This window comes from Pinus tabuliformis, chromosome 6 (genome assembly GCF_031772625.1).
Source record: "Pinus tabuliformis cultivar Carrire ecotype Pingquan chromosome 6, CPIR1, whole genome shotgun sequence".
Lineage (NCBI taxonomy): Eukaryota > Viridiplantae > Streptophyta > Pinopsida > Pinales > Pinaceae > Pinus > Pinus tabuliformis.
Window position 1 is genome coordinate 1756006894 of NC_142292.1, and position 144179 is coordinate 1756151072.

The following is a 144179-nucleotide window of genomic DNA, read 5'->3' on the forward strand; positions in this document are numbered from 1 at the left end:
TGCCCCATTTTAATCTGCATGATCTTGGTATCACAGCACAAATCCATATTAGTATGTATATATGTACACCGGATATGACTTTCATTTTCATTTTATCTTAGGAGTCTTAACAAAGATCTTTCTCCCCTTAGCTGAAAGAACATCTGGCCTCTCCCTTGGTGCAAAATAGCAGCCAACTTATGTTTAAAAAAATACACTTATTAAAAAAATAATTAATGTAAGCATAGATTCTCATGCAAGAAACAATTTTCGCATTCCATAAAAATGCGATGCAACATAAAACAATGATTGAGAACTAATTTAATCACTATCGAGCGATCCCATAAGCCTTCTGTTAATATGCAGCAACCACAAAGCATTTGCCCACATTCAACATAATTTAACTTCTTTTGGTCATTTTGCAAACCCCAAAATCCAATGCTCCCAAAAGAGGCCTACATAATCCAAAGCAAAGTTTCTTTCATATATACCGGGATGGGATGAAATATTTCTGGATTGCTTTCATGAATAACTAAATTTATAATTATGTCTCTGATTGTATTTGTTAAATGATTGAAATGTGTCGAAAATTTTAAGAGTCCATTCGTAAAATTCTAGATGTTAATGTGTTTTCAGTTGAGGTCTAAGGTGAACCCCTGGAAACGCTACACCAATGCCATCAAGGAACGCCGTCAACCAACAGAATGTAGAAACATGATCAGCAAACAATTTAGAAAACGAGAAGGCAAGAACCTTCGAAGATTAACAATTTGCTCAACGAGAATGTTGCTGTCTCAGATCAAAATCCAATTTTCGTGGATCACTTTTCTTATCTTAAAAAGAAAAGTTCAACATAGTCATTGCAACTATAACGCTGCCTGCTATGCACTGCATCAATTCAAAAACAAAAAGATATTTTGGGCCTTTCACGTGTACAAACACTGAAATTCTATCTGAGATCTGAAGTCATGAGCAACCATTATCATCATTACCCATAACAAAATATTTTGCGCCTTTCAACTTTCAAGTGTCCAAATACTTGAATTCTACCTGGGGCCTGAAGTCGTGAGCGACCATTATCATCATTACCCATTATAAACAAATTCATACGGAAAATTTGACAATACCTTCCAAGCCCACGTGCTTGGAACTTTTCTATCCAGTATAGAGAAGAATTAAGGTATATTCTGCTGTTCATTATAACATTCCAACCAAGATCAAAGGAAAAACTCATGTACAATAACAGATCAGAAATCCATCATGTTATTATTTTTCTTAAATGTTTACCTGAATATGTTTAGAAGGGATACTTGCAGCCAGCGAAAATGATCTAACATACATTATACGATGCTAATGCATGTGTTGGGTATGTTCAAAACAAAACCTCTACGAACAAGACAGCAGAATCTAGATACCGAAGTCAACCTTCTGGTTCCGTTTCCCAATTTTCCGTGGTCACATGACAACAGGATACAAAAGAAATACATGACTACAGAAGTTTGCTTACCCTCCATAAATAGCTTTTCAAGGAGTACATCAGACTCGAAAACAGTAAACCATACCTATTTAACGGCAAAGAAGTTTTCCTTGATCTTTGCAATTAAACTGCAACATAGTTTTCTTCTTGCCTTTTCTTTAAATACTTGTCCAGCAGTTCAACTCTCTCCCGCTCCAATTCCTTCTCCAAGGCTACTTGCTCCTGTAACTGTCTTAGTTTGATTTCCCTTCTCTTTTTGTCATGCACTTTAATAAGCTCTTGCCTCTCTCGTTCATATTCTTCATGATCTTTGAAGCTGACTTCAACTATCATTTTTCTTCTTGTAATCTCTTCATCAATTCTGTTACAAAACACCAAGACCACAAACAATGTTTTACACCATTAAAAACAGGACGATCACCCAATGTCATACTAGTTTTAAGTTGCAGAGCTTTGAATGACTAGATTGAACTGAAAGGCATGCAACTATAGTGTCAAGAATTTCCCTGACAATCATTACTAAGATTTCCTCAAAATTGGACAAAAAGACATAAAATCTAAACCTAATATATGAAGTTCAAATAGGAGTTAGTTGAATTTTTTTAAGCTTTAACACATAACACGGTACGGAGGGATTTCTCACAAAACCAGCATTACTAGACCAAATTCTTTGTCTGTTAGAAAAGAACTAAGAAGAAAGAACACTATGCTATACTTGAAATGTAGTGTCTAATGAGTCAGTTCATTTTAGTGGTATCACAAAGAGTAATACACTAATCTCACTATCCCAACAGCGTGTGCATTGCACCAAATCTAAGACTGCAGCGTCTTCCTTCTCCAACTTTTTCTTCCAGAGGCAAAATGCAGAATTCCAACGTATCCAGGGTGAGAAATATCTTATCTACTCCTCAATCCCTGTATATTATAACTAGAAGCGTGTTAGGGAGGATAAGGTCAACTACGAAACAACACAGTTATTCGCTTTTTATTAGAAGGGTTTACTATAACTGCTAAACGCATGTATATCAATGACCTGTCGACCACGGCTCCAGCGTCATTCCATAATTTATAATTCAATGCTTTGATTCATACTACAGTAAGCTTCCCTTAATGTGCTTATGAATGGAAGACAAAAAGTCCAAACAATTCATTCCCTTCAAAAAGATCAAAATTAATCAGAAATCAATCTTGACTGGAAAAAGTTGTATTGTTTCTTGCCTAGAAAATTAACAGAAAGTTCGATACCTAGATTAAAACGAAAGGGAAAATGATATTAGGAGATGCGACATTTATTGTAACTTAATGAGGGTATGGAAATCAGCCAATGGTAATGTTTAGGATATGGACATTTATAGTAAATTAATGAGGGGAAGGAAATCAGACAATAGTAAAGCTTAAGCCATTGGTGCAGTATAGCCATGATCAGGAAACAAAGAAGCGAAAGTTTGAAATAAACATGGTCTACACAGTCATGACTACAATAAGAAATCTTACATGTGAAATGTCATGTCCTCAATTAAAATTTTGACAAGGAAATTCCCAATTTTGCAATTTTGGCGATTAATATATATATTTAGATGAATAAAATTAGGAGAAATAAGTTGTGGAGATATTAAATACATTTTGGACAAAGGGAATTGTTCGGACTTGGGAAAAGAAGAAAAATTAAGTGAAGAAGTTGTGGAGATTACCCAAATGGAAATCGAACCATGGTATCATCAAAGCATAGCGTGAGAGAAACTGAACCATGGTATGAGGAACAGAAAGCAACCATAAAAGGAAGACTAGAGCCTCATTTTGAGCATTCTATTTTTGGCATTTCATTTCTAATTTTGGAGAGTTTTCTTGAGCTACCTAGCGAAGTCAACCAGTGTTGCTTAGCACAGGGATTTTCAAGCGGAAAACCTCAACTCTCTTTCCACGAACCTAGAGTGTCACCAAATTCAGCAGAATCAGGACACCCAACCTCCTCAAGAGGAGTGGACAGGACGAGAGTAGTTAGATGATGGGACCAGGAGGAGATCTTACTTCTTATTGTGGGGCCTAGGGCGTAGGTACACTGACAACGAGCCTGAGGTGGAGGTCGAGTAGGACACTGAGGGCACACAAGATTGTGAGGAGCACGTGGATACACCCAGTGTGACACAGCAGCCACCCTTGATGGAGTTTCCTTTGGTAGCCCCAGTCGACACAAAGGTGGAGAGAGTTGAGCATACATCCATTGATGTGTTGCCAAGGGACATATAGTTACCTACCAATGATGAGGTGCCAAGAGACATATCCCCAGTTGATGAGGTTCTAGGAGACACAGAAGTACCCAGAGTTCATTCTTTATTACCAAACACATAATGGGTTACAAAACACCTTCAATTTTCAGAATCAAAACAAGACCTCCCTCTCCTCAAAAACTCCTCCTTTTATGGAACTTCTTGGGGAATCCCATCTCTCTCCATGACAAGATGTTTTCATGACTCAAAAGTAAAATATCTCATAAAATATTATGCAGATTCGGATGTGAATGGACAATTCACATTATCTCGTCCCTTCTCCTTTCGGAGAGCCATCTGGCATATGGGGACCAAATCAAGGACGACTCCATCTTATCAAATTACAAAGTAGATGCTTTTTTCTCAAAAGCCTACGAGAAAAGAGAAATATACTGACGAATTTGGCATATGAGGACCGAATCAAGGACAACTCAATCTTATCAAATTACAAAGTAGATGCTTTTTCCTCAAAAACCTACGAGAAAAGAGAAATATACAAACGAATATTTATTTTTACGAAGAAATATACAAACAAACGTCCTTGCACCACTGTCAGCAAGAAAAGACATGACATTCTAGAGTACGAAATGAGTGATCTGGGGATGTGTATAGTGCTGATGTTGAAATCTCTACAAAAGATAATTTGTGAAATATTGTACATGCACTTCTTTTTCAGATTCCCAAATCTCATTCTCGTGATCTTCTGGAGGTTGAAAAAAGTTAATGGATTCGAAAGGATTTTGTTCTGGATCAGATTGCCGATGGAATTCATTGTATTCCATTTGAGTCCCATCACCATTGGTTGCCAGCTTTCTTGCAGTGAACTCATGAGTGACAAACCAATGCGTATGTCCACATCTTCTTAGTGCGCTGAGAAAATCAACATCTTCTATCATGATGATATCTTGGACGTGTTTGTACAAGATTCCTATCAGGTGTGCATTTGGTTCTGTGAATCCATCAATCTTTAGCCGACCTAAAGCATATGGCTTTATTAGAAGTGCACTGAGCCCATACATTTTCCACCATCTTAGAAACCATTCTGGGAAAGGATCTTCATGGTTTATTCTTTCCGTTGGCCAATCTTCATACCTCAAATCAAACTGTAGATGATAAAAGAAATTAGAGGAAATATTTTCTAAGTTCATACGTTGGAAAAAGGCAGTCTCTTGTCTTTCTGGACAAAAATCAGTTCTCCTAAGAGGATTATTAAATTGTCTAATAGTGAGCCTGCAGTTTCCAATTCTATTGTCCTCTTCGTAAAAGAGCTCATAGGAAATGTTGCCGATATGGACCAAGTAATCTAGCTCACTGATAGCTAGATCATTTTCAATCTCTTGATCTTCCCAAGTCCAAAGATTGGGAACCCCTTCTCTCCAGCAGATTTCTGATAATGGATACCATGTTTCATCATGATCCAGAAGATTTTTTCTCTTATCATACCTGACCCATCCTTGCCTGCTTTCTATTTCAACATAGTCTTCGTTGCTTCTTATAAAATTGCAGGATAAGGAGTGAATAGAATTTTTCTCTAGAAATTCTCTTGACAACATGTCAGCAAAAGAATTTTTATGTCCAGGAATGAATTCTATTTCAAAATCATATTGGCTGAGAGTCATTACCCATCTTACCATAGCAGCATCCTCAAATTCACATTTGTGAATGGCAAACTTTAAAGCCTAACAATCAGTTTTTACCAAAATTTTTGTATAAATGACAAAATCTTTAAATTTTTCTATTCCCAAACAAACGACTCTGAGTTCTTTCTTGAGACTAGCCCAATTTGTTTGAGATGTAGACCATAATCCAGAAGCATACTGGCATATTTCAAGTGAGTTTTTCTTTTTCGGATCCTCTTGATAAAGAATAGCTCCCCACCCAATATTGTTGGCATCTGTCATTATTATCTTCTTCCATTGTTTTTGAATTGGACATAATGGTTGAATTCTGAGAATCCTTTCTTTAATTTTTCTGACAGAATTTGTACAATTTACATCCCAAGGAATGGGATTTTTCTGCAATCTTTTATTCAAGAGTTTTCTCTCTTGTGCACAGTGCTGAAGAAACTTGGATACATAATTCAGGCTCCCTAAAAACCTCTGCAATTGTGTCTTGTCTAAAATTTCATCAGGAAAATTATCTAAGAAATCTAAACTTCTTTGGATCACTTGATATGAACCATACTAAATATTGTATCCAAGAAAGTCTAACATGGTTTTGAACAATTTCATTTTAGTTTTAGAGAGAACTATCCCTTTTTCTTTAACTGTTTGAAGAAATAGCTTCAGATGTTTGATGTGAGATGGTATATCATCTGAATGAACTAAAATTCCTCCATACCTTCAAATGTCTCATCCATAATGCGCTGGAAGGCTGATGGAGCATTGATGAGTCCGAAAGGCATTACATTCCATTCAAAACGGCCTTCAGGAACAGAAAAAGTTGTTTACCATTTGTCGGACTCCTTGATACCTACCTGCCAAAATCCTGATTTTAAATCAAACTTTGAGAATACTTTTGATTTGGAAATCTGTGTCAGGATTGTTGACGGTTTTGGATGAGGATAAGCATCATAGTCTAACCGGGTACTGGTATTGAAGGATAAGTTGAAGTCCACCAAGATGATAAAGGGTGAAAGTGCGACCTCGTATCTGACAAGATTGTCTCGAGTCAAAGATGAGCTCGCTGCCATCGATGTGTCTACCTTAGATGGAGATATGGTAAAGATTGCCTTGAAAGGGTTCAACAAGGATTGGAAGCCCTAAGGGATCGTTGCCAAGGAGAAGCTGCCAAACTAGGATAGGTTGTTGGATGACTTCATTCAGGAAGAGTTAGGAGACGAGGATCTTCATCCGAAGAAGAAGGCTTCAAATGATGACATGGCACTTGCAGTGCGAATGAAGGGTAAGCTAAAGAAGGACTTGAGTAAAGTCAAGTGTTTCAACTGTGGCGAGATGGGTCATTATTAGTTGAGATGTCTGATGAAGAAGAAAGGAGATAATGAGAAGAGGAAAGGAAAGCAAGCCGCCAGTGTTGCCACTTTAGCTGATATAGATGATCTCTCCAGAAGATTGGAAGAGGACGACTTTGCTATGATTTCTCATTTCTCGCAGGGTACTATTAATGAGGATGGATGGTACGTGCACAGTGATGCAATGAAGCATATGACAGGGTCACAAGAGGTCTTTGAGACTCTAACTAAATGGGACTCGAAGTTGCACATGGTGTTGGGCGACAAGAGTCAGTGGGAGATCCGAGGATCGAGAGTTGTGCCATTCAATATGGAGACAAGACGTGTGATGCACTTCCAAGATGTGTTGTTTGTACCAAGACCCATCTATAGCGTGATTTCCGTCTCGATGATCGAGAGGAAAGGGTTTGAGGTCTTGTTCCGGGATGGGAAGGCGAGACTCAAGCCCAAAGGCTCTAAGTCCGATGAGATTGTACTCAGAGTTAGAGAGCATGGCCTCTACAGGTTAACGGGCAAGCCTTTGGATCATGGAAAAAAGCAGGTGGAGCAGGTACATGTTCTAGAGAAGCAAAAGCAAGTGTAGGTGCAGGCTTCATAGGAGCAGATACAGGTTCTCGAGAAGAAGTTACACCTTCTCGAGAAGGTCTAGGTTCCAGAGACTCAAAGGAAGTCAAGTTCGAGAGGGAGCTTGCAGATTCAGAAGGAGACTCTGTAGTCCAAGAAGAAAGCGTGGTCAGTTGGGAGAAAGGGTGCTCCTACAACTACTAAGAAGGAATCATGGAGAGAGTGGAAGACGTTACAAGATAAGAAGAAGACGCAGGCTACTTCCAGCAGTGACAATGACACTTCCGAGAAGGGCATAGTTCACCGTACAGGGATTGTTGAGATTGTGAGCGCCAGGAGTTGGGCAAGTGTTGTAAGTAGTGATGATGATGATGAGATACTTCCTAGTCTTGGAAGTACCTCCCTCGCTAGGAGGGAGTGTTGATTTGTGTAACTTGGGAAGTACTCCAAACCCTAGGGTTCAGGGTTTGGAAGGCAAAGCACCACAAGGGTCACTTGTGGGCTTGGAACCCAAAGATGGGGTTTTGCACCCAATCATGTTTGGGGCAATTCTGGAGGCACATTTCTACATGTGATGGCATGAGACAATAGAAGGGGGAAAGGAGAATCCAACGCTTTGAGAATCATTGAATTCCAAGTTGGAGAAGTGGAGAAATGAATTTTCGAAGTTGACAAATTAATTATTGGTTTTCAAGTCATGTAGGCTTGATGTAAATTACTCCAATAAATGTCTCTTCACTAATTTTCTGGAACAACTCTTTCGGCTATAAATAAAGGGTGACTTGGATTCATTTGAATCATCCAAGAGAGCAACATATCCTCCAAGACAAGAACACGATGGAGAGAACGAAGGCTCTAATCTAGCCGCAACAAAGGGTCTTGAACAGCGTGGGAGAGGTCTGCTACAGGAGGTCATGGAGCTAAGGAGTGCGGATCTAATTTGGGTGACTATCTTAGGGCTAAGACAGAATCCGAGAGGCTATTTCCAGGGCCGAGAGGGCAGGCAACTAGGCCGAGTTCCTAAGAAGGCAATACGCAGTTGTTGGAGGATTATTTGGGCACATTTTGGAGGAGGCTGCAACTCCAGCAAGTTGTTGTGTTAGGTTGCAGGCCATAGCAAGCAGCTGTAGGCAGTTTAAGGGTTGCGTTAAGGTGGGTAGGACCTTAAGAGGGCAGCGTAGCATAGGAGGAGCCTCTCCAAGGTGGACCGCAACCCTTGAGGGCTTAGATTGCTCACTGTGTGGTGGGTTAAGGGTTGTTGTACATGCCCTAACCAGAATTGCAGGAGCAACAGTGCAAACAATGGTGACAACAATGTTTTTGTGGAGGATTGTTGGGTCAAAGTGTTGACCAGAATTGGATCGTGACATTGCAGCCTATTGGTGCCATGTGGATGATCTTCCGAGGAGGTGAAGAGTCTTCCTAGGAGCAGAATCGACAGTGATTGGATTGGGTGCCATTGATCTGATTGGAGGGCAGTGTGTTGGCTACCCAAAGTAGCCCTAGAGCAGTAGACAAGAAGGATGTTGTTTGTGCGTGATTGGATGAAGTTTCCAGCCTAGAGAGTAGCTCTTTGATGGACGAAAGAGGCTACTAGAAGGCAGATTGGAGCTCGAGAATTAGGCCTACCTAGAGAGCAGATTTATGAGCTCGTGTACTTGCAGCAGAAGTGACACGTAGCATTGTTAGGTGGCAACCCTCCTGGAGTCGCGATGTGTAGTGGTCTTGATGGACTAAGGCACTACTAGTGAGCAGTACGGAAGCGAGGGACCGCCAGGACAAGATATGGCATAGAAGTTGCAGCGAAGTTTGTCACTATATCTTGTATACCATAGACTGTTGTATTATTCAAATTTGGTTTATTATAACAAAGATTGGGATTGTACAATATTGTACAATTTTGTTAAAAAGTGAGTATATTTGTGCATATGTGATTTCCTACTTTATATTTCCGTTGTGCAAAGTAGTTTATGGTTGAGATTCTTGGTTTAGTAGCATCAATGATTTTAAGACTCTAACCTAGACGGCTAGACCCAAGGTCGTGGAAATTCAATAGTGTGCTCCATTGCAAATGGAGAATCCAAAGTGAAATGCCCACGTGGGGAAGTCAACAACGAGACAAGTGCAGGGATATTTCAGTGGAAATATTTCTTCAGGCAACATTGAATCGATTGAATAATAATGAATGAACAGAGGGAACGTTACGAGGCAGCTAGAGGAATCATACACTTACTGCATGCCAGACAAGGATGAGAAATGCACATTTTGACCAACAGAAAAAAAAGGAGGTGTTTTCACAAATAATCTACAAAATCTCCAGTGTGTAGAATGTTACATGGTTTGATAGTCTGTAGACGTGACAGATCTAAGCTTCATGACTCCAGGGCGTGACAGATCTGAGCTTTATGATTCCAAGGCGTTTCTGGTATTGGAATTGAAATTAGGCGAAATAGAGCGAACCTTCTCTAGGTAACGCATTGGCAGGGTGACAAAGAGATATTCGTTGGCATAATAATCATACGTTACGTCAGAACAGTAAGGCCATTGCAGCAAGCATGAATATAATATCATTGCATTATATTATTAACTCTGCCAACCATTGTTGTAATTAATACATCGAAGTTGCGATAATTGGATTGAAGTTGCATTAATAGCCCTGCGTTAATTGCGATAATTGGATTGGAGCAATCTTATTCATATATTGGATCAATGCCTTTTATCAATTGGTTTTACTGTTTTGGTGTTATGACTTGGCTTGGGCATACATTATATTGGTATTATATTATTTGTGCCAGCATTAAAATTGAGCGTTGGAGTAGTGTTAACCATTGTATAATGGAGCAGCAACCATAGTATAATAATAATACATTTAGAGCTTCTACATTTGAATTAGCATATGGTTTGCAATGCATTATTGGCGGAGATGCATTAATGATTCAATGCGTTATTGGTGGAGATGCAATATGTGGTGTGTTACAACGATTCACATTCAAATTATTCAATTCATTACCCTGGTTTCAATAGAACGCGGGTTAATCTACTGATTTTAGTATTTTACACTGAGAAAAGAAACTGGAGAGCGTTATATATTTGTTATGGAGCAACGTCTTTGTATGGTTATATATTTATTATAGTGCTGGTGCGTTTTAATTCAATAAAGTGATAATGCTCTATGGTCGTTATGAATTTATAGCATCTTATGCTAAAGGTGTATTTTCAAGTGTTGTTCGGGCGAAGGATCTTAACACTGGGAAGGGAGAACCCGAAGAGGTTGCGATTAAAAGTATATGCATCAAATGAAACTATGTACAAAGCAAGTCAAGAAGAACTCATAATATTGAAGAAACTTATTGGTGTTGATCTTGAAGATTGACACCATTGTGTCAGATTTCTCTCCAGCTTTAAATACAGGAAACATATTTGTTTGGTGTTTGAATCCTTGCACATGAATCTTCGGGAGGTTCTTAAGAAGTTTGATTTGCAATATTGGTCTTAAATTAACTACAGCGTGAGCATATGCGAAGCAATTATCTATTGCATTAAAGCATCTGAAGAATTGTGGGGTTTTGCATTGTAACATAAACCCTGATAATACGCTGGTGAATGAAGCAAAAAATGTTTTTAAAACTCTCTGATTTTGGCAATGCAATGTTTGCTGGTAAAAATGAGATTGCGCCTTACTTTGTTAGTCTCTTTTATCGAGCCCCAGAAAGAATTCTTGGTCTACCTTATGACCATGCTATGGACCTCTGTTTCTACTGGTTGTTGTCAGGGCTCATGAGATAACCCATTCAGTGCTTTAAGTACTAGTATCTGATACCTGGACTACACGACAAATTGAACAAAATGTATAAAGTTGGAGAGCTTCATGTCTTGTTAAATCATCGACGATCCAAGCCCGGATCCAACAGTCCCTCGAGAGACCTCACCCACCGGAGTTTAACGTAAGCTGTGGTCGCGGATGACGGTTTTCGAAAACCTAGTCAACTCTAAACTTGTGGCTGCGATTAATTACAAGGGTACACATGATATTTACAAAACCACTGGACAATGGTTCCATACGCGGTTTTGTGGTTGAATTAAACTGTTGGGACCCACGCACAATCATTCAGTCAATTGGCACATGGATACGAAGCAAAAATTTTCTATATAATGTGACATACGGACTATATGGCATAATATGACACACAAATGGTATGGATATTTTTTTGGTCATCCTTTCGTTGCATGGGACATATACACATTGTTGTGAGTTATACATATATAGAATGACATATATTTGTGTATCGTGCTGCATTATATGTTGTTTGTAATGCTATGGTGAATGTATTAACATGGTGCATTAATCAATGGAGGCAATACAAAATATTTTGTTGAATGTAATTTGATTGGTACCAAGTTCTTCATGTTTCGACACTGTCATTTACAAAGTCTAATCACATCCTGCGCCTTTGTGGTGTCACTTAAGAGATAAAAACCCATGACCACATAAGGGATTCTAAGATCTGTTGTTGCACGCGATGGCAAGTCAGTGTTGTTTATGAGCACAAGATTACAGTGCGTAATGTAATGGACAACACGTTTGGAGCTTTTGTTATATACATAATTGGAGAAAGCCACAGACAGCTTTTCGACGATGGGACGATGAGAAGAAAGCGCAAGGCTTTGGCTCATATGAAGGCTTTGGAGCACTGTGCGGCATCAGAAGGTTGAATTTTTTCCAGACATGACTATACTAGTCACCGTATACCAAGGGACAGACATTCCAATTGTTGCGAGTGCCATGGAGTACAAGTGACACTACTGTTAGAGCGATTGGCATGCTTATGTCTGGATCATCCTCCAACCTCGAATCGATGAATGTCAATCCATGACTACGATGAATGCCAATCCATGTCAATCGATGTATACTTATTGTTGACATACATATATGATTGTGAGTCACACCAGATCTGTTGTCGCTGACTAGCATCATACTGCAGCTTCCTCACCAAGCGGTGGCTCATGGTTTATTATATCAACATGACAATGCCAGCAACATTCACTATTATATCAATATGCCACAACAATTATTGTATCAATATGAAACTCCTAACTAAATTTCAAGGAGAATGGTGCCTTGTAAAATCTTCTCTAAAGAGGTTGTTTTGAGGGAAAAGGCTTGCATCTGACAAAGGTCATTGACATGTTGCATTATTTCTTTAAATGTTCAGGGGATATTCAATAATGTCTAAGATGAAATAAGCACTTTGGTGAATTTCTTTAGACATAACACTAGGTTCTAAAGAGAGAATGTATTGATTACTCTGTGTAGTTGGTCCTCTCCTCTCAGGAGTTTATTTTTTGTCTATATGCCCCATAGTGTTGCATGTAGATGGATTGAATGTCTTTTATTTTGTTCTTACAGTATGTTATTTGTTTACTCCAACTATCCAGAGATTTTATTGGAGATCACATCATAATTATGTTATGATTATTGAACCTCTAATTGCTAGAAGCTTAGAACTTGACCAAGCTATGTTTGTCAAAGTATTTGTTCAGAGAATTGGGCACCTTTATGAACACCATTATGGGCAAATTTTCTTTTAGACCTCCTTGCCATTGATGTCAAAAGGGGAGATAAGCATAAGGATGGAGGCTAATTTATCAATACTCAGGACAAAAGGGGGAGGATCAGTGTTTTGCCATCAATGCCAAAGGGGGAGATTGATGTGATTATTGCCATTGATGGCAAAGGAGCAACAGGAGCAGCAAGGTATGCAGGAGCAACAAGGTGTGCAAGAGCAAGGGACAAAGGAGCAGCAAGGAAAGAGCAGTAACAAGTTCAGTGAAGGGCAAAAGAGCAGATCAGGATCAGCAAAGGTATGCAAAGGAGCAAATGTAATACTTGTTGGTGAGACAGATGCTAGATGTTGATGGCACATATGTTGATGCTAGATATTGCATATGTTATTCTTGGCATGCTTGATGACAACGGGACAAAGGAGCAGCAAATACCTTGATGGTTTGGCAAAACATTGATGTTGTCGTGATGATGACTTGATGCTTGTATAATGTTGCAGAGATTGTTTAATGAAGAATTTGTGGTGACACTAATTTGTTGTTGAGTTGAATTGTTGTGATGAAAAGGCTAGAATCCATGACAGTGAAACAAGACAAGACTCAAGGAGGTTGAGGCAATGGCATGACGAAAAGATGGATTTGATTATATAGATGGTTTTGGAGAGTGAATGTTGCATACATATGCTTACATTATTTTCAAATGCCGGGTGGATATTGTTTACATTGGAGAATGCTTACATGTGTTGTGGTATAATGTTGTTTTTGGCACTATGTTGATATTGATGCACCTAATCATTATAGATGGCTGAAATAATATGTGGTGGAGCACTTATTTATTTTATAATATTCAAAATATGAAGAGTTTGGAAACGAATGAGTGGAAGGCAAAGAGTCAAGCTTGTTCACTTCATATTCTTATGTGGAATACAAACAGCCAGCAAATTATCTTTATAAAAGATGTTGTTTTTGGAAGCAATAGTGAGGTTAGAGAGTGGGAGAATGTGTGAGAGTTGATTGAGGTATTATGCATTAGTTACCTGGCACATATGAAGCTTATGTGAAGCAGATTTGAAGGGAAGAAGAGGCTAAAATGAAGATGGAGATATGCAGAATTTATGACCAGGTAAACCAGCACATTGTTGTTTCTTGTTTGCATTAGGGGATTGTAGTCTCTTTTCAAGTAGTGGGTTGATAAACATCAGGTTGGAGCCAGTTGAGGTAGGAGCCTCTTGTGGGTTGTAGCCTACAGAAAACATATGGGAGTTGGAGCTTCCTTGCATGTTGCAGCTTGCAGAAAATTGAGGTAGCAGCCTCTTGTAGGTTGGAGCCTACAAAAAATCAGATGTAATAAGGAGTAGGAGCTTGCCTTTGCATCACAACAATAATAAAATCGTGGTTTTCTCCCTTTATGGGTTTCCACATATATATGGTGTCAATATGTGTTGTTATTATGTGTTGATATGATGTTTTGGTTTGCTCATTATTTGGTGTTCACGTATTCAATATGTTGGTCATTATTGTTAAGTTGCTCGTGTAATGTTTCAGTTAATGAGATTAATGAAAAGAATTTTAATGTCCATGAATATACTAAACTGATATACCCCCCCCCCCCCCCCCGCTCCAAGTTTAGTCAAGTTTGCATGATTAGTGACTGGTTGGGTTGACCAGGGAGCATGTAGACTCTACAAGTTGTTTGAGCATGTTGGTTGTGCATGGAGTCACAAGATGATCAACATACCCTAGCAAGAGTTTGTCGAAAGAGGTGGCATGAGCAGGTCACCAAATATTACCATGTATGGGGTCGAGGGTTCTCCCCAGTTATGTGGGGCATAGTGGTCATGGAGGAGTAGCACAGTGGTGGCATCACCACTAGTACATAGGGGGATTCACCTCTCGTGTCTCTCAAGGAGATTTTGGAGGCGAGGCCCATACATCAAAGGGTATGGTGATGCAACAATGGAGGTGGTAATACTGGTAAGGTGTAGATCAACGCGTACTATCTCGACTTTAGAACATGGCATCCAATGGCATGTAGGAGCATGTCACGTTGTGTAGTGGTTTGCAGGTGAGCACATAGATGCATGGCGGTGTGTTGTGGTGCGTGGATTTGCACCATGGAGTGGGAGGAGCGACTTACACCACATCAAGTTTGCTAGTGGAGTGACAGATGCATTGACACATATGGGATACCATATGGTACATGGTGGTACGACAATAAGCGTTGGTATCCAGTGGTGCATGGAGTTGTGCCTCGGAGTTTAGTGCTATGTAGAGGAGTGCAGGGGTGTGTATTTATGTACAGCAAAGTATGATGATGCACAACAGGTTGTTGGAGTGTTACCACTGGAGAAAAATCTCCTGACGGGGACATCAGGTTTGGCACACCCAAATTTGGAGAGCGAGTTGATCACAGGGCAAACCGTGAGCTTCCATTTATCACTCTCCAGCATTGCACACTGACATGGGGGACTTGGCTATTGTCTCTCAATGCTCTCATCACGAACAATAGGACCCAAGAAGTTCATCTGAGATAGCCAGACAAGACATGGTGCATCAAGAGAGGTTTTCCAACCATGGCATATGGTCAGGGTGTGAATTGGAAAGTGTAGGCTTGGGGATGGTCGGATTTGCTACAAGGGTAGCACATGCTCCACCCTCGAGCCCACATTTAGGGAGATGCATGACACCTGTTGGGCGAGACATTCTGAGATGTCTCAGGAGCATATACAGTAGTTGGTGGACCCATCTTGCAAGCAGATGTTTAGACTCCAAGCAGTTTTGGGCAGCACCTACAGGAGGTAGGATAGCAGATCTCACAGTGTGGCATGGCAAGCACATGGTTGTCTTGCACGCAACGGAATGATTCAGGACATATGGAGTACATATACTAATGGCATGCAGGGACCCAAGACATGGCACGAGTTGGTGCCAACAGTTGTCAAGAATATGCCATAGTTGATATGGCTATGGGATCCAAGGATTCAGTTGGATGATCGGTTACTCTATTTCGTGACAAGTAGGATCATGGTAGATACTGACCCAGTTCACTTTTTCTTTGACATATGGGGAGTGCCAAGGCCTTAGTCACATGGCAAGGTCGGCTTTCTTTGTTACTGCTCTGGACCAAGATGGGCAGTAGATGGGTAGACATTGATATCATGGAGATGCCACAACAAGATGATCTTAGCCATCACAATTTTTGCGTCATCAGATTCCAGGAGAGGAGGATACAATCTATACGCACGATGGGAAGTTTGTCATAGTCAGAGTGGCACAGCGTCAGCTTGGTGGCACCCTTCCGAGACTGGCATGGGATTCGGGCATCACAAGATTTCGTAGTTCAGCTATCCTCAAGGGTGCTCTACTTCCTACAGGGGGAGATCATTCAAATCATCCATTGAGTTTTAGTGTTTTGTTGTTGGCATGGAGGACTTCACCAGCATGGCCGAATGATCAACAGGAGGAGATCGGGAGGAGCTCATGCAGGTGAGAATTCATCTCCACAAGGGTTGGATTGTATCTTCAAGAGCTTGCTCTTGATGTACATGAGATTGACTACTCAGTAGGGAAGCTTTACGATGAGTTGCTCAAGATTTTTTATTATTGTGATGCTCTACTTATTGATAGTATGCAGAGGGCTTCTAGTACCTGTATCTGGTTGGACAATGAGTGGAGCAAGGTGTGCTTCATATTGATTAAAATGTCTTAGGGTCCTGGTATTGAGGGATCCCTTTATATCGGGATAGTGCTAAGATTGGGGATGACTCAATGGTACATTTGGGACCCTGATATTATTGGTGGATTACAGTGGTGATCAGTAGTCAGAGAGAATACTTGTTTAGGCATTGCTTGAGGACAAGCAATTTTTGGCGGGGAGGACTGCCATGTCCCCAATTAAAATTTTGACAAGGAAATTCCCAATTTTGCAATTTTGGCAATTAATATATATATTTAGATAAATAAAATTAGGAGATATAAGTTGTGGATTGTGGAGATATTAAATAAATTTTGTAAAAAAGGCAATGGTTTGGACTTAGGAAAAGAAGAAAAAACTAAGTGAAGATAGGTTGTGGAGATTACCAAAATGGAAATCGAACCATGGGAAAAATCAAACCATGGTATCAAAGCATAGCATGAGAGAAATCGACCCATGGTATGAGCAAGGGAAAGCAACTATAAAAGGAATACTAGAGCCTCATTTTGATCATTCTATTTTGGCATTTCATTTCTAATTTGGAGTGTTTGCTTGAGTTGTTTAGCCAAGTCAACCAGTGTTGTTTAGCATAGGGATTTCCAAGCAGAAAATCCCAACTCTCTTTCGGTGAACCTAGAGTGTCACCCTAGGAGAGAAATTTGGAGTTGATTGGATATTTCTTTTCCTAAATTTTGTGAGTCATTTCATCTCTGCAACAGGTGGGACGAATTTTTCAGGGGGCATAGTAGTAGAAATAGAGTTGCTTGGAGGAAATTGTCAGGGAAATTTGCCTAAAGAATTTGCAAGAATTTCGCTTGGAGGAGGACAAATTTCCTTGTGGAGTTTTAGAGCCTGAGACTGTTGCATTTGTGTGGGCTGAATTCTTCTTAGGGCCTGTGCTGGGTTTTTTCTGGTCCATTTTATTGAGTAGTTGTCAAGCAGCTTTCTATCCGAAATAGCTAGAACCTCACTCTACTATTTCACAAGCTATTTTCTCAGTGATTTCTCAGTTATTTGGTGGAGGATTTTGGGTGGAGCAGCTGTAGTTTTTCTGGTGGGACACAGAGCTGGACAATGGGTAAATTCACATAATTTTGGGTAATTCTGGGAGGTTGGAATTTGCCCAAAAGCTTTATGGGTTTTGTTGGTCCAAGGTTGGGGAGCATTGCTATAATTTTTTAGAATTTTCCAGGCAATATTCGGGCTTGAAATCCTCATTCTTATAGCAGGGCGAATTGTTGGTTTAGCTGGGATTTTCACACTATTTTGGGCATTCCGGGTCAGCTGGAATTAGCTCAAAATATTTATGGGTTTTATTGGTTGGGGTGTGAAGAGCCTCTCTCTAATTTTTCAGAATTTTTGGACCATATTTGAGGCCTCAAATATCAGTTTTCCTTTAGCAGCAGTAGTAGTAAATTTCTAGGCAAAGCGTATAGCCAGTGAGCCATTTCAGCGTGGAGTTCTTTTTATTCTCACCTGGGTTTTGCATGCTTGCTTTAGCAATCCCAGGTGCACACATTCCACTATATTTTGTAAGAACCATAAGATAAGTGCAAAAGAACAATGTAACAACATATAACAGCCATATTAAACTACCAGTACAAATGACCTGATCATGGTGAATCCTGAAACCATAATAGCATGTTGGTGGGTTATGTAGGCTCTATTTGTCTATCCCACAGTGGCATGATGTGACTTTCTGGGTTGGCCAGTTGGTATATTGTGTTATTTCTTTTGCCATTTGGTATACTCTGGACTGTATGGCCTTAATGGAGCTTTTATTTTGGCCTTGGGTAGCTTTAATTTTGATCAGATAGGACAACTTTTAATTTTGACTCAGTGCTTGTGACAATCGTCTGAATGGCCCCATTGTTTTTTAATAAAATGGATGGTACCATTATTGTACATAGAAACGGAAAGTTGAAGCATTTTCTTTGATTTAATTTAAAGAAAAAACATAAACAGTCAAATCTGGATCAATAAAAAATCCTCTGAAAACTCTCATACAACAATTGAGTCAGTCAAAGTCATCATCATGTTTATGAGGCAAAGCTTAAATAGTTAGTCACATGAAACTTGTCCAACCGTAAGGTAACTGCCCCATGAACTTTTGGTTTGATAACAATCGCAAAACTATGCATAAATACATTTGGTTTGTCCTTTCCCATGACCCCTCCCCCAGAACATCTACAAAACACGATTATCGTTTCCTATTTCGGTGTCAGAAACACAGTTTTCTTGTTTTTTTTTTATGTTACATGACCTCCTCTCACCTCTTTGCAATTTACACCTCTCCCATATATATTTGGCATACCATCCTGCCCAAGAAGGCTCCCCTTTCATGTAGCATTGACAACCATTCTTGAATCTTACATGCTACTTCCCTCTGACTTATCAGCTTAATCCCCTATCTTTGTCCCTTCTTCCCAATATCTAGCCACCTATTTAGTATTTTCCTCAGGAGACATTGAGAGAAGTATTGGGGTTTTGACCATCGTTGGCAAGGGTTTCCAAGCCAAATTCCTCAAGCTTGTTTTGGATTCCCTTAGATCCCACATTGTAGATCTCTTCAACCAGGTAGTTTGCTCAAGTTTCCTTCCATTATGGTCACAGCACATCGTCCACTCAATTTTTAAATCGAGCAATAGTTCAGATTCAAACAACTACAAGACCATGGTTAGGAATATTTTTTCCAAACTCTATGCCATGATTCCAAAAATGTGGATATTAGAATATTTGAAGAGGAATAAACTCAAGGTTGTAGGGAACACTGTCTCAAAATTGAGGAGGCTAGGTAGAGGCTTTCCACAAGTCTCATCTTTTGTATACTTTTGAAAGGTTTTTGACTCTATGCCAAGCACATCCCCCATTCTAGAGATTGTGAGACATTGGTCTCCCAAAATCCTTCATTGTGATCATTTTGAGTGGTTTGGAGTCTATTGATATTTCAATGGGCCAACTTTCTCTGTTCAGATACTCCCTGTACCCACCTAATGGGCCAACTTTCTCTGTTCAGATACTCCCTGTACGCACCTAATGGGCCAAATTTCTCTGTTCAAATACTCCCTGTACGCACCTAATGGGCCATCTTTCTATGTTCAAATACTCCCTTGACACCCCTAACCACCTCTTACCTACTAGGTAGGAATTGAATAAGAACATCCAAAATGACATTTACAGGCAGTTTGTACAGGTCACTTAGACTAACACACAGGGTGGGTTACATCCAAATATGGCTTTCTACACCAAGCACTTCATGGAGTTGAGGGGCAAACTCGTTGTTTGACCTTCATACACACTTTGTTATTGGGGCACGCTCTTTGTATTCCCCCGAGTTAATTCAGAGTGGGTTCACAGAGACTTCAGTTGGGGACAGATCACCAAATTGACCAGTCAGACAGGATTTGCCAGCAGTGCCATCTTCAGGAAGTTGAGACAAAGGGTCACTTCATCTTCTACTGCCCCTTTATACTTTGATCTGAGGGAGGTTCCATTGTCTACTCAAGGAGCAACAAGCCCTCGACAACCTCTTCAATTACCTCAAGCAGAGATGCTTGGCCTTATACATGCACGAGGCCCTCAAGCTCTGTTCCCATACTCTTCAGCCTCCTCCAACTTCCACCCAGAGGATCACATCCTTTTGTACAATCTTCTTGTCTACTAGGGGCAACGAGAGACATGTTAGAAATTAATTAACAGAGCAATGAAATACATAAAATATTGCAGAAATACAAATACAAAAACGCATAAAACAAGAGACACAGATATATGTGGTTCACACAATTTGGGCTACGTCCACAGAGAAACAGTCAGTCGTTCCTTTTATATTATCTAGCAAAATGAAGAGATACAACCTACAACAGATCCGATGTAATTTTCTCTTCGCTCTCACACAACCTACTCTCTCTCTCGCTCAGAATAATAATACACAATCACAATACAATTCCCTCATATAAATCGAGGGTTGCCTTCTAGGGGAAAAAACCCTATAATACGGGCGTCATTGCCGCCTCATATAGGAACTAGGGTCCAACAAGGTTGAGACCTCTGAATCAAGAAGACAATTAGGCTCCACACCCAATAAGACTGTCATGTCCTTTCTCAAACACATTTGTAACAGGGTGCTGCTACACAATTTTGCACAATTTTGGCTAAGGAAAAGAGCCCATCATTTTCGACTTAGGGACTTAGGAGGCAATTCGACTTAGTTTGGTTGCTAGTGGAATGTGGGGGTCACCCACATGGGAATTCGAATTGGCTTGGAGGGAAAGTCGAATAGGTGGATGGAGGGGCCCACTTGAGGCAAGGGAGGTCCAAAGAGTTATAAGGAGGGAGTAGCTCTCATTTTGGGATTCATTCATACATCTTGCAAACAAAATCACTTGACTGTTCACTCTACTGTTTAGCTGAGTCAACTCGCTGTTTAGCCACGAATCTCTCAAGTGGGAGATTCAACCTCTACTTCAGGGGAGCATTCGTGCCCGCCCTAGAGAGGCAGTTCTACAAGGATTTCAGGAGTTATGGGGCAGTGACATAGCACCACCAACCAGCGCAAAGCAAGGAGTGTGTATTTCTCGGCAACCAGGAAACACGCAGAGGGAGATTGAGGCAAGCAGAAATCTGATTGCTTGTCCGGGAGTTGGGGAGATGGGGTAGCAGCATTAGACCAACGTTCTTGTTGGGTTTTACAGCCAGTTGAGCCAGCATTCCAGCAATTCAAACTGTTAGGCTAGGGGACAACGCAGAGGCCACACAACAGATTTTCGTGGTACTCGGGAGCAGTTGAGTTGGGCCAAGAGATCATCCAGGGAGTTAAGGATTGGATAGCACATGTTAACTCAACATTTTGGAGACGTTTTCAGGTGGATTTACAAGCAGTTTCCAGCAATTCGAAATTGGCAGCTAGAGGTGAGGTGAGGCCCCAAGGGGGTCAAAAATCAAAAGTCTAAACCAAAATCCTTTCTGGGTTTTTCCTGGGTTTTTGACAAGGGTCCCAAATATAAAGTTTCATAATTTTCTGAGAATCGGAGGTGGGGTTTTAAGTCGTATCTTTGCAGCAGACACTGTAGAACTGCTGGGGATTGAATAGTGCCTTTGGGGGTCGATTTTGGGAAGTCCAAATTGGGCCAAACCATTTCTGAGTTTTTGTGGGTTTTGGCCAAGGTATCCAGGGTTAAAAGCATATAAATTTCTGGGCAGTTTCAGTGCACCTTCTAACCATTCGAACTTCAGCAAAGCAGTGGTTTCTGGGCAGTTTCAGTGCACCTTCTAGCCATTCGAACTTCAGCAAAGCAATAGTTTCTGGGCAGCGCAGTGCAAATTGGTGCAGCAACTGGGCAACCTTCAGCGCAGCCATTTTCCTACCTAGCTTTGGTCCTGCTTGTCCTTTTAGACAAGCCCAGGTGCACCATTCCATCATCTATTATATTTGACTTGCGTAAATATAATAAAATGGCTCAGAAGTTCTCCATTTCCAGCTTTTATATGGGTGTTTGTTGAATATTTCGTTTTTGTAATTTGCTACATGTATTATTTGCTTGTTATCACTTGTATACCTATTAAGGATCATTACAAAGACAAACTAATTGTAGCCTTGCTTCCAACTCCAAATCAGTGCAAATCTAAGGGACCATCTCTACCTCTCAAATACCTCAACAACATTGTAAGTCCAGATCCATTACCAGCAGTCAAATAAGATTATCCAAGCCTCAACGACGAGTGACTTCTTCCATGTAGCAACATAGAGCACCATCCAAATCGTCCTCTAGTTCTTCTCCCAAATAGCCTTCCATCTTAAGCTTTCTCCATTTAGCCTCAAATGTTAGGAGATACAAATCTCATGCCTAAGTAACCAGGCACATCCAAATAGGAGTTGTGGCATGTATTTCACATGTTGGACACCAATACGTGCGGACATGTGTCCTGTTCACATGACATGTGCCAAACATTTGTCAAACACTTTTCCTCGACGTGTCTCCACAATTGGACATGTGTGCCCCATGTGAGCAGCATTAAATCATGTATTTCCCCTTCTTTTTTTGCCATTTCACTTAGCAAATTGGAGTTGTGAGGCAATTGGGAGTGCAGCGAAAGATTATTGTGCAGTGTTAGAAGGGATTCCAGGTGTTGGTCAAGTGTTTTTGTCCACTAATATTTAAGTTTTTTTTCCTACAGCAATCCATTTTCCTCTTCATTTCACAGAGATTATGGCTCAATCATCAAGGGTAGCTGGTAAAGGTCAAAGGAAAGGGAGGAGTAGTGGTCTTTTTGGAAAAAGGCATATCAAGCTTTTTCAAAAAAGGTCAAGGATACAGTGTTAGATGATGGTTGGTGGGAGAGGGTAGATCTTACCATTAAGATCATGGTTGCTATCATCTATGGTTCTAGTATCTAACCTATTTTGTATTTGGCATCAACATTCCCACCTATAGTAGTAATGACTCAGTATCTATGTAATACTTTTGATTTTTAAGACTTAATGAGAAAATTGTAGTTTAGATTTCTCATGTGTTTGTCATTTTATCATCATTGATGTAATACTAGTTGCATGATTGAATTGGTATCATCATCATGTAACATTGTAAATGATTTAGTTTGTTAATTCTAAACAGATTTGAATCTTTGCCTATATTTCATTTTTGTACATGCAATAATTCACACACACACATAATGCATCCTCCGTGTCTTGTTTCCAAGGACATCATGTCCCATGTCGAACACTCGTATGTCCATGTCCTTTTGGTCTCATGTCATCGTGTCAAGTGACTTGGGATCTCACGAATCATGACATGCTTGTCTCATCATTTGTATTCCAGATCCTAGATCCATTCCCATGATACATCTCATCACAAAGTGGTTCTTTGCTTTCAAAATTTCATTTTACGTGTTTTTGTTGTGATCTATACTTTACTTTCTATCTCTTTGTTTTTATAGGAGTCCTTTTGGTGCTCCCACTTTGTACTGAATTTATTGTATCTAACAGTCCCATTAACCTACTTTAGTGGTCATTTGTTGGAATTTAGTAGAGTTATCTTATCTTTTGTTATCTTATCCTATTTATCTATGAGATAATTGTATGATAGCTCCAAACATGACAAGCCTTCTTTGACTTCACTCGGGGTGCATTTGGGTTCAAAATTCAAATACAATTGCCCATTAACTTCCACATTGTTTGCAATCTATATTGAATAGTTAGAAGAAAAAAAAAAAATAGGGGAGAACAACACACACAAATGATGGTTGCATCTTATACCATGTGTTGATTGTCATACTTTTTTGTGAATGACATGGTCTTTTTTTCTTCCTCCCCAAAGAACCTTCAAAGGTAGTTGGATTGTCTCACTAGTTTTGGTGATCTTAAGCAAATGGTTGGTAAAACTAAGGTCATGATTTTCAAGACCTCAAAGAATTTTTTGGAGAACTTTCATTTCCTTTTCCACAAGGATTCAATAGAGGTTATCACAACCTACACATATTTGGGGATTCAATTCATACGCCCTAGATTCACCATGAAGCTTACTTTCCAACTCCGACTCTACAAGGGGTTGCTTCCTTGGCCTTGCTCAAGCACAAATGTTTTCATTTGCATTTGTGGGGTATCCCTGCGAATATGTGTCTTTTTGGTAATATCATCAAACCAAAGTTCTTTATGGGGTCGAGGTTCGAGGCCCATATCTATACCCTATTAAGTGGGCACACGTTGAGAGGGTGCAATGTATCATGCTCCAACGTATGATTAATGGCAAATAGATGGTCCCTAAGGCCATTGCCCAAGCAATGTTTGAGCCTCAACTGATCAAAAAATAATCCAGACTTTAACCACAATCAAGAACCAAAGGTAAAGAATAAAGGTAAAAAGGTTAAGAGGTTAAAAGATTAGTATTTGCCTTATGCGCTAAAAAAACCTTTGTTAAAGTGTAAAACCTTTGTTAAAGCGCTAAACCTTTATAAAGCGTCTTTTTCATTAAATCCGAATAAAGCATGTGGGCATTATCGACCAAGCAGTGAACGGTATATCACGTGGGTGAAAGGCTGGAAGCGGTAATGAACCCAAAGCATGTGATTCCATTCAGTAGGCGACACGTAGCATAGCAAAACTGCTTTTCTCACGCGCCCTCGATCAGATATCATTCATGCAGGAAATCTACCCGAGATTGAGCGATGTGCATTGGATTGAGCAAGGTTACATCAATGGCGGAGATCATTCGAGCAAGTTGGCCAGCGGACAACTCGACAGCTGTTGGATGGACAAGGATAGATCGACGGTTAAGAGTTAACCCAATCGAAAGCTCTATGGAGGATTGTCCCCAATTGTCGGGATTATATCGCACATATGTGTGCCCAACAATTATGGTAATGACTAACGACTACCTCTGACGATCAGCCTGGCGGAGTGGCTAAAGTTTAGCAGAAGTGCTAAGTTTAGTTGAAGTCAAGTGCGCTTGCTAATTTTGGTGGAGATACCATATAAAAGCACACACAGAGTAGTTTTACAGAAGGGGGATTCCAGAGAGAGTTTTTCAGAGAAACAGAGGCAGAGCCCGAGAGTTCGAGAAACTCAAAGAGAGTGAAACAAACCTTCTGAAGCTGATGGAATAGTCCATAACAGTGGAAGAGGTAATCTTCATGGAGAATTCCATCCAAGAAGATTGATTCTGGAGTTCAGAGGTTGGAGGAAATTGCAGGAGCTATCAAAGCTCATTCTCAGTGATCCAATAGTCAATTCTAACTGTAAAGGACCTTCTAAATCCATTGCAGGGATTTTCAGAAGCATCTAAAGACTTCTAAGGGCCAAGAAGCTACAGGGAAGTTTCAGGCAGCAAATGATCAAATGATCAAGTCTATTGTAGGTGTCTGATGTGTACTAAAGACAGAAGACGGAATTCCAGAGACAATTGAAGAATTCTGAGGGAGTTAGTGCCATCAAGAAGCTCAAGTCAACTCAGTGCACTGATTGAAGGAATGCCAGGGATATAGATGGTATTCTAAGCCCATTGCTTCAGTGATTAACCTTTGGAGTTGACTGTGGAACTTGTAAAAGAAGCTTCACCATAATCCCAAAGAGCCAAGTCAAGTTGACAAGAGCTCAAGGAGATGTAACCCATGATATCAGGGTGAACTCCTAGATTATATTGTTGTTATGTGTGATTGTCTATTTGTTGCATTCACTGTTATATATTTTATATCAAAATGAACAAATAAGCACTTAAACAGTATAAACAAAGACATACACCTAATTCAGGTACTTAATTCCGCAATTGTCAACATAAGCTAGATCATATTGTTGTTAAGCTTTGGAGTGGGAGGTTCTTGTAAGTATGACAAGATGGTAAACCCTCTTTTCAGATCATCATCCTTTACAACTAGCAAACATTTTCAAAATCGTTTACTACCTCCACAAGATCTATACTTCTTGATGGCAAATAAGTGAGACAAGGGACTTCCTAACACAACCAATAATAAGAACAATTGTTAGTTAGATCAATGTTGCAGTTATCGTTATCAAGATATTATCGGCGAGGGGAAAAATCGTAAAAATCGAGAAAAAAATCAATAAAAATCGGGGAAAAATCGTAACATACAAAAATATTCATTTTTTTTCAATTTTTTTAATATCTAAAGCATCTACAACATAAAATAAATACATTGACACATAAATATGATAAAAGAACTAATATATAAGATGTGTAATATCATTTCTAGTGCTACATCACACATAACAGTGAATCATGTCCTGAATAGTAAGTCCTGACTCCCGAGTCCCAACTCAGCCTCAAATTACCAACAAAAAATATAATAATGTATCTCATATCATGAGTCATAATGTCATATACAATGAAATGAACCAAATAACTAAAGTCTAATACTATTGATTTCCTCTGCCCCTCTTGCGATAAAATGCAATAGCTTTGATCCGGATCTTGGGGGAGGCCCCCAAGATCTAAAAGATTGAAATGGATCTTGTGGGGGAGGCCCCCAAGATCTGAAGAAATGCAATGCTAGAAAGAAAATGACAGAACACACAGTAAATAAAACCACATAGAAACTTTTTATTAAAACTGATAATAACTATAAAGGCTACATTGTGACGAACCATCTGTCCTTTTACAAAATGCCACTTGTTACTTATAGTATTTTTCAGTTACAATACCACGGGTCAATTCCATGGGTGAATGAATACCATGGGTGAATGTCACAATACCACGGGTCAATTCCATGGGTGAATGAATACCATGGGTGGATGTCACAATACCACGAGTTAATTCCGTAGGTGAATAAATACCAAGGTCGGATGTCACAATACCATGGGCAAATACCATGGGTGGATGTCACTTACAATACCATGGGTGGATAAATACCATGAGTGGATGCCACTTACAATACCATGGATAAATTCCATGGGTGGATGAATAACACGGGTGGATGAATACCATGGGTTAATACCATTTTCCATTCGGATCATTCCTCCCTCCCTAAAAAGCAATGGTCCCCATTGTGTGAAGTTCCCTCTTGCGAAGCCTTTATTGAATATGAAGAGCCACTGAAGAGAAAGGTTTTATGTGGTTAACCCATAACCATGGGGAATAAAGATCCGAGGATAGAGATACCCTGTAATGCTTGTGACCAACTGTGATACTGACAGTGTGCGACCTAGCAAATGGACTTCGATGAAGTGTGGGTTTGTGGATGACCCATAACGATGATGAACGAAGATCCGAGGATAGAGATACCCTGTAATGCTTGTGACCAACTGTGATATTGACAGTGTGTGACCTAGCAAATGGACTTCAATGAAGTGTGGGTTTGTGGATGACCCATAACCATTCCAAATGAAGATCCGAGGATAGAGATACCTTGTAATGCTTGTGACCAACTATGATACTAACAGTGTGCGACCTAGCAAATGGACTTCGATGACAAGGATTTTGTGCAGTTGACCCATAACCATGATGTTAGTTGTTGATGAAGTAGCATGTGCCTACATGGCTTGGGCTGGGAGGGAACGTCTCCAAGTAACCCAAGCCAAATGTTGCTACGCTGAAACTGATGAATGTGAAGCAACTGCCTACTAAAGTGGGGTGGGAGGGCACGTCTCCAACGGGAACCTGCTTCGAATGTCGCTCCAAAATTAAAATGGACATAACTCGGTCAATATAACTCAAAATATTTATTATAACCTGTTTTTGGAATTAGAATGACCATTTTGCATCTTCCCGTGTTGGAAATCCTTATCTGGACACCCTAGAATCTTCGATTCGCATTGCAATTTTTCCGCCGTCACAAAAGTTCTGAAAAAATAGTTGATTTTAAATGAACGATATCTCCCACATCCAAACACCAATTCGACCCTTTTTTTTTTTGAAATTGGGTGCTTTTTCAGGAGGAGCTCAAATCTACAATCCTTTTTTCTGAAATTATGCACAAAAACTTCAAAAAATGATAGGAGAGTCTCCCTCCACCATGTTAGCACCTAAATCTGCCTTAGGCTGAAGGAAGGCCAAATTAGGGTAACCACAAACCACGCTCAGTCTGGTAGCTAGCCCTACCAGAGCAGGAGAGGGCTCTCTCCGAGTCACGCTCAGTGAATATATGATCGAAAACGGTCTGAGATGACTTCCAATACACTGTTTACCTTAGGCTAGTAAGTGGATAGGGATTTTGGAAAAGATTTTATGAAGTGACCGAGCTTCTGGGATGTATATGGGACTGGCGCTCAGCAAAGAACAGAGAATTGAAAATGAAGGCACAGATTATTCCGTGAGGCAAGGTAGGCGGAAAGAGCAGCAATTTTGGTTTAAGGTAACGCGGAATGGAAAGATTGCTGAAGAAAGTGAAAAGGGCATAGTCGCATGAATCCTTTTCAACAGAAGAATGACACTGCACATGAAATTTTCCCACAGGCAGAGCAATATAAATTGAATTCTACCTAATCTCACTTAGAAAATTTCACTGAAATGAAACGTGAATGAAATTATGAAACATAACAAGATACATATGGAACATAAGAACACATTTGCTACACTCACAACCACAAGAATCTCATGAAACAGAGCCGCTGCCTTTCATTAATTCTCTGTCAAAAATACACAGTGAAGAAACAGAGTTTTTTTCCCACAGTCTCTCAGAAGTTACAAGCCAACCAACCCTTTGCAAATAAAATGTATACAATATATAGAATGTGTGGAGAAGAGATGGAACGCCTAGGGGTTAGGAAGTTACTCAAATCATTTCGAAATGGAGATGGAGAACCAACCATCAACTACAGGTGGAGCCCTCTCAAGCATGACATTTGGCTGTGGTGACCCTTTGCATTCTTTGCCACTTGGATAGATGCCCACCTGGAGAGAAAACTCTTTAAAAGCCGCCTTTGGTGCCAAAAAACTGAAGAGTGGATGACCGGGCCCACTTGGAGAAGTCGCGACCCGAAATTTCGCGAAACGGGAGCAAACTGGGCAAAATTTCCTCTGTGCGCCGCGCGCTTTTCTCTGTGCGTCACGCTACTTTGGGGCCTGTTTTGGGGCACTTGCAGGTGTCCAAAATGTGCCCAAGTGGGCTTGTTGGAAAGCTTGGCATGTCTACTTTCTAACCCCACTGGAATTTCTGAATTTGGTGCTCATTTGCCCCTCCAAATCTTCATTCTCCCAAGACTGCTTTCTGTGTGTCCAAAAAGTGGCAGAGAGGCCATTTTTGGGTGTTTTTTGACCTTTAGGAGACCCAAAACTTATCAAAATTTCTTGCCCGAACAACAGTAGACGTAATTTTTTATGCTGAATCCAAATATGCAAACCTTTTCTTGATTGGAGTGCTAGAAATTTAGCGTCGCGCGGGGTGCGCAACGCACAGGGAGAAAAACCCTGTTTTTTGACCAAAAAATTTCCAAAAACACAAAATTGCCCCAAATTTTTTGAAATTTGGGCTAGGGGCTCTCTATGGAGTGCCATGCTGAGCCAAGGAAGCCTCAGCCAAGATTCTAAGCCTGTCTTGCTCTTTTGCCCGTCTTGCCCTTCTGGTGGCTTTCCTCAATTTTGCTTTCAAACTCCTTATTCGGGCTCTCAAACTCAAGTTCTGTGCCCTGTAATGACGAGCCATGTGTCTTAGCAGTGTGTTGTCTTCATCGGCCTTGTTCAGCATGTTGTCCAGGTGCATGTTGACTCTCTCGAGAACAGACTCACGATCATCCTTAACCTGTTGCTCCAATGAAGTGAATTCAATCCTCCTCTGTTGGGCAGTTAGGCGATCCTCACGGATGTTCTGCAGCTCCATGATCACATGCTGGTCTTCCAGCTGTTTGTTCCTCTACTCCAAATACCTGATGTTCCATTTGGCCATCTCCAACTTGACTGACAAGGAGTGAATCTCTGTCTCTTGCTCCTGGAAGATCTCTTTCAGCTGTGCACTTTGCGGACGTGTATTTGTATCATCATCATCATGAAGGAGAATGAATCCGGTCTCTCGTTCACCTGGTGGCACACCTGAAGGCCCCTCCTCATGCTTGGGCTTCTTGCCCTTGTCCTGTACCTGTATTGCCGATGTAGGAAGCGAGGCCCCTTCCACCTTGGGTGGAGATAACACTCGCTTTGCTGCTGCAAACAAAGGCCTGGTGCCTTTCGGATAGCCTCTCTGATATGTGATGGAAAATGGCACCACAGTGGTCTCATGGCGCTCATGCTGATGAGAAGGACCACCTATCTCATGCTTTGCCTCTGATACTACCTGTGGAGCGCTGAAGAAGTCACGGGAGATGAAGTCCTCCCAAGCAATGCCCTGCAATCCCAACTGATGATCCACCAAAATCTGGATAAGAGCGAAGTGATATACACTGTTGAGCTGCTGCCGAGGGGTCTTGTGCTGCATGAACTTTTTCATTTTCTCTATGTTCCCGCAGATGAAAAATGGGAGGTTCATCATACGCACCCTGGTAAAGTGCATGAGCAACCTGATGTGATATGCATAAAGGCGAGAAAACCTCCCCTCACAACTGAAGTATTTCATGATCAATTTCATGAGCGGAGCATACTCATCTCTCAGAAACCTGAATGGGAAAACTCTAGTGAGATGACTCAAACAACTGGCCTTAATATAAGGCTCATAAAGTTCCCTCTCCACCTTCATCTTCTTGTGCCACTGTTCTCCAACATTTGGTATGCCTATTGCCATTGATATTGTTTCGGGTGTCAATGTGAAAGTGACCCTTGCCAAGATAGACTGACCTCCATGTAGGTGAAGTGCAAAAAGACGGACCAACTCATGATGAATTCTAACATTTGCCACCCTCTGACAATCGAAACATGCTAAGTGCTGGAAACAAGACATAGCGAGAGGGCATGCCTGCAACTCAGTGAGGGTGTTTGGTTCATCCCTGACATGTCTGCCACTCCTAGGTCTCCGGGGAGCCTGTTCTCCTGAAGCTGTGTCACTGTGGGTCTCCTCCTCATATTCTGATGAATTTTCTGATGCCATTTCTGCTGCTTGTACCCTGAATTTCTTTGCTGCCCTCTGAATCCAATGACACTGATGAATGCTCTGAAAATTTGTTACCAAGGGGACAATAAAACAGAGGAGTGTTAGGAGGGGAATGATGAAAAGGGGAATAGGGGTTTAAAGGGGAAATTTATCAGGGATTTGGGAGTTTTTGGGCTGTGGTTTTGATGGGGTAGGTTTAAGGAACTTTTGAGCTATATGAGTAAAGGGGTCAAAGGGATATGATTGCAATGTAGCTAGGGTAACTATTAGGGAAAAATGCTCCAGGGGAATTAGCTGATAGAGGTAGGGTAGGAGCATATTTAATAATCAAGTTACTGTAGCAAAACCCTAGCTATTTTGCCATTCTTTGTGCCATTTTGTGTTTGCTTAAAAAAAAATTGCCTTTCGATTTCATGGTCACCAAAACATGTTTTTCTTTGAGTTTAGGATCAGTGGTGAAAAGATTTATGGGCATTTTTGCAATGTTGAGAGCCAATTTACAAAAATTTGGGAGATTTGGTGCTTTTTTAGGCTCACAGGCCTATGCGCCGCGCGCTTTGCCCAGTGCGTCGCGCCAGTGTAATGTTAACACTGTGGCCGGGCTCCCAGTGCGCCGCGCGCCCTGAGTGCGCCACGCCACATTGTGTGTGCGCCGCGCGCGGTCAAACGACACAATTTTTGCTTGAAAAACAGGGGAGGGGGTTTTAAGGAGTTTTCTAGGGGGTTTGCTTGGGAATATGATGGAATGGAGGTGGAAATGATGAGGAATGAGGGGACAAGGGGAGGGGAGCAAAACCTCGGTGCTCATCATCACTTTTTGCGACCCCATCAACCATTTTTCTTGTTGCTTTTTCCATGGAAAGCCATTGTGCTTTTGGATACCTTTCAAACATCTTACAAACAACTAAACATTGACCAAATTGATGGAGGAGAGGTGTCATAAAGCCTACCTCGTGATTTGATAGCTTTCACAAAGATTTGAAACGGTTTGGCATTGTTTTTGAGCTGCTGGACTGTGTGCGCCGCGCGCAATTCCCAGTGCACCGCGCGCCTTATATGCGTCGCGCCCTTGCAAATTTTCCACTGCGGGCTGGCTGCCAGTGCGTCACACGCTGTGTGTGCGCCGCGCTCCCTGGTGTATGCGTCGCGCTCCTTGAAACCGGCTCCCACTCACTCAAATTCTCACAATATCAACGTCACACCTTTGCAAATGTATTCTCCAAGTCATGCAAGAGCTCAATACCATTTGATTTGGGCAAAAACAAGTAGATATAGGCTTGGAGGAGATGGATTTGATTTTTGTCTCTTTGAAAACCCACTTTCTAATGTTTTAGTTTTGCACTTTTCATTGACTTTTAAAACACTCTGTTTTTCCTTTTTCTTCGAAATTTGGGCTCAAATAATGAAATTTTCGGCATTTGCTTGCAGGGACTGTATGACAGGGCACCTGGCTTTGAAATCCATGACTGCATTTGAAAATGTCAACCGGCGATTTTTGGAAAATTTTGTCATAGTTGACCTTGTTTGACTTTTCTTCAAAACAGAGTTTTGAAGAAGAGTCGATGTCTCTTCAGGCGATGATGAAGCTTTCTGAACCATAGTTGTATAAGGTCTCCCTCTGGCCTGCATGGCTTGTTTCTGGACATGTTTTTCAGAGACCAAACTGATGAATTTCTAGACCCAAACCATAAAAAATGACTCTGTCCTGAAATAGGACCAGACCTTGACTATCATGAATTCCATTGATTTTGGACCAAGACCTGAATCAGCAGAGGCCAGACATGAGGGAAAATGAGTAGCATGACTTTCTCCGTCAGATCATGACATGTCCCTAGCGAAATGCAGCTGAGTGGATGAAGCGGGACACCTAAAATTGAAATGCACAAAGAGCTTTGATCTCTGACGGAGGGCTGACCAGACCGACTCTAACACACCAGTTGTCGTCAGAATAATAATAATAATAAATAAATAAATAAATTCTACAACATAGTTGATTTTAAATCAACAATATTTCCTTCATCCAGACTCCGATTTGGCCGATTTTTTTTTTTTATTTTGGTATTTTTTCGCAAGGAATCCAGATATGTTATTTGTTTTTGTAAATATTGTACCAAATGTTTGAAATCTGATCTGCAAACTCGTTGCCCAAAAAAAAAAAAAATCTGCAAAAAAATGGAAAAAAAAATAAAATTCTTCCTACTTGGCCCAAGAAAGTGCTCTGTGGAGTCGCAGCACGTACCTGAAGTTTGTTGAATATTGCTGCAAAAATTTGAAACTGAAATATGCATGAAACCCTCATTCCCATCGAATCATAACCTGCTCTGAAACCACTGATCCAGATCTTGGGGAGAGGCCCCCAAGATCTAAAAGATTGAAATGGATCTTATGGGGGAGGCCCACAAGATCTGAAGAAATGCAATGCTAGAAAGAAAATAACAGAACACACAGTAAATAAAATCACAAAGAAACTTTTTATTAAAACCGATAATAACTATAAAGGCTACATTGTGGCAGACCATCTGTCCTTTTACAAAATGTCGCTTGTTACTTATAGTATTTTTCAGTTACAATACCACGGGTCAATTCCATGGGTGAATGAATACTATGGGTGAATCTCATAACACCACAAGTCAATTCCATGGGTGAATGAATACCATTGGTGGATGTCACAATACCATGGGTTCATTCCATGGGTGAATGAATACCATGGATGGATGTCACAATATCATGGGTCAATTCCATGGGCGAATGAATACCATGGGTGGATGTCACTTACAATACTATAGGTGGATAAATACCATGAGTGGATGCCACTTACAATACCATGGGTAAATTCCATGGGTGGATGAATAACATGGGTGGGGATGAATACCATGGGTTGATACCATTTTCCATTAGGATCAAGCTTTCCCTTTCCCTCTAGATGTAGATGCCAATGGAGTTGGCAGTGGACTTTGTTGTGCTCTAGACGCTGAAGAACTAGGAGCTACAGGAGGTAGACCACATCCTCTACTGGTGATAGGGGTAGCCTAGGTAAGTTGTGTCACCTCCTCCTCATAAAAAAATTGGAGAGAATTAAACAAATAAATACAATCAACAAAAAAAAAAAAAAAAAACGCGATTTTTTGAGAAAAAAATAGCGTAAAAATCGGGCGATAATATCGCCAAACTCAAAAAATCGCGATTTGCCGATAATATCGCGATTTTCGCAACACTGAGTTAGATACATGATTACAAGATAGTTTCAATTGGAGACTTATAAGTTGTAGAAAACATAATCCATTAAGATTATGGTATTTGTATTGTTCACTTGAGAATGAAAATGAAGAGCCACAAGTGAATATGAATTGTCATCGAGAGTCCAAGAGACCTCTAAAAAGATAAATCCAAAGGACATAGCTTATATACTTATATGTTGTATGATGTATCATACTAATGAAATGCATCACACATTTATATCACACTTATCTCCATCTGTGTGTTCTAACAATGATACCAGAGCCACAAATGTGTGGTTGAGGTACCATGAGTTTGCAGCTTTCATTGATCTGGGCGCTCCTCCTTATGCAACTTGGGATTTCTCTCCTCTCAGTAAAACCCTCTTGGAGCTCAGTGCACTCGTCTTGTGTACCCACTTTGCTCACATACTTGTTCATCTCTTTCAATGCCAATTTTCTCTACTTAAGCATCTAATCTCTCAACTCGCAAGCTAGACTTATTCCCAGCGAGTTTCTTGCCTTAACTCTGTTAAAATTGGCAAATAGGGCCAAACTCCATGTGGGTCACCTTATGGCCGCTGATATTTTTCTTGGATCCCTCTCATCGAGAGGTGTAGGATTGATCTAAAAATCATCTGATTCCGATAAGTATTCATGGAATTATGAATTTATTTGTGTTATAAAACAATTCGTCAAGGTTGGCCAACAATTAAATAACACCCACATGTGCTCAACGTTTTAGTATAAATAGAGGTGCCTTGAAACTCATTTGGACACACTCACTTGGGATCTCTTCCTCTCTACTTGTCTTTTGTTTTTGGTGAGAGGGGAGATCCTAAGGGATAACGTTGCCCTAATGGAAAAAGGTTCTACGCTATCTAGAGGGAGTGCCCTAGGCTCTACGCTACCCTAATGAAGAAGCCCTAGATGCAAGAGGAAAGGGAGATCTAGCACGGTGAAGGAGGCCTAACAGCAGACCCTAACGCAGTCCTATCATGCCCTAATCTATACGTTGTTCTGGAAGGGTTTGAGACAGCCCTTAGACACAACAAAAGGGATACACTAACAACAATAAGGAGGCTCCCATTCGCTACCCTAACCTGCCGTCATACGTTGTCCAAAGGAGCCCTTATACGCTGCCCTAATCTGTTGTCATAAGGAGGCCTTAAGTATGCCCTAACCGCAGATCTAAGGTAGGGTTACAACTGAGTTAAATGTGCCCTAGCCGTTGATCTAAATGGAGACTTAGCCGCAGATGAAGGAGAGCTCTAATAGCCGTTAAGGGAGAGGTCTAGCCACAATTAAAGGAGGCCTAATTCCTCAGTAAAGAGAGGCCAGATCCACAGCAAATGAGGAGACCTATACACAGCTAGGAGAGGAGGCCTAATCTACAGTCAAGAGGAGCTCCTATACATTATCAAAGGGTCCTAATCTGCCATCAAGCATAGCCAAGATCTACAGCAGAAATGTAAGTGTGTTGTAGGTGACAGCATGGAAATATGTGTTGTAGGTGTTACAGTGGCACAGCAATATAGCTGTACATGATCAAATAGGACAGCTGCAAGCATGATGACACATGGGAGAGCTATAAGCATGGTGAAGCATGGACAACTGCAAGCATGGTGAAGCATGGACAGCAACGACATGGTAAAGCATGGACAGCAGCAAGCATAATGCTGCAAGTACATTGGGACAGCAAAATATAGTACTTTGTGTAGCAAGTACACAAAGCAGTAATGGTGCAGCAAGTACATGGGTGACAACATGGTGCAACTATGGCACTAGGTACAACAGTGCCAAACACTCGGACAATAGTGCAACATGTTGCCGCACAGTGAAGTGCAGCATGGTGACGAGACGCAGCACAATGATAGGTGAAGGAGTCATCTTGGAGAATCAGTTGAAGCAGCTTGTCTTCAATTCATCTAATGTATCATCTTCTTAGAGATGATCTATGCTTTTATCTATCATGTTGGGGTTTGTCCCTGGCTAGCGCCACATCTAGTGTCCTCTTGTCTTGACTTGTCTTTTGCGATTTATGTTTATGTTCTATCTGCAGTTTACTTTAACGCTGATGTGATTGCTAATCTGGAAAAGATATTGAGCTAGCTATGAAAATTGAAATAAATTGCTCTAGGCATAGAACATAATTAAAATTAACATGGTATCAAAGCTAAGGTGAAGGCAATGCCCAAGCAAGAGTAAAAGAGCAATCACCGAAGACAGTTGGGTAAGGACGAAAGGATCAATGGATTCCTCATCCCTCTTCAAATTCACCAAGGGTGAAATCGAAGCAAATAACATTATCAGAATGGCGTAGCGGAAGTTTATGATGGCCTACCTAAAGATCACTTCATTAGGAAGTCCGGATCTAAGGGTGGAAGGAAAGGCAGATGACTTATTCGGCCATTATGCGAAGGAGTGTCCGAATGGCAGGGACACATCACTTTGATGATGATAACAATCATTCTAGGGACATCTTCAAAGATCAAAGGAATGACAGATAACGGCCGACTCTTCAGAGAAAGCAAGGAACCCCAGGTATGAAGAATCAAATGTCGTTTCTGATAAGATAAAGAAGCATTATCTTGTATTGGCCCTTTCCTTCAGATTCTTTGGGAATCTGGCCTATTGATTGTAGTGCTTCAATGCACTCCATCGGATAGAAGGGTGCTCTCTCTAAACTGATAGAGATGGAAACAATCGTGGGATTATACTTGGAGCCGATGCCACCTATCCTAAAAATGGCGTAGGGAATGTTACCCCTCAACTGAATGAGGGTAACTCGATTCATTTACAGAATCTCTTTTATGTACCTGATCGCAAGAAGAACCTGGTGTCCAATTCGGCATTGAAAGTCAAAGGTTACAGGGTAGCATTCATCAATGGAAAGGTACGTGTTTGGAAATAGAATTTTCAAAAATGCTTTTATCTTTGAGTTCAGGGTTGGCAATTTGTATCAAGTTGCAGGATGGTCCATTGGGGACCATGTCAGTTGACAGATCTCATCTATAGCATCGGAGGTCTACTTATGGGGATCTACCCGATGTGAGTCAGATGGTGACTCGGATGCCTGAATTCAATAAGAGCATGAAGGTACATGTCTAAGATGTACCAAAGGAAAATCTTACAAGGGGACCATTCCCCTCATGTAGCAGGTCCACAAGTTTGGAACAACCCAAGGGGTTTGAGATTCATGATCGGGAATCTCATGTGTGCAGGTGGAAGAAAGCCCTCTATGGCTTGAAGCAAAACACCCCGGGTTTGATATGAGAGGATAGTTGTCAGATGAAGCTAAGATTCACTAAGAGTGAAGCCAATCCAAACCTTTGTTTGAAGGTTGTGGATGATAGACCTCTCATACCGGCACCTTCTGAGGACAACCTATTTCTGAAAGGTGCAGACCCTCTCATTTATAGAAGTAAGAGGGAGTTGGATTCCGAATGTGGAATGATAAACTGCAAGCCTGTGACTACCTCAAGGATCTTAACTTTCAGAAGTTATATGGTAGTGATGCCGGACCTGATTTGGGAAATGCCTCTGAGTTTCATAAACTCATTCGCATTGATGTTCTTGGTGAACTTCTGTCCGGACATATGATTTACAGTTAGTATGATGAGCTCATATATGGTTGAGCCTCACTGAATCGGTGCCAAGAATCTTCTGAGATGTCTTTAGGGAACAATCTCTCATGGATTGAGATACACTCCCGGAAATATGAAGCTGCATGATTGTTCGAATGCTAACTACGCAGATAGTGTGGAGGATCTCAAGAGCACTTCTGAGTGTTGATTCTCTTTGGGTTCTGCTCAATACCCTAGATGAGTAGGAAGCAGAATACGGTTGCTTTGAGCACCGCTGAGATTGAATACATAGCTACGAGTATGACCTCGTGTGAAGCTTCCTGGTTACGGGAGCTCTTCAGTGAGTTGTTTGTACACATGATGGATACCACCGTGATCTTCTGTGTCAACTAGGGGGGATTCGATTGTTGAAGAATCCTGTATTCTATAATTGCTCCAGCAAATAGACATTAGATACTACCTTGTCTAGGATATGGTACGTCAATGAGCAAGGAGGCTCCATCATATTGAGACTGATGTACAGGTCGCAGACATTTTTTCGAATCCCCGGGGAAAGGTCAAATCTGTGACTTTCCCGAACGACTTGGAGTCGTTGAGAGACCTTCTTATAAGGGTCTTGCATATTGCATGCATTGAGGTTTGGGAGCTCTAGGAGCTCTAGGGGGCTTGGGGTACTTACTGGAGCAACACACAACCATAGGGCGACTCACCCTCCCCTAATGGTGCACTATGTACAGGGTGAATGGCTCAGCCTTCCCCTGTGATACCCCGAGGCGACTTTGGGACAGGATGATTAGTTCTCCTATCGAGGCATCCTACCCATGCAGTCTGGGACTCATGGGAAGTACCTCTCATCTGATCAATGAGCAGGGAAATGGGGTTAGGGACCATAGTAGTATTATCGATGGACGCATCGTTGTATCTACCGTACTCCCTATGCTAGGATGACCTCCATTGATCTGGGATCAGTATGAGTGGTTTGAGACACTCTCTTGTGATATTGATTTGGGATTCAGTAAGAGTGGTATGACACACTCTCTTCATATGGAACTGACTTCGGGTCAGTAAGAATGGTATGAGACATTCTCGATCAATTCTTCTTCTTCATGGTTCAGCAGAGCAGTGTAGGGCACTGATGGCAGAGATAGTACAATCAGACATATGGATCAGTGGACGGAGTTCTCCCTAATTGAGAGGGAGTGTTAAAATTGGCAACTACGGCCAAACTCCATGTGCGTCATCTTATTTATGGCCACTGATATTTTTCTTGGATCCCTCTCATCGGGAGGTGTAGGATTGATCTAAAGATCATCTGATTCCGATAGGTATTCATGGAGTTATGAATTTATTTATGTTATAAGAAAATTCGTCATGGTCGGCCAGCAACTAAATAACACCCACATGTGCTCAACGTTTTAGTATAAATAGAGGTGCCTTGAAAGTCATTTGGACACACTCACTTGGGATCTCTCTCTCTACTTGTCTTTGGGTTTCGGTGAGAAGGGAGATCCTAAGGGATAACGTTGCCCTAATGGAGAAAGGTTCTACACTATCTAGAGAGTGCCCTAGGCTCTACGCTGCCTAATGAAGAAGCCCTAGACGCAGGAGGAAAGGGAGATCTAGCACGATGAAAGAGGCCTAATAGCAAACCCTAACGCAATCCTATCATGCCCTAATCTATACACTGTTCTGGAAGGGTTTAAGATAGCCCTTAGACGTAGCAAAAGGGATACCCTAACAGCAATAAGGAGGCTCCCATTCGCTACCCTAACCTGCCCTCATACGCTGTCCAAAGGATCCCTTATACGCTGCCCTAATCCGCTGTCATAAGGAGGCCTTAAGTATGCCCAAGTTGCAGATCTAAGGTAGGGTTACAACTAAGTTAAATGTGTCGTAGCCGCAGATCTAAATGGAGACTTAGTCGCAGATGAAGGAGAGCTCTAGCAGTTGTTAAGGGAAAGGTCTGGCTACAGTTAAAGGAGGCCTAAATCCGCAGTAAAGAGAGGCCAGATCCACAGCAAATGAGAAGACCTATACACAGCTAGGAGAGGAGGCCTAATCTACAATCAAGAGGAGCTCCTATACGTTATCAAAGTTAAGTCTTAATTTGTCATAGCCAAGATCTGCAGCAGAAATCTAAGTGTGTTGTAGGTGACAACATGGAAATATGTGTTGTAGGTGTTACAGTGAGACAACAGTATAGTTGTACATGATCAAATAGGACAGCTGCAAGCATGATGACACATGGGACAGTTGTAAGCATGGTGAAGCATGGACAGCTGCAAGCATGGTGAAGCATGGACAGCAGCAACATGGTAAAGCATGGACAACAACAAGCATAGTGCTGCAAGTACATTGGGACAACAATATAGTACTTGGTGCAGCAAGTACACAAAGCAGCAATGGTGCAGCAAGCACATGGGTGACAGCATGGTGCAACAGTGGCACAAGGTACAACAGTGCCAAACACTGGGACAGTAGTGCAACATGGTGCAGCACGGTGAGGTGCAGCATGATGACGAGATGCAGCACAATGATAGGTGAAGGAGTCACCTTGGAGAATCAGTTGAAGCAGCTTGTCTTCAACTGATCTCATGTATCATCTTCTTAGAGATTATCTATGCTCTTATCTAGATAAGTCAAAGTGTTGACTTTTGTTGTAAATGTACTCTCTCTCTCTCTCTCTCTCTCTCTCTCTCTCTCTGTTGAACTATTGAAGAACATATAAGAATAATTGATCAAGGGTTTCCCCACATTGGGGTTTTGTCCCTGGCTAGCGCCACATCTTGTGTCCTCTTGTCTTGGCTTGTCTTCTGCGATTTATGTTTATGTTCTATTTGCGATTTACTTTAATGTTGATGTGATTGCTAATCTGGAAAAGATATTGAGCTAAATGTGAAAATTGAAATAACTCTAAGCATAGAACATACCTAAAATTAACAGACTCTCATCCTTTGTGTCCTATGTAAGGGTTCCAGCGGGATGACATTGAAATCCGTTTTCAATAAACCATCCAATCAACAAATGGACACACAACAACCAGAGCTTGAAAATGTCAATTTTCAAGGAAAGCAGATCTATAGTTAACGATAATGCCATTCTTTGGCCTCCATTCTAGTGCAAACTCCAAATATGAGGTGACGAGGTTTACACTGTGGACTCCCATTCTTATATAGGCACGAGGCTATAGTTCATGTCGAGAAAGTGTGGCCATGGCACACTTTTGAGGCCATGGTGAATATTCCTAGCCTATCATTGTACTATGCATGGGTTCTTCTCTGGGAGCAAAAATAACATTTTCTTTTGAAAATCCATTGGATATTTCATACAAAATTTGGTCAACAATAGCCCTTAGAGATATTTAATTTCTTCACAATCACATGGGCTTTGGTTGAAGCTATGGCGAAGGTTCACCTCCACACAATTCCAAATCCTAGGGTTTATAAATGAAGGTGTACTATGCTCAAACATGCATCCACATGAAGTTAGACCATGCCTATTGATCTTGGTGAAATTCAATGAAAAAAATGTTATTTGATTTATGTCCACTTACAGTGAGATCAATCATCATTGAATACTAGGACTTAGTGATTAAAATGACATTTTGCCTCATCCTTCTCCTAGTTCTAGCCAATTAATAGGCCATAATAATCTTGCTCTATTTTCTATATTGTTCGCTCTATTTGACTCTTGAGGACGCTCTTGCTCAATCTATTAAGCGCATCTTTCAAAGTCTCCATCAATTTTGTTGATTGACATTGAATCTTAAAGGCAATTATTTAGTTATCTTGATCTAAAGCATCATCAAGCTAGTAATCAAAGGACTCAAAGTATCGACGACACATTCAATCTTAAAGATCAATTCAACTTCAAAATCATAATGGTAATTGTGATAGCCTCTTTGTAAATTTACTTGTTGATTCGCATTGTAAATGGGTGCATTTTCAGTAAAAGCCAATACCTTCCATTTGTTGAATTAATGGCTCAAATTGATGAACTACTACAATTACTAAATACTTTAGTATTCTCTACTATCAACAATATGGTCAAAATCAACAAAACAACTCTCGTTAATGTTCTAATCTATTTACAAAATTCATGTGACAAAATCAAATTTCTCAACTTGAATCACAAGTCCAACAAGATGTAATACAACAAAAGAATCAACATTATGAACTGGTTCTAGTTCAAAACAACTCTCATTTTGAATTTGAGAATGATTCATTTTAGTAATCAAATCAGTTGCGCCACTTTAGAAGCAATGATTTTTTTTATAGAGAAAGTTCCACTTGCACTTTCCAAGCCCATCATCAGACCTTGGGAAGAAATCATCAACAACGAGCATAGAACAGGTCTTAGATAAAAAAAAAGGAAGTGGCCTTTGACCTTCCAGATTATTAAAAACCAATCTAGTTCTAGAGTGTTGGATTCCTTCACGAAAATTCATCTGCACTTGCTCCAATTCAAGATCATATTCCTAAATGCCAACATTGTCATCAAGTTGGCCACATGGAGGATTAGTGTTGTGATGATCATCCTTGTGAGCATTATGGAAAGCATAAACATCCTTTAGATGATGTTCCAAATGTAAGAAAACTGCAAGAGTAAAGATCCACTATGGGTGGATCACTTCTTGGCAATGGTCATCAATAGTCAAGAAGATATATCAGACATAGCAAAGAATTTATTCTCGAGTATTGACACATCTTGCAATGGAAAGATTTTCGTCTTTTTCCCTTGTACTTGACAGGGGGAGATAATACTAGTGGTTAATCGTTAGGCTTCAAGTTTCAAAGTTCTATCAATCAATCAAAAACAAGTGAGCCCCAACTTGAGGAAAAGTCAAAGTTGAAGCCAAAGCTAGATTCATAGCCATATTTCATGAGCGTGATTTGGTTTGTTATCTTCCTTGAACCACCATTTAGTAGGAGACCTATGGCTTCTGCTAGACAATAGTTTGTAGTCATCTTTAAACCACCATTTGAGAGCACGTCCATTTAGTAGAAGACACCAGTTTCTACTAGCCATTTGGTTTCTGGTCATCATAAAACCACCATATAATTTGTGTCTATCCTTAAACTACCATTGAGTAGAAGACGTTAGCTTCTACTTGCCATTTGGTTTGTGGTCCTCCCAAAACCACCAAATTTAAAGATCGCATTCAGCCATTGGCAGTTGTCCACTTCAATATGTCATCTCTCTAGTTGGACTCACATACACCACTTCGAATTAAGAGGGATGTAGAAAATCCACGGAATTTTGCAACTGCTAATATGAACAATCTGAAAACTACTTTCTTTTCATATAGACACAGAATATCTCTACCAAATTTTGTAGTGCAATAGGAACAAAAATAAATACACAATCACACAATAAAAACACATTTTTTCTAGGGACCGCAACTAGGAAAACCCTCTGCTTGTTTGAGAATCTTATTAAAGAAGAATGAGCAATAGATCTCTTACAAAACAACTTTGTTTCAATAGAGAATAAAATCTGATTCCCTATGCTTGTACTAAGCTGAAACACTCCTTGCAAGATCTCTGATCTGCTCCTCGATTTCCTCCTAATTCCTTGCGCATAGGCTGCTCCTAAGTTCTTGCGCAATTCCGAAGGAAATTCCTCTCTCCAATATGTTGATTTGTGGTAGCATCAGATGTGCTCTAGCCATGAAAATTAGTGGAGAGGCTAAAGCACATGATATCTCCAAGCCCCAGAAATGGTTTCGACAAATTCCACCCAGTTAGAGAGAGATTAAAATAATTAATATTTTTAATGGAGTTCCTAAGTCTAAATTTAGGAAAATTAAAATATTAATGGGTATTAATATAAAACTGGGTGAGAATGTTCTAAATGACATGGATCAAGCCAAATCTAGTCTTAGTCGTTGATTAGAGACTTAATCTCAACCGTTGAAGACTCAACAGAAAAAGTATAAGAGGAGGCTTGAGGGTCAGTTGGAGATACACCAAGATTGATCAGTTAGTTCGACTTTGTGGAGCGGGGTTTGCTAAGAAAATTCGAACAAGTGATCTGAGTTGCAGCGAGGGGCAGTGAGTACATAGCAGAGAGGCAGAGATAGTGCCAGCATAGTGATTGAGGAGGCTACGCAGAGGCAGTAGGTGCCACGCAAAGGCAGTGAGACTGCGCAGAGGCTGAGGGACCTGCATGGGTGACGCAGAAGGCCAGAGAGCTAACACAGAGAGGCAGAGGGCTAACGCAAGGGTTTCCAGAGCTACGCAGATGCTAGTTGGGCTGACGCATAGCCTTGGAGAAGCGCTGGAAGGATTTTCGTGGGGCAGACTTGCTGAATATTTGTCTCCAAGAAGGGGTATCACTGCCAGGTAGAAATCTCTGTTGGGTGAGCCAGTTTGGCACCCTAGTTATACTCAAGAAAACTACTTAATAATAAAAACCTCAAAACTGTTGCACCGATTTTCCCAAGTTGGGATTTTCCGGGGACGATTGTCCAAAAATAACGGTGTCCCTTGTGTGTTTGTCTCAGTATTTCAGTTGTTGATCTGTATATGAGTTAAGGTTGCATTTGTGTTTATTTCAGTATTTATATTTATAAATAACTTGTAAATAGAATGAACAAGTAGGAGAAATTAAACCAGATAATGCAGTAGGGATTTCTAACGTGTCAAGACTTAGAAATTTCAACATGGTATCAGAGCATGGCAGATCACAGGGGAATTGAAGGCACTAGCAGAAATCGGAAAATTTGCAGCAGAAACAGTTGTCCCGAGAGACAGAGTTGTTCCTAAGCAGAAGGCAGCAGAGAAGGAGTGACGCAGAGGGACTGCGTCATCATTTCAAGCCAGAGAGATGGCCAGCGCAGAGGCAGAGAGAGGCGGAGGAGGCTCATGAAGGGCCACGTCATCCTACTCAGTGAGGTAGGCTTGACGCAGTTGGCTAGAGGAGTGATTCAGCCATTGTCGGGATTGCGCAACGTTGAAAGGCTCAGTTTCTTCAGTTACCGGGGCCTAGGGAGTTGTGGGCAGATTGTGGATTAGGACATAGGTGGGGTGTTGTTGCTGTCGAAGCAAAACAGTACCTAATGGGACAGAACCAAGGTAGAGGGAGTCGCTGCCTTGGCAAATTTCTATCCGAGAAATCCAGATCCAAGTTGTAGTTGCAAAGAGGATTGGAGAGGAGCGGATCGATAATTGGCAAAGAGAACTTCTAGGAGGGAAGTCGAGACTCAGAAGGAGTTTAGGAGAGAACTTCTAGGAGGGAAGTCGAGACTCAGAGGGAGTCCAGAAAAGGAGCGGAGATGGCAATGAACGGACTAAGGTATCAGGACAGGTTGGACAAGACCTCCAACTTTGTCATCTAAAAGGCCAGGATCCTGTCTGTTCTGGATAGACATCGCATCAAGGGCTTCGCCTTGAGAACCGTGGCTATCCCAGTCAACCCAACTGATAATGAAAGGTATGAGGATGCAATGGCGAAGGCAAAGTGCATAATCCTTGATGGGGTCAAGGATCATGTAGTACTGCATATTGCCAAGAAGAACACGACAAAGGAGATGTGGGATACCTTGACGACATTGTATCAGGGCACTTCCGTGCAGAGGAAGATGTTGTTGGAGAATCAGTTGCGGTCGTATCAGATGCAGAAGGGGGAGCAGATAGATCTATACCTCAACAGGTTGCAAGAGATTCGGGACCACACCAGATCAGGAGTTCATGGTAAGGACCGCCCTGAACGCAGTCTCCGAGGATTGGGAGACATTGTCCAAAGCATTTTGGGCAGAGCTGATCTTCCAAGATGGGAAGAGATGTTGGCAGCTCTTCGCCAAGAAGAGATCAGACGATTGACCAAGGCGGGAAGTAGCAGCAAAGGAGTTTGAATCAAGAAAGAGGAGGAGGATGCAGCTCTAGCATCTGCGAGACAACAGGGGAAGAGGAAGAAGAAGGACATCTCCAAGGTGAAGTGCTTCCATTGTGGGGAGCTAGGTCATTATGCAACCCAGTGTCCCAGGAAGAAGAATAAGGGAGAGGCTTTTGACTCCAAGGCAGCTCCGACTAAGGCGAAGAAAGAAGTCAAGACAAATGACAATTGTGCCATGAGTGCTCATGCACCTCTAGAGAAGAGGTGGGGAGACATCGAGTTGTAGTCAGGAGGACTACAGAAGATGAGGGGCAGGATCCTTGAGGTACCCAAACTCTTGGATCATATCTGGCTACGGGAGCCCCGAATGACAGTAGCAAGATGACGGATGTCAGTAGAAGCAAGATGCGATGGAGCAACAAGGCAGTGCTAGAGTGTTGGGGTCTGTAGCAACGCAGTGGGGGTTGCAGCAGTGTGAGATGCAAAGAGGTGTTTGCAGTAGTGCAAGATGCACAATGGAGGTTGCAGCAGTGCGAGATGCAAAGAGGTGTTTGCAGTAGTGCGAGATGCACAGTGGAGGTTGCAGCAGTGCGAGAGGCACAGAGGTGGTTGCAGCAGCACAGAGGCAGCAGAGATAGCACAGGATAGCAGCAAAGGTAGCTTCAGCATCAGGGGGCTTCCAGACTGACAAGGATGTCAGAGTTGGGTAGATAAGTTACTTACTTCTCAATAACTGAGTTGCAATGCAGCAGTTAGCAGTGGTAGTGCTATGGGCAACATGATGCAATATTTGAGAGAGTTGCAGTGCAAATGCAATTTTGGGAGGAATAAGCAACAGCAGCACGGATGCAGAGGGAGCTGCAGTACAGATGTAGCAGTGGCAGTGGCAGAGCCATGGGCAGCAGTACAGGAGGCAGCAGTGCAGTGGATGTTGGGCAGCAGGCCAAGCATCAGCACAAGTACCAGTGTTGGATGATCAATGTGATGTTTAGTGGTGGAGCATTACTAGAGCACATTCCTCGCTAAGAGGGAGTGTTGATTTGTGGTAGCATCGGATGTGCTCTAGCCATGAAAATTGGTGGAGAGGCTAAAGCACACGAGATCTCCAAGACCTAGAAATGGTTTGGGGAAATTCCACCCAATTGGAGAGATATTAAAATAATTAATATTTTTAATGGAGTTCCTAAGTCTAAACTTTGGAAAATTAAAATATTAATGATTATTAATATAAAACTGGGTGAGAATGTTTTGAATGACATGGATCAAGTGAAATCTAATCTTAGCCATTGATTAGAGACTTAATCTCGGTCGTTGAAGACTCAACAGGAAAAGTATAAGAGGAGGCTTGAGGGTCAGTTGGAGATACACCAAGATTGATCAGTCAGTTCGACTTTCTGGAGCGGTTTGCTGAGAAAATTTGAACAATTGATCTGAGTTGCAACGAGGGGCAGTGAGTACATAGCACAGTGATTGAGGAGGCTACGCAGAGGCAGCAAGAGCCACGGAGAGACTGCACAGAGGCACAGGGGCCTGCGTGGGTGACGCAAAAGGCTAGAGAACTAACGAAGAGAGGCAGAGGGCTGACGCAAGGGGTTCCAGAGCTACGCAGAGGCTAGTTGGACTAACGCAAAGCCTTGGAGAAGCGCTGGAAGGATTTTCGTGGGGCAGACTTGCTGAATATCTATCTCCGAGAAGAGGTAAAACTACCAGGTAGAAATCTATGTTGGGTGAGCCAGTTTGGCACCCTAGTTGTACTCAAGAAAATTGCTTAATATAAAACCCTTAGAACTGCTACACCGGTTTTCCCAAGTTGGGTTTTTCCGGGGACGGTTGTCCAAAAATAACGATGTTCCTTGTGTGTTTGTCTCAGTATTTCAGTCGCTGATCTGTATATGAGTTAAGGCTGAATTTGTGTTTATTTCAGTATTTATATTTATAAATAACTTGTTAATGTAATGAACAAGTAGGAGAAATTAAACCAGATAATGCAGTAGGGATTTCTAACGTGTCAGACTTAGAAATTTCAACACAATAATGTGCACAAGCTACTCTTGGCACACTTTTCTCTCACAAGCTCCACACAAACCTATGCAACCTTTTCACAAACCCATGAGCTCTATTGTCTTGTCTCACCAACTCGTGCTCACAAGACAATGATCAAATCTATGCCTTCGTTCCTCCTTTTAAAGGCAATTCGAATGGCTAAAGTTAGCAAGTTGTTATTTCTAGAAAGTCGAACTGGTGATTGAGTGAGTTAAGTGAGTCTAACTGACTCATGTAACTCGATCTGCCCAAATTTAGACTTGGAACTCATGCATGTTGGCTTCCATAGCTAACTCGCACTAGAAGACACTAAACTAAGCCTTCCACTTCAGCCTATTAGTTAACTGCCTCATAACTCGTCTTAACTTTTAGGAACAAATCCTAAATTATAGGAACTCATCCTGATTTGTAGGGACTCGTCCTAAATCTTAGGAATTTGTCCTAACTGATAGGAATTAGCCTCTAACTTATAGGAATTGATTCCTAACTTATAAGAATTCAAGCATGCCAAGAAAGAACTCATTGAGGTCGCTTTGATTAAGGCACAAATCAAGGAACCCTTTCTTGCTATCATTTTCAACAAGGGAAATGTTGGAAACCTATCCCATTAGAGTTATGGTATTCTATACCATTCACTTGAGAAGGAATATGAAGAATCACAACTGGATATGAACAATCATCGAGTCTCCAAGAGACCTCTAAATGAAATGCATCACACATTTATATCATGCTTATCTCCATTTGTGTGTGCTCTAACATAAGTTTGAGCCTGGTCAGATCATTTTCTATATACCAGATTGCTTCACCAGTTTTGTAAGAGGCCCTTGCTAATATTTGCAGTTAGCCTAGCTACGTTTGGATTGACCCTTTGTGCTACACATGTCATCGATAGATCTGTAACATAAGTTTGATCCTGGTCAGATCATTTTCTATATACCAGATTAATTCACCAGCTTTGTATGAGGCCCTTCCTAATAATTGCAGTTAGACTAGCTACTTTTGGATTGACCCTGCGAGCTACCCATGTCATCAATAGATCAACTATGTCGGGTCAAACTGGAAACAAGGTGGTTACCTTAACAACTATATTTGCCCAAGAGTAACTCTAAGATGTTATACTACGTTTGCAGCCTCTGTTTGACCTTTGTAACTTCTTATTCGTAAAATTTTAAATTGTTTTCTCACCTAGGGTCATTGTTGGTTTTAGTATTAGGAATCAGGATGAGGAAGAGCTGGAAGAAATTAAAGAAACAGATATTTATATAGTCAGCCACATTCTCTCAATCATATGCATTTAAAATTTTCAATTTATGATCACAAATACGTATAGATGTGTGTTTTGAAGAGATGGGTTTTCATCCAAACAGATATTTATATAGTCGGCCACATTCTCTCAGTCATGCATTAAAATTTTCAATTTATGATAACAAATTCCTATAGATGTGCGTAAGCATGAGAAGAGATGATTTCTCATCCCGATTCTTGCTTGACCCATTCTCTCTTTTTGTCATTGTAAATGAGTCCATCGACTCAGAACACCTCCATTCGGGGTTTTGCTTAAAGACTTGATGACCAGCATCCAACAGCCGACTGCTGAATCAAATCAAAACTTTTCTCCTTGGGTTTCTTCGTTATAAATTTTTCCTGTCTCACATCAGCATGCATTTGGCAATTTCCCTTGTTTCAGCCGATCTCTGTTTGTTTATTTATATCCTGGTTTTCTGTAAAGCCTAGCAATTTTCTATGCTTCCACCATAACAGAGGTCAACTCATTCACTCGAATCTGTTGTCCACCCATCTTCTCCTGGGGATGCAGATTATATTAAAGGATTGTTATAATACCGTTTAGTTTGCACTAATTCATTTGTCAGGATCTGAGCAGCAGGGCAAAAAACATTATGCAAAGCTCTCTTTCAGTCCAACCAATCTGCTTTAGTATCATTATTGGACATTAGTAAAATTATCCTATCTTATCTCTGAGCACTAACCAGTAACAAGGGGCACTTCAACACTGCCCAGGCCCAGATCAGTGCAATGGTTGCAGGTGTTATTCCAACAGGATCCAGGTTCGAAGTGCCCATCATTGAAGGAAACAGGTTATCTTATTCCTGGGCATATACAGATAATAAATAAGTTGAATTAATTATTTTCTCAAAAGAGAAAATGAATGATGCCAAAACCAAAGAATGATTTGTTTCATTCTGCTACGTTTTGGGTTTTAATGCTCAACTAGTTCACCTTTCAAAGTCTAAGCAGATTGCAACATTATGCAAACCTCTTACAGCACTGATCACTAGGGATGGGCATGTTCTACCCTGCTAATGCAGGCAATGCAAGGTGTCACATCATACTCCAATAGGATGTGGGTTACCTGCTCTAAACTTTAGGAACTGAAGGAAAAACAGCATTCTGTGCATATACTGATAACACATAATAAGTTCTTTCGTTGAAAGAGAATAAATAAAAGTAAAACAAGAGTCCAGAATGGGAGGAAAATTTACTTGATCTGCTGTTCTTGTTGTTCATCATTCATAACTTGTGTAGCCTTTGGGAGCTTGGCAGAGTCAACTTCAAGTTGGCGGCAACGATCTAAGTGTCCTTTTTTGAATTCATCTTGCATATTTTCCAACTCTAATTCTCTATTTGCAATATCTTCATTCAGCTGGTCGATTTGTTGTCTATAACTTTGCTCCAAATAATCCATCTGGTCCGAAATTTTCAATTAGCTCATGAGAACCTCAAAAACCAAAAGATAACTCTGGAATAAAATATACATAGTTGAAATATCTTGGATTTTTTCATTAAATTTACATGTCCAAAGGACAACAACAGAATTATACAGATACTCAATGTGCAAGTACAAGACACTGACTACTATTTTTTTTCTTTTTTCAAACTAGGCTGAGACTAGGCTGGGGCCAGCCCTAATGTTAAATAGAAGAATGATCTGCCCACCTGTGGGATGCTGTCACTGGGATTGTGTGAGGCTCGGTTGAGCCTGGACGCCCGTGAAACAGTTTTTTATCCCCACAGGTATCTCCCACCCTCAACCCCTCCCCTGAGATTTGAACCAGTGACTTGATGGGGATTAAACCCCACACAAACCGACATTGATCTCATGGCTTACTGACTGAACTAATTTAGCATGCTATGTTTCAACTTCCATATGCTCGAGTCTCAAATATCAATTAACCGTACCTCTTTCTTGGATTCCTCGTGTTGCTCTGTAGCCCTCTGTCTAATAATCTTAATTTCTGCATCTTTCATACGCAATTTTGATGCCACTATACTAACTGTCTCTTCTAAAGTTCTACTGTGTTCCTGCTGTTTGGCAACTTTAGTCTTAAACCAAGTCAGCTTTTGATTATCCTCATCCATCTGCTTCATTGGTTCTACAACCATCTTATGATACGATTTCATATCATACTTCAACCTTGCTTTTCCTGCAAGATAATTTTGCACTGTTATAGTAACTCTTCCCATACAAGATAAAAGCTTTACTCGCATCAGACTTTGTGAATCAGAAAGAAGCACCCTCATAATTGCTAGGGATAACACAATTAACTAAAGAATCCTGCTGCACGCATAAGACTTTCCTAGATAATACAGTTATGCTCAATGAGCTGTAATTACGTTAGGATACATCCAGAAATTCGCTGCGCGTTTTACATCAGAAGTAAAAATTAGGCAACCCATCCGCTTGTGATACATGTCATGTAAAACTTCAAACAAAAAAAATAATACAAACCTTTCGAGTGTCTATTAAATATTTCCATCTCTTCTTTTGTTGCCAAGTAACCATATAGTACACGTTTTCCACCCGGCTGAAATAAGATCCGACGTCGCTCCCAATCATCTTTTCCTCTCCCTTCCTTAAAAAACTGCTTCTGTAAGCGCTCTGCTTCCAAGTATCCCATTGCCGATTCCTCAAATATAAGTACACTCATTCCACGGTGTCCTTTCGGGCCATATGCATGTCTTGCTCTCATGGCTTTATATCCTTTAAAATACTCCAGCAATTCTTTATTTCCCATTCCAATCCACTGAAAAAAGGCAATAAACCATAATCAGGAAAGTAAAGCATTCGAGAATAAACAATGCAAGCAGGTTCCACCGTAGCCCAATTGCTGCTACGTTATATGAACAAAGAACTTAACTAATAACATAACAAGAACAATAAAAGAGGGAAAAACCGGGCACACATACAAAAGAAAAGAATGAACGTTATAAGACAACAAGTTCCAGGAAAACGTGTTAGTTGAGTACCCATGAACCCTTCACCATCCTTATTCTGCATACAATGTTGAACCTGTTTACTGTCTTTTTCATCTAAGTAGAGCTACCTCTTGACAAGGTTCGAACTGAATTAGAACAACTAGGAATAAAAATTAGACAAGCAGAGCAAAACTTCAGTGTCCACATTGTGTAGAACTGATGTAAGTAGTAGTTTTTGTATATATTTTCAGGAGTCCATATTTCATATAACGTGGTGAATAAATAATTCAAATGGATATTAAATGTTTTTGGGTGACGTACAACAAGCTAGAGATATACTTGACATTTCCCACAACCGACAGATTGCCTGCTATTTGAAATTTGAATGGTCACGCATTGACTTCAGATTGCCTGCTATTTGAAATTTGAATGGTCACGCATTGACTTTAGATTGCCTGCTATTTGAAATTTGAATGGTCACGCATTGACTTCAGATTGCCTGTGAAGGCCCTGTCAGAAACTTGGTCCTTAAAAAAGACATGATCTATGAAATCAAGGTAGTTAAACTTACAGGACTCAGCTCCCAGAGGGCTTGCTTAAGACATGCGAAAATATTCAGGACATATCAAACCAACCTAAAGAAGAATTCGATTCCACTTCCAGTGCAAACTAATCTCATTATGATTTCCCGTTATCTATTAAAAATATCTTGATTCTAGGGGTATTGATCTCGGCGGAAACTGTCCATGGACCACATCACCGGTGTATAGTTGACCTAAACTTTCAAGCAATGGAGCAAAAATTAGCATTATCCTAAGGCAGTGTTGCTAGAGTTTGAAGTAAGAGCAGAAGCAGAAACCCTGGAGAACCATTTCTAGAAAGAAACCTTGTTGCAAAAAAAATTATATAATATATATTTTATGTTTTTAATGTACATATATTCCAAAACATAAGCAGAATATTAAATGAGTTGAAAAATATCAAAACATACATATCTGTGCTACTTGTAAACGAATATTACATTACATTATTATGAAAATAACACTATCGTCTATAATAAATTAATCAATTAGAACAGCAATCATTCAAGACACATTACACTTGGATCAATCAGCAATTTGCCAATCGAACATTTTACAACAAATAATTATAAGTACATTGCATATGCTCCGACAGCTTTTTGTAAAAGTTGTCACGGAGTGTGAAAGCAAATATTACAGCTATTCGCTGGAACCGCGATGAATAAAACGCATCTTAAATACGGTCATGTCATATATATTTTTGGAATGCCAATCCCGACGATGCCTTTCCGACCCTGGCAAAACCATCTAAGCACCCTTTTTGCAAAATATGTTGTCACCGGGTGTGAAAGCACCCATGTCTACAAATATTATTGCCACTGGGTAGAACCTCGGAGGGTTTAAAAACATCTTTAATTTAAAGCAATGGGGTCATGCCATACATTATTTCATAGTTCCACCAAGTTTCCCGGACGTGCGATGGGGGAGGGGAGACGCACCAAGTTTCTGGGACGTGGGATGGGGAAATGCAGAAGTGGCCTATGTAAAAGCTCCCTAAACGTGCGATGGGGGAGGGGAAACGCACCAAGTTTCTGGGACATGGGATGGGGAAATACAGAAGTGGCCTATGTAAAAGCTCCTTACTAATTTTTAGGAAATGTGGAGAGATTTCGAGGTTTTTAACATAAGGGACCTCTATAAAAATAATAAAATACTAAAAAATTATAAATATATCTTTGAAATTTTATAATTTAACTATCTTTATCATTATAAAACACTTACATCAAGGAATAGTATATGAAAATAAGGGAAAAATGACGAGCGGGTGGAACGATTCGAGTGCTTTCAACAACAGCAACAACGGTTCGAGTCCCATGGGGGTTGAACCGGACGGCGCATTACTGGAAGCCGCGCAGCAGATCGAGCACGCCTCAGGCAGCTTGCAAAACGATGTTTTGTTGCTTGGTGTCACGAGTGGCCACAACAGAGATGCCGAGCACGGCTTCGCTCGGCCAGAGATGTACACGAAGCTGCTTGTGGGATCCATCCAGATCTATTGCGTAAGGCACGTCTTTCTCTGCTACAAGAATCCCGAGATATGGCCGCCTCAAGTGGAGGCTGTTGCGTTTGATCGCTTGCCCAAGCTCCTCGTTGCCGCACACAAAGCTCGCAAAAATGAGACTCCAAGAAAGACGCAAATGGAATACAGAGCTAGGGTTTCTTTGAGTGACAATGGATTTGGGGCACGGCAACCATATACTATTCCTTGGACAGATCGTTGGGTTGCAGCACTACGGATCCATCAGGCCAATGGTGGCTACTGTTCTGTGGAAGGAACTTAATGGAGGAACCGGCTCAGTGGGAACACATAGTGCCATTTTGCCGCATATACTATTGTTATTTCTGTGAGCCCATAGATGGCGAACCCTTCTGGATGAAATGGCTACTACGGATGTACTGGAAGGTTGTATGGTCTGTGACAGTGTTTCCCTCTAGGCACAAAACATTTGATTGCAGCCGGATTGGCAAATCGAACCCCTGTTGTTGCCTACCGCCGACTAAGGGCTATGCTATGAGTTGCGGAGCAACTAAGGGAGCATTTTGGCAGATGGGTCACTGGGCACGAGGCGCCATGGTGGAGGATGGACCATCCGACGATTATTTCCATGAACCCTCTACAACCGTTGGCTACCAACATTGCTCAACATTCCTGCAATTCATGAACAAGTGCATGGACGTGCATCGACGAGTCCCACTGTATGGACTGTTTGCGGAGACACAAATCTACACCCTCCTACATTCTCTATGGACTACTGCGTCGTTCGGGCTATCTCCATTTATGTGGTCTACTGATCATAAAAATGAGCCTGGCTACCAGAAACTGGACAATACATACCTGAAGGAGTTCACAGAGAACCCATTGCAAGGCGCCGCATCTGACCCTGCACAGCCTAGGAACCTCCAATCGGAAGCAGAACCCCTGGTAAACTCTCAGCGATATCAAATTTTTATTAAAACCCCTTTGGGGATATCTATCTTGGTTTGGGTTCTTGCAACAGACTCTGTTTTACATTTGAAGAGTCGCATTTTCCACCACATTGGATATCCTGTCAGATCTCAACATCTAATATATGGGGGCAAAGCTCTCCAGGATACCAGACCTCTCATGGACTACAATATTATATCTGCATCTACAATAACACTCAATATGAGGCTGAGAGGTGGCGCAATAGCAACCTACAGTAAAACAAAACAAACAAGAGGCGGCATAGAGAGCAATTCAACAAAAAATATAGAAACACAACAGAAGCACAAAAATGCAGGGCTTTCTTTCAAGAACATCCTCCAAGGGAAAAATACTCCTACAGCAATACCAAAGCAAGCTAGAACTGAACCCAGCCCATATATTGTGGAGCAACTGAATTATACCCCAGAATTAAGCATAGATATTCCAAAAACAGATGAACAATGGAATATTTTTGAAAAACAAGCTATTATCTAAAGATTCAACTGTTTTTGGCCAAAACCTGTTGAGCTCTTCCAATGGATTTTCACAAACTGGACTACTCACTGTGAAATTCATTTCTGTGCCAAGGGTTTTTTCATTGTAAATTTCCCTTCAACAAAGGGCAGAGACATTATTCTACAGGAGGAAGCATGGTTCTGGGGCTCCACGGGCCTCTTCGTCACACCATGGTTTCCAGAATTTGATGCAAATACTATGGTTGTATCCAGGATGCATGTATGGGTCCGTTTACACAATCTCCCATTACATCTTTGGAACCAACAAGTCCTTGTAGGTATTGGAAACACCATTGGGAGATACATTAAAACGGACTCACAAAGACTGGAGGAAAGAATTTTCACTTTCGCACAAATTTGTGTGGAAGTAGATCTCAACAAAGGCCTGCTAGACCGCATACAATTGAAACACAAACAAAGGTGCTGGACACAGATACTAGATTATGAAAATACAACATTTAGATGCAGAATCTACCGGCAAACAGGACACCTACAAAATACGTGCCCTGAAGCCAAAAAAGATACTCGAAGAAAGAAAAAAACAGGGAAGCAATTCAAGGGATGGCAATTTCCCCCACCACTGTCAAATGAGGAGGAAGTTGATGTGGAACATCCCATATCCAATGAGAACAACCAGATGGACAAAGAACCAGAAGTACAGGAAACAAATCCACAAGATCCGATGGACTCACAGCCAACAAAGATACCAGATACAATGGATACCAGTGGATCTAAGAGACTACATACATCAGAGAATTTTGATTCTGATAAGGACAACCCTCAACCTGAGGCTGACACTTCGCTTGCACTTGTATCTTCGATGCCGACTCAAGGGGCGTGGCGCAAGGTTTAGAAGAAAAAAGAAAGAAAAGCATGACCTTTCTTCCCATTTGTACAGTATTTTTTTTTGCTTTCTATGAAAATCTGATCAGCAATCTTTGACTCGCTGATGAATGTGTCTCGCTTCTATAACATGTAATTTTGTTTTCATTAATAAAATTACGATTTTTCTTCCAGATTAAAAAAAAAAAACAAAACAAAACAAAACAAACAAACAAACAAACAAAAAACAAATAAAACAAAACAAAACAAAACAAACAAACAACACTTACATCAAGAAGGATAAATCAATGAATCATATAATTGAAACAAATTTAAAACGAAAAGCATGATGCAATCATACATGTCATTGTAACATTGTACAATGAAAATAAAAGTTTAGACCATATTGAAGTTCCAATTGTGAAAACTGAATATTGAAATAAAAGTCAAGTCTACATCAAGATTCAAATTTTTATAAAGTAAAGTCTAATATATCATATATCAAGATTCAAAACAAACTAAAGTCTACAAAAGTCCAAAACATAAAAGCACATAACATAAGAACATATCAAATAACAAATGAACATAATTGCTCAAAGTAATGCTCAGCTAATCTCTGCATCCAACTGTTGCATGAATAAATCATAATCAACCATGTCACCATCTGAATTAGAATCACTTGCATTCTCTAATATGCTAAGAGGCACACCAATCAACAACTCATCATTTAGAATCACTTGCATTCTCTAATATGCTAAGAGGCACACCAATCAACAACTCATCATGTTGTTGGTCCCTTCAAATATGAAATAAACAAAAATACACTCTCCATGGATTCATAGTATATTTTATAATATTTATAAAAAAGTTAAGGGAATTGACTTTTTTTAATGATTTGCCTTTAAATTTTTTTTGGAATGCTGGAAACGTTTCCTCTCAAAAGATTAAACGTCCGCTTTGAGTTTCCTCCCGTTTCCTTTTCCCGTTTCCTTTTTTGGGGACTTATGGAAACGTCCCATAAACATCTCCACGTCCCTAGGGGACAAAAAAAAACATGGAGATGTATTTCCAAGGTGGGGGACGCGTCCTTGTGAAATTTCATTGTAACAAAAATGTGGTGATTTGTATAAGAATCGGGAATGACCAATATAAGACTCGATACGGGCAAAAGAATTTTGCTAGCAAGGATCGGTCCTATACGGGTCCGTACAAGTTTGATACTAATCGTATGTGAGTCAACAAGTCAACATGGGTCTTATGCAAGTCGGTGTGAGTAAAAGTCTTATGCCCGAGTTCTATGAGATTGACTCATTTCAGCGTATGACTCGTCAATATCCGCAAACCTTTAAGAGTGTAATAAAGTTCGTGCTTCGCTGTGTATACTCTATATAGCAAGACGACAATACATTTGCATCTTTGTTTTTTCCTTGGAAGGGTGCATTTGATAAATCTCGATAAAAAACAAACTCGTAGCAAGAGCCTCGATCCTCATATTGAAACAAACTCATACTAAGAGCCTTGATCATTTATAATGGGTAGCTATATAGCGTGTCAAATGGACACGTCATATAAATAGTAACCGATCTCAAAAGTTGAGAACTCGTTCCTCTTATTTCCTAAGTTCCGGAAGTTTTGAAAGTTGTAGGAAATGTTTCAGAAGCCTGGAGAGTAGTTTCAGGAACTTGGGAACTATTGGGTGGGGGAATGCACCTTATAAATTTAAGTTTTTTAAGTATTATTTTTTTTGATTGGTTTGAATTTAAATCTGGTTAAAGAATTTAGAAAAATTGTTCGAATTGTACATATTAATTGTTAAGAGATTGCACAATTTAAATGTGGTAACGGTTTTAAAAGCATAATTTAAATAATGAAAATTTGCAATTTTATCAACAATTACATAACTGGATTCCAAAAATGTCCCGCATAAAATGTTTAAATGCGTACTTCCCAATTTCGTTCCCATGGCATTCTGCGTCAAATAACCCAAATTAACTGTGTTTTGACATGCTTTTCTGCCAGGTTACAACACCACATTAGCCCCGCTGGGTCCAATATCACCAAATATGATGGATGTATCCTTATGAAGTTGCATATTTGCGTGGTTTACGATCATTGAGTCCTAGTCAGGGCATTGATTTGAAAGTTCAACAGTGGTTGTTAAGTTTGCCATAGGTGTATGAAGTCCTTCATTTTAAGGTTGTCATGTCTCAAGTCTATTGAATACCGTTATTATTCTTTTTATTTTATTCATTGTCAATGGCTCTATATATAAACAGGCGCAATTTCAAAATTCGTCAAAGTATTGGATTAATTACATTGAAAGAGGTGGTTTATTTTTAAATATGATTTTCACAATTTTTATTCTTCAAAAAAAAATGATGGTCTAGATTTAATAATGTGAGAATATTTTGTCGTATACACAATACACAATCAAATGGATGAAATCAAGAATTTTTAAATTGTTTTTTTTTCCAATTTTCATTTTTTTCTAGTGTTATAAATGGCACATAAATATTTTAAGGGTTATCAATATTTATCAGCCATTTAATTCATATAACTATACTAGTTAAAAAAAAAATTGTAAAAATATGTTTTAATATTAACCTTATACATACCATTTAAATATTTATGCATATCAATATTAATAGATATTAATGGTCACATTTTTAAGAATATAAGAAAGCTATCTAATGCACTCATCTCTTCCATTTTTTCCCTTAATATATTTTTTATACATATCTTAATATATATTATTGTCGCTTTTAACTTGGATGAAACTTCTAGCTAATTCAAGCATTGGTACCGCATCTTGAAAACTTGTGCAACAAGCCTAAATGTCATGACACATCACCATCACAATACCTCTTTTACATTTGGTTATGTTCTATGATCTACCCATCATAGATTCCTGAAATAACAGGCCAGGGTGCAAGTCGAGGGAATTGCAATGAGGCATTTTGGTCTCCCCTACAGCGATTTACAATGCACTCAAACTTTTGGATGTTTTCTTTATGATCAAGGCCCATGTGAGCCTCATCAGGCCTATTCCAAAAACCTCGAGGTAGCTTTGCTCACTTGCCTATAGACAAGAGGCTTCTTGGTTGGGAAGAGTCCAAGATCTTGTGGTTTGGCTTGCCTTTATTGGGATTTCCTACAAGGCAGAGTTTTAGTGATTACCTAAAATTAGTTCGCCAAATTCATTTGGATCTAGGTTAGTGACATTTTCGCTTTCCCCAAGACATTTGTTATGTGGTTTGTTATTTCCCACCTACTTCATCAAATTTTGCCCTACATAGAAGCTCTAGTGGGGATCTATACCAACCAAGATTCATAAGCCAACATCATTTAGTACTTAGTTCAGGGGAGGTCATTCTTTTGAGAGATTTCAATGCCCATACCAAAACGCCATAGATTCTATTACACGGTATGATCTAGGTGGATATTGGTGGTCACCCGCCTATTCCACCTGGACCTCCAGTCGGTTTCATCAGTGTTCTTGATTATAGCACAATTTATTATTTTTAGCAATTTTTCGAGTCCTAAACTTCAGGAGATGTTTTCACCCCTTAAACGACATTTTTTTGAGGTCCACAGCAAGCCACGACTTCGCCGCAAATCTTGTAGTACTCAGAGAGACCTTTCTAACAAGGTATCGTTAAAATCAAACGGAGATCATATGACCAAGTTACAACCCCAGGAAGTTGGTTGCCCAACTAACCCAAAAGGGCCCACAAACTCTTGGCATTCCATCTCCTAGGGTTAGGGTTTTGGTTGTTTAGGGTTTCCCTTTGTTGGTCAATAACAAAAAGGCCCTTGAGCCTCATTGTAACAGTTCAAAGGCATGCAGCGGCCACATCTTTTCTCAAAGATAAGCTACCATCACCCGAGCTAGTTTATTTCCATTTTGTATGTAAGCATCTTTCAGTTTTTTTATATTTTAATGAAATGAAAATTTACTATGTTGCATCTTTGTGTTTATGTTTATATTTGTATTTTGTTTCGTTCCTGCATAAATCTGGATCACGGTAGGGCAAAGGATATACTCTTTATTTCAAAGAAATTATGTTAGACTCGATCAATTTGCATAGAGATTCAAAAGATGCCATATCAACTTATGGCAAACATCTCCTACAACTTGATGAATCCCATGACCTAATCTTGAATAGGATCCATTGTTTCCCTCGCATTGGGGGAGCTAGTGGGTAGATTACATTCTAGTCAAACCAAGATATGCTTCACTTTATCCATCAACTCTTTGTTACTCTCATACCTGCAATTAACCATGCCCTCCTCTCATATTCCCTTTCCATTTCCCTTCGCACCGCCTTCCCCTTTGTTGATTTTTTTCTTGGCACTTCAGAATCAGGTCTATGTCTAAAACGTGATCACAAAAAACTGAAATACCACAACTCCAAGCACTTTACATAGTGGAAATGTAACAACAATGAATCAACAAAGTACGCAATAATTTTGCAAACCCAAAACTTGATTTTATCACAACTTTAATAAATAAAGCATAGGGCTCCCATACCAGGGACCATGGCCCTTACAATTAACCCTGATATAAAGAAAACTAGGGCTTGAGATCAACACCTTATGACTCTTAATTTTCCCAAGAACAAGAAAAAACTTGACTTGTTGAAGAAGTGCTTACACCAGCGCTTTCAGTCCACTTGTCTTGAACACCTGGTAGGTCCTTTGCCACGTATACATGTAGAGAATATTGTTGCTCCAATATCTTTGCCTTCAACTACTCACAAAGAAGTTTCCACCTTCATATTCACTTGCACGCTTCAACTCCAACACATAGCCTTCACACAGTGATTTGCCACATCAAAAGAACTGTACACTAGGCTCCATAAATTTGCCTTCTGACAGTGGATTGCTTCTTCAAATATCACAAGTACATAGGCACAAATAAGCTTGCAACACATAATCCCTTTGATTGCTCCAAGGCAATTGTTCATAGCATTCAACAAGGTCTGCTCATAGTGATTTCTCTTCCACAAAATTCACTGAACATTAGGCCTTCAACACTCTGCCCATACACGACTTAGTGGACAGACCTTAACACTTGTGATCTCTGCAATCATTGACACAAGACACTTCCTCAATACACACCTTGTTGGCCTCTGCTCAAGCCTTAGGAAGCTCGGTCCTGTGACACTTTATCTCTGAGATTCTTGGCCCTGAACTAGTTATCCGCTACCAACACAGGTTCGTATCTCAACCTCTTGTGGCCACCTCAATTCGGACCCTAACTTAGGTCTGCAATCACTGCAACAGCCCCAGCCTAGGGATTTCTCCTGTGTTGGAAGGTAAGGGAACTCGACCCGAGTTTCTGCCTCATCAAACAGACCTTTTGGACTCACTTTTCCACAAAAAATTAGGGCTACGACCCTCTCCAATACTTCAGAAGAAACTCGCACCAGTTAGTTGTTCATTCACCCACAAACAAACCTATCAAACCACTGAACCATACCAGAACAACCACGTCCAACCCTCCATGTCCTAGGTTAAATTAGAACATCACAAAGAGACTTGTCCTACTTCTCCAACTCGGCCTTCTTGAGGGTTTACAACTTTTCTTAGGAAAATGTCTTCATATGATGAATTGCAATGATGCCAAATGAGTTCAACTTCATTTCTACTTATATTGTTCTTAGTGGAGTGACTTTACCACCATGGATCGCGTCCTTTCTCCCAAGATGGCTTGAACCTACATGCCATCAAACACCATTAACAGAAGAAATAAAATTCCTTTCATTGACATAAGCCCTCTCCATTGTAGCCCTAGGTGCCCTTTAGGCCATCAAATGTACCGCTCCTGCATCCAATAGAATAAACAATGAAATTTCTCTTGGGTCTTTAGCCCACAGCTTAGGGTCCAAAGCCCACCACTTGGTGCCCACAAATCCACTTTTTCATTGGTCAACTCCTCACAAACCCAGTACCCCAGGGGTTGTGGAAGCACCTCCCAAGCTACACATCTCAACACTCCCTCTTAGCGAGGGAGGTACTTCCACTACTCGGAAGTAACTCGTCAGCAACACTAGCCCAATCTTTAGCGTCCACCACTGCAGCATACCTTGTAGAATGAACCACACTATCCTCGGTAGTGTCCCTGCTTCCAGAAGCTTCCCGCTTCTTCCTTTCATGATAGGCCTTCAACCCATTCCATGGTTCCTTCTTGCCAGTTGTAGAAGTCTCCTTACTCCCCACTGACCATGTGCTCTTCTTGAGTTGCAAATTCTCCCTTTGAACCTGCAAACTCCCACTTTAACTTGACTCCCTCTGGGTCACATGAACCACTTCTTTCCTTGATATATAGGCTTTCTCGTCAGCCAATATAGACCATGCTCCCTAAGTCTAATGATAGCTCTACTAGAGTTAGAGCCTTTGGGCATGAGTATCGCTTTCCCATCTCGGAATATCACCTCAAACCCCTTTGCCTCAATCACTGAGACAGATAACATGTTGTACTTGAGATCTAGTACCCACAACACATCTTGAACTTGTAGCAGCTCACCTAACTCCATCTTGAATTGCACAACACCTAACCCTTTGACAACTTTACAACTCTTGTCGCCAACCTTCATATGCAACTTCGAGTCCCATTCAATTAGAGTCTCAAAAACTTCCTTCAAACCTATCATATGCTTCAAAGCTCTGTTATCCACGTACCATGCACCCTCGTCAATGATACTCTTGGAGAAATGAGAAACCAGAGCAAAGCCTTCCTCCAACCTTCTTGAGAAGTCATCCAGCTCACCTAAAGATGTAGCAGCCCCAACTATCTCCTTCTTCTTCTCATTATCTCCCTCCTTTCGTGGACACTTGCTCGCATAGTGACCATACTCACCACATGTATAACATTTCAACTTGTTCAAGTACTTCTTCGCTTTGTCGTTCATCTTTCCTGCAAGAGCCATGTTATCTTCAATAGACTTCTTCTTTCAAAAAAAGTCCTTGTCTCGTAGTTCTTCTTGGATGAAGTCATCCCATATAACCTGTTCCAATCTAGCAACTGATCTCACGCAACAATCCCTTTGATAAATGGCTTCCATTCCTCAGAGAAGCTCTTCAAAGCAGTCCTCACTAGCTCAGAATCTAGAATGTTATCTCCAATGGCAATTAGTTGATCTCGAACTTCAGAAATCCTCGTCAGACAGGAGCCACACCTTCGCCATCCAACATCTTGGTGTTCTTCAACTTCTCTCTCAATACAAACAACTGATTCTCATTCTTATTTTGGAACAAGCCTTCAAGAGCCTTCCACATCTCTCATGCAGTGTTCTTCCCAGTTAGATGAGGTATCAAGTGATCTTTGACACCATCTAGGATGATGAGCTTGGCCTTCGCATCCAACTCCCCATACACTTCCAACTCCTTAGGGTCTATTGGCTTTTGAATCTCCTTATCAGCAAACTCCCAAATCTTGTTCGCCAACAAGACAAGCTTGATCCTTTCCTTCCAAGGGCTATAGTTGGATAAGTCATCTAACCTATCTTCATACCTCAGACTAGTGACCAACTTTGCCATACTAATAGTCCTTCAACAACAAGGCAACCAACTGCCTCTTGAGTTGTTTGTTGAGCACACTCTGATTCAATTGTCCCTTTAAAGTTGCTCGAATAGCATGTTGAGTTTTTTCTTGGCACTTCAAAATCATGTCCATGTCTAAAACACGATCACAAACACATTGAAATACCACAACTCCAAGCACTTTGCATAGAAGAAACGTAACAACAGTGAATCAACAAAGTACACAATTATTTTGCAAACCCAAAACTTGATTTTATTACAGCTTTAATAAATCAATCATATCGCTCCCGTACTAGGGATCATGGCCCTTATAATTAGCCTTGACACAAGGAAAACTAGGGCTTGAGACCAATGTTGAATTTTCATGACCTTGGGTCTAAGTTAGAGTCTTAAAATCATTAACACTACCAAACCAAGAATCCCAACCATAAACTACTTTGCACAGCGTAAATGTAAAGCAGTAAATCACATATGCACAATATACACAGTTTTAAACAAAATTGTACAATATGTACAATCCCAATCTTCGTTATATTAAACCAAATTTGAATAATACAACAGTCTATGGTATACAAGATACAATGACAAATGTCTTTATAGCTTCTATGTCGTATCTTGTCTTGTCGGTCCTTCGTTTCCATATTGCTCACTAGTAATGCCTTAATCCGTCAAGAAATCTACATATTGAGACTCCAAGAGGGTTGCCTCTTATCACTGCTGCAAGTCACGTCTGCTACAATGAACACGGGCCCATCAACTGCTCCCTAGGTAGGTCTATTTCCCGAGCTCCAATCTACCAATCTAGCAATCACTTTCATCCAGCAAAGTGTTGCATATAATGTCGCAATACTTCACCCAATATCGCACCAACAACGTCCTTCTTATCTGCTGCTCTAGGGCTACTTTGGGTAGCCAACTCACTGCCCTCCAACCGGCTATATGACACCCAATCCATTCACTGTCAATTCTGCACCTAATATGACACTTCACCACCTTGGAATGTCATACACATGGCATCAACAGGTCACACAAACATCTGATCCAATCTGGTCAACACCTTGACCCAATACACCTCCACAAATATTGTTGTTTCACCACACTGCACTGCATCACTAGTTAGGACATCACCCTACAACCCTTATCCTCCATGCAAATCAGCAAAACAACCTTCTAAAGACTATGGTTCTCCAAGGGAATAAGCCTCCACACCTATGCTACTCCTTTTGGCTTTGTTTAACCCCAAACGCAGCACCAAGAAGTAGCCTAGTTGTTGGCTATGGCCTGCAGCCTAGCACAACAACTGCTGTAGCTTTTGGCCTCCCTCCAATCCTTCACCACACTGCCCTAAAACAGCATCAATCTATCCTTAAGCTATGTGGCCCTACATCCCTTCAATCCAACCCTTAAACAACACTTGTGAAGCCCTAAAACAGATCCGTTGTACCTACAACAACTCGGCTTCTCCTCTAGAAATGCCATGCTACTCCTCGACCTCCACACTTGTTGTTCCTCGGCCTAATTTGCCCTGTTGTTCCACAGCCTAATCTGCGCAGCAATACGCACTTGAAACAACCCTTAACTTACCCTCAAACAACCCTTTCTCACCAGGTTGTCACCTATAGAAAACAGAGAATATCACACTGCCTTCTAGACCTCCTCATGTTGTCCCTTTGACTCTTCTAGCTACGAATTCTTCTCCATGCAAAGTTCAGAGCTATCCTTGGTGATGTATTGCCTCAAATAGCCTCAAATCATCCTTAACTTATAGACTTTACGGCTCAAATAATTTGCTTGTAGTGACACATCTATTGGCTTTCTTTTACACCAAACCTACATGACTTGGTAACCAATAATTACCTTGTCAACTTCAAAAATTCATTTCTCTAACGACAAATCGAATTCGAACGATTCTCGATGCATTGGAATTGTATCATCGAACACTATCATCCTCATCCATCACATGTCGTACCTCCATCATGGTTTTGGCCCAAATCACGAAGGGTGCAAAACCCCACAGTTGGGTTCCATGCCCACAAACTGCCCTTGTGGTGTTTTTCCCTCAAAACCTTGAACCCTAGGGCTTGGAGTACCTCCCACGCTACACAAATCAACAATCAACACCTTATGACTCTCAATCTACCCAAGAACAAAAACTTGACTTGTTGAAGAAGTGCTTACACCAGCCCTTTCAGTCCACTTATCTTGAACACCTGGCAGGTCCTTTACCACCTATACATGCAAAGAATATTGTTGCTTCAATACCTCTACCTTCGGTTGCTCACAAGGAAGTCTGCACCTTTAGATTCACCTGCACACTTCAGCTCCAACATTCAACCTTCACACAGTGATTTGCCACATCAAAAGCATTGTACGCTAGGATCCACAGATTTTCATTTGCCTTCTAATAGTGGATTGCTTCTTCAAATATCATTGTACATAGGCACAAATAAGCTTGCAACCCATTGTTCCTCTGCTTGCTCCAAGGTGATTGTTCATAGCATTCAACAAGGTCTGCTCGCAGTGATTTATCTTCCATCAAATCCACTGCACATTAGGCCTGCAACACTCTATCATACAGAACTTAGTGGATAGGCCTTAACACTTGTGATCTTTGCAATCATCAACACCAGACAAAACCTCAATACATACCTTGTTGGCCTCTACTCAAGCCTCAGGAAGCTCAGCCCTGTGACACTTTATCTTTGGGATTCTCAACCCTAAACCAATGTTTTGCTGCCAACACAGGTTTGTATCTCAACCTCTTGCAGCCACGTCAGTTCGAACCCTAAACTCAAATTTGTGGCCACTGCAATAGCCTCGACCTAGGGCTTTCTCCTGCGCTGAAAGGTAAGGGAGCTCGGCCCTAGTTTCTTCCCATCAAACAGACCTTTCGGCTTCCCTTTTCCGCAAAAAATTAGGGCTACGACCCTCTCCAATACTCCAGAAGAAACTTGCACCAGTCAGTTGTTCATTTACCCACAAACAGAGCTATCAAACCACAGAACCATACCAAAACAAGCACGTCCAACCCTCCACGTCCTAAGTTAGATCAGAACATCACAAAGAGACTCGCCCTACTTCTCCAACTCTGCCCTTTTGAGGGTCTACAACTTTTCTTAGGCAAATGTCTTCATATGATGAATTGCAATGATGCCAAATGAGCTCAACTTCATTTCTACTTATAGCATTCTTAGTGGAGTGACTTTACCACCAAGGTCGCGTCCTTTTTCCCAAGCCAAGCTAAGCCTACATGCTCAAACAACATTAACATTAGAAATAAAATTCCTTTCATTGACATAAGCCCTCTCCATTGTAGCCTTCGGTGCCCTTTAGCCCATGAAAGGTGCCACTCGTGCAACCAATAGAATAAACAATGAATTTTCTCTTGGGTCTTTAGCCCACAGCTTTGGGTCCAAAGCCCATAACTTCGGTACATTGCCCACAAAACCACTTTTTCGTGGGTGGGTCCAAAGCCCATCACTTGGGTACATTGCCCACAAAACCACTTTTTCGTGGGTCAACTCTTCATAAACTAAGCACCACAGGGGTTGTGAGAGTACCTCCCAAGCTACACATCTTAACACCCTTCTTATCCCCCATCCCCTCTCAAGTTCCCCTAAAACGCCATTCTCTTTAAGGAGGGGGACTAAGAGACCTACATTTCCCACCTTACCAAGCTTCTCCCTTGCTTATCAATTTCTTGTCACTACAGTTTTGTTCCTCCAAATACAAAAGTCTCTCTTCAACAATTTGGGAATCAAACTTTAGTTCTTGCCCTTACAATACCAATCCTTCTTGCCACCCCTCAAAACCCAAATTTGGTTCCATGAATAAATGGTATGATAATGATTGTAAAACTTCTCACAAAGTCCATTATGACTTTTCTCACACACCCATTGACACAAAAAAATTTAATCAATACTTCACCACAAAAATGCCTCTTCATCTCACAAAGGAGATGTGATTTGTGTGCCTCACTCCACCACTCCCCTTAAGCTTTTTAGCACATCATATTTCCTTGTCATCCCAGTGTGCTTAACAGTTTTGACCCTCAACCCATGTTTACCCATACTATTGCACTTTGCTATGTCCTAGGACAACTCCTCCTCTCCTAGTTACCTCCCCACCACGTTCTTGTCAAATGTTCTATTATACACCTATTAGGTAGGCAATTTGGGAGATGAACAATTAAGTAGATCCTAGGTTTGAACTAAGGCAAGCTCTACAACCTCAAGTTACTAAGGGGTATGGATGCCTCACCTGTTAAGAGAGATTATGCTTCTGACATCATGTCCAATGCAACTCATCCAAGTTTAACCTCATGGAGTCCATCATTAGACCCACAATTGTATATGACATAAAGGTGTAGGCTCCTAACCTACTTGAGCCAAATTGGGTCCATGCCTAGAGAGGCTAGAACCCTTGCTTCGTTGCATTATCAGATGCAAAGGACGATTCCCTAGCCCATCATTCATGCAAAGTTTGCAACACACCATATAGAGTGTTTTAGACTAGTTAAGTTGTTACATTGCCTCTAGAATTTTGCTAACTCGACTATTGGCAAAGACCAAATTTCCATACCTTGCCTTTTTCTCCTTGGAAACCATTTCCTAGTCCACCCGCAAGGAGACGACACTACTAGTTCTCAAAGGTTTAATGTTTCCTTCAACAAGCTATCATATCAATGGAATACTTCCCCCATTTAGGCACTCTTTTGATGACACTACTCACTGTTGAGAAATCTAGGGCATCAAGGTTAGGTGATTTCTCTTCTAATGATAACTGATTGTGAATGTTGTTTACTTCATTAGATTATGATCCTCTCTTTAGTTAGATTAGTATAGTGTTCTTCTTCATCAAACAGCTACCAAAGCATAAACAATAAAGAGACAAGAGACACAGAATATAGACAATCAACCAGGGCCAAAACCTCTCCCGCTTGAGAGGAAAACCCAAACAAATTCTTCTTCTCATAGAGACTTCAATGGATGAATACCAAGACCAAGACCCTTGAACTATTTGACCTCTTGAAGACCAAGCCACCAAGCTTCTATTTTGACCTCTTCTTCTTACTTGAGTCAACAATGGTCAATTGCCTACTTCTTCCTTCTTCCTTGGTAACCCATCAAAACTCAGCTTCCTTCTCTCAACTTCTTGAATCAGACCTGCAACTTTTTGGCCCTACTTTAAAAGCCTTAAATTCAGTCCTTGAGAAACTTTCACCTTCAACCTTCTTCGCTTGAGAGGGAGACTGATCTTCCTCAACTCGGCTTGAGGATTTACTTCTCTTTCTCCTTGATCCGGCTTCTAGGACAGCAATGAGACCTTTGACCCTTTTTCTGCAACAGCGGATCCTCCTTTCCTTTGCACATGTGGAGATATCAGCCCTAAAACAAACCCAAACAACTTTGCTCTTCCCTTCCTTCTCTTCGCTAGTTATGAGGCTCCTTTCCTAGTGACTTTCGCACTTCTTATTTCAGAATTCTCCTTAACCGAAAATCTATCTTCGAAATGGAGGCTGAGCTGCCTATTTATAGCGGTTTGCCCATGAGAAATAAGCCGACTTGATGGAGGTGCTTGAGCTTGATCTTGGAGGGTCTCTTTGACTCTTTCAATGACTCACATATATTTGTAACATGCCCAAGAAGGGTCTTCCATACATGACATTGACTCAATAGACTTTTATGACTTGATCACAAAACCTAAAGGCTCACAATGGGAACGTTAACTAAAATAAAATTCCTTGATCATGAAACCCATGATTCAAGCATTACAAAAATAATTTTATTTTCTTCTTTACATCAATTACATAAAATCATAATTACACATGTCATTATGAAGACCGAACCTAGTTACACTTTTCAACACTCCCTCTTGACTAGGGATGTATTCATAATCCATACAAGGTACTTGGGCATTCTTAATCTGAAGAATTCTCAAAAGAAGAGTCGGATTGGTAACCCATCTGTATAGCATCATATCAACCAGCATTGTCACATAGCAAGGCCTTAACTAACAGCTCTATCTCTCCACAAGATCATAGCACAATGCTGGCGAGACCAATGATGTATAGGCACCCTCATCATTGTCTCTCTCAGAACATACCCCACCCGGGTTCTCAAGGTGTGTTCCACCAGGACTATTCTTATCTTGGGAATAGGACTATTCTTATCTTGGATTCCCAGTCCTCAAAGAATATCGGTCCTCTACGACTACTCTTATCTTGGATGCCCCAATGCATCCTCAAAGAGTATCAGATGCCAGATGTTTACCCAATCCTCCATTTTGTCTTCCCAAGTGAAGACAAGAATGATGTGTCTATCTCTCTCCTCATGGCCTTCACTAAGACTTACGGCTGTTAGTCCTGGTCTAGTGCATGACACATGAGATAGAGAACCACAACTGTCACTCCCTCTTAACCAGGGATGACCAACCCATTCCATAAAGGAATGTACCCAAGCTCCCTCTTAAATAGGGACTTGACCAAGCTCCCTCTTGACCAGGGACTTGCTTCCAACAGCTCTCTAGGTGGAGATCATGGGACAACCAACTGCTTGTAGAACTCCTTCCTTTGATGTCATGAATTTTTCTTCTTTGTCAAGGAGTCTACATTTTACAGGACTTCTTCGTAGGGCACAAACCATCCATCACTTTCATCATGAGTCAGTCATGTCTTTATTCCTTTCATCGGAAAGTGATCCATCAGTTCATATATGGCCTTCCTTCATGCCATGTTTCCTTAAGGATCTTTCATCCTACTACATGGACATCAGTGGTGGAAGATATCCATCGCTCTTCCCTTGGCAGCCCTGCATCAGCCCATCTAGATATCATTCAAAAATAAGGAATGAATATTAAATTAAAATTACCTTTGTGATGGTCTTTCATCATGACATCTCCTAGTTCGCATTAGCATCCTGCACACATATTGACACATTTCCAAAAGACATATATTGTCAAGGGTCTCTTTCTTTTTTAGACTTCATCAAATTCTTCATATCTTCCATGGAGATATCCTAGTCAAATCTCTCGGTCCTCATATGTTGATTTCATTTTTCATAGTTGCATATTTCATGATCTCTTCCTTTCTTTCTTCACACATTTCCTTCTCGGAAATTCCAGTCATATTTCCTCCAAGTTTGTCAACCACCTCATATTCCATATGGGGACATATTATGTTGATTTCATCTTATCAATGTGTTACCCATGCCTTCCTACATCCTTTCAAAGGAGGAGATCCTTTCTTTTGATCATGCTCTCAAGATAGAGCATTTATCCATGTTACCTGCAACGATATGACATGACTCTACAATATCGAATACGCATACATACCTCATTTTTCCTTTAGGTCATCCAGACTTCCTTCGGTAGCTTCCTTGATTGAAATAACTTCAATCCCTTGATCTGCTTCACCTCTTTTTTCATCATCCCATGAATTCCACAAGTTGGAATTCTTGATGAAACCCTTGCTTCCTTTTGATTGGTGAACCTCCCGATGAAGATTCCAACGAAGATTCCATGGGTAACTGCCATAGACTTCAGCTATCTTTCATGCTTTTCTATGATGATGTCACGAGCTCTTGCTTTCAATGCTTCTATGATGCCATGATGCATCCTATCATGCTTCTAATGATTCCTATCATGATAGTTATATTCCATAACAGAAAAACAGAAACTTGAGAAGAACTAGGTGAGGAAAAATTATCTCAATAATAGTGGAGATCTTTTACTTCCTCCTTGAATTTCTTCTTTTCAGCTTCTTCCTCTTCTTGAGTCATATGGGCTTCTTCCCTTCTTCGTTTGTTGTTGTCCTTCTTGAGCTTAGGATAGTCTCTCTTGAAGTGCCCATATCCTTGACATCCATAGCATTGGACCTGTGACATATTCATCTTCTTCTTTTTATAAGGACCAAACTTGCCAAATATCCCTTTGCTTCTTGACACAACAACAAATTTTTGATCCTATTCATTTGCATCAATTTTTGCCTTTAACTTGTTTTCTTCACTCTTGCATAGTGACCACAAATTATTGAATGGGATAGCTTTCTCCTCATCATAGGCCTTTGATACAAGGTTTCCTCATCAGTTAGAGCATTTAGAACAATGGTAATCATTTCTTTATCGGATATCATCTCTCAAGATATTGAAGTTGTTTCCTTATTAGAGATGCTTTTCTCAGACATGTAGATATCCCTTCATCCTTTGATGCTTTCAATTTGCATAAGATCAGATCTCAGTGATATGATTTTTCTTGTCATGCTTTTGGAGAATAACTTTGCTAGCCTATCATATATCCCTTTTGATGTCTCCAACTTTGCTACATATGGGATGAAGGAATCCTTGATAGATTCTATAAGGATCCTTTGAGCCCTTAGATCCTTTTTCATATATTTTGATAGTGCTTTCCCTTCAGATGGTTTGGAGACTTTGCCATTTACATGATCAATAACTTAATTTTCCTTGAGGACTAAATCTATCCTCCTTTTCCATGCAAGGAAGTTCGATGACCCAACCAACTTGTTGATCTCCTTGCAAAATGAAGTCATTTTACTAAATTTGATTTATAGAAATAAAGATACTTACTTGTCAAGTGAAGATGAACTCTTCAACTTGATCCCTTTGTTGATGATGATTGATGACTTCTTGATGATGACTTGATGCTTCTTGGATGATCTTCTTCAAGGATAAGGATTTCCTTTTGAGATGAAATCCTTTGCTTCAGAGAGAGGGAGATTGCTTTGATATCTTTGATGATGACAACACCTTTGATCTATCTACCCTTGGATGAGCCAAGTTCTTCCTTTCTTGAGTGGAAATAGGGTCTTTTTCTTTGATGATGTCTTGAGCGAGAATCCCAGAACTTCTTTTGGTGAAGACTTCTTCTTCGATCTAGGGTTTTGACACTTCTTTGTAGATCTTGACTTCAAAATGATCTTCTAGATTTGCTTTGATGCCTTCCTCGATATTTTGTCCTTGAATGCTTGAGTGTCCCCTGAAATGCCCTTTCAGTGATTTTGTCACCTTAGCTCTGATACCATGTTGAGAAATCTAGGGCATCAAGATTAGGTGATTTCTCTTCTAATGATAACTACTTGTGAATGCTTTTTACTTCATTAGATTATGATCTTCTCTTTAGTTAGATTATAGTGTTCTTCGTCATCAAACAGCTACCAAAGCATAAACAATAAAGAGACGAGACACAGAATATAAGCAATCAACCAGAGCCAAAGCCTCTCCCACTTGAGAGGAAAACCCAAACGAATTCTTTTTCTTATAGAGACTTCAATTGATGAATACCAAGACCAAGACCCTTGACCTATTTGACCTCTCCAAGACCAAGTCACCAAGCTTCTTATTTTGACCTCTTCTTCTTACTTGAGTCAACAATGGTCAATTACCTGCTTCTTCCTTCTTCCTCGGCAACCCTTCAAATCTCAGTGTCCTTCTTTTCTCGGCTTCTTAAATCAGACCTGCAACTTTTCGGCCCTACTTTAAAAGCCCTAAATTCGGTCCTTGAGAAACTTTCACCTTCAACCTTCTTCGCTTGAGAGGGAGACTAACCTTCCTCAACTCGACTTGAGGATTTACTTCTCTTTCTCCTTGATTCAGCTTCTAGGACAACAATGAGACCTTTGACCCTTTTTCTGCAACAGATGATCCTCCTTTCCTTCGCACATGTGGAGATATAAGCCCTAAAACAAACCCAAACAACTTCGCTCTTCCCTTCCTTCTCTTTGTTGGTTATGAGGCTCCTTTCCTAATGATTTTCACACTTCTTATTTCAAACTTCTCCTTAACCAAAAATATATCTTCCAAATGGAGGCTAAGCTGCCTATTTATAGTGGTTTGCCCATGAGAAATAAGTCGACTTGATAGATTCCTAGGCCAACATGTCATTTGGTGTAGCTGCATTATTTCATTTAAGGCTGACTTGATGGAGGTGCTTGAGCTTGGTCTTGGAGGGTCTCTTTGACTCTTTCAATGACTCACATATATTTGTAACATGCCCAAGAAGAGTCTTCCACACATGACATTGACTCAATAGACTTTTATGACTTGATGACAAAACCTAAAGGCTCACAATGGGAACGTTAACTAAAATAAAATTCCTTGATCATGAAATCCATGATTCAAACATTACAAAAATAATTTTATTTTCTTATTTACATCAATCACATAAAATCATAATTATACATGTCATTATGAAGACCGAACCTAGTTACACTTTTCAACACTCACCTCCTACCTAGTAGGCAATAGATGAATGAGATTATCAAGGACAATATTTACAAATGGCATATCTAGGTCACTTGGACCACACCTCCAAGGGGGTTGAAGCCTAATATGGCCTTTTATGTAGAGCATTCCAAGGAGCTAATGGATGGCCTCGTCCTTAGGCCTCTTTATATACTCTAACATTACATGTATGGACTCAAGATCTATTAGGGTCCAACCCTAACCTCCTTATTTATGTAATAGGGTCGAGTCATATTTATTGTTAAGTAAAGAGTCAATAAAGCCCATATTAATAATTGTAAGTGGTTGACCCGCATTTAAAGAAGGGACCACAGTTAGTTGCAAATGGGCCATGGTATTAGATAGATGTTATTAATAAGAACCATGGTATTGACCCATGGTATTGCATGTATGAATCCTATATAAAGGATAGAGACTCCCCTCGAAGAGCATCGTGTCTTATTTTGTAATTGAGCCCAGCTCTATTGGAGGTTGCCCCCTCGAAGAGGCAAGTGAACATTGCTTTCCTTTTCTGAATAATAAAATACATGTTGTTATTCCTTATTGTTCTGTGTTCTACGTATATTTCTTCGCATATTTGGTATTCTGGTATCTTCTCGCAGGTCAAGAGAATAACAAGTGGTATCAGAGCACTTTCCAAGGCCGGTGGTATCTCCATTTTTAACAGAATTTTTTTTAGCTAGAGACGTGTTTCGACGTCTTTAAACCACGGGATTTGTCGTTGAGCGCATAAGCCTACGGATTTGGGGAGGCATGCACGCAGGAAATACAGGAGGTGGTCACGCTTGTTGGACTCCCTTGTCACCCCTGTGGGTACCCCTTCGAGTAGTAGTGCATTAGACAAAACCGCCCACAGACTGTCTTCCAAGTACCCTACCCCCCCCCAAAGAGCCAAGTGAACATTGCTTTCCTTTTCTGAATAATAAAATACATGTTATTCCTTATTGTTCTGTGTTCTGCGTATATTTATTCGCGTATTTGGTATTCTGGTATCTTCTCGCAGGTCAAGAGCATAACAAGTGGTATCAGAGCACTTTCCAGGGCCGGTGGGATCTCCATTTTTAGCAGAATTTTGTTTTAGTTAGAGACGTGTTTCGGCATCTTTAAACCACGGGATCTGTCGTTGAGCGCATAAACCTACGGATTTGGGGAGGCATGCACGCAGGAAATACAAGAGGTGGTCACGCTTGTTGGACTCCCTTGTAACCCCTGTGGGTACCCCTTCGAGTAGTAGCGCATTAGACAGAACCGCACACAGACTGTCTTCCAACTACCCTCTGGGTATATCAGAAGCCCCCTAGGCTCTCTTGAAACCAGTGTTTTAAAAACCGTTTTCAAAAACCGGTTACCGGTCAAACTGGCCGGTTAGCAAGCTGGCCGGTCCGAACCGACCAAAAAACCCGGTTTGGAAGGCAGTTTCTCCAATTTTTGGCCCTAACCGGTGAAAACCGGCCGGTTTTAGGCATGCCCACCATAACTTGCAAAAAGCGGATTTCTAACTGTGGTTTTGGGGTTTTGGGGGGGAAACTAAGGGTGTTTTCCCTCCAAAAACACCCTCTCCAAGCTATAAGAGGCCCCTCTCACTCTCATTTGTCTCACACAACTGATTTGGAGTGTTTGTGAGTGTTTGTGAGTTTGTTTGTGAGCTTGGAGAGTGTTGAGTTTTTGCTGAAGTAGTCATCTTGGAGTTGGAGTTGGAGCTATTTTCGAGATAGTGTGTAGCTGTCAGTGGAGTTGCCATCTTCAAGAGGAGGCTAAGGAAGCTAGTTTGCATTTCCAGGTAAGGATTTGCGCTTGAAAATTCCTTATTTGACTGTTGTCCATGAATTAATTTTTTTTATGTGTTATAAACTTCTCACTTCTATGATCTACCATCCAGGGAGTCATCATGCCTCCAAAAGCCAGAGATACTGCATGGGCTCATTGTGATATGATTGATGGAAAAATGATCTGCAAATATTGCCAAAAATCCATTCAAGGAGGGGGTATTAACAGGTTCAAGCAACACTTGGCTGGGATAGGAAGCCATGTAAAGCCATGTGGAGCACCAAATGAAATAATAGGGCATCTTAGGGCAGAATACCTTCAGAAGTTTGAGACTCAAGTCACTGAACCAATAGAGAAGTTTGTGACTGCAAAGTTTGGAGTCGAGACTCAACCAACTGAGTTTGATCATGATGACTGAGACTCATGAGAAGTTTCAACTTCAAGTGATAATGTTGATCACTATTATAGTATTTACTATTACCATATATGTAGAGTCTAGACTGAAGTCTTGTAGTTGGCCACTGGCCCCATAGTTTGTAGGCTTTTTTTTGCACTCTAGAGGCCATTTAAAGCCTCATTGCTTATGTATTTTGTCGATGATATGTATTGCACTCGGTGCCATTTTGATATATTCACCTTTACATGGTATATAAATGAGCAATCTTTGCATATTTTGTCTCTATTGGCTTGGAATCATGGTTTTAAATCTTAAAAATAGTTTTTTTCATTAAAAAATAATTATTTAATGTATTTTTCTAAAATCGGTTCGTTTAGACCAAACCAGTCCCGGTTAGACCGGTTCCGGTCGGTAAATCAGTTCATTAGGTGGGTCGGTCTGGTCACCGGTTCCGGTTTTAAAAACATTGCTTGAAACCTCGACATAGATAAACCGTCAGCCGTCTCGCTGCTACAGTACACCGAGAACAGCACTCGAGGAGATTACTCGCACGTACGATAGGGTAGTCGGGTTGTACGACTAAGGATACGGTTGATTCTCCTTGGTTAGTGCCCTGAAAGATTGGGCCGAGTACTACTATCAGACCCTTATGTATATTGCGATCTGTAGCACCTGACACTCCTTGAGACCATAGTTCCCTTGTTTCTCTCTAGATCAAGCATCATCTTTGCCAGATCAGATCTAGCAGGTGGGGTCCTGTCGCAGCCGCAAAAATCAATTCCGCCATTCAAATCTCTCAGATCTGCCATTCAGATCTATCAGATCCGCCAATCAGATCTATCAGATCCGCCAATCAGATCTATCAGATCCGCCATTCAGATCTAGCCGTTGGTTTCTGTAGCAGTTGAGGGTTTGCCAACAGATCTGACTATTTGTGTGGGCCCTTATACCTGGGCGTGTTTCTCGCAGGACATTGGGCAGAATTTACTTTTCTGGGATTCGGGTACTGCAGTATTCCTAAGCGAGGAGTAAAACTCCTTTCAGAGTAACAACAAATTAATTAATATATAAAAAGAAACAACAACAGCAAAAAAAAAAAGGAAGTCTAAGACCCTCCTAGGATGCTTATAGGAGACTTAGCCATAAGAATCAGGTCGACGAGTTGAGAAAGGTGGTACCATTCACTTATTAGCGTCAAAATTTTGGGTGGTCCCAAATTTTATTTATTTTTTTCGTAGTAACGATAAGTGCACCGGATCGGTGCATGGTACAATGAGATTATCAAGGACAATATTTACAAATGGCATATCTAGGTCACTTGGACCACACCTCCAAGGGGGTTGAAGCCTAATATGGCCTTTTATGTAGAGCATTCCAGGGAGCTAATGGATGGCCTAATCCTTAGGCCTCTTTATATACTCTAGCATTAAATGTATGGACTCAAGATCCCCTTAGGCTAGTTCCAAGTGGGCTCTCATCAACATCAAGTGTACATTGAACACCAAATTCCAAGCAAGGATAGAGTATGTTATTATTGCCACAAACAAGGACACTAGACTAAGGAGCACTTTGTATTCAGATGCCCTTGATATTGTGAAATTCACATATCTTTCTATTGTTCTTCATAGAGTCACACAACTCCCTCTTCATGTTCTTTTGGTATCTATATCAGAGATTCCAAGCATTATATATGGGAGAGCCCCCAAGATTTATGTCTCTCATCCTTCAACTACGCGTAAGCCAAACACTACTCATAGAATCACGTCTTTCTTCCTAGTAATCCTAGCAAACACCACACATCTTTTTTTCGTGGACAAGGGCACCAAGAGGCAATGGAATAATAATACCATTCCAACTCCTAAATCCCTCAAAAACTAAGTGGTTTGACTCTTGCTAATGATTTCCCTACAAAGCTACCAACTTAGTCATCAAGACAACTTACAACAAACTAACAAAAAGTACACTTCCTCTAGATCCCAACAATAGGAGACCTCTCCTACACAAAGAGGCAATCCTCAAACCAATATTCTATCTAAAGTAGTGACAAGCATCCCTATTAGGGTGACACCAACTCACCCTTGTCCATGCTCCCAAGCAAGCACCTAGGGAATGCATTCCTCAAACACTCTCAAACGAGAGCAATTTTGGAAACACACTCACTAGCTGCCCTACTCCTAGCTACTCCCAACCCACTCCCTTCACAATCCTATTATGTTCCCTTAATGATGCACAACACACTCCCTATATTGTCCAAGAAGCTTCCTCGTAGAAATGAAAAGGGAGTTTATTCTTCCTTTTATTTTGAATTATGAAGGCCCATGGGTGGGTCCCACAAGTTAGGGTAGAGACATGCATGTAAAATAGGCCTTCTCCATCACTCTCTCCATTCATCTTTGATTAGGGTATTTAGGTTTAGAGTGGGAAACTTGGGCTTCTTGCTAATTTTTGAGAAAGAGAAATTTGTGATAGCTTAGAGGATAGATCAAAGACTATCACAGTCACATTTCACTGTTGCTAATAATTAAAGAGTTGAAGATGTAAGCCAAAATCCTAATCTTTGTAGTCCTTTGAATTTTTGTGTTGTTAGTTTGTGGATTAGTTCTCTTGTTCTAATGTTCACCATCCCTTGTCCCCCATGCCATAGTAGGTTTTTCATAAAGAAAATGTTGTTCTTCATGTGATATATGCTTCTACTTTTGTTCTCATGGTGTTGGTGAGGAATAGGCATGAAGGGGAAGCATAACTCTTTAGTCATATTAATGGATAACCTATTACATTCCATAAATTCATGGTTGATTTCGTATCATATTATTATGATTTAAAATTTTGTAAGTATGTAATTTACTAGAGGTTAATGCTCTAATGATTAGTCATTAATATATTATTGATGACACTACTAACTTCACAATAATGGAGTATCCATCTCCAAGTAGAACAAATATGCATGTTTTCGTATTTTCTACAATTAATTTATCATTCTGCATATCTTTTTAAATATACGCATTATAATATATAAAATATAAATTATATAAAAAGACTAGGGATAATTTATATCCATGGTCCTAAGTTTCTTCTCTCCAACCACGAATGGTGGGAGAGCCATTGGACAACGGATTCTTCAAAGGAGGAGAGCCCCTCGTCTCCTTCCGCAAGTGACATGCATTTTGAGCCCTTGCACTGTTTTATTTCTATCCTCTCCCGGAGCATTGTATTCCTCTCTAACTTTGAGCCATTAGTATTGCCTTAGTATTATTAATATTGCCTTAGTATTCAATTTTATAGGGGTGGCTTTAGCATTTATAGGAGTGGCTTTAGCACTCACACTTTGTTAATACATCTGACCAAGTTTGTTAATACATCTGACCAAGTTTTGGTCCTTTGTTAGACATTTATAAACTTATCTTCTCTGATCTATACCAGAATGCTTCCAAATCACCCTTTTTTGGGCTTAAAAATACTCTATATAGTCAATCCATCTTCTAGCTATTTATTGTCTATTTTAGAACATGTATGGGTTAGAAATACTTTATATAGCCAGTCCATCTTTTAGTTATTTATATCCTATTTTAGAACATGTATGGTGGGAGTGTCAAGGAATGCAATGAAGCATCTGGGGAATGTCCAATAAGCAAGTATTTTTTTCCTTCGGGTGGGAGCATGCTTTGTGGAGCATTCTCGAAAGGAATTTGTTTCAAAAGTGGGTACACAACATTATAATGGGTCTTTTGTATTATTGTGTTTTGATGATGTTAATAATAAGCATTTTTTATAGTCCAATGTGAAGAGATATGTAATTCTTTCTATACTTAAATGAAGTTAGTATGTGACATTCAAATAATGATGAAAATATTTCAAAGTCAATCATAAATAAAATATTTCAATGTCTTAAATAAAACATTTTTATATCAATATAATAAATATAATGATGATGATGGTTCACACCCACTAAGATCAATTTGGTATATCAAACCTTAGGAAAAGTAAGGAAATTACCTGGGTTTCTTTCGAATTCTATTTTATGTGTTCAAAAAGCTTTATGAGAAGTGCTCTGAAATCACCATAGTTTTGATAAATGAAAATGTCAAATATTTTGAAATTGTTATTTAATGTGAGTGCACTGCTCAATATGAGGGAGATGTGTAATTCTTTCCACACTCAACATGGAATTGACACATGGCATGTGTGTGTGGGGGTAATTCCTTCCTTGCTCAAGACAGAGTTGACACATGACATACATACATACATACATACATATAAATCAACCTATATCCATCTTAACTTTGTATCTATTATGACTGAAGAGGGATCAATTCTCTAGAGGTGAAAAAAAAAATTGAAAAAACTTGAGGAAAAGTTTCAACTATGAGGGATTTGATTGCTTTTGGTGCATAATAGATCTGGTATTAAGAAGTATCTTGGTTAAAACAATATAATGGTGTGTTACTCCATAAGAGAGAAGTGGTATTCCTTCCATACAACATGGAATTCATACATCGTGCGCATGCACACGCACACATAAAAACATTAAGAACCAGCGTAGATTAATGTTATTAGAATTGGACTAGTCGTCAAAAAGGTCAATGTCAAAAATGTGAACTGGACTAAAACAAGGAAAAACAGACCAAAAAACTAATCGACCAAAAATACATGAAAAAAATATACACACATACACAAACTATTATACACAAATAGGCAAGGTTTGTCGTGTATATAGCAAGTGGAGCATATAACCAAAATATGCACCAAATGCAACCCATCTCTAAAGCAAAAATATAGCAACAAAGAGGCTCTAAATGGTCTCTAGAGTTCAAAAAAATCATGCTACAACAAATAATTACATCTCATCAAAATCATACCTATATTGGGATCCTCATCATAAATATCACCCTCTAAGAATTAAAATAAGATAGAAAAAGCTTAAAATGCCAAATCAGTGATTTTGCTTGAGTGAAGGGTACATTTTTACTAGGGTCATGTGAGAAGAGTTCAACAACCAATGCCACCGACATCTAGGTACATAAAGAGCTCAGTGCTCTTGATTAAATGCCAATTCCATACCCTCATATATGACAAAATCCAATGGAAACACTGCAATACTGTCAATCTTGAAATCCTTGAAAATTGTTAAGTCTATTGATTTTGAATGAGATCTAAAATTTAATTTGACCATATAAATGAGGTTGGAACCATTATCAAGCATCCTAAAGCAATTAATGGTAATGTTAAAAATTTAAGTAAAATGAAATCTGTCATTTTACTTAAGAATTTAATATTACCATCAATTATTAGGTTGATTTAAACAAAAGGTGAGGATCTCCTTAAATAGTGTTCAGAGGGCCCTAGGGTCAAGTATTACACTTGTAAATAACCTAATGTATTGCTTTAAAAAAATGTTTGGTGGCCCTAGCTGCATTGTACAACATTGTATGGAGCCAACTATTACACTTGCAAATAACATAATGTATTGCTTTAAAAAAATGTTTGGTGGCCCTAGCTGCATTGTACAACATTGTATAGAACCAACCAAGTTGGTGCTTTAAGGCCTATTACATATCAAAATAGACAAGAACAAGCCAAAATCACCCAACTAAATTGGATTTCTCTCCAAATTAAGCAAACCAACTGTTTTCAGTCCAATTTCAATAACACTAGCATAGATCCATCTTATAGCTCTAAATCTATCATGCATCTTATAGGAAAGGTTTGCACTTTTGATGCATGATAGTTTGAAAATTAAAATGGATCTTGGTTAAAACATTTCAATGGTGCATTGCTTAGTATGAAGGAGATTGGTAATTATTTCCTTCCTCGACATGGAGTTGACACACTCACACATATTAAAACCCAACATAGATCCTTCTTAACTCCACCTCTATCATGGGACAAGAGGGATCAAGTGCCTAAAAGTGAAAAAAAAAAAAAAAAATGAAAAATTCTGAAGAAACGTTTACACCTCTAGAAATTTGATCCCTCTATGTACATAATAAATACAAAGTTAAAACTTAATAGATACAAAATTAAAATTTAATATAGATCTGTATTAATTACAAAACAAGATAGAGCTAATGCCTTTGATAAGAATGAAAAAATAAATTAACAACAAATACATACTATCTTAAATTCCAATCACCCTATCATTCATCTGTCTCTATACATGATAAATAGAAAATTAATATAAATCTAAACAACAATATAATTGCAAATAACTGCGGCCTTTAATAAGAATGAAAGAACAAAGAACAAATTAACAACAAACACATACTATCTTAAGCTCCATTTTCTTCGCCCAACCTTCAAATGTTAAGTGTCACAGTCATCATATCATAGTTTAGTACGCAAAGAACAGATTAAACGTTGGTAGCATACTTAGTTTAACGCTAGGCCAGCCCGTCCTTGACTGGCATGATATTCACGAAAGGACTATCACTATAAAATACTTTCCGCGTTCAGAAAGGTAAAGTAACCAAAAAAAAATATCTTATAACATGTCGAGCTTCTCGATCCGTCAAAATTCCTGGGGCAGTAGAAAGAATTACGATCCCCATTCCACTTAGAATTTTTGGAATTTCTCGATAATTAGAATAAATTCTTAAATTAAGTAAAATTGAGAAGCAGAAATTATTAAACAGGGACACTTTCCTAAAGTGATTTTGTGATTAGACATTTTGACACGGAAATTTTAATAAAAGCAAATGATGATGGTGATTCCGAATATCATATACCCATGTAGGTGTAGTTTTATTTTATTTTTATTTTGATCCCCATTCCACTTTAGAATTTTTGGAATTTCTCGATAATTAGAATAAATTCTTAAATTAAGTAAAATTGAGGAGCAGAAATTATTAAACAGGGACACTTTCCTAAAGTGATTTTGTGATTAGACATTTTGACACGGAAATTTTAATAAAAGCAAATGATATGGTGATTCCGAATATCATATACCTATGTAGATATAGTTTTATTTTATTTTTATTTTTTTTAATTTAATGATAAAAAAATTTATGGGATTGTTTTTTCTGTTATTTAAAATATATTTTTAAATATATAAATAGATCTAATATTTTGAGAAATTTGTAAGACATTCAAATTATATAAATTATACCATTTAAATTTTCTATTCTAAAAATATTTCAAACGGGGACAAAATAAAAAATAAAATCTCTTAATTAAAAAAAAAACCTAACATATGCATTAAAATTTAAAAATCATGTACACCGTGGACTTCAAACTATTTGAGTTTGTTTTACTAAATTGTTTAGGATCAAATTTATTTTTTTGAACACCTATCGCAGTGGACCTGTAGCTTGCACAGTTATCCCTGCTCACTTAGGCTTTACTTGAGATTTGTAACCGTGTCAACATAAAACTATTCTGTAGCTTGCAGTGTTGTCTCTGCTCACTTAGGCTTACTTGAGATTTGTAACCGTGTCAACATAAAACTATTTTATATCCCGCATTTTGTTAAAAACTTTAACAAAGTATCGCTTTGGCTCAAAGGCCAACTTTGTTTATCCATTGGCCAAATAGAATCTGACACAACTTCCCCTTAGACATTATATTTAACAGATGCAGACTCCCAAAAACAACATAGCCAATCTTTGTTTGCTGCGTATTTAAAGAAACCTGTTAGTTAAAATCACCCTTTGGTCACTTATATAGTAAAAAGCACACCATGGTCTTGGATTTCCACAGCTTTAACCATGTAATGTGATGAACTCTAAATGGAATACAACTTACCAGGCACGCATCAAAACTATTATTAGCTATCTTTATCAACTAAAAGATTCTTTGAAATATCTAGAACTGACCCAGTTTACTTTTGCAAAACGAAAATCACAGTAAGTTAGCTTACTTTCTTTCTAAATACAGTCCGCGCTACTGGAATCAGGACATGAGTATCCATACTCCAAGACAAAATTCTCAAAACCTAAATTTTACCCTGAAAGGCTAAAAGAAAAAATCAACATGGTACTACTTGGTTACGCCTCTGAACTCGGTTTAAATTCAAGACTACTTCCCGGGCATACTTAATTGAGTTCTCAATTTAAATTCTGAGTTGCAGTCCAGGTCAGGAGCAAACACATCAGGAATTTCATGTAAATGAAGGAGCCAAAAATAATTACAGTATATGGACAGATTGTAGAACCATTATCTACGTCTTCTATTAACAATCAAAAACATGATAGTATGAAGTTTCTATGACATTCCAAATCTGTCAGTGTGTCTGGAACATACAAATCTGAAGCTTATAGTACATACCTGTTCATTTTCATCTTGATCAAGGAGCGTGTTCTGAATTATAACCATAGGAGGCCAAACAATTTCCTGATCGTTTACCGTCTCCCGCAAGCCCTTCCACTTGCCAAACATTTCCTCGGAAATTACACATGCAGCTCCCCGCCTCCTCAACTCTTCTTCCAGTACGTCTGCAAGTTTGCGGTGCACCTTTACCCTCTTTGTTCTGATAGTTTTGGCATGGGCTAAAATAGGTTGCATACCCCTATACCAATCGATTGCCCCAACACCGCCTCTACATGCTGGGCAATGCCACTGCCTCTCCGGATCATTCACTTCCTCAAGACTCAAGTTATTCAAGGATTCAAAAAAATTACTGAACCATTTATTCTTCTTCCGAGTCTCATGGCTCGCATCACTCCCTTCAGAATCGCAGTCATCGCTGTCCATGAATTCCTCATCGCTGTCGAGATTATCAATCTCTGCATCGCCATCACTGGACTGATAGCCAGCTCCAGTTTCATGCAACGGTTCCCCTGATTGCTCAAAAGGAAGAAGTTTAGATAACATCTTACTTCTCAGTTCAGAACTCTCTTCATCAGCATTTACACCCCCATGTCCAGCAACTTTCCCAGGAGCTGGTGATGCCGTCGGAGAATTCAATCTCGTGTTGCCGCCGCCATTGTGGCTTCGCCATTGCCAACCATTGGCCAGTGGAGCAGGGACTACAACATCCTGCCTGCTCATATTTTCAACAGCAGACTCTGACCTTTCGGGCTTCCAACTGTTCTTGACTTCATGACCCCAGCCGCCAGCATTCCTGGCTGTACTGGTCTTATTTTCTTGGTTTCCATTCCTCTGTTGAGGTTTCCCTGACTCCTTCCATCCCCGTTCCTTATAAACCTGATCTTGACCACCACTAGGGTTTGCCCAGCGGCCAGGCTTCTCACCTTCCACATTGTGAGATCCTCTCCCCTTCCAAGCTCCGATTCCCGGCTTGTTGGGGACGTAAGCACCACCCCTTGGCCGGTTTGCTGCTGCAGTTGGAGGGGCCTGGTTCTTGCCCTTGCGAGAGAAGGCCGCTTCCCAGCCTTCATCACTTTTCTGAGAAGATGAATCACCTCTCCACATTCTTATTGCCACTTACCTCACAGAAACCCCAGCCACCAAAAACTTCGAGTCCTCAAAATGAAAGAGCAAATGCTACCTTCTCTCCGGCACACACATACGCAAAGCTTTAAATAAGAGGATTGTCCAAATTATTCACAATTTCTTACACCTTCAGGCGTCAGATCGAATCTGGCCACGGCCCTGACGGGCCTAGAAAGATACGCGTCCACGACAATCGCGGGAGTGCTTTCCGACTGTAAAGAAAGATCTCGGTCCCTTTTTCGTCACAAAGATGCCTCTAAGTTACGCATATAAACTTATTCTCTCGTCCCTATGAATTTCTGTAAAAACAACCGAAGCGAAAATTCGTCGCAAGTTCGCAGATTGTACGAGATTCACTTTATGGAAAGCCTGTAAAAAATTACGACAAATTTACAGTCAACCGCGTCCTATTTTGTGTGGGAAGTGTCAAAGAATAAGTTAACCATGCACGTGCCCCACGACAAAACATCAAATCAGTCTCATTCACTCTCTGTCTTTCTGAACAGAGTCCACTCAAATAATCGGAATTTCGAATAGCTTTAGGTAAAACTAATGCACGGGACGAATATTAAATAATAATCACCATTGGGGCATCTTATTAGTCACATCATTATCGTAAGAGTAGAAACAACCAGATAAAATCCATTCTGCATTAGTACTATTGAAGTTAATGGTTCAGTGATTTCAGAAATAACCTCTGCTAACGTTTCTTGTTTCACTGTTTCAGAAAGAGTCGAAACAACCCAAGAAACTCCATTCATTCTAATTTATTACTATTGAACTTAATGGCTCAGCAATTTGTAAATGAAATTTGTTAAGCATGGAAGAGTAACTAATGAGTCGATGGTGGAATATCACAGTCATTCAATATTTTGCAATTTTTTACTTAAATCTACACAGACGGGCAATAAAGCGGCAATATATTATCACAGTCATTCAATATTTTGCAATTTTTTCCCTAAGCTACAAAGACTGGCAATAAAGCGGCAATATATTTTCCGGCACTGTTCCAGAGTGAGCACTAAGTCAACAGTGAACATGGTGGCAGATTCTTAGAGAATCGGTAAATAGCGAGCAGCAATATATTTTCTGCCACTGTTCCACACTGAACGTTAAATCAGCCGTAGACATAATGACAAATTCTTAGGGGATCAAGAAAGAAGCTTCACAACGAATATAATTGCAAATTCTTTAGTGAAACCCGTAAATTTTGCCTCGTAAGCTTCTAAATCCCATTCAATTTCCAACGAGAATCTCGCGAACATTCTGGCCATGGTTGAATGCAGCTAGCGAAGATTAAGCGGTGTCTTGGTTTTATAAAACCCCTGTACCTTTGATGGCAATTTCTCAATGCTGTCAGGTACTGTGTGTCAGCCCGGTGAAAAATATGAATAATTTCTTGGTTGGTTTTAATTTTTACATCCATGACCAGTGATTCCAAGATCAAATGGAACATGTATCTATATACTAGCACTTGTAAATAGAGGTGTGAAAGAACATAGAGGGAATGTGGAAAGCAGTAATGAATTGAATTTAGGATATTTGTTTTTAGAAAGAAATTGAAGGAACTGAGCTTTTTAAGTTGTGTAGACTATATTTATAATGGAAGACAATAATGCATAAGCAAAAGAAATATATCCTTAAAAATTTTATTGTATATGTATCTCAAACAACCTAAACTACAAAAATATGAATATTGTAAAAGATTGATATATGAATAAAATTTATTTTCTAGTTGTCTTGCTTTCACAATATTTAGAATCAAAATTACCAATCTTGTAGAAATTATGAAATTGAAATCACTGGAGCCCCAATGAGAGCGATGACTAAATGATGAAAGATTAGCCGAGTAAAAAAGTTGTCATACTTGAAAAGTGTCGAAAAAGTCTGGCTAAAATCATTTGGAGAGAAAAAGGCATGACCACTCTCATAACTATGTCCCAAACCTTATTTTATGTATCTATATACTAGCAATTGCACACATAGGTGTAAAAGAATACCAATAGAGGGAATGTGGAAAGTAGTAATGAATTGAATTTAGGATATTTGTTTTTTAGAAAGAAATTGAGGGAACGAAGCTTTTTAAGTTCTGTAGACTATACTTATAATGAAAGACAACAATGCATAAGCAAAAGAAATCTATCCTCAAAAGTTTTGTTGTATATGTATGTCAAACAACCCAAACTAAAAAAATACGAATATTGTAGAAGATTGATGCATGAATAAAATTTATTTTCTAGTTGTCTTGCTTCCACAATATTTAGAATCAAAATTACCAATCTTGTAGAAATTATGATCCATTGAAATCAGGGCAGCCCCAATGAAAGCAATGACTAAATGATGAAAGATTAGCAAAGTAAAAAAGTTGTCATACTTGAAAAGTGTAGAAAAATTCTAGCTAAAATCATTTGGAGAGCAAAAAGGCATGACCACTCTCATAACTATGTCCCAAATCTTCTTTTATAGTCGAAGAAATATCAGGTAGGCAATCCCATCAAGTGAAATGAGACATTGCAAAGTTCAGCCATCCCTTTATACATCTTTGTCAAAAAGTTTTCACATGATATTTTACCATTTTGTAGAAATTTTACACATAATTCATCTTTTAAATTGTCCACATCAGAGACATCAATATCCTTAATAGCTATGTAGAATAACCCCTGGAACAAGTTTTCATCATTCTTCGGCAAATTTACCCCATTCTGTAAACACTGAAGTTTGTTTTCTCTCTCTTTGTCAAGAAGAAAATCCTAATTAAGGAGGTAAGTGTCATAATTGTTAAATAAATCTTTGAGCATCTACATTATTATAAATGTAAAGGTGAAGAAATTGAAATATCATAAATTGAAACCAACAAAACTTAATTAATAAGACAGTCCTCAAATCAAACCTTCTTGTTGGATATTGTTAGATTACTCAAGGCAACGTTTAGGAACGAAAGTTACAAATATTCTAGCTTTATCCTGTCAAAAGTCCGTAGTTCAGCCTATTAAGTACTTTGCCATGGAAAAAAACCAACAAGTCGCCAAATCTCAAAAAATGCAATTATTTTCGGACTTGTTGTCTTGGGATCACAAGATTCACAAATGGTTCCCAGTAAGAGGGTACAATCCAATGCATGAGTTGGAATTTAACTCATCTAAGTCATTTTTATTTGGTGCTAAGTCTACAATCATCCATTAGAAAATTCTGCAATGTTGCAACAAAGCCACCTGTCAACATAATCACATTGTCTATCAGCTAATGCCACTAAAATGTCCTGAAATTAAGAATGCCAAAAATCGCCATTTTTACCTCCTCTTTCCAAATCGCTTGTAGAATATCTGAGATGAGAAAATTTTATCATAGTTTAGTGTCCTACAAATCAATGAGGAGATCCCTGAGTTCTATTGGAGCATCTCCTACTTCTAGAGAGTCAAAATTCATAAGCACAGTTGCTGCTATATAGGCACTAATAAGCTTCACATCCCTCAAAAAGGCATGAACACTTTCATAACTATCTCCCAATTCTTCTTCTATGGTCAAAGAAATATTAGATAGGCATTCCCATCGAGTGAAAGGAAGCATGCAGTGAGATCAACCATTCCTCCATACATCTTCGTCAGAAAGTTTTCACAAGATATTTTACAATTTTGTAGAAGTTTTACACAAAATTCATCTTTTAAATCGGCCTCATTCGAGACATTAGTATCCTTAATAGCTATGTAGAATAACCCCTGGAACAAGTTTTCATCATTCTTCACCAAGTTTATCCCACTCTGTAAACATTGAAATTCAATTTTTTGTCTCTTTGTCAAGATGAAAATCCTGATTAAGGAGGCAAGTGTCACAATTGTTAAAACAATCTTTGAGCATCTACATTATTGTAAATGTAGAGGCAAAGAATGCAAAGGAATTTGCTTTGGTGCACCACCTCATCGGTTTCAATAATTGAAGACACTGAGTAAGCCCCTTTTACAAGGCAAATTGGTCCATGCCCACCACATAATTCACTCTTATTTGAAACCCTATTATTGTTATTCCATTACATTTGGAGCATTGTGAAAGAATTGTTATTCCATTACATTTGGAGCATTGTGAAAGAATTGTTATTCCATTACATTTTTAGCAAATTGAAAGAAAAATGTCAATAAAGTAGCAGTATCTAGTGTCATTAGCTTGGCAATAGCTTATGAAGTTTTCTCTTTGACTAGAACTTCCAAATATATTCATAGAATAAAGGAGATGAGCATGGCATTAATCTTAAAAAATCCAAATCCCTTGAAATTATTATTAGTTGTAGCCCTAAACATTGTGTAGACTGAATAAGACTGTGTAGGCCAACCCCATAAATGCAACCTCCCATCTCATGTACTTATATTTACACAATGCACTTATATTTACACTATTTTTAATGCCAAATATTCATAATATAATTATGAACTGTTGACAATTCTCTTTACCCCTTCCATTTAGGAGAATAAAACAACAACAACTCAACTAATGAACTCAATAGCTGTTTCTTTGAAAAGTAGGCTCGTACAGGTGAGTATTGGTGAATCGTCAGTGTAATGTTGTATGGATGTTAATTTTAACGACACTTTTTTGATAAGCCAGTTACAAACTGATTATAATGTACTGTGAATTAATTATCAATATTGAATGAAAAATTTAAGCATGGAACTAAATTATAACATTAAATGATTGGTGTTGTAGGGACGTCTTGTTCAAGGAAAAGAGCCATCCCAGTTTATTGCTCTGTTTCCAAACTTGTCCATTCTAAATGTTTGTATTGAACACATGCATAAAGAATAATTTCTTCATTCTAGTTTTAACTTAGCACTTTGTGTTGTTTTCTTCCTTTCACCTTAACTTTCGTACTCTAGAATTTTAGATTGACAAAAAGGAAACTGATGAGGTGTACAATCAATTGCAAGTGTATTTGTAGCAACAACTCTTTGATATTCATTTTGTGTTGTAATTGGTTTTCCTTCACTTTTATGGGGTAAAATGAATATCGGCAAGATAAAAGACAATGGAGAGAACAATTAAAAATTGGTGGGGTAGAGTTTGCAAAATTATAAATACTAACCCAAAAGTAAAAAGATGAAATAGTAAAGACAGTGCATGCACAACATATATCTTATCTCAATTACAGTATAAATAAGATTTGGTGACATTAGAAAACAACACTAAACTTAGGTTTAGCAAGACTTCCAAGGCTTATGATGTGATGATAGCTTTTTGGCACACAACAATTTCTTAAAATTGGATGACATGGCTGGTCAAATTCAAAATCCATGCATTTAGTTTTATGGAGTGAAAGATATAAACCTTGTAAAGTCTTTGATTTAGTGATGCCTTGCAAAGAGTACGTTGTGTACCTAACCACAACATCCATATTAGGTATTAGAATTTATGTACATGAGATATTTTGTGTAAACTCATGATTTTGTAATAGTGTTATATTTGTGAAAAGGTTTCTGGTGCTTATTGGAGATGTCTTCCTCCATTACTTTGGCTTTGTATGTGCAATCCACCCCAGGTGTGCAGGGGCTCCCACTTTTTCTTGCTAATTTTCAGTTATTTTATTTCATTTTCCATTTTTTTGCAAGAGTGGTTCTTTTTTATTACAGGACCACTGCAAGTTGGTATCATAGGCTAGTTGTTTTTCACTCTCATGTTTCATTCTCATAAAAAGAGAAAAGGAAAAGAAAAATGTTGACTAGATCCCAATCTTTTGTGACTAGATAAAGCTGGATGAAGCCTTCATGAACCTTGCAGATAAATGAGGCAATTGGTGCAAGAAAAGGGACCCACATACTTTGAAACTTTATTCAGCAACTTGATCTTTCAATAGGAAGAGGAGGAGCTAAACCTTAGGGAATCAAGGGTAACAACCTTTCCACATCACCACCACCATGGTGCTCTCATAGGCCCACTTACAACCTCTATGAAATACATTTGTTGAGTATCTTTGAAGCATTGATTTCTTCAGTTAACTATGTACACAACGAAAACTTGAAATGGTAAAAGTGGAGTTTCTTTGTTGCAATAAAAACTGTCAAATTTATTTCACCTAGTTACCTGGAAGATTCATGCACAAGAAGTTCGCCATTATTTAGTATGGTATTATATTCAGCCAACGTATTAGACGTTAGTTCACTAGAGATTCCTTATGCAATGCAACATGTTGATAGGAGTGGTGAAGTAACATATTCTATTGGCTTGCACAGGTTGCAACATCTTTGGATTCTAGTTGTTGCTTCTTCTTGCAAATTGGGATATCACTTCTCATATGGTATGGTAATTCTGCAACAATCGAGCAGGAAAAATCAACTGTAAGATTCACAGAGTTTCTATGAGTAAGTTTTCCTTCAGACCAAAACTCAGAGTTTCCTCCTTGTTTCCCTTATCAGTTACTTCCCAAATGCATTTTTTCTGTTAGATTTTCTACTTACAACTGACTAGCAATTAGGTTGTTCTGAAGTACTATATGAGCTGATTTGTATTTGTTCACTCATGATTAATAATAACTGGAGCAAATTTTAGCACATATTATATATTGAAGCTTAAAATCATGTTTTTGTTTTGAGCTTTGGTGATAATGTTATACTTTATTTCTATTTCAACCTGGGATTAGTTTAAGTCAAGAACAGGTTTCACTTTATTTTCTTTTCTTTGAATCACATTTGAGTTTGATTACATACACAAATGTACTTCAAGATAATTAATTCACTTTCACCACCACTGACTGGAGTCAGTAGTTGTATTCTCTCAAATGCAGTGTTTTGAAGAGATTTCCACAATTGAAACATACCAGTGGTGCAGATTCCAACTTCACCATTCCTTTCATTGTGGGTTGTTTGAACATTACAGGAACATTGAAGGTGACCGGAATCCTGCAAAATTTAGACTCTCCAATACTCCAGATTGGGAAAAGAAGAAAACTCACTTGTTTCATCTTTTTCTTGTCCACAATTTTCCCTTCTCTTTGATTATGTTATGTTCTTGTGATCTATTTTATTTTATTTGCAACCTACAAAAGTCTTCAACTTCACCGAAGATGACCTGTTCATAGAGGATATCATGGTACTAGAAATCCTATTCTAGCTATTGAGGTTATTATTGTAACTATGTCTCTGATCTTCTCATGCTTTGTCTAATGAAGTTTATTAAGGGTAATACATCCTCTATTTCGGTGCAGAAATTAAAAGGTCGAGTATATAACATTAATGTTGCATCCAGTGAAAATACAAAGCAGATACCTGAGAGTTTGAATGGTCTTCCAAAAGGTGGCTTAACTCAAAAATATGTTGCACTAGCTTCCTTGACTTCTGCTTTTACATCAAGTAATGGAGAAAAAGGTTCATGTAAAGAAGTGAAAGTGTCATCCAAACCTGCTTTGAATCAGTCCACTCAGAGATATCTCTTAGTTCAACATTATCTACTTATATCCTCTTGAAATGGACTTAATGAGTGGTCATTGTATTTGGCCCTAATATGAGCTCAATAAATATCTTTTGAAAATCGATGACTCTAGGTGAATTTCCATCTATTATAGGTTATTTAAAACCCATTTTTACTATTTTGAAAGGATGATCAAGGCTTATAATAAAATTGGAGTGAGTATGCATTATTGAGGTGTTATATGTCAATGTAATGTCATCTTCCTATGTATAAATCTTCCTTCCCCTAGTCAACATTAAGAGGGATGTTAGAACATGTCATAATGTCATCTAGTCAATTGCATAATGTCAGAAATGCTATTGTTTTTCAATTCTACTGCCTTGGGATCACAAGAGTCACAAATGATTCCTAGTAAGAGGGTACAATGCAATGCATGAGTTTGAATTTAACTCATCAAATTCCTTATTTGGTGTCAAGTCTACAAGCATCAATTGTATACTAAGGTTATCTTCATCTTCACTTGAAACTGTGCTTTGTACTTGTCTCTAAACTTCCAAAACCCAAAAATGGGTTTTTGTATACCTCAATTATTCCAAGACCATAAGATGTCTTTTGAATGAAGCAACAATTTTCCATATACAAAAGCCTTCCAAGTGCACTTTAGGTTATTGTTTTCTTTGCATTAGTAAGAATTTTTTCCTGTTCATTTTTGGATTGTTGCTCCTAAAGCTATTTTGTGACTGTTTTTTCATAATGAATTTGTTCCTAAAGTAGAGTGAGCATATCCTTTCTAATTAATGCAAGGGATTTTTCCCTAAATTCTTCATTCCCTTCACTGTAGAATCTAGATAAATGAACAAAGGTCTCCCAGTGTGTTAATGGGAAAGACATAACTGCTAGGAGTCTCATCAAGTTTAAAATCTGAGAACTTTATTTTCTATCGAAGTTAAAACCTTGCAACTATGCTAAGAGGTCTGTTTTTCCTAGTTGGGTTATCTAAGAATGTGGCAGGTACAAGTGAGACCTCAGAGCAGTGTATGGTTGTTGTTTCTGTAGAGCCCTTTGTGGTTGGACATGGTACTTCAGACATGGCAGCAGTTCCAAAAACTAGAAATTCTGGTATTGACCAACTTCCAAAGGAAATGCATGATATGAAAATAAGGGATGATGAAGGCAAGAATCCATATGACAAGGAAATCGAGGCTACAGTTGTCAATGGCAATGGCACAAAGACTGGCCACATAATTTCAACAACAATAGGTGGTCAAAATGGGCAGCCAAAACAGACCATCAGATACAGGGCAGAACGTATTGTGGGCACTGGGTCATTTGGTATTATCTTCCAGGCCACATGCTTAGAAACTGGAGAGGTTGTTGCCATAAAAATGGTGTTGCAGGATAAGAGATATAAGAATAGAGAACTACAAATTATGTGCATGCTTGACCATCCTAATATTGTTCAACTCAAACATTGTTTCTTTTCAACTACTGACAAAGATGAATTATACCTCAACCTTGTATTGGAGTATGTACCTGAAACAATGTATCGAGTTACAAAATACTATAGTAGGATGAACCAACGTATGCCATTGATATATGTCAAACTCTACACCTATCAAATATGTCAATTTCTGGCTTACATCCATGGTGTTGTTGGTGTTTGTCATCGTGATATAAAACCTCAAAATTTATTGGTTGACCCCATACTCACCAGCTTAAGCTTTGTGACTTTGGCAGTGTCAAGAAGTTGGTGAAAGGGGAGCCCAATATATCATATATATGTTCGCGTTATTACAAAGCTCCAGAACTTATTTTTGGAGCTACAGAGTATACTATGACAATAGATATATATATATATATATATATATATATATATATATATATATATATATATATATATATATATTGTCATTGGATTGCGTCTTAGCAGAATTTCTCCTTGGACTGCCCCTGTTTCCTGGAGAAAGTGGCATTGACCAATTGGTGGAGATCATCAAGGTTCCGGGGACTCCAACTCGAGAGGAGATTAAGTGCATGAATCCAAATTATACAGAGTTTAAATTCCCTCAAATTAAAGCACATCCATGACACAAGGTATTTCACAAACGCACACCTCCAGAAGCGGTGGATCTTGTATCAAGACTGCTCCAGTATTCTCCAAACTTGTGCCCTGTATGGTGTGAAAATGAAAGGCAATAGTCCAGATGTAAAATTTTAATTAATTAGAGGGATGAACATATGTCAACTTTTAATTAATTGGATTGACGAAAATGAAGCTTTCCCATTGGCTGGGGTGAACAGTGTTTGCCCACCCCAAGTCGGTAAAGAAAACGCTTATTGGCGTAGTAACATTTGTGTTATATTATGTCACGTGTCTATGTACAACGAGAGTTAATCGTCTTTAGAGATTGCCTGCGTCTTCTGGGTTATTTCTAATTAGATTGTTCATTCAAGTTATTAGAAGGTCTAACCAGCCAAACTAATCATAGCCTAACTCTAGGGCATGGAGGAGAATCATGACTTCCTAATAGCAAGGTCCTTTAGCAACGGTACCTCGACCAATTGAGCTAACCCTCAAAACTATAATTAATGTTAATTTCATAATTGTTTATGATTTATATGATTTAAATTTACAATCAAATTAAATGCAAATAATTTTATATTATTAAATTAAATATTAATTTTATAACATGATTTTAAATTATTTAAATTTATAATCGAATTAAATTTAAATATTTTTATATTATTAGATTAAATATTGTATTTAAGAAATATTCAATAACTAAGATCCCCTCAAGACTTACGCTACCAACTAAGTAGGGTGGGTGATAGTGCTTGTCCATTGCCCTTTATATGATGCATGCTTGGAGTGGGACAACTTTCACATATATGTATCACTCCTCTTTCCTCATTGAGGAAAGAAGCATCAATCATGTGAGTGTAATCTTGAAGTGAGTAGGATGGGTGATACTTCTTGTCCATTGCTTTTTATATGATGTATGTTTGGAGTGGGACACCTTTCACATATGTATGTCTCGCTCCTCTTTTCTTTTTTAAAAGGAGGTATCAACTATGCGAGTGTAATCTTGGAGAGAAGATATCTTTCACATGTCTACATATTACAACTCTTTTTCTTTTTCAAGGAAAGAGACATAAACCATGTGAATGTATCTATAAAGTGGAGATACCTTTCACATGTTTTTATATCACTCTTCTTTCTCCCCTTCAAGGAAAGATGTGTGAACCATTTGGGTGCAATCATGTTAGTATTAATGCATTAGATCCCATCATAACATTGTAACTAAGTGTACTTGCTCTAGACTAGTATTGGAATAGGTTACCTCTAGGGAATTATCTGATGAATTAGTAACTATGGTTGGTCTTCATAATGTACTTTTGGTCACTTGATGTAATTATATTTATCAGTGTAAAAGCATATTTATAAATGCTCGAGTCAAAGGAAAATTTATTTTGAGTCAAAGACCCATTGAAACTTTTAAAAGATGTAAATTTGAGTTTTTGAAATGAAACTTTTTGGCTTCAAAAGTGATAAGTCGGTTGAATCCCTGCAAGTCAAGTCAGCATTAGCCAAGAGACACGTCCATTCACTATAGACAAACCATTATATAAAAGCATCTCTACCTCCTCATTTGGGCAATACTGCATTCCTCTCACAAGACAGTTTCTGGGCAAGTGAGCGAAGGACAAGAAGGACAAAGAAGGATGAAAAAGAAGGTGAATTTTCTCTCCTCTCTCTCTTTAGCATCTCACACGTGTGAATTAATCTCTCTCTCTATGTGGTTCATATTTTATGGGGCAACTGTTTCAGGGAGGCTGAATTTTTCTTTGTTACTGGGGCAACTACTGCAGGGCCGAAATTTTGGGGCAATTGGTTATTACAAGAGAGCTGAAATTCTGGAAGTGTAGGATCAAGAGTAAAGTGTAGGATTAGTTTTGGTGACTTGACTTGCAGAAGAAGACTAGGTTTGACCACAGGTCTAGATGTGTCTGTCATTGAACAAGAATAATTCCTCTCTTGAAAAAGGTTGATGGGATTTTCCCCATAATGGCTTTTCCTAGGGTAAATCTTGTCTCTCTTTTGTGCATTATGATCTCTACTGTTCTACTACTCTTTATTGTTGAATTTCCGAAGTACAATTGTTGAATAATATATTGGAATAAGTTAAAAGAAGATCTACATCAAAAGTAGTTATCGGATTTCAGAAATAATGTGCTAACCCTAATTGCACTAGAAACTCAACATGGAATCAAAGATTTGGTAAAGGAAGGAAGGAACATTGAGATCACCATTGCAGAAACCTTAGAGAGAGCATTTTATTAAATTCCTTCTTGTACATTGGCAGCTATGGTTTCCTCTATGAAACACGAAAACAAGTTAGAGGGAGCATCAAACTTCAAAGCTTGGAAAGTTAGAATATATCTTATTCTTTCCAAGAACAAAGTGTTGGATATTGTGACAGGAAATACAATTGAACTAATTGATGCAGCTGGAAAAGAGAAGTTTAAGGAGGATGACATTACTTCCATGAGTCTAATATTAGACTCCATTAGATATCATCTCATCCCCTACATTGCAAAGCATGATACCTCCAAGAAGATGTACGATGCCCTAAGAAATATATACAATATAAAGAATGTGTTGGGAATCACGATTGTCGTTAGACCAAAACCCGCAGGTGTTAGTTAACGATCGCATCACTAGAGATAAGGATCCATGAGAGGCGGTTAGTCCATGTCGCAAAACACATGAGGAGCGTTGGTTTATCCAATGTCCAACAATCTCCCCCCCAACGCAAGCCGAATGTGTATCGAACTCGTGACCTACGCTTTGATACTATTTGTTGGGAATCACAATTGTCGTTAGACCAAAACCAGCATGTGTTAGTTAACGATCGCATTGCCAGAGATAAGGATCCACGAGAAGCAGTTAGTCCATGTCGTGAAACACATGGGATCGTTGGTTTATCCAATGTCCAACATAATTTTGGTTAATCCATGAGTTTGAAGTACAAGGATGATTAATGACGACACTGTGGCTTCATACTTCGTGAGGATTTTTCAAATAAGAGATCAAATTCAAGCTATTGGAGAATCAATTCTTGATCAAGAACTTGTGACTATTGCACTTAATGGTCTCCCTAGATCATGGGATGCATTTGCAACAGGCACAAGCAGTTGGAAATAAGCCCCTTCATTTGAACAATTATTGACATCATGTGCACAAGAAGAAGCAATATTGATGACTAGAGATCGTCGAGATGAAGAAGTTCAAGCCCTTGTAGCTTAATTCAAGAACAAGGGAAAGAAGAAGTTTGGACCTCAACACAAAAATATGGGAAAAGGATCTTCTTCCTCTAAGAAGAAGAAAGACTTATAAAAAATACATTGTTATGGTTGTCAAGAATATGGATATTTCAAGAGAAATTGTCCTAATATGGCTGACAAGAAAAGAAAAGGGAAACAACATGCTTTTGCATCAGAGGTTAAGGAAGATGAAAAACCAAAGAAGAATAAAGCTGAAAAGGAGTTCTTCTATTATTCTCCTTTGACAGGCTCCCTTGCAGATGATGATGACATGTCGTTAGTAGATAGTGGAGCATCAAGGAATGTGATCCGAGAACATGGGAACCTTTCAAGCATGACAGAAAAGAAGTTATCTCAAAGGGTTGAATTGGGAGATAATAACAACTATGTAGTCAAAGGAGTTGGAAAAGCATCCATAAAGCTTGAAAATGGTAGCAATGTGCATCTCAATAATGTCCTTTATGTACTGAGTTTGAAAAAGAATCTTGTTTATGTTTCTTGTTTAGAAGATAAAGGAGATAGGGTTGCTTTTATGGATGGTAAAGTACTTGTTTGATCAAAGGGCTCTAGTATAGATGATGTTAAGGTTATTGGGATTCATGATGGAAGACTATATAGACTTGTAATTCAAGCATATCAATCACTAGTACATGATGAGATAAATCCAAGTGAGATATGGCACAAAAGATATGGACATCTTCATTTTAGAACATTACCTGAATTGAGTCAAATAGTGTTATGGGTTCCTGAACTACAAATCAAGAATGATGGTGTATGAAAAGGTTGTGCTCTCAGGAAGAACATCAAGAAGCCATTTCCAAACAGTGACAATATATCTAAGGAATCCTTGAACTTCATTAATTTTGATGTATGTGGTTCAATGCTCGTAAAATTACTTGGTGGTTTGTTATACTATGCGAAATTATTGATGACTTCTTTCGTAAGACATGGGTGTATCTCTTGAAGGCAAAAGATGAAGTATTTGACAAGTTCCAGGAACTCAAAGTTGAAGTGGAAAAATTGACAAGTAAAAATATCAAGATACTAAGATCTGACAATGGAGGAGAATACACCTCGAAGGAGATTGTTTCTTTCTATAAGCGGGTTGGGATTAAGAGGGAGCTAATTATCCCCTATAATCCACAACAAAATGGTGTAGTAAAATGGAAGAATAGGTCCATTGAAGAATCTTTCAAGACCATGATGCATGATTTGGACTTACCATTATTCTTATGGGGAGAGGCATCACAGACAACTGTGTACATTCAAAATAGAAGTCCTCATAGAGTTCTGGAAGGTATGACTCCTAAAGAAGCCTTCTCTAAAAGGAAGCCAGAGGTTGGTCACATGAGGATCTTTGGTTGTCCTGTATATATTCATGTTCCTAAGGATAAGAGGAACAAGCTTGAAACTTCAGGAAAGAATGACATATTTGTTGGATATAGCTTAATCTTCAAAGGCCTACAAAGTATACATTCCGGAGAAATGATAGATTAAGGTCAGTCGAGATGTCACTTTCGATGAGAAAGTGGCATATTGGAGGTCTAAGGAAGTATTCGTAGATTCCTTTGAAGAAGTAAAGTAGGAGGTCTCAAGGGAAGAGCATTCAACTTCTACAGAATATACCGGAAGGCCAGGAGGGCATCAAGATCCAGCTAAACCAGTTATAGTTCCAGAGATCAAGAAAATACCAACATGGCTTAGATCCACATTGGAAGAGGCATAAGGACATGCAACTTCTAATGGCACATCTAGAGAGGTGAAGAAACGTAAGAGGTTATCCATCTATGCAAGTCTCATGACAAAACTCATTATTCAAGAAACTTCCACGTATGAAAAAGCAACTAGTCAACAAGTTTGGAAGGAGGCAATGAATGAAGAATATCAGTCAATCATGAAGAATGATGTTTGGGAAATAGTACCAAGGCCTAAAGGAAAGTTAGTGGTGAATTCTAAGTAGATATAAAAGATTAAGAATGCTGCAAATGGGAGTATTAACAAATATAAGGCACATTTTGTGGCTAGAGGATTCTTCTAGAAAGAGGGAGAAGACTATGATGAGACTTTTGCTTTAGTTTCCATATACACCTCCATCATCTCGCTTGTTGCTTCTATGGGATGGGAACTACACCAGATGGGTGTAAAGACTGAATTCCTCAATGGTGTGATTGATGAAGAGGTGTACATAGAGCAACCTCAAGGATTTGAGGTATATGGAAAGGAGTCTCATGTTTTCATGTTAAAAAAGGTCGTTTATGGACTCAAGCTAGCTCCAAGAGCTTGGTATGCTCGTATTGGCAACTATACGATGAGATTGGGATTTACAAAGGGTGAAGCCAATCTAAACCTTTACTTTAAGGTTTCAAAGAATGCAACTGTGATCTTATTATTATATGTTGATGACTTGTTGTTGACAGGTTTCAAGCCTCTTACCATTCAGTGCAGGAAGCAATTGGCTTCTGAGTTCATCATGAGGGATCTTGGGTTAATGCACTATTGCTTGGGATTAGAAGTATGGTAGAAACCTTGCGAATTCATCATTGGTCAAGGAAAGTATGTAATAAAGAGCCTTTAGAGATTCAGTATGATGGATTTCAAATCCATGACGGCTCCCGTGGTGAATAATGTGAATAAGTTAAGAGGCTTCGACTCCAAATTGGTAGATCCATCTATGTATTGGCGACTGATTGGTATGTTGATGTATTTGGATAACACCAGGCTGGACATCTGCTTTGTTGTAAACACTTTGAGCCAGTTCCACGTAGAACTAAGGCACAAGCATTGGATTGCAACAAAGCACATCTTGAGATATTTGCATAATACAATGAATTATGGCTTGAGGTATGTTGCAAACAAGGATGTACAAATTAATGAATATACAAACATTAATTGGGCAAGAAGTGTTGAAGACAAGAAGAGTACCTCAGGAGTATGCTTCAATTTGTGATCCACTATGATATTGTGGATGGGTAGGAAGCAGAGGTTGATTACACTCAGCACTGTTGAAGCAAAATACATTGCAACTAATGAGGCTTGTAATGAAGCAATATGGATTTAAAAGTTATTTGCAGTATTTTTCATCTAAGAGTTGGAACCAACGGTGATATAATGCAATAATCAAAGTTGTGGGAAACTTTCATAGAATCATGTGTTCCATGATAGTTCGAAGCATATTGAGATCAAATACCACTACATCCATGATGGCATAGAGGAGAGCAATAGGGCTCGAGTACATCTCCACATATGAGAAAAAAATTGATTTTTTGATGAAGTTGTTGTCGAGGAACAAGTTTGTGTACTTCAGAGACAAGTTGGGGCTCGTGGAGATCACCCCTCTCGTTGAGAGGGAGTGTTGATTTATCTGCAACACAGATGGACATTCTCCCAAAAGGGACAATGGGTCCAAGAGACCCAAAGGGATCAACATAAAGTTTTTAGTGAGTGTCTCTTGGAGGAGGGCCCTAATCACACACCAGAAATGGTGGAGTGAGGTCCTGGGCCCTGATCACACACCAGCATGGTGGAGTGAGGTCCTTCAACATTTGGACCCTAATCACACACCAGATAGGGTGGAGTGAAGTTGTATTCAACATCTAGAACCTACCACCAACCAGGAAAGGGTTGAATAAGGTCTTGGCCCGTAGTGCTTACTGGAAAGGGTGAGTGAGTGCTTGCTATTTGAGGGTCTCAACATTTTGGCCTAGGTAGTGGCCATGGGATTTGAGGACTGGTCACTCTGGAGGAGTGATTCCTGATACACTGATGACATTGACATGGGTTTGGTACTACCCTGGATACGCCCACTAGTAGATGTTGATGATAAGTGATTATGTTGGCAACAATGGATAACCTTTTCTTTAGAGAAATTAGTTCAATTTGAGAACATCTACAACAATGATTATGAATACCTCCCTAGTTAAGAGGGAGTGTCGAATTTGTAACTATGGTTGGTATTCATAATGTACTTTTGGTCACTTGATGTAATTATATTTATCATTGTAAAATCATATTTATAAATGCTTGAGTCAAAGGAAAATTTATTTTGAGTCAAAGTCCTATTGCGACTTTTAAAAGATGTAAATTTGAATTTTTGAAAAGAAAATTTTTGCTCCAAAAGTAAGTGAGCTTCTCTCCCAGTCAAGTTGGCCCTAGCCAAGAGACACACCCTTTCACCCTAGATAGGCCACTATATAAAGGCATCTCAACCTGCTCATTTGGGCAATTTCACATTCCTCTCAGAAGACAGATTTTGGGCAAGTGAGTGAAGGACAAGAAGGACGAAAAAGAAGGTCGAGTTTTCTCTCTCCTCTCTCCCTTTAGCATATCACACATGTGAAGTAATCTCTCTCTCTCTGGTTCGCATTTTTTGGGGAAACTGTTACAAGGGACCAAAATTTTGTGGGTTGTTGGGGCATTTGTGGTAGGGCCAAAATTTTTGGGCAACTAGTTATTACACGAGGGCCAAAATTCTGGAAGTGTAGGATCAAGAGCAAAGTATAAGATCAATTTGGGTGAATTGACTTGGAGGAGAAGACCAAGTTTGACCATACGTCTAGGTGTGTCTCTCATAGAACTATAAAATTTCTCTATTGAAAAAGGTTGTTGGATTTTTCCCCATAGTGGGTTATCCCAGGGTAAATCTTGTCTCTCTTTTATGCATTGTGATCTCTATTGTTTTACTATTCTTTATTGTTGAATTTCTGAAGTTTAATTATTGAATGATATATTGAAATAAGTTAAAAGGAGATCTGCATCAAAATCAATTATCAGAAATTCAAAAATATTGTACTAATCCTAATTGCACTAGAAACTCAACATCCTCAATGTTGCATGTTCTTTTTGTGCATGATTTTGTAATGAGTTCATAATAAGTTCAATGTGATGTTCATAATAAGTTTATTTTATAATCATAGAACTCTAACCATCTTCCACCTTTAAAATATGGTAGTCTTGCTTGAAGCGGGGGGGGGATATTCATCATCATGACTAAAAAGACTAACAATAATGTTATTTTGGGAGAAATGTTAGTAATAATGTTTCCAACATTCACTCTCAATTTTTTTTGATGTTGAGTGACAATAAAGCCATCCTAACCAAATTATCTTGGCAAGTAGAGATATAAGTTGGGCATAATATCTAAACTATAAAAACAATGGTTTGTCGATGTATAATTTGTTTTTATTACAGACATGTGACACCCTCACATGTAGAGCCAAAATCTTTACATAGTATTAAAGGGAAAAATAACAAGCTCCCCTAGTGTAAATATTTAAAGTTGTACCCCATTAAGCAAAACCTAGTAATGTTGAAAGGAACTTATGTTGATATGTTATGCAACCTGTTAGCGCTTGAATTTTCACCTCTGGCTGAAAAAGGTAAACCTCAAGGCAACATCAAACCACTTAGCCTCGTAGCTAGCCCTACGGGGCTGGAGAGGGCTCTCTCCGGTCTATCTCGGTGAAATCTTCAATGGATGAGATGACCAATAAGGTAACACTGATTTTAGGCTAGTAAACTGATCAGAAAGGTTGTTTTGGAGTTTTTAGGGTTTTTGGTGGCAAATTGAGGGGATGGCAATTTTGGGTGCGGGGATTGGACACAGTTTCTGCAGGGGGTTCTTTGGGGCGAGGTAGGAGACAGTATTGATGCCTTTTATTGAGGTAGATGATCAGGAATGACAGGTGAGGAGCTAAGGAGAGCAAACAATAACTTTGAATTCTCCTTAAATAGTAGAAAACATTGAAATTAAACAAACTTAAAAGCAGAGCATGACAGTCATGAATTCTTACTTTAACACTTCGTTTGCTTAATGTATAGAAGGAAAAGAAAGGAAATGATTCACATAACACACTTACAGGTACATAGAGAAACACACCATCAATACATGTAACCACAAGAATCCCAAAGAGGACTGCAAAACCCTGGTTTTCCTTAGCCAAAAATTGCAGAGATACAGTGAATAATACAATGATAGCTTCTCCCTCAAGAGTCCAACCATGAAAATGAGCAAGAAAGTACATAATATAGATGATCTAACCTCTTTCCCTGCCTCCGTGGGTTGAGCTCACTATCCTAGGAGCTGTTTCAACCACTTCTAAACTAAGCACTACAAACTAGGCAATCAAAACAACTTGCCTCTATAAACTTTGAAACCAATTCATTCATTTAATATTTACCCTTTTCATGAATGAATCTTCTAGAAATGTTACATAAGAGTAAAAGTGTCTAAAAAGTACCATAATTACATCAAAGAGAATCATCATTCACCCCAAAAAGTCAAACTGAGTCAAATCTGCGTTTTCTGGGCTGTACAGTGCATTTTTGGAAAATTCTGCCTGACGGGTCGCGCGCCCCTGCCTGATGGGTCGCGCGCCTTTGGAGCCATCTTTGGGGCACTTTCAGGTGGCCAAATTGGGCAAGAGTAGGCTTGTTGGAAAGGTCTGTGAGTCTACTTTCCAACCCAACTGGAATTTTTGAATTTGGGGTTCATTTGCCCTGTCAAAAATCAAATCTTCCAAGACTGCTTTCTGCAATTCAAAAAAGTGGCAGAAAGTCATTTTTTGCTAGTTTTTTTACTTTTTGGAGGCCCAAAACTTCACCAAATCTCAAGTCCATCCATGAGCATATGTAACTTTGCATGAAAAATCTGGAAATGCTGAGTTTTGGTCAAAAGGAGTTGCCATGATGAAGGGTCGCGCGGGGGGTGAGACCCGTTAATGGGAAAAACCTGCAAATTGCCAAAAAATGCCAAAATTCACCCAAAATTCTCAAAATTTCTTGGGATTTGTGCTGTGGCTAGGCTATTTAGTGCCTTGATCCTTGAGTGAAGCCTCAGCCAAGATACAGAGGGGATTTGGCATCTTTCTCCGTTTTAGTGCCTCGGTCAACTGCCTTTGAAACATTTTCATCTTTGCCTTGCACACATGCATTCTTGCCCAGTAATGGTTCTTCATGTTCCTCAGCAATTTCTTCTCTTGGTTGGCCTTAGCCAACAGCCTCTCCAAGTGTGTATTTACCTGGATGAGCATGGACTCTCGGTCAGCGGGCAATGGGTCACCGGGTCTTCTTCGGTTCAAGATTCGGTCACTACGAATCCTCCACAGCTCATCAAGTGCTTTCTCCTCCTCCAACTGTTTGTTGCGCTGCTCCAGGTATGTGATGGTCCATTGTGCACCCTCTAATCTCCTCTGCAAGGCATCATTTTCAGCTCTGAGATGCTGAATGACCTCCTTTGCCTCTTGGCTCGGAGAAATGGCCTCAAGATCAACAAGCTCAATATCTGGAACTCCTGATGGCCCCTCATCAATCTTGGGCTACTTGCCCCTCTGTGCTGCCTGTGCTGCTGAAGAGAGCGAGGCCCCTTCCACCTGATGTGGAGATAACACTCGCTGAGCTGATGATGAAGGCGAGACCCCTTCCACCTGCTGTGGAGATAGTACTCGCCGAGCTACTGCAAATAAGGCCCTCGGGCCTTTCTGATAGGTAACCAGAGGTGAGGAGCTGACATGTCTAGTGACAGGGATGTCATGCTGCTGGGATGGTCCTCCTTCCTCATGAATAACCTCAGGATGTGGCGGTGATGGTGCTGTGAAAAGCTCACGAGAGATGAACTCCTTCCATGAGATGCCCTGCTGAGCCAACTGATGCAATACTACAAGCTGAATCAAACCATAATGGTACAGGCTCCTATACTGCTGTGCCGGGCTCTTCCTCTGCAACATGGGCACCATCCTCTGAATGTTCTAATAAAAGAAAACAGGGATGTTCATCATCCTCACTCGGGTGAAGTGCATCAGGAGGCGAATATGATATGAATATACCTGTGAAAATCTGCCCTCACAGGTAAAATAGTGCATGATGAGCCTCATCATGGGAGCATACTCGCTCCTGAGAAACCTGAATGGAAACACACCTTCCAAATGTCTCATGAATGGTGGCCGGAAAAAAGGCTCAAAGTGAACATTATCCAGCACCTTGCGCTTATTCCTCACCTCCCCAACATTAGGTATCCCTATGGCATGTGAGATCACCTCGGGTGTCAATGTAAAGTTCACCCCTGCAAGGTTGACATGTCCATCATGCAAGTGTAAAACAAATAAGCGAGCCAACTCTCTGTGGTGCTGAATCCGAGAGATTCTCTCACAAAACTCGTAGCAAGACATATACTGGAAACATGTGACTGCCATAGGATAGGCCTGTAACTCTGCTAAAGAGGTGGGCTCCTCTCGCTTATGATGTCCACCCTTTCCACCCTTATGAGGCCTCCTCTGTACCTCAATCTCTGAAGCTGATGACTGGTCATCACTTTGCTCATAAGTTTCGGTTTCTGACATTGTTTAAGGAGCAAAGTGGACAAACTGTACTGCTGTTTCTGCCTGTAAAAAGTTGATTTATATGCTGTTTCAAAGGGACAAGGAACATGAGGGAAATGTTAGGGGAGGGACATTTTTACAAGGAAAATGGGAAAACATGTATACAGCAAGGAATTTAGGGAAATACACTGTAAACATCATTGCATATACATCATCAAATTCATATGTTTAGATGGGCATAAGGAGAGGTAGGGTTAGGATGTGATTTTTTTTATTTTTAAAGGGAAAGGGGTAGGGTTTATTTTCTTTACAAATTTAAAAAGGGAAATTGACATAGAAATATAGGGAAAATGAAATGGGAATGAAGAGAATAATTACAAGGGGAAAAACAATGAAACAACAATAAACCCTAGCATCTTTCTACAAATTTACATACAGCCATATGGAGTGGTTTTTCTTGCACAATTTGATCATTAAAAACACACTCATGATATCTTTCAACTTAATCAGCAACCATTTCCAAGCTTAGAGAACCTACCTCAAGCGATTTGATGATTTAGAGGGTGCTTGAGCAAATTTGAAATGAGTTGGGAGGAAGGTTGCTTGACGGGTCGCGCACCTCGCCCAACGGGTCGCGCAGGCTTGACGGGTTGCGCCCGTTGAAAATTTGAACTGCTGGAAGCCTCCTGACGGGTCGCGCCCCTCTAACGGGTCGCGCGGCTGTCTTGCTCCCAATTTCGACCAGTTTCGTCCAAATTCGCTTGGAAGCTCGCCCAATCTCTCTTGCAAGTGTTTTGGATGCACAATGAGAGTAAAAGGAGGGAGATTGGGTCTTTATAATTTCCATTTGAATAAATTTCATGCTCAAACCCATTTTCTAATGTTTCTCTTTGACACTTTATAAAACTGACTTTTTTGGTTTCCTTTGTCCTGAAATTGACTCATTTAGTGCTTTTGCTTGATTCTTTTTGCAGGTAGATCATCTGAGGGATCTTGGCAAGGGGACCAGGGTTGCATACTGTCCACTGAAGTCTTTTGAAATTTCATCACTTTTTACAAACATTTGAAAAATGACCTTGGCTTTAAAAACAGAGTTTTTAAATCCAAGGTAAAAAATTAACTGTACAAGATAAAAAATTTCGAATGAACATCTTTACAATCATCCCTCTGGCTTGCTGAGCACTTATTGACCTTCAAAAACATGACCTTGTAGACATTTTTGACCAAAACCCTAGACCTAGGAAATTGACCTCAAGACAAGACAAGACAAGCTTTGAAAGAGCTTAATGACTGAAATGACCTGAGCCAGCAATGCCAAGAGGGGAAAAATATACCAGCTCCTCCATCAGGGTTATGGCATGCCTAATGGGATGCAAAAATTGACACTGATGAGACACCTACATATGCAAAATGCAAAGAGTTTTGATCCTGATGGAGGGCGACAAGACCGACTCTAACACAACCAAATCACAAAACAAAAGAAAACATATATCAACGACTTGCAAATTATCCTCTTCGAGGGGGAAACCTCCTTTACATCACATAAATGAACAATTATTAGATGATACAAGTAACAAGACCTCCTTGGTATATATATGAGTCTAAGGGGTCACAATATAATCAGAGCCTACATAACAATAATAATGCAAGGGCACAACAATAACAATAATGGGCTTCTATGGGGCACAACAATAATAATATGGGGGCTACATGGGAACAACAATAACAATAGGGGGGTACATTAACAATAAAAATAAGAGGGCTACACTAGTATTATAGGGACCTAACATGCCCCTCTCCTTCCAAAAAGTGTTTTCCTCAACGTTTGAGTAGTTCTAGATGTTTTTGTATAAAATTATCATCCTCTCATATGGAATATTCAACAAGTAAGTTCTTCCACTTAATGAGATACTCTGAAATTGATCAATTATATAGTTTTCGGGTTCTTGTGTTATAGCTCTGATACCACTTGTTATAGATCTAACCCAGAAATATATGATAACAGAAATAAACCCAAGAATAATAAGATTGAAATAGATAGAAATGATTCTCTTTATTGATTAAACCCTTCAGGTAGGGCAACACCATACATTCACTCCTTAAGGAAGGAGAGCACTCCACAAGCCATATGCCTGTTCATACAATAATCCTTCACACTTTTTTACACTCTCCATGTGGAGTCTCTAGCCTCTATATAGGCCTCATACATACAATACCATGGGTCATTACCATGGTTTCCTCATACCATCAACTAATACCATGGGACCATTACATTATTACTAACTACTTGTGGTCCCTTACATGATATGGGTTAACCACTTTATTTATTACTATGGCCCATCTCATTATTACATTATTACCTTGGGTACCTCCCTTGGTACCCCATATTATCCCCCCCAGGTATATAACATTCCACCCCCCTTAGCATGTTTCGTCCTTGAAACATGGAAAGAACACAAATAATAAGATCTACTCAAAAGAGTAGTCCACTGGTACCATGCATGTGCATCTAGCCATCCAAGAGAAAGGTGAACCCTCGATTTCGCTGGTGCCTCGCTCGCTTGAGATGGAAGTTGACCGTGGTAGCTCTTCTGTGTTGATGTATAGTAGGTGGATCTTCGCTCCTCTCTATCTGTCCTGCGGGGGTTGTTGTCCGTGTGGCTAATTGGTTGCCATCTTGATGGTTGTCTTGCGGGGTGATGTGGGTGATGATATGTTGAAGTTTTAACCCATGATGGCTTTTTCTTTAATTCACCCTGCTGTGGTGCCTGTTGTGGTGTCTTCTCTTCCAATATGACTTCAACCACTGAGCCCTCATCTGATGTACCTGTAACCTTTTCTGCTTCAGCCTCTGTTTGTGTTTGATTGTCTATCATCACTAGCTCATCATCTAATATGTCAGACCCTGGAACATCTTCTACTTCAACGTTCGTGGACTCTACCTGTTTATTGATGGAAATATCATGTAATGTAATTTTATTCTTTTTATACCATAGCTTCAGGAATTTCTTCTGCACATTAATATTGAGAGTACCCACCTCTTCCATCCAAGGGTATCCCAAAACAACATCCACATTAGCCATATCTGAAGCATAAAAATTTGAGTGCAATACATACTTGTCCATAGAAATCTTCAAATCTTTATAAACTTGAACATCCTCATTATCAATCTGTGCGGTTTCAATGTGTTTTGCTGGAACTTGCAATCTTTTTGCCAAATTAACACTTATAAGATTTTGCTTGCAACTAGGATTTATAGACACAACGATTTTCTCCTTCTGAATCAATCCATGAACATGTAATAAGGATATACCAGTAGGAAATAGCCCCACATGTTTATCCTTATCTTGTTTTCTGGCATGAGACCATTTGTTTAAAAGTAATTTTTCAAATTCTTCATCGGGCAAGTTGGAACACTTCTTTTGGTTAAGTAATTCCCACCATGTGGCCGCCTCATCTCTAAATTGTGCCACTACCCACCATTTCCAATGGTTGTTCCATAACCACTTCTGTTTTTTTATGTATTCTTCAATAGTAGGACCATTATCTTTTCCTGTAAATAATAGAACCTTGCTAGAAGCCATGAAGAGGGTTTTGAAAAAAAATGGTGAAAATTTGAATTTGTCACAATTCCATCAATATTGCTCAGAATCCCTATTATGACCTGTTTTCAGAAATGGAACAATCATTCTGCATCTGCCCATGTGATAGAAATCTTGATCCAGGCACTTGGAATTTCAGATCTGTGCTACAACTCTCCCGCCGTCACCAAAATTTCTGCAAAAAAGGGCTGATTTTAAATCAGCGATATCTCCCTCATCCGGACTCCGATTCAACTGATTTTTTTTTTGAAATTGAGTGTTTTTTCACACAGAATCCAAATCTACAATTAGATTTTGCAGATCTTGCACCAAGATGTCCAGATCTGTGCCACAAATTCGCTGCCCCGAAAAATTGTCTGCAACCCCACTGATTTTTAAATCAGCGATATCTCCTTCATCCAGACTCCGATTCAACTGATTTTTTGTTTTGAAATTGAGTGTTTTTTCACACAGAATCCAGATCTACAATTAGATTTAGCAGATCTTGCACCAAAACATACAAATCTGATTTTCAAACTCGCCGCCCCTGAAATCCTGCAAAAAAAAAAAAAATAAAAAAAAAAAAAAAATAAAAATTCTCCACTTTTGTGCCCAAGAAAGTGCTCTGATACCACTTGTTATAGATCTAACCCAGAAATATATGATAACAGAAATAAACCCAAGAATAATAAGATTGAAATAGATAGAAATGATTCTCTTTATTGATCAAACCCTTAAGGTAGGGCAACACCATACATTCACTCCTTAAGGAAGGAGAGCACTCCACAAGCCATATGCATGTTCATACAATAATACTTCACACTCTTTTACACTCTCCATGTGGAGTCTCTAGTCTCTATATAGGCCTCATACATACAATACCATGGGTCATTACCATGGTTCCCTCATACCATCAACTAATACCATGGGCCCATTACATTATTACTAACTACTTGTGGTCCCTTACATGATATGGGTTAACCACTTTATTTATTACTATGGCCCATCTCATTATTACATTATTACCTTGGGTGCCTCCCTTGGTACCCCATATTATCCCCCCTAGGTATATAACATCTTGTTTCTTTGACTACTTCATGCTCCAATATGATTTTTCCTTCTTCATCAAGTTCTGGAAATATTGTTTCAACTAGGATCTTCTCATCGATAACCTTCTTTAAGATGAAACATGGAAAACTTGGTTTACTTGGGAAGATGCAGGCAACTCCAATTTGTATTCCATAGTACCAATATTTTGCAACACTTTGTGAGGACCATAATACTTGGGTGGTAATTTATTATCCTTCTTAGCTTGCTTGAGGGACATTTTTTGTATGGTTGTAGCCTTAAAAATAGTTAGTCGCCTACATCAAAACTTCTTTCACTGTGATGTTGATCTGCCTGTTGTTTCATTTAATTATGCGCAAGAGTTAGGTTATCCTTTAAGGGTTGGAGAACTTGTTGTTGATGTGCAATGTGATCTTCCACTACTTGAACCTTAGAATTTTCTCTTAAAGATGATGTGATGGACGGTTGATAATATCCATAAATTTCCATAAATGGGGTCATTTTTGGTGCAGTGTGGAAGGAAGTGTTATACCACCATTCAGCTAGAGGTAACCACTTGACCCATTGTCTTTATTTATCATATACAAAGAAACAAATATATTCTTCCAAACATTTGTTCACTATCTTCGTTTGCCCGTTAGATTGAGAATGATAAGATGAACTATGATCTAATTGAGTACCAAGATAAGAAAATAATTCCATCCAAAAATTTCCAGTGAAAATGGGATCTCTGTCACTTACAATATTCTTTGGGTTTCCATGTAGCTTTTTAATTGTTTCCATAAATGTAGTTGCAACTGTATTGGATTTAAAAGGATAAGATAATGCATAAAAGTGTGCATACTTGGTAAGTCTATCAACTACCACCATGATGACACTCTTTCCTTCAGACTTGGGTAAACCTGTGATAAAATCCATTGAGACCTCCTCCCAACGCTGAATTGGAATGACTAAAGGTTGTAACAAACCTGAGGTCTTAATAATATCAACTTTACTTTGTTGGCAAGCCAAACATTCTGCCACAAACTTCTGAATATCAGATTTAAGGTCATCAAAAAAAAATTCCTTCTTGACCCAATGGTAAGTTTTAAAAAATCTCAAGTTCCCTCCTAAGGGGGAGGTGTGCAATTCCAAAAGAACCTTTTGTTTGAGTTGGGAATTCTTACTGAGATATAAGCAATATTTGTACCATAATAAATCATTTTTCAAGATAAATGTATCAAATGTACTAGGATCTTGTTGCAACTTTTGAATGAGTGTCCACACCTCTTCATCATTCTTCCATTCATCCCTTTCTTTAGTTAGCCAATTAGATTGGATAATAGAAATGGCACATAGCAATGCTTCCACATCCTCATCCTTTCTTTAGAGCGCATCTGCAACAAAATTTTGCTTCCATTTTTTGTAGATGTTTTCAAAGTCATAACCCAACATATTTGTGACCCATTTTTGCTATTGTTTTGAAGATAATATTTGTTCCAAAAATTCTTTAAGACTATCGGGATATTTTTTTACCTTGAAGTGTCTTCCCATTAGGTAAGGTCACCATTGCTTTAGTGCATGTAGTATTTCCAACATCTCCTTCTCATAAATAGGTTTGTGTAAATACTTTCCATTGATTGAGCGACTTTCAAAATCAATGGGTCTTCCTTCTTACATTAAAACAACACCAATTCCATTTCCCGAGGCATCACATCCCACAATAAAGGTTTTTGTGAAGTCTTTTGTAGCTAATATCAATGCTTGGCACATTTCCTCTTTAAGCTGTTCAAAGGCCTTAGTTGCTTCTGGAGTCCAAGAAAATGCAGCTTTCTTTAGTAATGTTGTTAGAGGCACTTCTATTCTCCCATTATTCTCAACAAACTTGCGATAATACCTTGTCAACCCTAGAAATCCTTGAAGATGCTTTAGGGTTGTGGTGATTTTCTATTCCTTAATGGCTTTAATTTTGTTAGGGTCTAACTTAACACCCTCCTGAGATATAATATGACCCAAATATTCCACCGCATGTACTCCAAAGAAACATTTTGAGGTTTTGCATATAATTGTTTCTCCTCTAATATTTTGAGCACCATGTCAACATGTTGAACATGATCCTTCCAAGACTTGTTTTTTTTTTTTTACAGAATCGGTTAGATGATGTATTAATTCTCAACGAAAAATGCCTCAATGCAGATTACAATAAGTAGACAGAATTCAAATTTCTCTTCGGATAGGAACCATATGATTTCCCCCCTAGTGAGTCTGCGAATTATTTGGACTATCATACGATTGGTCTTCTCTATCTTTCCTGATTTACATAAACAGACAAACTGCTCCAATAAAAGACAGTAAAACATTATAAACTAATAGTCAAGGGATGGGATCCCAAACTTCATCTTCATTTCTTAGCAGGGCTCCTGGAGAGAGGGGAGCCGCTTTGTTGGCTTCAGCATCGGCTTCTTTATTGTTATCTCTCTTTACATGAAAGAATTCCAGGTTCTGAAAGGAATTTATAAGAGTTCTAATTCTGTTCATCAATCTTGAGAGCCTTAGATCAGTAGGAATGGAGCTGTCAACAATGATCTTAATGATGGATTGGGAGTCCCCAAAAACAATTGCATCTTTGATACCCAAGGATATGAGCTGTTTGAGGCCCTGAATGAGAGCCAGAGCTTCGGCTTGGATGCTTGTGTTGAAGCCCACGCCCCAGGCAAATCTTAGTTCAGTTCTGTTCTCAGCATTTTTGATTACTCCACCTGCACCGGATCTGCCAGGGTTGCCTTTTGCTGCCCCGTCAAAAAAGAGAATGTATCTTGCCTTCTTGCTGCAAAAATCAGAAAAATCTACAACATCCAATCGAATTTGCCAATTTTTATGGAGAGGAGGGGATCTGATAATATCAATGAAATTGAGATGAAGATGAGCGCCCCATGCAGCTTCTTGGTCACTTAAATCTGCTCTGTCCAGCTGATCGCCCAAACAGTCTCTTAGGTGGCATTTGATTTTTTCCCATATGATCTTAAGGTTGCTTTTTTTGTTTCTGAAAATACGCTGGTTTCTTTCCAGCCATATATGCCAGCAAATGAGTTTAGGGAGGATGAGCCAGGCGTCTTTAATGTGGGCGTTCTGAAGGGAGCCTCCTGGAAACCTTGACTTCCAATTAGCAAACAGGTCTGCGCAGCGATTTGGCAAGGCGAAGCCAACATTCCATGGTTTTAAGGCCTCGGTCCAGAGATCAGCGGAGAAATTGCAGCGGAGCATAAGGTGGGGGGCATTTTCCTCATCAGTTTCACATAACGAGCAGCGGGATGGCCCACTGTAACCTCTTCTGCGCAGCCTGTCGTCTGTCAATATCTTTTGATGGCATAAAAGCCAGCTGAAAACATCAATTTTAGGAATTGAGGTCCGCGACCATATCCCTTGCCATGGCTTCGGATCAGGGGGAACGTGAGGTCGAAGGGAGAGGAGTTTATAACCAAGCGCCACTGTGTATCGACCAGATGATGGCCCCCATCCCCTGATGTCAGGTTTCCTGGAATTTAAAGGCGCTTTGCCTGCTAAGAGGGATCGGAGGGAGACGAGATCGCTGGAGAGGTTGTGAGGTACCTCGATGTCAATCCAGTTCTTCCATTTTCCGTTTTCCCATTGAGAGATATCCCAAAGCGTTTTTAGGCCCGCTCTGTCCATCCATTCTCTCAGCATCAGCAGAGAGCGGTCTTCAGAGAGGGGCTCACTGTCCATGATTCGATCATCCCAAATGCTGATGCGCTTACCATTTCCAGGAATCCAGTGCGCGTGGAGATTGATCAAGGGGGCCGCTTTGATGCACAGTTTGTGAACCAGCGTTCCAGTTTTTGGTTTGGGTTTGTCCAGGCAACGGGTTCTCTGTCCACTGAAATATTTCCTCCACATCGCAACCTGAGCCCAACCCGGCTTTGGAGCTATAATCCTCCACAGGAGTTTTGCACCCAAGGCAATGTTTTGCTTGCTGAGATTCTTGAAGTTGAGACCTCCTTCCATTCTGGGCAGTGAGACTGTGTCCCAGTTAATAAGGGGAATTTTTTTCTCGTTATCTTTCCCACCTTTCCAGAAGAAAATCCTGATGTAATCCTCCATTTTTCTCATAATACCTATAGGTGCCATCGTGACTGCAGCTTGGTAAGTAGGAAGGCTGTTCAAGACAGCTTTGACCAGCACTGTCTTTCCAGCCAAGTTGAGCCAGTTGAATCCCCAGGTGTGAATTTTGAGCTTGAATTTTTCCAATAACGGCATCCAATCTTTGCTGAGGGCCCTTTTTTGGAAAACAGGGAGCCCCAAATATTTGAAAGAGATCCAGGAAGAGGAGGCTGCAAATCCAAAGCAGTTGGAGATAGCTTGGAGGAATCTGGGGGAAGAGTTCCAGCAGTAAATGTGACATTTGCCTTTGTTAATTCTGCTTCCTGAGTCTTCATAGTAAGCATCCAGCACTTCTTTGAAATGATTAGCCGTGGACAAGGAGGCAGCGCCCAGCAGGAGAGAGTCATCCGCAAATAGGGCATGGTTTATGTTTTTTACACCTCTTGCAATGCTCAGTCCCATTATTTCTTGGTCATTCTGCTTTTTTATTAGAAGGAAACTTAGGACAGAAGCTTGGAGGACAAAGAGCAAGGGGGAAAGAGGGCATCCTTGTCTCAGCCCTCTAGTGGCTTTAAAAAAGTCAGTTGCCCTCCCATTTACCAAAGGGGCAATCCAGGGCTCGCTGATACAAGCTTTGATCCAATTGATGAATTTGAGTCCAAAGCCAAATTTGTGGAGGACCTCAAACAAGAATCTGTGTCTTACCCTGTCAAAGGCACTTTCAAGGTCTAGTTTAATGACCATTCCTTTCTCTTTCCGAATCAGACTTGAATGAATCGCCTCTTGGACCAGAATAAAGTTATCAACAATCTGCCTTCCCTGGATGAAGCCTCCTTGGTTCTCGGGGATGATGTTAGGAAGGATGGTTTTTAATCTGTTTGCAATAACTTTTGTTATCAACTTGTAGCCTATATTGCAGAGGGAAATAGGGCGAAATCTGGAGAAGGAGCTGGCACCTTTTTCCTTAGGAATGAGGGCCAAGAAAGCTGAGTTGGTGCTTCCCCCAATTTTCTGGCATGCTTGAGACTTCCTCACCATTCTGCACAAGTCTTTTCCACTATCTGCCAACAGCTTTGCAAGAATCTAGCTGTGAAGCCATCTGGCCCCGGGGCCTTATCTGGCTCCATTGCGAAGAGAGCTATTTTAATTTCATTACTGGTGACTTCTGCTTCTAAGTACTGCTTCTTATTGGTGGTGATTAGCGAGGGAACCTCGTTCACAGTATTTAATGCAAGCCCCTGACCCTCTTCTTCATTATACAGCTTTTTGGAATGAAGGTATGCTGCCTTTTTTATACTTTGCATGTCTTTATGGCTTATATTCTCTTCCTTGATTTCTGAGATGGAGTTGAAACTTTTCCGGGCTTGGGCTTGCTTGTGGAAGAAGGAGGAGTTTCTGTCTCCAGCCTTAAGCCAAAGCCTATGGGATTTGACCCTCCAGTACTCTTCCTCAGCCAGACTTGCCTTGAGAAATTTTCCTTGTAGCTCAGCTTCCTTATCTAAAATTTCTTTTGTAATTTCTTCATTTTCCGACTTCATATGGTGGATCTCAAGGCTTTCTTGGATCTTTTTCCTTTCCACTGCTGGGTTAGGAAGGGATTTGGCCTAGGATTTCAAAGCAGCTTTCACTCTCCTGAGCTTTTCCTCCCATACATAGAAGGCAGAACCATTAACTGGTTGCTTCCAAGTATCTTTTACCAGCTGCATGAAGGTCTGTTCTTTAACCCAGAGGGGGCTGAATTTAAAAGGAATGGGGCCTTGATTCATGTGTGCCAGCAGGTCGAGCTTGATGGGTCTGTGGTCTGAAACACTGCATGGAAGAATATGCATTCTAGAATCTAATCCAAGGAGAAGAAAAGAACTTTGTACAAAAAAACGATCTAACCTTGCAGCGATGTGCCCCGGGCCGAGTCTTTTGTTGGACCAGGTGTATTTGCCCGACGAGGGTTTTATGTCAATCAGGTCCCAATCCTGAAGCAGATCCTCAACCCATTCTCGTGTCGGATCCCTTACAATGCTTCCTCCACGCTTTTCAGCTAGAGAGAGGGTTAGATTAAGGTCCCCTGCGATGATGACATTCTTTAAGTCTTCCGAGTCTGCCATATTTTTGATGGAATCCCAGCAGCTCTTTTTCTCACCTGCGCTGGTTGGAACATACACATTGAAGAGGCAGAAGGTCTCATTTGAATCCATGTGTTGTAGTTTGGTGAACAACCAATGGGTGTTGGCGACTTCTTTGATTTTTGAAACTTTATTTGCGTTCCAAAGGGTGCCCAGTCCTCCTGACGCACCGCGGGCTGAAACAGCTTGCCCTTCACTTCTTTTCCACAGTTTATTGACTGAGTGGAGGAAGGACTTATCCTCCATTTTAGTCTCCTGGATGAGGAGTATATCAGGAGATTCAGCTCTTATCAGGCTTCTAATGACTTCTTCTTTTGTTCTGCTCCCCATACCCCTACAGTTCCAGGAGACGATCTTCATCACTTGGTTTTTGAGTGGGGAGCTCCTTTAGAGCTCTGGTGCTGATTTCTAGTCATCTTCGGAGTTTTTGCCAAGAATTTCTCGAGGGTTGGTTGGCTTCCTTGAAGATTGTCTTTATAAGTCTCCTGTTCTCTTTTCTCGCGAGCTGATTTACGGCCTCTCAATGATCTTCTAGGCGAGGAGTGTGAATCCCCTATTTCCCCTTCCTCTTCTGAATCCTCCGATCCTTGCTCTTCCTCGACATCTTCTGTGGGAATGTCGTTTTGCTTGTCTGGACTACGATCAGCTTGCTTTGATCCCGAAGGGACCTCCAAGTGGGGCGATGCTTCCTTCTGGCTTTCTATTCCTTTAGGATCTTCTGATGCTGAACCTAATGGCGTAAATTTGTTACCTTGACCTTCTGTTGAGCCTCAACCTTGCACTCATTTACCTGTCCTCCCAACAGCTTTTCCCTATTCACTTCTCTCTTCTGACATCATTTCCTCCATCAACTTGTTCAATTCATTGCATTATATGTCTTTTTAACATGATTTGTTGACTGTGCTAATGATTGACTGTTTGTTTAGAATTTTGGTACATGTTCAGCAATTCCGCAGCTGTTCAGAGATTCCGCAGCCTTTTTGTTGTTTGCTATACTCCACGTGTCTTCTCCAGGAACGGGCCACATGGGCACGTTGGTATGAATGTATACATGGTTCGTATGCTATTGGTTGGGCCAAATCAGTCACGTATGCCCCCGGTCAACGCAGGAGTACCCACGGTCAAACAGTTAAGTTCCAGACGGTGGCACGACTCTGCGTGAGCAACTGAGACACAGAACCACAGCTGGCACTTCCTCCACGCCACGAAGACAGCAAGGGACAGGATCTAACCATAGATTTACTCCCCATGATGACCGTTTCCTCCAAACGTGCACGGAGTTGCCTGCGTGTTGCTGCGTAGTTAATTAGTTAAGACTGTAGTTGCTTAGTTTACGCAGAGGACAGTTTGTCCCTGTGCCTATAAATAAAGCGTTTGCCAACGCTTAGAGATTAGCTTTTTGATATTGTAATTGCTGTAATTGTTTTGGTTCTCAAACTCTGTTTTAAAGACTGTTTCTACAACACTTTTTGACTGTATTTTGACATGCTGATTTAATATAAGAAGACTGTTTCTGCTCATCTCTGCGTAGCTGATCTTTAGCTGGTTGAGTGGATGGAGGGCCCCCATCTACCACAACCTATGTACAGTAGCATTTAACTTTATTTTCTTGCCTTTATTTGTTTTCATTTTCACATGTACAATAATGTATAGTTTGATTTCTGCAGTTTTTCATTTCTTTGAACATGTATAATAATGTACAGTTTGATTTCATGCCTTTACATTTCCAGCACTTTTCAGAACTGATCAGTTTGTTTATGCAGGTGTGTTAGGAGCCCGGGATAGTGTGTTTTTATTTCTTTTTATCACTGATGGTATTTGAAGTTGTCTTGTCTTAGCTGCTGATTTTTACCTTGCTTACGCAGTTTCATTGCTAGTTTACTTTATCAAGTTTTTGACAAGTTGCTTACTAACCTTTTGATGGTCTTCTCATCATAATTGTCTAACCTTTATTGGACCAAAATATCATTGAGTGGCAACTTGGTTTGATTATCTTTTTGACTCATATTACTGATTCCTTCTTAACTGTTTTTCACATGAACAATTGCAGCTAGAGGCAGAGTGTTAAGAAAGAATGAAGTGTTATGATTTGTCATTTAAGTTTTGCAGTTAAAGTAGTGTTTTTCACTTTCCATTGAGTTAACATAGATGCTATTTTTGTTCTTATCAGCAGCATAGATAGTGGACTAGTGCCATTAGTCACTTTGTTTAATGCTTTGCTTTCATTTGAAGTTTCAATTCCATTGCAAGTCACTTTTCAAGCTTTCTCTTTAAAAAGTTCTAGAAGCATTTAGAAATCACCATATACACACACACGCACTCATTTGTTTATAAATCCATCACTCCATCTTAAGAAGTTAAATCAACCACAAACATCATCCAAAAACGACAAAAAGAACTAGGAAAGGTTACTTAAGTACATACTGTACATCTCACTTCATCAGCTTACGAGCCCCGGGTTGACAATTAATGATACCAATTTAGACAACACTAAATTGACCAAACATTTTGGCGCCGTTGTCGGGGAAGTAAAATTAGGTAGCCAATTCTAAAAAAAAATTAAGAAAATTTCAAGAAAGGGAAATTGATAACCTCTCAAAGTATGCTCTCCTCTTGCACCTAGAGTGATCTGGAGGATCAGAAAAGAGAAAGTTATTGGTTTAATAGTTTCTTAAGTATGCTCTCTTCTTGCACCTAGAGTGACCTGGAAGATCAGAAAAAGAATTATTAGCCTGACTTGAAGGAAAAAATAAAAAAATGACATGCATAGAGCTAGAGATTCTAGGGGAAGGTTTCTAGCTAGAGCCAAGAGTTCGATTTTTACAAGTCCATCTACTTCAAGGGATAGACAAGAGACACCTCCCTTATCTCCAATTGACACTCCTAGCCCTAGGGTTCCCGGAATTCAAGAAGCAGGAGTCGACTCTCCCATACCTTCCATCGAGTCTGAAAGAGATCCTTTCCTTCTTTCTCCAGAGAGGCAAATTATAATTGAAGAAGTAGAAACACCTGAAGAAGAAGGAGGGAATCCTTCTCATACACCCTTAGTAGAAGAACCAGAAGACTTTGAAGTCTCTGGGGAAACTACCATGGCAGAGGAAGAAGCACCTGGATTTGGTAGAGGTAGAGGTAGAGGAGGAGGAGGAAACAATGGAGGAGGTAGAGGTAATATTGGAGGAAATAGGGATGGGGATAACTCATTCGGATTCCCTATAGTTGATGAGGATTCCCGAGCCACCATGAAGAACATCTCACCATCTGTCCTCCCAAACTTTCATGGATCAAGGAATGAGGACCCTGAAACATTCTTATTTGAATTTGAAGTCGTATGTAGAACTTATGACTAGTTGGATGACACTCAAAAACTCAAATTGTTCCCTTCCACATTGAAAGGACAAGCTTTGAAATGGTTCATGGGGTTAGTCACTCAATCCATTAGGTCTTGGAATGATATGAAACAAACATTTTTGGATAGGTACCTGGACTATTGTATGCCCACCAATCACAAGGATGAGGTATTTAAAATGGTACAAAGAGAAGATGAGAATTTGGAGGAATTGATTGAAAGATTTCAGTATAATTTGAAAAGAGCAAAAATGAGTAACTTGGATGAAGAGACCTTGAAAGCCCTATTACTAAAAGCCATTAGAGATGAATGGATAGATCTTTTGAATATGATGGGGAAGGGAGATATATCTTAGCTTCCACTTTCTGATATAGCAGAATTATGTGTCCATCTCTCAAGGGGCAAATCAAAAACTCAAAAAGGGCCTAGAGATCCTTCTCTCCTCAGAGCAAATAAATCTGCAACTGGATCAGTAAGTAGGGTTGAGATCGGCAATATGCTTGATGAATTCAAAACTGACATCTTAGGGAGTCTGAGTGAACAATTAGACACCCTTAAGATCCACAATAAACAGAAAGCAGAAGCCGAGGCCTTGGCCATCTTTTGCCCGAAATGTAGGAAGAAACATGCTTTAAGGGAATGTCCCTTGGAAGCACAAGTTGTGGAAACATGTGTAATTTGCTCGGAAAACCATGAGACCAAGGTTTGTCCTTCTATCCCTGGGCTCAAAGCAGTCTTTCAAGAAGATCCAAATACACTTGAATCTCTCTGTTTTGTTGCAAGGAGACCTTGGCAGGGGCAACAAAATCAAGGGTTTAACAACTCTATGAATTTTCAACCCCAACCAAATTGGAATCCTTGGCAACAACCTTGGCCTCAACCTCAAAATCCTTTTCAATCATGGATGCAAAGCATGCAAAATCCTTATGGGAGATTTGCTCAATTCTATCAATATCCTCCATCTTTTCAGAATTAGCAAGCTCCACAACTTCCAAATCAAAGTCAACAACTATCATTACCATTCCCTCAACAACAACAACCTTCTCCACAAAATCAAAATTCTCAACTCTTGCTCCAATCCCAACAAAAGTCAAATCAACTTCCTTCTCAGCCATTGCCAAACCCCAATAATAGGAACCCTCAAAATGCTTACATGATGGAAGGTCAACCATTCCCTACCTATATGATTGTTCCTCTCAATGAAGTACAACTCAGATCAGGTAGAATCTTAGATCCACCTTCTATAAATGTTCAACAACCAATCATTTCTGAGGAAGAATCTCTTAGAGCTAATAAGGGTTCTGAAGCATCCCTTCAAAACCCAAACACTCAAAAAGAAAAAGAAAAAGAATCAACCCCCACAACTCCCATAGTTGAGCAACCTACATCTGTGGCCACACCTCCTTTTCCTGAAAGGTTACAAATCGACAAAGGAGTGGAAAAGCAAATTTGGTTGCCTGACTATAATTTTCTAGATGAATTGAAGAATGTCTGTATCAAGATTCCCTTGTTACAAGCCATTAAAGAGATTCCCATTCTAGCAAAAACAATAAAGGAGTTGAGCCTTAAAAGACCAGGAAGGAAACCAAGAGATACCAGAAGGATCCACCTGGTAGGAAAAATTGCAGACATTATGATGGGAAAGATTACCATGCAGAAATATGTAGACCCGGTAGTCCAATTGTCAAAACACATATCAATGGGGTAGAAATACCAAATACTTTGATTGATTTAGGGGCTGCTATCAACATTATGAGTAGACAGACCATGGACCAGTTAAAACTTCCTAACCTTCTCTTTACACCTACTCTACTGCAGCTTGCAGATAGATCAATCATTAAACCTGATGGTGTATTGGACGACATTCCAGTCTCCCTAGACTCTTGGGAATATCCAGTTGATTTTATGATTTTAACTCCCAAGAACAATCTAGGAGGACATCCTCTTATTTTAGGAAGACCTTGGCTGGCCACAACTGATGCTTTCATAAGTTGTAGGTCTGGGGATATGTATATTTTTGATGGCAATTCAACAAAGAAGTTCAATCTGTATCCTCCAGCGAAAGCAATTACAGAAATAGGAGATAATGAGTGGATTGATGATGATGAAGATACTATACAACCTGTCTTTACCATTTCTGAGATTAGTGAAGATAGTCAAATTCTGAATACATTAGAAAATTTTGAACCATCTTTAGAATATGACTCTACACAATTTCAGTTGGATTCTGACATAGAGTGTCTATCATCTAGACAAATGTCTCTTTTCTCTATGGAAGAATTTGGTAGTTCTGCCATTGAGATCTTTCCAGGAAAGACATTAAACATTAACAAAAACTTGGAAAAATCCCAACAGGAAGTGCTAACCAAAGTCTTGCAAAGACATTCTACTGCTTTTGCATGGGAGTATACCGACATGAAAGGTATTGACCCTAAGACTTGCATTCATCACATCTACATTGAGGAAAACAGTAGACCAATCAGACAACCTCAAAGAAGGATGAATCCAAATCTTAGAGAGATAGTGAAAGAAGAGCTCCAGAAGTTACTCAATGTAAACTTCATTTACCCTATTTCAGATAGCCAATGGGTTTCTCCCTTGGTTATAGTACCTAAAAAGAATGGTAAATGGAGGGTTTGCATTGATTACAGAGAATTAAACAAAGCAACCTTGAAGGATCACTTTCCTTTGCCCTTTATTGATCAAGTATTAGATACTTTAGTAGGTAAAAAGTTTTTCTCATTTTTGGATGGTTTTAGTGGTTACAATCAAATTCAGGTAGCACCTGAAGATCAAGACAAAACCACATTTACTTGTCCTTGGGGAACTTTTGCTTACCGAGTACTTCCTTTTGGATTATGCAATGCACCCGCTACATTTCAAAGGGTTGTACTAGGAATTTTTTCAGATCTAATTCATGATTGTGTAGAGGTCTACATGGATGATTTCACAGTTTATGGTAACACATTTGAAGAAGCATTAGAAAATTTGGAAAAAGTTCTAATTAGATGTAAAGAAACAAATCTTTCATTAAGTCATGAAAAGTGTTTTATGATGTTTATTGAAGGAATTGTTTTAGGACATCATATTTCAGGAGATGGAATTAAAGTTGATAGATCCAAAGTGGAAGTCATCTCCAAGTTACCTGTTCCAAATTTCCAGAAAGATGTTAGAAGTTTTCTTGGGTTTACTGGATATTATAGAAGATTTATTGAAAACTTCACTAAGATAGCATCTCCTCTTTTCAAATTACTTACCAAAGACTGTGAGTTCAAATGGGATCCTGAATGTCAGTCTGCCTTTAAAACTTTAAAGACTAGAATATCTGAAGCACCCATTTTGAGAGGGCCAAATTGGAAACTCCCTTTCCACATTTCTACTGATGCTTCAGATACAGCTCTAGGAGCTGTTTTGGGACAAAAGGATTTGGTCCCTTATGCCATTTATTACACCAGTAAAAATTTGACTCCCGCCGAGTTAAATTACACTGTGACTGAAAAAGAATTCTTAGCCGTTGTTCATGCAATCAACAAGTTTAGACACTACATAACCGGCTATGAAACTTTTGTCCATACTGATCACTCTGCAATTAGATATCTCATGAACAAACCTATTACTAATGGCAGAGTTACAAGATGGCTTTTACTTTTACAAGAATTCAACATTACCGTGTTAGATAGACCAGGAAAACAAAACACAGTAGCTGATTTCTTGTCTAGAATCCAAAACACTAACGAAGATTCTCCTGTAGAGGATAAGTTTCCAGATGAATACTAGTTTGCAGTAACTACCAAGACTCCTTGGTATGCAGATATTGCTAATTATCTAGTTACAGGGAAGCTACCTCCACACTTATTTCCTAATGAGAAAAGGAAAATCATTAAGGAGAGTTCACATTATTCTTGGATTTCTAATGAATTGTTCAAAAAAGGGCCAGATTGTATGATCAGAAGATGTGTTCGGGAAGATGAAATGCCTGACATCCTTAAGGCATGTCATGATGAACCGTGTGGCGGACACTTTGCTGACAAGAGGACAGCCTATAAAATCCTTTCTTTAGGATATTATTGGCCTTCTCTCTTTAAAGATGCAAAGCAGTATGTTAGAAGGTGTGACAGCTGCCAAAGAGTTGGGAGACCAACTCCTTCAAATGAAATGCCACTACAACCACAGGTATGCATCGAACCCTTTGAGAAATGGGCTCTAGATTTCGTTGGACCTATTAATCCACCATCTAAGCAAAAGAAGTAAATATTGGTTTGCACTGATTATGTTACTAAGTGGGTAGAAGCCAAGGCATTGCCTTCTGCTACTGAAAATTCAGTTGTTCAATTTCTTTTTGAGGATATTTTTAATCGTTTTGGTGTCCCAAGAGAAATTGTGACAGATCAGGGAAGCCAATTTACATCTAAATTGATGGAGAAGCTGATGGAGGAATACAAAATCAAGCACAGAACATCTACTCCATACCATCCGCAATCAAATGGTCAAGTGGAATCTACAAATAAAGTCCTTGAAGGCATTATCACCAAGACTGTTCATCTTCATAGAAGAGATTGGGCGGAAAGGCTTCCTGAAGCCTTATGGGCCTATAGAACTACATGGAGGAACACAACAGGACATTCTCCCTATGAACTTGTTTATGGGAAAGAAGTCCTGCTCCCCATTGAGTTCCAAATCAAGACCTTTAAAATGGCAGTTCAATTGGGGATGAGCCTATCAGAAGCTCAAAAACACAGAATGGACCAACTAAATGAGCTAGATGAAATAAGACAAGATGCAATTCTAAGGACCGATCTAGTTCAGCACCAAAGAACTAAATGGCATGATCGACACATCAAAGAAATAAAGTTTCAGAAGGGAGATTGGGCACTATTGTTTGATTCCAAGTTTAAGGACTTCAAAGGAAAATTTCAAACTCATTGGCTTGGGCCATATGAGATTGATGAAGTCTTTAAAAATGGAGCAGTTCGAGTGAAGACCATTGATGAGCTTCAGACTCCTCTCATTGTGAATGGCCATAGATTGAAAGTCTACCACAAGCCACTCTCAAGGGAGGAATTTGTTAAAATGTTCCAAGAAGATTCTGCAATGAGGCTAGTGGAGAAGAATTCTTCTCCTCCATCAGCCTGATCTTTGTTTCTTTCAGTTGAAAAAAAAAAAAGAAAAAAAAAAAAAAGAAAAAAAAAAAAAAAAAAAGAAAAAAAAAAAAAAAAAGAAAAAAAAATCTCTTATATAAGCCTGAAAACCAATCTTGGATTGGCAGTCTTATGCAGAAAATATGAAGTGAAAATCAGGGTCACTTGACACTTTATATTTTCAAAAAAAAAAAATCTCTCTTTTTCTGTCCATCTCATCATTTTCATTCCACTTCATTTTCTTCCAGTCCATTCATTCCATCTCATTTTCACCAATAAAGTCCCTCTCAGGACTATTCCATTCAGTCAAGTTGTTTTAATTCCCTTTGTGCAGGTAGAAAAGTGTTGCTGCAATTTCCACAGCTAGGAGTCAATTCCGCAGCTGATATCAAGATTTCGCAGCTAATACACTCTGTTCCTGCAACAAAAACAAACTCTGTTTTCAAAAAGAAAAAATCTGCAGTCAAAAGCACCAGCATCATTAAAGAGCAAGGACACATGGCATATACAAAGGCAACAATAAATCAAAGGTTAGGGATCAAAATGCAAATACACGAAGGTATGTTCTAAATTTCTAACTAACAGTTATATCATTTATGTATGGTTTTCGGATTATGGTAGGAGGCACATAATGTAATGATTGACAAGACCCCCGTCCACTCCTCATAATCCTCATCCATTATGCTGCGTAATCCACCTCACCACCTTCCTAACGGTTCCCTAATTGCTGTTGATTTGAACTTAATACGGCCTGCTCTCTCTCATTAATTCTTCGTACCAGAGTGACGTGTACTGTTGTACCACGACTCTCCAATTGATCATTCCGCAGCCAAGTGTACGCAGCCACCCGACGTTCAGGGATTTGGCCGTTGTATCCTCTACCCATAACTCCGCTTCTCGCATGCATAACCTCATCTTCGCATTGTTATCTACGCCCTCACCGTTTTCACTCTCGGTTTCATTCACTACTCTGTTTCACCGTGAACATACTCTGTTCTATTTTCCTCACCTCTCCGCTCAAAACCCTGACCACCAGTCTCGTAATTGCATCACGGCCATTCTGTTGTAGCCGTAATACCCACTGCTGAGCGTTCTGTTGTAGCCGTAATACCCACTGCTGAGCACTGTTTTTCCCGTATAGCTCTCTCTCCAGTATTCAAACAACGCTGTCAGAGCAGCAAGAGAGCTGGTAACCGAAATGGGCAAGTTATTAAGAGCAGAGCCGGAAGGTTCTAAGTTTTTAGACGGTTACCCACAAACGAAGAATGCCCTGCAGAAGGCCAAGTGGTTAAAATTTATTCAGAAGTTCAAAGGATATCACAAGGAAGTTACCAAGGCCTTTGCTCGGTCGTTTGATGGAAAAACAAATACTGTGGAGATTGGAGACCTACAATTCACTGTCACAGAGAGCAGCTTGGCTCAAGCAACTGCTTTGCCTCGTACTGGGGAACGTTGGTTCAAAGATCGAACTGTTGAAGGCCAAGAGTGGAAGAACATGTTGAAAAATCCAGGTATGGATACCACTATCTTCACCAAAGGAATACCTGTAAGTGTCATTAAAAAGGAATGGACTGCCTTACTTTTGCTAGTTTAGAAATTTTTAACATGTGAAGGCAGATTTGGTATAATGTATGTTTATCATACAAAGATAATGATGCATTTTATGGGTGAACATACCATCAATCTTCCTTATTTCTTGCTAGCTAGTCTAAAAAAAATGAGTGCCACTGTTCAGAAAAACGTGGGAAACATTGAGCCCCACCTATATCACCATGGACTCATTAAAATCTTGATTGAGGAGCAGTTAAAAATTAGAAAGGATACATGGGAGAAATTCCTTGTTAGAAACCATTTTCAAGAGGCAGCAGAAGCCTCTAGTAGCTCTCCTAGGGTGCCAAAAAGAAGTAGAAGAAAAGGGAAAGAAATGGTTACCCAAGAAGAGACTGCTGCCCAAGACACTGCTGTAGAAGTTGAAGAAACTGCCCAAGAAATTGTTACAAAAACTCTTCAAGAAATTGCCCAAGAAACTGTTCAAGAAACTATTCAAAAGGAAAAGAAAAAGGGAAGCAGAACAAAAAGACAAAAGGGGGATAAAGGGAAAGCTATTTTGCAAGAGTCATACCCTTCACCTGAACCCTCAAGTGAAGAAGATACCCAAACATTAGCTCATAGGCTTGCTCAGCTTCATGAAACTGCCATCTCCAAAAAGAAACAAAAGCAAAAACAGCAAGAACCAAAAAGTACTAGCCTGCAAGTAAGAAGAAGCAGTAGACTTATAGAGAAGAAGAGTGTGACTAAAGAGAAACAGTCCCATTTCATTGATTTGGGCACACCTGAGAAGACTCCAATTCGGCTAGCTATTGAGCTAAGTCCTCCAAGAGAGGAAAGTCCTTTCCAGCAAGAGAGAGAAAGCAGTTTTCAAGGATTTGAATTTAGGCCAAGACAAACACCTGACATTGACCCTGTCCAGCAGGAGGCATATGATTATTTGGAAACATTAGAGCAATCTGTTGCTGGTCCTAGTACTGTCTTGCCCCTTGAACAGCAGGTTCAATCTCTGAAGCAAGAAATATTTGAGCTAGAGGTCCTAAACCGCCACATCAAACAGGAAAACAAAGCATTGAAAGAACAGAGAAACGTGGACAAAATGATCCACGATAACACAATGCTTCATTTGGGTCTTTGGCAAAGAAAGAATAGGAAATTGAAGAGGAAATGCAAGAAATTAAGCAGGGCCTTGATCAACTTGAAATTCAAGTGCTTGGTTAGGAAACCAAGAACAAATTTGGCAACAGGAAGGAAAAGGAGAAGGTTGGATGTCTTGGCAGAGGCATATGAACATGTGAACTAAAATATTATGACAAAATTTTGGTTGCATGAGGACATGCAACACCCTCGCAGTGGGGGTATGTTGAGCCTCAACCTTGCACTCATTTACCTGTCCTCCCAACAGCTTTTCCCTATTCACTTCTCTCTTCTGACATCATTTCCTCCATCAACTTGTTCAATTCATTGCATTATATGTCTTTTTAACATGATTTGTTGACTGTGCTAATGATTGACTGTTTGTTTAGAATTTTGGTACATGTTCAACAATTCCGCAGCTGTTTTGCAATTCCGCAGCTACTTAGCAATTCCGCAGCTGTTCAGAGATTCCGCAGCCTTTTTGTTGTTTGCTATACTCCACGTGTCTTCTCCAGGAACGGGCCACATGGGCATGTTGGTATGAATGTATACATGGTTCGTATGCTATTGGTTGGGCCAAATCAATCACGTATGCCCCCGGTCAACGCAGGAGTACCCACGGTCAAACAGTTAAGTTCCAGACGGTGGCACGGCTCTGCGTGAGCAACTGAGACACGGAACCACAGCTGGCACTTCCTCCACGCCACGAAGACAACAAGGGACAGGATCTAACCATAGATTTACTCCCCATGATGACCGTTTCCTCCAAACGTGCACGGAGTTGCCTGCGTGTTGCTGCGTAGTTAATTAGTTAAGACTGTAGTTGCTTAGTTTACGCAGAGGACAGTTTGTCCCTGTGCCTATAAATAAAGCGTTTGCCAACGCTTAGAGATTAGCTTTTTGATATTGTAATTGCTGTAATTGTTTTGGTTATCAAACTCTGTTTTAAAGACTGTTTCTACAACACTTTTTGACTGTATTTTGACATGCTGATTTAATATAAGAAGACTGTTTCTGCTCATCTCTGTGTAGTTGATCTTTAGCTGGTTGAGTGGATGGAGGGCCCCCATCTACCACAACCTATGTACAGTAGCATTTAACTTTATTTTCCTGCCTTTCTTTGTTTTCATTTTCACATGTACAATAATGTATAGTTTGATTTCTGCAGTTTTTCATTTCTTTGAACATGTATAATAATGTACAGTTTGATTTCATGCCTTTACATTTCCAGCACTTTTCAGAACTGATCAGTTTGTTTATGCAGGTGTGTTAGGAGCCCGGGATAGTGTGTTTTTATTTCTTTTTATCACTGATGGTATTTGAAGTTGTCTTGTCTTAGCTGTTGATTTTTACCTTGCTTACGTCGTTTCATTGCTAGTTTACTTTATCAAGTTTTTGACAAGTTGCTTACTAACCTTTTGATGGTCTTCTCATCATAATTGTCTAACCTTTATTGGACCAAAATATCATTGAGTGGCAGCTTGGTTTGATTAGCTTTTTGACTCATATTACTGATTCCTTCTTAACTGTTTTTCACATGAACAATTGCAGCTAGAGGTAGAGTGTTAAGAAAGAATGAAGTGTTATGATTTGTCATTTAAGTTTTGCAGTTAAAGTAGTGTTTTTCACTTTCCATTGAGTTAACATAGATGATATTTTTGTTCTTATCAACAGCATAGATAGTGGACTAGTGCCATTAGTCACTTTGTTTAATGCTTTGCTTTCATTTGAAGTTTCAATTCCATTGCAAGTCACTTTTCAAGCTTTCTCTTTAAAAAGTTCTAGAAGCATTTAGAAATCACCATATACACACACACGCACTCATTTGTTTATAAATCCATCACTCCATCTTAAGAAGTTAAATCAACCACAAACATCATCCAAAAACTACAAAAAGAACTAGGAAAGGTTACTTAAGTACATACTGTACATCTCACTTCATCAGCTTACGAGCCCCGGGTTGACAATTAATGATACCAATTTAGACAACACTAAATTGACCAAACACCTTCCATGGGGGAAGCTTGAGTCGCAGGGCCTGGCTGGGGGACCTTGTCGTTCTTATTTCCTGGTCTAGGATTTTTGTGAGCATTTTTGGTCCTTTTGACCTGTGTCCATCCTTCCTCCTTGTTTTTTTCCCTTCACTATTCTTTGGGCAGTTACGGGAAAAGTGGCCATAGACATGGCACTTTCTGCACTTAAATGGTAGCTGCTCATAATCAAATTGTTCTTTGCTGTTGGCTCGGTCTATGAACTTGCCCAATGTATTCCCAATGTGTTTAAGAGATTCCCAGTTCCAGCAGTGCATAGGCAGATTGGGCAGTCTAACCCACACTGGAACGGCTGTGGGAACGTCGACTGATGGATCAAAGTCAGGCGTCCACTTGTTGAGATACAGCCCTTGAGGGCCCATGAAATAGGGTCCATTGCGGAATATCAGTTCCTTATCCTCCTTTTCAGCAAATTCGAAGAGGAAGAAACCCTTCCCTAGGAAGTATGAGGTGACTCTGTGGTTGATCAGCGGTGCCCAATTCCTTGCTACCCAGCTCTCCGTGGTTTTGGGGGAGGGCCAGAGTCCAGTGAACTGCCCGACCAAAGCTCTCTCTGACAATGAGAGTGCAACCTGAATCGGCCCCTCAGGAGGGAGCTCGATCTCAGGAATATCATCTAAACGCTTAACAAACTTCGCGGCTTCAACTGCTTTCTTCTTTGGGAGAGATTCCAGCAGTTTTATGAACGCCTCTGCAGCAGAACCTTGAGGCGTTGACGGATCCATATTACCGACGGCTTAGCTCGGATGGGGCGAGCTTGCCCTGGCTTCAACTCTCATAGTCCACGATCCAACCCAGAGAAAGGAGGGGCACCGCGCGGAGGGGTATAGATCGGGGAGGGATCCAGAAAAGAACACCGCGCAGGGGTGAGTCCGCGCCAGGAGCCACCAAGGCGGCCAACAGGGCCGAGGCTGGATCAAGCGCGGCGGGAGATAGTGATCCTTCCAAGACTTGTTGTAGATTAGTATATCATCAAAAAATACTGGCACAAGTTTTCTAAGGAAGGGTTTGAAAATGGAATTCATCAAACCTTGAAATGTAGAAGGTGCATTGGAAAGGCCAAAAGACATGAACAAAAAATTATAATGACCTTCATGAGTTCTAAATGTTGTTTTTAGAATGTCTTTAGTGTTCATTCTAATTTGGTGATATCCTGAACGAACATCCAACTTGGTCAAGTAAATTTCTCCATGTAATTCATCCAACAATTCATCAATGACAAGAATGGGAAATTTATCTTTAATAGTGAGCTTGTTGAGCTCTCTATAATCCAGATACATATGCCATGATCCATCTTTCTTGTGCACCAATACTACTAGAGCAGAGAAAGAACTTTGACTAGGTTGAATTATACCAACCTCTAGCATTTATGCAGCCATACGTTCAATTTCACTCTTTTGGCCATAAGGATATCTATAAGGCCTAATGTTTGGAGGAACACTTCCTGCCATTAAGTGAATAACATGATTATAATCACGAATAGGTGGGAGGCCTTTTAGAGTCTCAAATACCTTGGAATAATTGTCCAAGAATTTTTGGAGATCTAGAGAAATAGATGATTTCGATGTTTGAACTTGTGGTGAGCATAATTATGCAATTTCGCCCCGTCGTTCTTTCTTCAAAAGATTTGTCATGTCGCTAGAGCTTATTATATTCCATGGTTTCCCTGCGATGCCCCTTAATTCAATTTCCTTTTCTTCCCAAAAAAATTCAAGAAGAGTTATTGAAAATTAAAAGCTATCGTCCCCAAAGATTGTAACCATTGGACTCCTAATAGAACATCAATGCCACCCATTGGAATGGAAAACATTGGACTATTCAATACATATCCCCCCATGGTTAGCTTGATATTATGGATCTTTCCAGAGCAATTTATAGTTCCTCCATTTGCAACCATCACTTGACACTCTAGTGCTGGATATAGAAAGCAATTCAATTCCTTGACTATCTTACAATGAATAAAATTATGGGTACTACCTAAATCAATCAACACTATTACCTTTTTCTTCATGATATATCTTTCTATCTTGAGAGTTTGAGGAGTGATAATTCCATAAATTCATTACAAGATATGGTCAGATTCATTTCTTCTTTATCTGGGGTTGGTTCCTGGTGTATATCTTCTTCTTTTGATTTTTCTTGTTTTGTTTCTTCCTCCTCTACACAATCTATGTAAAATAATTTCTTCTCAACAAAATTATGACCTTTAGTGTATTTGCTATCACAACTATAACAAATCCCTTTTGCTCTTTTTTCCTCCAATTACTGTGGTGTCAACCTTGTAGGTCGTGGAAGGCTAGGATCAACAACACTTCCATCATTATAGTTGTGAGTGGTAGACTTCCTTGTTGCCATAATTTTTCTTTCAACTTTTCTTTCCACCTTGAATGCCTTCTCCAATGAATTAGGTTCCCAAAGGTGAACCTCATGTTGGATGTTATCCATCAAAGTACCTATGAAGACATCAACCCTATGTTCCTTTGAAATATCAATTACCCTGATATTCAATTTTTGGAAGTCCTCAATTGGCCCCACCATTGAACCCTATTGTTTGAGATTTATCAATTGGCTAAAGATGGTGTTGCTCTTTGTATCCTCATAATGTGCTATCATTTCCTCTATAGAAATTGACCAAGTGACAAGTAGTTTACGAGAACAAATCCATCAACACTATACAAATTGATTGGGTTCTAAATATAAAGATGCAATGTGTACCTTTTGTGTGTGTTGCACATAATGTAGATCAAAATATTGCTCCATATGTAGTATCCATGTTACTGGATCCTTGCCATCAAACTTTCTCACATCGATCTTTGGAATGTAGTTGGTCTTGAATCCAATGTTAGAATCTCTAAAATCATGATTAACATTCCTTTTGTTTTCTTTTTTTGGTCAAGTAAGAGTGGAGCCTTCTATTAATCGCAAGAAATATTACATATATTACATGTCTTTACAAGTGTAAAGACCAACAAGGGCTAACCCGATGAAGATTAACCTGAAACCTTATACCTAAATCTTACATATAAACCTCCGCCCATTATCCAACCCGATGGCCATTCAATAAGACCCCCAATGATCCAACGGTCGTTAAAGAAATCGCTTTGGAGATATGCGCGACCTTTACCAGCTTTATGGAGCCGACAGGGTAAATAAACTGTCAATGTATAAAACTTCGGGTTCGTTCTTGGACTTAACCTCCTCCCATGTTGAAACCCGATATCCTTTCGATCCAGATCTTGTAAGATTTGATGGTCACAAACATTATCGCCTCGGAAACATGCGCCCCTTTTACCTAGTTCACGGATCCAATAAGGATTATGAGCCATTGGTTTATAAATGTTCGGGTCCAGTCTGAGACTTAACCTTCGATTACTTTTAGAACCCGATAGCCATACGATTAGGCCCCTGTTGATCTGATGGTCCTCTGAGATATCATATCGGAAACCCTCTTTACGAACCCGATGAAGATTATGAACCGTTGATCTAAAAATCTTCGGGTCCGCTGGAATAGTTAACCTTCGGTCACTTTCCCACCCGATAGCCATTCAATGACGAAGGCTATCAAGATCTGTGGTCGGCGACCTTCTAAGAAGCCCGTTGTTTACCAAGTGCCCTTCCCCTGTAGAAAGCTCTGTTTTAAGCATTTTTGAGGGATCAATGGTTAAGAATGAGTCAATGACTTTCACTTTTTCTTACTCCTACTTCCACTTGTATTCCTTCTTATTCATTCCTAATAGTCTGGAAGTTCTCCATGTCTTTGGCCGCCTGTCTTTGACAATCCTCACACAATTTCCCCGAGGGTGTCGAATCCCAAGCATACCTGCTGTAACTTTCTTTGCAAAACACTCCTTCATTCGCCAGACGATCAGCTAGCATATTGGCTTTTCTTCGCACATGAACGAAGCTGACCGTTCTCAGGGTTTGTAGGTGGGAATGAATGCGCTGAAAGACCTGCAAAAGCTACCAATGTTTTGAAACTTTTCCCGGTGCTTTTCCATTACATATCTTCTTGGCCGCATTAATAACCAATTCAGAGTCTGCTTCAATGATGGCATTATGTAAATTTGACTCGATCAGTATTTCCAGGCACTACTCTAAGGCCATGAGCTCCGCCATGTTATTAGTGGCAGTCCCCAAATGACTGTGAAAGATATCCTTAATGCACCCCTGCTCATCTCTGATGACCCCTCCAAAACTAGCCATCCCTGGGTTACCTTTAGAGGCTCCATCTATATTGAATTTCAAGAAACCATGAGGAGGAGGTTGCCAGAAGTCTTTACCAGCATTTATCTGGCTCACACCCTTGTTTATGCTCTGGGGAACTAGCGAATGGAGACCCAACTGCAGCAATATACGAGTGTCCTGGGGCAGAGTAGGGTCCTCAGGAGGTCTCCCTAAAAGGGCTCCAACAGTGTCTTTGAGCTATCTTAATATTTGTGCAATAATGTTTTGGGTGGAGCCAATTTTATTCTTGAATATCCTACCATTGCATTCTTTCCAGACATCCCAGATTAAGAAGCCTGAAACCAGAGTCCAAGCTTTGTTGATGATTTCACTGCCTGAGAAGTTTTTTCTCCAATTCTTCAAAGTGTTGGTAATATCGAGTCTTTCCCTGTCAATCAGCCTGAAGACTGAGGCCACCCAATGCCACAAGGTAGAGGTGAATGGGCAGAGGTTGAGTAAGTGTTCCACCGTCTCCTCTTGTGAACCACATCGATGGCATTTGGATGGGCCAACAAAACCCCTTTTTAGAAGATTTTCCCAAGTTAGAATTTTCTTTTGTTGAACCAACCACATAAACAACTTTATTTTCATCCAATGCTGGTGCTGCCAAAGGTCCTTCCATACCTTATCAGGGTTTTGATAATCAAACCCTAGGGTTATTCGTTTAGATTCTTTGAGGTTAAAGTTACCTTTTGTGTTTCTTCCCCATCCCAGTTGGTCAGACGGGGATGATACCAAAATCTTCCTCTATTCCAAGTCCAAAGCAAGAGAGCCTGCCTAAGCTTTCAAAGGGCTCTCTTCACTATAGCCCAGATCCTTCCATATTCTCCATTTACCATTGTTCCTTACCTGATCCCAGAAGTCACTTACCATGCATAAACCTTTGTTGTCAGTGTCATTCTTGAGAGCGGTTAGTTCTTCCCTAAACAAGTTTGGTTCCTACTGCCAATTGTCCTCCCAGAATCTTGCCAGGTTCCCAGCTTGGATCTCCCAAAAGCTGTGCTGCTAGACAATGGCTCTGTTTTCCCAAGCAAGATTCCAAATGTGGGAGCCCTTGATAAGCCCAGACATTCAGATATGATCCCTCTCCTACCAATTATTTGCATATTTCTATTTCCAAAGCTTGGCCCAAGGGGTCGCTGATTCCTTAAGCCACCTCCACCAAAGTTTTGCACCCGAAACTCTGCTGAGGGTTTCAAGGTCATGAAGCCCCAAACCACCATGGGTCTTAGGTTTACAGAGCTTGTCCCAAGCTACCAAATCCCGTTTCTTTTTCTCTTCCCCTTTGCCCCAAAGAAAATCTCTTTGAATGTTCTTGACATGTTGCATAACTCCTATAGGAGCAAGAAGAGCTGACATCATGAAAATGGGTATGGCTTGCAGGACAACCTTTGTAAGCACAAGGCGCCCTTCCAAATTCAAAGATCTGCATGTCCATTTCCTGATCCTATCCTGAAGTTTGTTAATTACCGGCTCCCACACTTCCCTACTTAGAGGTTTGTCCGTAAGAGGCATTCCAAGGTACTTAGAAGGTAACTAGTCCCTTTGAAACCCTAGAATTCTGGTGAGGTTTCTCTGAATAGCAATGTTAGTGTTAAAAAAGAAAAATTTTGATTTGTCAAGGCTTACTTCTGTACTAGCAGCCATAGAAAATTCATTCAAGATTTGTTTAAAAGCTTTGGCTTCCTTGACCGTGGGAATGCCCTGCAGCATAGTATCATCCACAAATTGTTGGTGAATTGAAGCAACTCCATCTATGGTAAGTTTCAGTCCCTAGATTCTTGCTTTAGCACTTGCACTTTTTATCGCTTTGCCTAGCCCTTCCATCGTGAGCACAAAGAGGAAGGGGGAGAGCAGATCTCCTTGTCTGAGACCCTTATAAGGCATAAAGGTTCTTGAGGGAGATCCATTAAGAAGGATTGAAAAACTAGCTGTGGATACAAGGGCCATAACCATCTAATCCAGTTGTGGTCGAAACCATAAGCTCTCAGTAATGCCCTGATGTAAGACCAGCTTATCTTGTCATAAGCTTTCGCTAGGTCAAGTTGTATGATCATACTAGCTTGCTTATTGCTCTTAAGAGAGTGTACCACCTCGTGAGCTTGTATGATGTTATTGAGAATCTGTCTTCCTTCCACATAGCCAGTTTTCTCCTCTGAGACAAGAGCTAGAAGAAGGGGCTTGAGTCTGTTATTGATCACTTTGGAAATAATTTTGTACACCACATTACATAAAGATATGGGTATGAATCTGTCTGGTGTCATAGCTTTTTTCTGTTTTGGAATCAAAGCTATGAAAGAGGCATTGAGAGCCTTCAAAACCTGGATCTTCTGGAGTCTTCCACTACATCAAGGATGTCTTGTTTGACTGTTTTCCAGCATGATTTGAAGAAGTCCACATTGAATCCATCCGGGCTAGGAGCTTTCCCATTTTGCATCTCATTGATAACTTCACTGACATCATCTTCAGACACTGGTCTGTTAAGATTGTGATTGTCTTCCCTTGTACAAGCTTGGGAATGTACTTTGTGAAATAATTAATGAACCGAGACCTATCTAAGAGAGGCTCCTTTGCAATGCTAAGGAAGTGTTGTGCTAGGAAAAATTCCATTTCTTTGTGGGAGACAAGCTCTTTCCCTTGAAAATCTTTGAGTTTTGAAATTCTGTTATGTGATCTGTGATCCAAAGTTGATTTATGAAAAAAATTTGTGTTTCTTTCCCCTTCTCTAATCCACTGCACTCTCAATTTATGTCTCCAAAATATCTCCTCTTGGATGCACCTATCTTCCCATTCCTTCTAAAGAGAATCAGCTTGAGTTTTCCTTTCCTCGGTAAAACCATCTGTGATTATGATCTGATTAATCCCCTGGAGTTTCTGTTCAACTTCTCTTTTGGCTTTAAAAATATTACCAAACTCTTTTTTGTTCCAATATTTGAGTTTGGATTTGATGTGTTTAAGTCTTTGTTGCAGCATGAACATTTTAGTGCCTTGAATGGGCAAATATTCCATCCACCATTTGTCAATATTGCTGGTGAAGTTAGGGTGAGAGAGCCAGACATTTTCAAACCTAAAAGGTCTGTTCCTCAGTGTACCCATAAAAGTGGCTTCAAGCTAGATAGGCTAGTGGTCCGAGCCTCCAAAGGGAAGGATTAGAGCTAACATGTCAAGGCCTGTGAGAAGGAGGTCCTCTGAGATTATGAATTTATCTAGTTTAGAGGCAACTTGAGAAGCCCCTCCTCTCTTGTTGTTCCAAGTGAAAGTGCCATTTATTGTTTCAGCATCCACTAGTCTCATTTTATTTATGAAGTTCTGGAAGGCAATGGAGTCTCTGCCTAGTGTTCTGGTGCCACCTTTTTTCTCTGCAAGATATTTGATCATATTGAAATCCCCTGCCAAAATCCAGGGGATATCAAGATATCTCTCTCTCAGCTCCTCAAGGGAGGTGAGAAGCTTGAGTTTGTGATCAAAAATGGATTTTTGGATAGACTCCTAAGTCTAAGTGTTCCTCACAGAGGAAAATGAAAATCCAAGGAAGTTCCTGGAGATAGCCCCATTGCAAAGATCTTCTCCTTCTGAATCTACTGCAACTTGAAGGGGCAAAAATGGACTTAAGATGCAGAATTTATTGCAGAAAGAAGATGCCCTATCTTCTTTAGAAAAAGAGGAAAAATCCTAAAAAATGGGCAAAAAACCCTTATAAATGGGAAATCACATCGGAAAAAGGCAAAGGCCAAACTTAAGCGGAGGCGGAAGAAACCCCGATCGGCTGATCCAATCAATCGGATCAGAGGCAGACATGTACGCGATATCAGGACCTTGAACTCGGCGATTCTGATCGAGCGATACACCGATCGCCGATGATCAGATCGATAGATCAACATCGGTGAGGGCATGGAACTTAAGGCGGGACCCCGGGCCGAGTGATATTGCGATAGCCGATATCGGCGTCGGCGGATCCCATGCCATATGGAAAGACCCCAAGTCTATGCGATATGCGATTACGATCAATCGCATTGCAATATCGTGCCGGAGTAATACAACGGAGTAGGGCCAATATAAACATGACTTGCGATAGCCGGACCCGATGGGGTTATAAATGATATTTAACATATTTTGAGATCCAGAAAATGACATTTTTCTATGTATTTTCGCGTTTTCGTTAAATAAACAAAATGCGAAGGGAATGCGCCGATGCGATGAAACCGGACCTGAAAGGGTTTGTAAATGCCGCTGCATAATTATTTGAAGTCTGCCATAAAGCCCTTCGTCGGATTTTCAGTGGTTTTAATGTGTTTTTACAAATAAAAGGGAACCACGACATAGGGGAATTGCGACTTTCGATAGCGATTACAGGCGGACCCAATAGGAGTATAGGGCAGATTTAAGGATATTTGAAGTCTGATAAACAACACTTTGGTGAATTTTCCCGTGTTTTTAGTGTATTTCTCTATGTAAACAGAGAACACTATTTTTGGGGATTTCAAAGGCCCGATGGTCCCTTCCATTGCAAAATAGGTGGCCACCTTCCTTGAAGACGTCATGCCATGATTGCTAACGCTTAGAAGGGGATTCGAGCGAACAGAGGCCGGGAGCCAGAGAGCCCAGAAGAGGAAATGAACGGACAACGTCAATTGGCTTAAAAGCCATAGAATGATAGAGACGGAAGAGAGTGCTGAGACGGGACCACAAAAAGCTAAGCCAAATCAGGAAGCAGAGGTAAAGAGAGTAGAGGGAGCAAAAAGCTACTGCGTAGAGTAGCCGAGGGAGTCACTTGGAGGTCAAGTGAAAAGCAAGACAGCTGTAAGTTGTAGAAGGCAAAAGCCAGAGCCAAAGAAGCAAGAGCTAAAGAGAGCGATAGCCGAGAGCCAGAAGAGTCGAGAGCTCCAAGAGCCAGGGGATAAAATGGTGTCTAAACACATTGTTTTTGTGTAAAACCGTGGAGTTGAGCCAAGAGCTTGTAAAATGACTTTTCCATGATCCCAGAGAGTCTAGTTGAGTTGACTAGAGCTCAAGGAGACGTAGCCCAAGAGTTTTGGGTGAACTCCATGTTAAATTGTTGTCTTATGTGTTTGCTTATTGCTGCATTTGTCTACTGTCATATGTATTTACATATCAACACAAACAACAAAATTTAAAACGCACATAAACAGTCATAAACAAACATAAGCATACACCTATATTTTCAAGCACATTATCAATTCCACATTGGTTAATCAGTAAGACTTGGGAACATTTAAGCTTTGGAAGTGGGAGAGGTCCTTGTAAGTTAGACAAGGAGCCTAAGTGCCCCATTTTCAGATCAGTTTGTCTTCTAGTTTTTGAGGACCATAGACATTTGTAATCATGTAAGTCTCCCTATCACCCAATGGTTGAATCATCAGCGATAGATAGTTCCTGGATGCTTCCGCATCGAGGATTCCAAGTTTCTAGGATCCCAAAGCGTAAGAATCCCTCTTGTCGAGTTATCTGCCTTAACCTCTAGATACTCATACTTGCTTAACCATTTGCTATGTATTTCTTTGATCTTGTCCATCGAACACTTAGTTTCCTGAATAAAAACCATATCTGGTTTTTCTTCTTTTATTCTACTGCTAAGATTTCTTTGTTTCCTTTTACTTCCTAGGCCCCTAATGTTCCAGGTTGTAAGCTTCATTAAGAAAGGTTTGTAAAGGAGTAACTGGTGAGATCTCTCATCTTACTTGAGTTAATCATGAGTTTTCCACATTCGGTCAGCAGCTCATTCTGTCTTTTTCTTCCTCTTTTCCTACTCGGATTCTTGGAAGAGTGCCCCGATGTTTCCTCCATTGTTTTCATCCCTCTATTCTCCTGGCTGTCATGGTTTCTTTTGACTCCAGAACCCTTTGATTGGGATCTCCAGAGGAAGAGTTGTTGAACCCTGTCAAACTCCTCCTTTGGCAGGGAGTCAACCCCTTTGGCAATACCCTGCTCCAGAAACTTTTCTAGATCTAAGTTCTCCCTCTCAAGAATCTCCTACAGTTCATGGTCCTCCGTTCCCGCCTCACTTGGGGTCATCTCATGGTCCCTACTGAGCTCCACAATGTTCGGTAGATCATCCTTTTGCTGGCCGTTCTCTGGTATATCATCCATACTAGCATACCTATCCTTCTCATTGGTATTAGTCTCTGATTCCTGGTTTGCCTCGTTGTTACCATCTTCTTCTTCTAAGATTTTGAAACTATTATGGCTCGGTTGTCTCTCCTCGTTGATTTTATTTTGGTACCGCTTTCCTCCTTTCCCTTTGCCCCCCACCTTAGTGAAACCCTTGGGATCTTTGCTTGTGGTGGTTTTTGTGTTTCTCTCTAGTTTGTTTGATGGGCAGTCTCTGTATAGGTTCCCGTGTTCATGGCACTTATGGCACCTGAATGGGACATGCTCATAGTCCATCGCCTGCACCCATTCTTCATCATACACTTCTAAAATGATCTCATCCGGAAGTGCCCTAGATAATTCCATTTCCACACAAATTCGTGCGAATGAAGTGTATTTACCTCTTAGAGTCACATATGATATCTTTATAAAATGCCCTAGTTTGTTGCCGATAGCCTTTAAAGACTCCGACAACCAATAATCTAAAGGAAGGGAGTATAGTCTTATCCATACCGGTACTGAAGTGAACGTTTCTCGTTCTGGGACAAAATTCATCACCCATGGTCGCATGTAAAGGCCTGCAACAGCATAAAAATAGGGTCCTCCCTCGAACACTCTGTCTTTATCTTCTAAGCTTGTGAACACCACCATAAAGAAGCCCTTGGATCCAAGGTGAAGGTTTATTTCCCCCTTTGGTTTCCAGTGGTTCCTTATCCATGCGTGTAAGGCCTTCTCCATCGGCCAAATCCCCATAAATTTGCATATAACCGCGTGTTCCGCCATGTGTTCTTTGTGCACCTGTAGCGCTGGGTCACTTAAAATGACCCGAGGAATAATGGTCAACTTGGGTTTACAGACCCCTGTCGCACTCATAGGTGCAGCTTTCTGACTGCTACCCTCTTTCCTCTTCTCCCTACTATCTTCCTCATGATTTTCTTTCTGTCTGTGAGGTTTTGTTTCTTGAAGTGATGCAGACCAGTTCCCTTGCTTCTGTTCGCGGCTATTTGACTGTAGGAGGGAGCAGAATCCCTCCTCCACGACCCGCCATGGTTCCCTTCGGCCAAACCCTAACTCAAACCCTAGTTCAAATTGCAGAGCCACCAGTCATTCTGATCCGTAATTTGAGGAGTTGAATCAACATTCCTTTTGTTTCCATCATAAGTTTCATGGAATACATTTTCGCCATTAGGAAGCATTTCTTCTAGAAACTTTGTCAAACCTTCCTTCAAACAATCGATCTTAGCTTCCATGTCTCCTTTTAAACAATCCATTTTAGCTTACATGTTTTCTTTTAATACATACTTCAAACCTTCCATGTCTGCTTTTAAACCATTTTTCAAACCACCCACCTTAGCTTCCATTTAATTTTTGGTTACTCTTTGTTAGAGCGAATTTTGTTGCACTTAGTCGCATAATTTTGATATATCATGTTGCATTTCTTTCTCTTCCTCACGTGTCATAGTAGAGGTTTCTGGTTGCTTACTGGGAGTATCCTTTTTTTCTTCTTTTTTTTGAGGCGTATTGGAACCAAATAATGATATTATGCTTTACTATTCCCTTTGAATCACTTCAAACTATTTTTTCAAACAAAAATTATGCAAATTTAAAAAAATACACACATTTTTCTTCTTTATTTTTAGAGCTTGATATTGAAACTATTGTATCTCTGAAATTTCGGCCTCCCGAGGTCTGAAATTCAATCTCATGGTAGCACTTTGAGTCTTCTTTCCAACATAATAAGTCAGACCAATATTGGATTCTTAAATATAAGGTTATGCCAAATCTCCCGCGATGACCTGATTGTGGAATGGTTCAGTAGAGAAAACTTGTACGGGATGCCACATGTCACCGTTTCAACCTTCAGCCCTGAAATTGATACATGAGAAACTATAGTCCATGCAATTTTAGTTACTTTTTACGGAAATTCAATCTGATATTGGAAATAAATTTATGATGATTTTCCCTCATTCACCTATTTGAGACTAAATTTTGGAGCATGCAGAAACCCTATTTGCTTCGGACCATATCTCCGAAAATATAGCGAACCAAGATTTGAAATTTCGACAGGAAATTAACCAAGATTTTGGTTCCACGTGGTCGAAATTTCAGCTTATGAAGTTTCGTAGAGAAAAATGTTATGGCAAAAATGTTAATATGGCCTGTTTGAAGTAGTGAAACCCTTGAATCCAAAGCTCTGATATCGAATGTTATGCAACCAAATCACAAAATAGAAGAAAATATAGATCAACAACTTGAAAATTGTCCTCTTCGAGGCGGAAACCTCCTTTACACCACATAAATGAATAATTCTTAGATGATACAAATGACAAGACCTCCTTGGTATATATAAGAGTCTAAGGGGTCATAATATAATCATAAGCTACATAACAATAATAATGTAAGGGCACAACAATAACAATAGTGGCCTTCTATGGGGCACAATAATAACAATATGGGAGCTACATGGGCACAACAATAAAAATAGGGGGCTACACTAACTATAACAATAAGGGGGCTACACTAGTATTATAGGGACCTAACATGATCACAACCAACCACTACGATTATTCCATCTCCACATAAGGGTAATAGAGACAATTTTATGGGCATGATTTAGAGGCAACTTTTCTCACACTAGTTTCATTGTTGAAAGACACTTATGGGAAAGGGAAGAGGGTGCATGAATTAGAGTCTTTGGATTAGGAAAGGGAGTGAAATCTTAGTACATTATCAACTATGGAAAAATAAGTGATGGTGTTAGAAACTCTAATAATGTCTAAATAAGAACTAGTTATAATAAATGCAGGAGAAAAAATGGGAATAAGGCCAATAATGGGGAATTGGGATCTTAAGCCATGAGCTATCTAAACATGAAAATATTTACACCTCAGCAAGGAGTAACAATGTCACAAAAATATGTTCAAAAAATGTTAAAAATTCAAGATGGTGTATCATATTAACTATTCATCTTCATAATTAGCTTATCATACTTGACTAAATAGGTTATAAAATGAATATAATGTCATTAATTTGAATTTACAGGGGGAGGTCCTAAATAATTTTGTGAATATACATTCTCTTTAAGAACAAAATCATTTGAAAAAAATTTAATTAAAAAAAATGTGTAGCAAGCATAAAACACTAC

The 144179-nt window shown here is 39.7% G+C and overlaps 1 protein-coding gene and 1 pseudogene across 1 annotated transcript; one reads left to right on the top strand and one right to left on the bottom strand.

The window, feature by feature from the left end:
• Positions 1-1214: 1214 nt before the first annotated feature.
• Positions 1215-85920, bottom strand: LOC149265954 (protein SUPPRESSOR OF GENE SILENCING 3 homolog). The gene is made up of 5 exons (XM_089429891.1): positions 84462-85920; positions 51407-51701; positions 50857-51101; positions 50160-50362; positions 1215-1817 (listed from the first exon to the last, which is right to left on the bottom strand). The coding sequence occupies exons 1-5, from the start codon at positions 85566-85568 to the stop codon at positions 1580-1582; spliced, it is 2088 nt and encodes a 695-aa protein (XP_089286017.1). The 5' UTR covers positions 85569-85920; the 3' UTR covers positions 1215-1579.
• An 8100-nt stretch (positions 85921-94020) lies between these two features.
• Positions 94021-94824, top strand: LOC149265955 (shaggy-related protein kinase epsilon pseudogene; annotated as a pseudogene).
• Positions 94825-144179: the final 49355 nt, after the last annotated feature.

Bases quoted from the DNA above. Each gene is read 5' to 3' on its own strand.
- LOC149265954 (XM_089429891.1), bottom strand. From the start codon at position 85,568: ATGTGGAGAGGTGATTCATCTTCTCAGAAAAGTGATGAAGGCTGGGAA. The intron at 51,702-84,461 runs GTATGTACTATA...GCCTTTTTTCAG, and splicing joins ATCAAGATGAAAATGAACAG to TGGATTGGAATGGGAAATAA. The intron at 51,102-51,406 runs GTTTGTATTATT...ATTATCTTGCAG, and splicing joins ATTTAATAGACACTCGAAAG to GAAAAGCAAGGTTGAAGTAT.